This window comes from Myotis myotis, unplaced genomic scaffold (genome assembly GCF_014108235.1).
Source record: "Myotis myotis isolate mMyoMyo1 unplaced genomic scaffold, mMyoMyo1.p scaffold_m19_p_6, whole genome shotgun sequence".
NCBI lineage: Eukaryota > Metazoa > Chordata > Mammalia > Chiroptera > Vespertilionidae > Myotis > Myotis myotis.
The window spans coordinates 14,604,177-14,748,355 of NW_023416368.1; the positions used below are offsets into that span (position 1 = coordinate 14,604,177).

Sequence of the window (144,179 nt, forward strand, 5' to 3'; positions counted from 1 at the left end):
CAGGAGGTAATCAAGAATGATGTCATCAAGAACTCAGACACTTCTCAGCTTTCTTCTCCACCAGCCTCAGTGTGTGGCTTTTTTCATTATATACATACTAGAGGGCTGGTGCATGAAATTTGTGCACAGGTGCAGTCCCTAGGCCTGGCCGGCAATTGAAGTGGGAGCGTCTGGCATGGAAGGGCAGGTCCCAGCTGATCTCTGGGCTCTGGGCAGCACCTGGGCCCTTAGGCCCCCGTGCACCCCCTCCTTAGGCCCCGTGCACCCCCCCCCCCTCCGCCTGAGTCGTGGTACCTGAGTCTTCATGCGGAGAGGAGGTGAGCGCAGCCAGACAAAACAGGTCAGGGCACAGCATGGGCCTCTGGGCCGCCCAGCAGCAATGCACAGAAGCTGGGAGAGTAGCGCTCTCTCTCCTGGCCGGCCTTGCAGACCAGCTCCTGTGCGAATCCACAAGGAGCCTGACTGGCCCCTGTGGTCCCGGTGGCTGCAGCCCAACTTACCGGGAAGAGGCCACAGGTGAGGGGCGGGCTTCTTACGGGCGCCCAGCAACTGAGTGCACAAACTCTGACATCCTGGGGAAGGGTAGCAGGGAGAGTGGGAGCAAGCTCAGCAGACACCCCGCATTCTCACCACACCTCCATCCCTCTCACTCCTGCCCCCAGGTAGCCTGCTAGAGATCACAGCCCCCCACCCAGGCGCCACAGGAGGTTGGTTACTACCACCCACCCCCAGTTCCCCGTCCCAGCCCAGGGCTCAACCCTGATCAGCGATCAGGGCCTGCCAGCCACTGGTCACGGTCTATGGGGCAATTGGCAGGGCGATCGAGCCCCTGCTCAAATCAGCCTTGGCCTGGCACCGCCCACTCACATGCTCCACCATCCAGCCGCAGTCCCGCTCTCTTCGGGGCCCATTGGGGCTGGCAGTGCCTCCACTGCCACCTGCTGTCAGCACCAAGTCGCTGAAGCTGGCCATGTTCTGCGCCACCCTCTGGTGGTCAGTGCATGTTATAGCAAGCAGTCAAACAACCAGTAGAACTCCTGGTTGAGGGGACAATTTGCATATTAGGCTTTTATTATATAGGACTAGATGCCCGATGCATAAAATTTGTGCAAGGGGCTCAGCCCTCACAGCCATGGCTGCCTGGGCCCCTCACAGCCCTGGCTTCATCTAAAAGGTCGTCTGGACAGTCATTCGTAAGGTCATCCAGACGGTCATTCTGCTGTTCAGTCTAATTAGCATATTAGCTATTTATTATATAGGATTCCCTTCAAGGTTGCTACTGTAGCTCCCAATATCATGCCCTTATATCACTATGTGTGGGGATTAGAAAAGCAGTTCTTCTGTAAAATTTTTTTAACCAGGGAAGACAACCTTTCCCAGAGTCCTCCAGCCCTACCTGTAAGGGAGGCTGGGAATGCAAAAATCTAGTATTTTCATCCTCTAAAATCTGAGGGAGGTTCTGACAGCAGTAGGAAATCATTGTTGGTTAGGCCACCAACAGTGCCTGCCACAGAAGCACAAGGGAGTGACAAAGAACCTAGATTTGAAGGTGGGCACCTATGGTAGGCAAAATAATGGCCCCCAAAGATGCCCTAATACTAAGAACCGGTGAATATGAGATAATCCTGGCTTATGCTGGTAGAATTCGTGTAATCACATAAGCCCTTAAAAGTCCAAGAAAGGCAGTGGAGAGGAAGTCAGAGACTTTGAAGCATGAGAAGGATTTGACATGCCATTGCTGACTTGCATATTGGAGGAGTCATATATCAAGGAAATGAGGACCTCAATCCTATAAACATGAGGAACTGAATTCTGCCAATAACCTGAATGAATCTGGAAGCAGATTAATCCCCAGAGCCTCCAGAAAGGAATGCAGCCCTGCCCCCATGAGATACTAAGCAGAGAATCCAGCCAAGCCCACCTGGACCTCTGACCTTCAGTGCTGCAAGATCATAAATAGACATGGCTGTAAACAGCTAAATATATGGTAATTTGTTACAGCAGCAGTAGAAACCAAAACAGGATCCCAAATGAAACTATATCCATGCTGTGACTTTAAGAATTAGGAGGAATTACCAGGTAAGGGGAATAACATTAGCACAAATCTGGAAGAGAGAAAGACGTGTTTGGAACCAGTAAAAAGCTCCTTTCAGCTGAAGCAGTGTGGGGGAAGGAGAAGGAAAAGAGAAAGAAAATAAAGACGGAGAGATAAGTAGGAACTAAATCAGGTGGGTCCTCAAATGTCAAGCTTTGGGCTTCATTATGATGGCAACTGGAAGCCATGGAAGGGTTTTAAGGAGAGAAGTAATGAGGTCAGATTTCTGTTTTTACCAGATCACTCAAGCTGCTACATGGAGAACTGACTGAGAAGTGGCAAGTTGATCGGGTAAAGGGCACAGTAATGGTCCAGATGAAAGATTATGAGTTTGGACTGGAAAATTGACAGGACTTACTGAATGAACATGAGTGGTGAGAGAGAGAAGAATCAAGGATGAAGCCTATTCATTTTCATTCATTCATTCATTCAACACATCTTTATTAGCACCTTTCATAGTACATGGTCCAAGGACTGAGCTAGACACAGGATATTACCTCAGCAAAAATGGACATGATCCCTACTTACATGGAACTTAGAGGGTTCTGACTTGATCAACTTGATCACTGGTGGTACCATTCACTAAGAGAGGAGGAGCAGGCTTAAATGGAGAAAAACAAAGATGAGAGAAAAATAAAGTTGAGTTCCACTTTGTATCTGTGGACATACATATGAAACAGCCAATGAAGATTGGATGTATGGCTCTAGAACCCATGAGTGAAATTTGGGCTGGAGATAAGGAGCTGGTGATGACTAGTATATATAAGAAAATTGAGAACCAAGATGGCGGCATAGGTTAACGCCGGAGTTTGCTGCCTTGAACAACCACTTCAAAAATACAACTAAAAGACGGAACGGACATCACCCAGAACCACAGGAAGACTGGCTGAGTGGAAGTCCTACAACTAGGAGGAAAGAGAAACGCATTCCGAGACTCAGAGCAGGCACAGTGCTGAAGTCAAATACTAAGGTGCGGAGTGCATGCAGAGCGGGCTGGTGGCTGAGGGCGCAGTTGGCATTTTCAATCGGGAGGGAGTCGCAGACTCTGAGCTCCAGATCCGGGCGAGTCTTTAGGGACCCAGACTCAAACGGGAGAAGTGGGACTGTCTGGCTTCGGTCGGAACTCGAAGGCAGCTTTCTCTCTGAGGTTTGCAGCGGTTGCTGGGACTCAGAGAGGCAGAGCCCCTGGGGACGGGACTGAGCTGCCATAACTGCTCGATCCGGCCCACCCTGTTGATCCTGTGCGACCCATCCCGCCCAAGCCCTGCACAAAGGCATTTGCCGGATAGCCTCAGGCAAAGGCTAGATTAGCACCTCCCTAGAGGACAGAAGTTTTCCCACTGCAGACACAGCTGATTCTCACAGCCAGTTGGCCTGGAGGTCAAATCCCCGCCAGTGATACCTACAACAATCTAGGCTTAACTACAACAAGACTGCGCATAAAGACCACTAGGGGGTGCACCAAGAAAGCATAAAAAATGCGGAGACAAAGAAACAGGACACAGATGTCAGAAATGGAAGATATAGAGCTCAAAACCACACTTTTAAGGTCTTTCAATAATTTTCTAAAAACTGCCGATAAATGTAGTGAGATCCTCAAGAAATCTAATGAGACCCTGGATGTTGTGATAAAGAACCAACTAGAAATTAAGCATACACGGACTGAAATAAATAATATTATACAGACACCCAACGGCAGACCAGAGGAGCGCAAGAATCAAGGCAAAGATTTGAAATGTGAAGAGGCAAAAAACACCCAACCGGAAAAGCAAAATGAAAAAAGAATCCGAAAATACGAAGATAGTGTAAGGAGCGTCTGGGACAGCTTCAAGTGTCCCAACATCAGAATTATATGGGTGCCAGAAGATGAGAGAGAGCAAGATATTGAAAACCTATTTGAAGAAATAATGACAGAAAACTTCCTCTACCTGGTGAAAGAAATAGACTTACAAATCCAGGAAGCGCAGAGAACCCCAAACAAAAGGAATCCAAAGAGGACCACACCAAGACACATCATAATTAAAATGCCAAGAGCAAAAGACAAAGAGAGAATCTTAAAAGCAGCAAGAGAAAGAAACTCAGTTACCTACAAGGGAATACCCATACGACTGTCAGCTGATTTCTCAACAGAAACTTTGCAGGCCAGAAGGGAGTGGCAAGAAATATTCAAAGTGATGAATGCCAAGAACCTACAACCAAGATTACTTTATCCAGCAAAGCTATCATTCAGAATTGAAGGTCAGATAAAGAGCTTCACAGATAAGGAAAAACTAAAGGAGTTCACCACCACCAAACCAGTATTATATGAAATGCTGAAAGGTATCCTTTAAGACGAGGAAGAAGAAGAAAAAGGTAAAGATACTAATTATGAACAACAAATATGCATCTATCAACAAGTGAATCTAAGAATCAAGTGAATAAATAATCTGATGAACAGAATGAACTGGTGATTATAATAGAATCAGGGACATAGAAAGGGAATGGACTGACTATTCTTGGGGGGGAAGGGGTGTGGGAGATGCGGGAAGAGACTGGACAAAAATCGTGCACCTATGGATGAGGACAGTGGGTGGGGAATGAGGGCGGAGGGTGGGTGGGGAACTGGGAGGAGGGGAGTTATGGGGGGAAAAAAGAGGAACAAATGTAATAATCTAAACAATAAAGATTTAATTTAAAAAAAAAAAAAGAAAATTACCTTCACTCAGAACAATGCCTATGAGAAGAGAGGTTAAGAATTGGGATTCCCTCCACCTTTTTGTCTGGGGACAAACCCTGAATGCGAGACTAAAAACTGGGACGGACTGTCTTCTTGTTCAAGTCAAACTGGCTGAGCCTGGCACCAAGAAGCCCAGAGGTGTTCAATAAAGGTTAATTGAATGGAGAACCAAGATGGCGGCATAGGTTAACGCCGGAGTTCGCTGCTTTGAACAACTACTTCAAAAGTGAAACCAAAAAACGGAAGGGACATCACCCAGAACCACAGGAACGCTGGCTGAGTGGAAGTCCTACAACTAGGAGGAAAGAGAAACGCATACGGACACTCAGAGGAGGCGCAGTGCTGAAGTCAAATTCTGAGGTGCGGAGTGCGCGAGTGGGCTGGCGGCGGAGGGCGCGGTTGGCGTTTTCAATCGGGAGGGAGTCGCAGACTCTGAGCTCCAGATCCGGGCGAGTCTTTAGGGACCCAGACTCAAACGGGAGAAGCGGGACTGTCTGGCTTCGGTCAGATCGAGTGCAGCTTTCTCTCTGAGCTTTGCAGCGGGTGCTGGGACTCAGAGAGGCAGAGCCCCTGGGGACAGGACTGAGAGCCGCCATAACTGCTCTCTCCGGCCCACCCTGTTGATCCTGTGCGACCCGCCCAGCCCAAGCCCTGCACAGAGGCTTTTGCCGGATAGCCTCAGGCAAAGGCTAGACTAGCACCTCCCTAGAGGACAGAAGTTCTCTCACTGCTGACACAGCTGATTCTCATAGCCACTTGGCCTGGAGGTCAAACCCTCCCTGGAATAAGCTACAACAATCAAGATTTAACTATAAGACTTCGAACAAAGACCACTAGGGGGTGCACCAAGGAAGCATAACAAAATGCGGAGACAAAGAAACAGGACAAAATTGTCAATGGAAGATATAGAGTTCAGAACCACACTTTTAAGGTCTCTCAAGAACTGTTTAGAAGCCGCCGATAAACTTAATGAGATCTACAAGAAAACTAATGAGACCCTCGATCTTATATTGGGGAACCAACTAGAAATTAAGCATACACGGACTGAAATAACGAATATTATACAGGCTCCCGACAGCAGACCAGAGGAGCGCAAGAATCAAGTCAATGATTTGAAATGCGAGGAAGCAAAAAACACCCAACCGGAAAAGCAAAATGAAAAAAGAATCCAAAAATGCGAGCATAGTATAAGGAGCCTCTGGGACAGCTTCAAGTGTACCAACATCAGAATTATAGGGGTGCCAGAAGATGAGAGAGAGCAAGATATTGAAAACCTATTTGAAGAAATAATGACAGAAAACTTCCCCCACCTGGTGAAAGAAATGGACTTACAGGTCCAAGAAGCGCGGAGAACCCCAAACAAAAGGAATCCAAAGAGGACCACACCAAGACACATCATAATTAAAATGCCAAGAGCAAAAGATAAAGAGAGAATCTTAAAAACAGCAAGAGAAAGAAACTCAGTTACCTACAAGGGAATACCCATACGACTGTCAGCTGATTTCTCAACAGAAACTTTGCAGGCCAGAAGGGAGTGGCAAGAAATATTCAAAGTGATGAATACCAAGAACCTACAACCAAGATTACTTTATCCAGCAAAGCTATCATTCAGAATTGAAGGTCAGATAAAGAGCTTCACAGATAAGGAAAAGCTAAAGGAGTTCATCACCACCAAACCAGGATTATATGAAATGCTGAAAGGTATCCTTTAAGAAGAGGAAGAGGAAGTAAAATATAAAGATACAAATTATGAACAACAAATATGCATCTATAAACAAGTGAATCTAAGAATCAAGTGAATAAATAATCTGATGAACAGAATGAACTGGTGATTATAATAGAATCAGGGACATAGAAAGGGAATGGACTGACTATTCCTGGGGGGGAAAGGGGTGTGGGAGATGCGGGAAGAGACTGGACAAAAATTGTGCACCTATGGATGAGGACAGTGGGTGGGGAGTGAGGGCGGAGGGTGGGGCGGGAACTGGGAGGAGGGGAGTTATGGGGGGAAAAAAAAAGAGGAACAAATGTAATAATCTGAACAATAAAGATTTAATTTAAAAAAATAATAAAAAAAAAGGTTAATTGAATGAAGGAATGACTCAAGAAGGCAAGGAAATGAAGCCCAGGGGGTAATTATCTCTCAGATTATTTGCTATAAAATGGAGAAAACATTTGTTCCCTCCTTTTCTTAAGCAGCTCCACTGCCCCAGAATGAAGTCTCCCATGATTCAGATGCCCAAGTTTAATCCCAAATTTTCGCTTAAATTACTTGCTCACTTTCAAAATGGAATCTCTCCTTGGATGATTAGCACTCCTGTCTTGAGAGGATTAAGACATTTGGTGCTTCTAAATAAACAGACATTTGATATCACCAGGCTGGGGTGGGTTGTGAAGTCATGGATGGTAAGGAAACAGGATGTGATAGTCACATTGTACTTGACTATTTTTCATCCCTGGAATTTATATATGAGGTATAGAGAGAAATTAATCGAAGGCAGCCACTTCACATCCCATAAGAAAGCCTGGAAGCCAGGAAAAGATGTATAGTGAGATGTACAGAAATATGCCAGTGACAGACTGCAGAGGAAGTAACTCACTCTTCCATTTACTAGCTGTGTGACCTAGGGCAAGTTACTTACCCATTCTGTGCATCAATTCTCTCAGCTATAAATTGGAAGCACTAATAGTACCTATTGCAAAAGATTGAAGTGAGGATGAAATGAGATAATGCATGTGGAGAGCTCAACATAGGGCCTTACATGTTGTAAGTTCTCAATAAATGTTAACTAATGTATTAGTTTCCTAGGGCTAACACAAAGTTCCTAAGTAGTACAAAAAGTTCCCTTATAACTATTACCCAGCTTCCTAATGTAAAAATCATCCATCATCATAGTGCAATTATCTGAACCAGGAAATTAACATTGGTACAATAACATTAACTAATCCATAGACCTTATTCAAATTTTGCCAATGGTCCCACCAATGCTTTTGTGTGTGTGTTTTTGGTTTTTGGCCAATCCAGGATCCAATATTGCTTTTGGTTTCATGTCCCAGGAAACATCCCTCCAATCTAAGACAGGTCCTTGGTCTTCCTTTATCATTCATTATCTTGACATTTTGTTTTTATCTTGACATTTTTTGAAGAGCAGCAGTCAGTTCTTTTGTGAAATGTCCTTCAATTTGGGTTTGTCTGATGTTTCCTGATTAAATTCAGGTTCTGCATTTTTGGCAAAAATCCCACACAAGTGATATTGTGCCCTCCTCAGTGAATCATATCGGGAGGTTTGTAGATTCTGTGTCCCAAGACTGATGGTATTAACTTGGATCACTTAGTTCAGGCGGTATCCACAGGTTTCCCCACCGTAAAGCTACTATTTTTCCCTTTGGAACTGATCTATCTTGGCACACCAACCCTGATGAGGCGGCTGGCCGACCTGGCTCCCTTCCCCTTTCTCGCTCTAATGGAGGCAGGGAGAACACTGGACAGCCCATGGGAGAGGACCAATCTGAACTTCTGCATTGTCCCCAACTCCACAAGCACCAAATGGGACTTGGCCTGCTTCAGATTCCCTCAGAATCCAGCCAGAGAGATCCCACAAGTGGGTGAAAAATTGTAGGAGAGCAGACTTAGAAAATAAAACACCTAATCAAGTACATAAACATTATCGATTATGTGCCAAACACTTTGAGACCTCTATGATCTGTACAACTAATCCTTATAGGACAGTTGTTGGAGATAATGCAATACCAACGATATTTGATCTTACCAGTCACTTGTACAATCTATATAGTAGACACAGAAAACGAATAAAAGAACTGAATGAAATCAGGATACTGAAATGGAAAAAATTTGACAAAATTTCTGAGCAGGAACTAAAAACATACAGAGATTAACAACAGCAATGCTCAGAACCCCAATGCAGAAGAAGGTGGTGAAGAAGAGGATGAGGATATTTTACCTTTAATTCTTAAAGAGAAGGAAAAAAGAATACTTAAGATCTTTATTTGAAATTTTGATTCTTATGGGGAAAACAAAACATGTCTGGATGGACATGAAGCTGTTGAAATCCGAGGTTTCTTTACTCCTGATAAATTTCAAGCACTGAGATTCTGAGAAAGTGCTTTGAGACAACAGCAGTCAACACACTGTTCTGTTAAAAAACATGACAGAAATAGATGCTCGAGATCTGTGACAGCTGCATTCGGGAGGAAACCCTCAGGCAAGTGAGAGACTCACTTATTTTCGTTTATTACAAAGACAGAGCACCTGCCCACTATGGTGAAGTTTGTTGACGAATCTCATAACCTGAGAGAGGAATTTGTGGACTTCCTGCCTTAAGATGCTGATGCCGAAATTTTTTTTTTTAATATATTTTATTGATTTTTTACAGAGAGGAAGGGAGAGAGATAGAGAGTTAGAAACATCAATGAGAGAGAAACATCGATCAGCCGCCTCCTGCACATCTCCCACTGGGGATATGCCTGCAACCCAGGCACATGCCCTTGACCGGAATCGAACCTGGGACCCCTCAGTCCGCAGGCCGACGCTCCATCCACTGAGCCAAACCGGTCTCGGCGATGCCGAAATTTTAACTATGAAATTTCAAACCATGATAACTGAGAAGAGAGGATTATACATGGAGTATTATTGTGGCCAGGTTTACATTGTGTCCAGTGGATTTTCTTCTAACATGAGAGTTGTTCCTTCTTGATTTTTAGAGAAATATCCCTAAGCTGTCTACACACTCGCCCCTTCCTGTGCCTTAAATATGTGGTTGGCAAAACTGGTGTCTATCATTGGAGTATCTGTTGAATTAGGAACAATTCAGGAAGTTGGTTCTTTTTTCCATCAATCACCACAAACTGCTTTTAGAGCTTTACAGTGTAATTTCTGTCCTCTTTCAGAACAATGAAGAAAGGGGTCAAGAACTGAAGGAAATTTGCCATTTTTGGTGGACAGGCAGGCATGGTGCTTTTGAAATTTTAGTGGGCCTCCTACAAGCACTTGTTTTATGTTTAGATGATATAAATAGTGACACAACTATAAGATGGAATAACTGTATAGCAGGCTGAGAATTTGTACTCTATAGTGCAGTAACTGATTTTGATGACATTGTTATCATTGTCATTCTTAAAAATGTTCTATCTTTTATAAGAGCCTTTGGGGAAAATCTCCAGGGGCAGACTTCTGATGTCTTCTTTGCAGACAGTAGCTTGACTGCAGTGCTGCATTCGCTAAATGAAGTGATGCAAAACATTGAAATTTATCATGAATTTTAGTTTGAGGAAGCCACTAATTTGGCAACCAAACTTGATATTCAGATGAAGCTCCCTGGGGAAATTTTGCAGAGCTCAGCAAAGGAACCTGGAATCTCAGCTGACCTCTGAGGGTTACTCTAAAGAAGCTCTAAGTGTTCCAACAGTGGAGCACATCATTCAGGAACTGAAAGACAGGTTCTCAGAACAGCATCTCAGAGCTCTTCAATGCTGATCTCTGGTACCCTCTGTCATGGTACAGCTCAAATTCAATACATCGGAGGAGCACCATGCTGACATTTACAGAAGCAACCCACCTTATCCTGGTACACTCTCAGCTGAGCTTCATTGTTGGAGAATCAAGTGGAAAAACACAGAGGGAAAGACAGAGCACTTCCACCCACCATTTATGAAGCCCCCAACCTGCCAGACATCAAGTTTTTTGCCAATGTTTATGCATTGCTGAAAGTCCTATGTATTCCTCCTATGATGAAGGTTGAGAAGGAACATTATGAAAATGGGCGAATTGTCTCAAAGCATACCTGAGGAACACTTTGACAGGCCAAAGGTCAAGTAACTTAGCTTTGCTTAACAGAAATGTTGATATAAAACATGATTTGGATTCAATGGTGGACACATATATCAAACTCTATACAACTAAGTTAGAACTTCTACAGATAATTCAGAAACCATCAAAAATACATGGGAGACTTTTAAAATAGGTTTTCTATTTGATATTGAAAAAAATCTGTGAGAAATTTGAAAACATCTTATAGAAAACTTATAAGGTATATGTAAACCACTGAACCACTGAATATGCTGAGTAGATTAGCCATTGATAATCTGCCTGTTTAAATGGCGCCCATTTGAACTTTCATGCTTTGGAGAACTAACTGTTCTTCTAGAAAACAGCATTGAAAGTGCCATGTCACATTTCTGTGTGATCTCTGCTAATGGCACTTTGCAATTGTTTTAGAAAAGTCATTTTAGACATAACATTTATTACTGGATCCAGCTGTCATGGACTGAGTTATCAGTTCTTTGTAGAAATAAATTTTGAGGAGGTGTGGGAGGAAGGAATACATATTATAAAATCTTATCGTGAAGCTCACGACTAACCTTTGACTAGCAGGAGTATTGAGTATGCTGTGAAAAATCTGTAATGGGCAGTTAAGGGAATTACCAGACAGTGAAAGAAACATGTGAGTTTGCCAAACAAGGATTTCAGTGTCAATTTTGTCTTTATTCAAAGATCTTAAAGGAACAAGTTGCAGTTAAAGATTGAATGGAAGAACCTACCATTGTTGTTCCACATCTGGATGTTGCTCTTTGTATTCCTTTATTTTTGAACTTATATCTTCAGAAGCTTTTTAGCAGGTATATGTCAAACACTTCTCCTTCATGGTTCAAGACAGAGACAGAGACAACAGATAATGACAACCAGTTTGTCTGTTTATTCTGTCTTTTTCCATGACTATATCTACTGCCTCATCTTGATTTATAAGCAAATCTTGGAAAACCGCCAAAACCGGTTTGGCTCAGTGGATAGAGCGTCAGCCTGCGGACTGAAGGGTCCCAGGTTCGATTCCGGTCAAGGGCATGTACCTGGGTTGCGGGCACACCCCCAGTGGGAGATGTGCAGGAGGCAGCTGATCGATGTTTCTCTCTCATCGATGTTTCTAACTCTCTATCTCTCTCCCTTCCTCTCTGTAAAAAAATCAATAAAATATATTTAAAAAAAAAAAAAACTTGGAAAACCTACAAAAATACGTTTTGTGGTTATCTAGGAATAATACAGAAAATATTGCCATTATTTTTGGTGAAGAAAGCCAATCTTATAGAATAAAAGGGTAATATGCAAACCAACTGAACAGCGGAACAACCGGTCGCTATGATGCGCACTGACCACCTGAGGGCAGACGCTCAACACAGAAGCTGCCCCCTGGTGGTCAGTGTGCTCCCACAAGGGGAGCACCACTCAGCCAGGAGCTGGGCTCACGGCTGGCAAGCACAGTTCAGTGGCAGTGGCGGGAGCCCCTCCTGCCTCCGTGGCAGCGCTAAGGATGTGCGACTGACAGCTTAGGCCCGGGCCTCTAGTTATATAAAGTTTATTTCAGTATAAATAAAATATGAATTTTGTTTTTAAAAAAGAACTATTATAAGGGGAGCAGAGTGGCGCAGCGGAAGCGTGCTGGGCCCATAAAAAAGAACTATTATATCTTGCTGGAGAGATACTTTGAGACTATGTTCATATCCTCTTCATCATACTTTTTTTTTTAATATATTTTATTGATTTTTTACAGAGAGGAAGGGAAAGAGATAGAGAGTCAGAAACATCGATGAGAGAGAAACATCGATCAGCCACCTCCTGCACATCTCCCACTGGGGATGTGCCTGCAACCCAGGTACATGCCCTTGACCGGAATCGAACCTAGGACCCTTCAGTCCGCAGGCTGATGCTCTATCCACTGAGCCAAACCGGTTTCGGCCACCATAGTTTTATACATGTTTTATCATCAGTATTGATGATACTTGCCTGAAACATTTTGCATAATGGTGATTTTTTTTTATTTTCATCATTCTTTCTATGCTCATTAATTTGAATTCTACCATAAAGAAGCCTTTCCCTTATTTCTATATTCTTCTTTTAAAAATCCCTAAATTTTAAGTTAAGTCCTTGGTATCTGATACTTGGGTCTGTCCAGTTCTGAGGTATTCACTTATGTGCCTGCATAACGAAAAAAAAACCACCTTTATTTTGCATTTAAACCTTGTGATTTTAGTTCCCATTAATAGAATCTTTGAGGGAAGAGTATGCTAAACGTTTTGCGGGGTAGAGAGAACATTTAAATTATTCAAGAGAACTGCTTTTATACAATTTGGCTGTACTCGCTTACACATAAAAATTAATGCTAATTGGATATAATTTCCATCTATTCATTAAAACAAATCCCAAGCATTCCAGAAGTCCTTAGCCTAATGTTATTCCAGGCACTTGAAAACCAAATTGCTTTCTTAAGAAAGAAAAGTATGACTTTGTCTTTTATGCAAACACTTATTCCCACTAATGGTGGGGCCTTCTCGCTCCTCTTTCCCAGCTACCCTCCTCCTCCCTTTCCTTATCTTCATCCATCAGGCATTCATTCAACAACCACTTCCTGAGAACCTACTGTGCACCTGCCTATTCTCTAAGTGCTGGGGCCAAAGCAGTGAACAAAACAAACCTGAACCTCTGCCCTATTGAGCACCCAGTTTCATGGGGGGACGTCAACTACACACAAAATGACAAATGCTGTCAGTGGGGGCTGCTCTGAAGAAACATGAGGCAGAGGAAGGGAAGAGAGATTCTCGAGGAGGGAAGCCTCTCATTCAGATGGCATGCGCAGGGAAGACCTCACGTGAGGAAGATGAGGTAAGAGTTGGCAGACAGCTGAAAGACATGAGGGAGAACATTCCAGGAAAAGGAACAGCAAGTGCCAACTTCTATTTTAGGGGCCATAATTGGGTCACATGTGCTAGGGAGAGGGGCTGCTGTATGTTTGTCCCCAAACTGGCCCTCTTTACTATATACACGTAGCCTTCTCTTGCTAACTCTTACTTAGGCTTGCAGTGCTTGCCAGTTTATCTCCCCACCCCACTTAATTTTTTTTAGTTTTTTCTATTACAATCAACATATAATATTATATTAGTTTCAGGTGTACAACATAGTGACTAGACATTTATATACCTTCGGAAGTGATCACCTCGATAAATCTAGTACCCATCTGACACCATATATAATTATTACAATATTATTTTTTTAATATGTTACAATATTATTTATGTGTAGTTCTGAATATCTTTCCTTACCTGGAAGAACACACACACACACACATATATATATGAGATTGAGAGACTGAGACTCTTTTTTTGATTGATGAGTGGCAGCTGACAGTTTTTAAGCCTCAACCTTTCCTTTTACTTTCTGTCTCATCCACATAGAAAATGTGGCTACTCCCTCCTTTGGTACATTAGAAACAAATTTGAGCCCTGGTCAGTGTGGCTCAGTTGTTTGGGTATCGTCCTGTGCACCAAAAGGTTCGATTCCCAGTCAGGGCACATGCCCAGTTTGCAACTCGATCCCCAATAAGGAGTGTGCAGGAGGCAAGGCAGCTGATTGATGTTCCACTCTCACATCAATGTTTCTCTCTCTCCCCCTCCCTTCTTCTGTCTCTAAAATTAAAAAATATATATTTTTTAAGAACCAAATTCTGAATAAAGGTTAATAATACACACACACACACACACACACACACACACACACACACCTTTGCACTGTTCAATACTATAAGAACTAGCACGTGTGGCTACTGAGCACTTGAAATGTGGTGAGAGTTGCTAATACAAACTGGGTTTCAAAGACAGTATGAAAGAATGTAAAATGTCCCATTAATATTTATGTCAGTTATATGTTGAAATGGTATTTTGCATATATTAAGTTAAAGAACTATTAAAATTAATTTTCCCATTTCTTTTAACCTTTTTTAATGTGGGCACTAGAAATTTTTAAATTACATGTGTGGCTCACATTTATGCTTCACCTTATCTTTCTGTTGGGCAGCACTAATATATACCAAGGTACTAGCAACGGGTGTATCTTAGGGTGTTTTTCTCTAACTACCTTTCTTTTGGCATCTCTATATATTTTGAAAATGTATTTAAAAATAAAAAGACATTTTCATGCAGTTGCTGTCAGTGGAGGTGGGAAAGCCAGTTTGGGGGTTGGAAAAGAAGAGACTGGTCCTGATCAAAAAGTTCAGAAAATAAAAATATTTTCCAATCAATTGTATTTCTAAAACTAAAGTCCATTCTCTCATGCCCTGTGAGGGACAGGCAACATCTCTGTAAGCTTTGGAGGGAATGACTTTCCCTCAATTATAACATTTTATTCCTTTTTGAGAGAGGCCTACCCCAAAACTCTGCTATCTTCCTGTCCTTGGATCTGACTTCACCTCACCCTCTTCCTTACTATATTAGGCCCTCCTATAATGCACCCCTCACAGATAAAGGCATTATTTGTTTAATGCCTTTAATCTTGAATTTGCTTAATCTTTAGCTGTAAGCTCCATAAAGAAATAGACCATATCTGTCTTGTTCACTCAGCACTTAACACAATGTCTGATACCTATGACCTCAATAAATGGCTCAATAACTTTTTCCTACAGAAACATACAAGTACATTTAATATCGGTAGAAGGAAGCTTATTATTGGTAATTGTTATTATTGGTAAAAATTAAATGTCCACCAATAGGGAAAGAGCTGAGTACATTAAAGTATCTCTGTAATGTGGAATAATGTGCCTAAGCAAAACAATCAAAGAAAATCTCTTGCAATTCATTTCAAAGTCGTTAGCTATTAATCATGAATTATGTCCTGCCTTAAAAATCAATGACATTGCCGTTCTTCCATATCACATAGATAACTGACTTGATACTATCCTTTGACAGACTCAAGTTCAAAACTTAAACTTCTTTATATTCCAATGAGTTCTTACAAGGGTCTCCACAATTCAGAATTATAAGCATTTATCAGGATATCCATTGGTTATCACCAAAGAGCATCACCATCATCGTCACTGACATTTATGAAGGCACCATGCAAACATTTGATATATATTATTTCATTGTTATACCAGCTTTACAGATTAGGCTCAGGAATTGGGGCAGAGAGATCATAAAATAAATCTCAGTAATTCTACCTCCTGGTGCTCACCTTTGTGTAATCCCCTCCCCTGACTGTGGGAAGGACCTGTCACTTGCTTCTAGCGGAATAAGGCAAATGTGATGGGATGTCACTTCCACGTTTGCTTCCTGTTCCTGTTATATAAGACAGTCTGCTTTAGCTACCTGGAGTAGGAGACTCACCTGCCGGTTTGAGGAGGTAAGCATCCATACTAGAGCAGCTCAGTGAATGGAATTGTGAAAAGCTTCTAAAAATCCGAGGACAGCTGACAGCCACCAAAAAGTAGGAGGTCTTCATACAATCATACAGCCTTAAGGAAAGGAATTCTGCCAACAACCTAAATGAGTTTAGAAGCAAATTCTTCCCCAGTCAAGCTTCCAGATGAAACCTAGTCTGACCAACAACCTTGGGAGACCCTGACCAGAGGCTCCAACTAAGCCATGTTCAGACTCTTACCATAGAAACCATGTGATAATAAACAGGTATTGCTTTAAGCCATTAAATTTGTGGGACTCTGTTATGCAGGAATAGAACACCAATATAGGGGTTAAATTTCTAACCTCACAGCCACAGAAGTTGTGGAACTGGGTATCTAGCCCAGGTCTGCCAACTCCCAAGTCTATGTCCATAAAGGCCACACCCTGCCCTGCTACTCCCAAGTGGTGCAGTCAAATATATGTTTCAGACTCCGCTGGCATGAATCTCATTACAGTTGGAAGCATTTAATGAAGCAAGTGTTAAAAATAAAGACATTAAATCAGTGCATGTTTTATGGCTTGTTTGTTTATAAATTCACATCTGTCAGATCTATACCAAGTTCAGAAGTTTACTTTGGACCTGGAATACAAAATAGAAATTTGGTCTCTGCTTCCAGAAGCTTTCAACTATATCTAAAAATAACCATATGGAAAAAAAATAAAAATAACCATATGGGCCAATTCAAGCACAAAGAGCCATTGAGATCTAGCCATTCTTGTACATATATTTCATCAGTACACATGGACATGGACAAATGCCTGACAGGAAGTACATCATAATGTCAACCTCTAGGCGGTGAGATTGCGATTCTTAAAAGTTATTTGTCTTTCCTAACTAATAGAAATAGCCTTTAAAAATAAAAAGAATCGGCCCCTCTCTGTCTTCTCTGCACTGGGAGCAGTTCCCCTCATCCCCTGAAATGTATGCCTGCACCAAGTTTGTCTCCACCCCCTCCTTGGTCAGCTGAGCCGGTCAATGCTGAAAGGACCAAAGGCACCTGACAGATGAGAGCCTCAGCAGCTTGGCAGCCCCACGTCCCCTGACCTCGCTTATTTCTAACCGCGGCTTCCAAACCAGTACCATTTCAAGGGACACTGACACCGCAGCCAAGTTCATTGGGGCTGGGGCTGCCACAGTAGGGGTGGCAGGCTCTGGGGCTGGAACTGGGACTGTGCTTGGGAGCCTCATCATTGGTTATGCCAGGAACCCTTCTCTGAAGCAACAGCTCTTCTCCTACACCATTCTGGGCTTTGCCCTCTTAGAGGCCATGCGGCTCTTTTGCCTGATGGTGACCTTTCTCATCCTCTTTGCCATGTGAAGGAACTGTCTCCACCTCCCATAGTTCTATTTCCCATGTCTTGTCTGCCTTGTATGTTCACTTTCCTATACCTCCCTAGGAAGCCTGGGGAAAGTGGTTGGCTCAGGGTTTGACAGAAGGAAGATAAATAAATAAATAAATAAATAAATAAATAAATAAATAAATAAATAAATAAAAAATAAATAAAAATAATCATGCATAGCTATTACAGATCTTTTAAATCATTAAGTCTAACAACTAATCAGATAAAAGAATGTTTACAGAATATGGACTGTAAATATATTTCCTCTCAAAATTTAGTAGTATCTGCACAAGTTCTTGAGTGCCCCTTCATTATTTAGCCCTCAGTATAAATTCCGCTTATTTTTTGTTTTTGCTTCAACTATTTCACAAACATTATAGCAGTGCATGTTCTGAAAGATCTAACTATAATGCAGCACCTTTAAATCCGTTTGCATGAGATGAGCCCCCAGAACGCTGGAGGAATGAGTTCAATAGACTGTGAGTTGAGGAAACATCTGACAGAATTTAACCACAAACCTAGGGCATACACTGCAGGCCCATTAGATATTGGGGGAGGAGTGGCAATATATTGAGAGAACACAAATGCAAAATATTCCATAAGTGTTTTCAGCTGCCCATAGATGAAATAGCTAGACGGGGACGTTCTCACTGCAGCACACGCCGCCCCCCCCCCCCCCCCCGGAAGAGAAATGAAAGAGGCATTTGATGTGTCTTCCTGAGTGCACAAATCTAGAGCTCTTCCCCATGCTGTCATCCATGCATGCTCACACTGGACACTTCATCCTGCCTGCAGCCACTGGACAGGAGGGTTAACTGGAATCAGAGGGCTTGTTCACTTTGGGTGAAGGTGGGGTGAGAAAGACTCTTTATATGTTGACTTTGACGTGCTGAATTTTCTATTCTTCAAATTAAAACTCTTACCAAGTGGTGAGGCACAGAGAGCTGAGTTTGTCATGCACAGTCCCACAGCTGCATGCTCTATAGGGCAGGGATCAACACCTGGCACCTCACAAAGTGTCTGGCACATCACAGGGGCTCAGCAGGTAGTTGGGAAATGATGCAATGAAAAAATGAAAACTTCACTTTGAAAACCTCTCACCTCGATAAAATCAATAGCCTCCTAACTGTTCCCGTCCTTTCTACTTTTGCCCCTCTAAATCCATTCTCCACAAAAGAACCAAAGTGATCTTTAAAAAAAAAAAATCAGGTTCTAAAATTAGATCATAGTGATGGTTGCTGAACTGTAAATATACTAAAAACTATTGAAATGCAAGTAGGTTAATCATATAGTGTGTAAATTATATCTCACTAAGTCTGTTAAAAAATTAGTTATTCCCCTACTGGTTCCTTCTCCTCCCCCCCCTCCCCCCATTTCATTTAGAATTCACTAGGTTACTTATTGTTACCTGCAAAATCCTACCTACCCCCTGGGCTCTACCATCCTCTCCATGCTCAGCTCCCACCAGGCACCAATTACCTCCCAGACTAGTCCCTACATCTGCCTACCTTGTTCCTGCCTTCGGGTCTTGCACTTGTTCCTAGCTCTACTCCCAACAATCTTCTCCATAATATTCTGAATGATGTCTCTTATCATTCAGGTCCTCCCACTTATCTCATGCCATTGTGAATCACCACCCTACTACTCCTGTCACCCCAATCACTTCCTAGCATATTTTCATAGCACTTCTCATTCTTTGAAAATTACCTTATTAGGTTTTTGTTTTTTTTCTTGTTTCCCTTCCTTGAATACAGTATAAACTCTGTGAGGGTAGAAAAATCTCATTGTGTTTATCTATGAAGAACGGTGCCTTGAGATATATAATAGGTACTAACAAATCTAATGCTGACTGCCTGCTTCCTGCATAGACAATTTATTCTGCCAAGTCCATCAGAAAAAGAAATAACATTTAGCTTACTTTATCTTAACAATTTAAAAAATGTTTTAAAAAACTCATTGCTTTGGAATGACTTTTTATTTCTTACATGGCATGGCAAAATTAGCACACTTCTACCTGGGAACAGCTAATTTCCAAAGTTAGAAGATTAAAATAATGTTAATATTCCACTATATTTCAAACATATGCACTTTGGGAGGGGAGTTGGGGCGGGGGGCGGTGACAGGTATTCCAGTCCAAAGGCCCCTGAGGTCCGAAAGGTTGGCGACCGCCTGGACCATAAGAAGTATTTCCTCATTCATTTTCCTTGCTTATAAAACTTTTAAAAAGCCAAGGTAGTATTTGTAAAATATAGACTTCATCAAGAAAAGTTTTCCTCTTAATACTGTCCTCTTAGTAATTATAAGTAAAACCTTCCAGTTGTTTAAAAAAAAAAAAGAAAGAAAGAAAAAGATGTAGGTAATAATACCTACGTCTCCTATAGGTATTATTACCCAATAACTGATTTTCAAAAAGGACAGGACAGGCTACTAGATATCAAACTGCCCTCTACATCAAAGATGAAACAATGTTTTGCAGGTTTTAGGTTGCACATACTTGATGAGGTACAAGCTGTTGAAGGTGTGGAACAATTCTTCGCTCATCCCTCCCTGTCTGCGAGGGACACGTTCCGAGACCCCACCCCGTGGAGGCCTGAAACCACGAACAGGACGGAACCCTCTATCAAGACGCTGTGTTTTTTCCCCAAACATACATAATGATGATAAAGCTTAACTTATAAATGAGGCACAGTTAGAGATTAACAACTGGTAATAAGTTAGGACAATTGTAACAATATACTACAATAAAACTTAAGGGAACGCGCTTGCTCTCTCTCCTCTCAAAATACCTAATTATACTGTACTCACCCTCCTCGGACGCTGACTCCAGGCCGACCGCACGAGATGAGTGACGTGAGACGAGGTGAATGACGTAGGTTGTGACGAAGCGCTAGGCGACTACTGACCTTCTGACGATAATCAGGATCCTCGAGCCTTGATGATGTCATGTTTCCCACCCCCACATTTAATGCCTTTTCCATAACTACGCACTTATTAAGCACTGCGGTCCTACTGTTTGCCGTTTGAGGGACGACACCAGAACTAGCACAATTTCGTTTTCCTTCTTCAGATTCACGAATATAAGAGTCGTCCTTACCGTAGATCAGCAACCTAGGGTTACGGAATTTTCTTCTTTCCTTAAGTAGAGAACTTTACCTTTTCACTTAAAGGAAGTACTTTACGGCTGCTCTCTGGCGTACCCAAGTTGCCAACATCACTATATTTGAGCTTTGGGGCAACCATAAACTAAAAATCAGGGTTAGGTGGGCACAAGCACGGCGATACCTTGACCGTGAATCTGACAACCAAAATGGCGACTAAGCCTCTAATGAGCGGCGCGGCTACAGCGCGAAGACACGGGACCGAGGGGTGATTATCGCGAGACTTCACCATAACTCCGAACGCCATGTAATTTAAAACTTACTACCTCTGGAATGTTCCATGTAATATTTCTAGACCACAATTGAGAGTGGGTAACTGAAACCACAGCAAGTGAAACCATGGGTAAGGGCGACTACTGTATCATAAAAATAACTTGCTATTTCGCCAGAATGTGCATCAAAATTAAGTCATCTCTTGGCTCTGTTGTGTGTACCACACATAGGAAGCTATATATAAGACCAGTATGCGTCCAATCAATCATGAGGTGCAAGGACAAGCCAAACTTCCATCCTCTATGAATGCATTAATAACAAGCACATCTGATCTCAATCAGCTGACAATGATGATGTTCTCTCGGAATTGTTTCATTTAGCACACTGGCTTGCAATGTTTGGTTTGGGCACCACCTAATGGAAAAAGTGTTTTTAAAAATCCTACTTTGTGCCCAGCTGGTGTGACTCAATGGTGGAGACTCAACCAATGCACGAAGAAATCATTAGTTCGATTCCCTGTCAGGGAACATGCCTGGGTTGCAGGCTTGATCCCCAGTGGGGGGTCGTGCAGGACGCAGCCAATCCATGTTTCTATCCCTCTATCAAATCAATAAAAACATTTAAAAAGAAAAAAAATCCTACTTTGCTCCCTGAGGCTTGCTAAGTTTTGTATTTTAGTTTATATTGATTTAGAAAATATCTGCTTAAAAAATATATCTACTCTTTTTGAGCCATTTGAATAGTTTTAAATGTTCACTTCTCTTAAAAAGATTGTCTTTTCCATGCCTACTTTGAAATAAGCTGCCTTTTATAGTGAGATATGTACCAATGAAATGAACATTCTATTCCATCCTTAAATATTTAAACTTAGCTTCAGAATTAAGAAACACACTTTAGGTCCTGGCCAGGTAGCTCAGTTGGTTAAAGTATCATCCCAATAAAGTCAAGGTTGTGGGTTCAATCCCACATCAGAGTACATTCAAGAAATCGACCAGTGAATGCATCAATAAGTAGAACAACAAATCCATGTTTCTCTCTCTAAAACCCAAACATGTAAAATTTTTTAAAAAGAAACACGTCTTGATTGAATAATTTTGATTAAGGGTTCTCAGAGTCTTCTGCACCATATATCCTTATAATCACCTGTCATAAAGAAAACAGTTTGCTCGGCGGGTGTGGCTCGGGGGTTGAGCATAGACCTATGAACCAGGAGTCATGGTTCAATTTCCGGTCAGGGCACATGCCCAGGTTGAGGGCTCAATCCCCAGTTGGAAGCATTCAGGAGGCGGCTGATCAATTATTCCCTCTCATCATTGATGATTCTATTTCTCCCTTTCTCTCTGAAACCAATAAAAATTTATTTTTTAAAAGCTTTAAAAAGAGAAAAGATGGGACACAAGATGGCGCTGCCCTTCGCATGTTCTCAGTGCCTGTGCCGCTGGGGAGCCAAAGGATTGGAGGCTGCTGCTGAAGCCCACAGAGGTGTCAGTTTCAAACTGGAAGAGAAAACCGCCCACAGCAGCCTGGCACTCTTCAGAGAAGACACAGGTGTCAAATATGGATTGGAGCCCACCAAACGCTCCCTGAATGTGGAGCGTTTCTGGGAGTGGGCAGTGGTGTTGGCAGACACAGCCATCACCAGTGGCAGACACTATTGGGGGGCGGGGGGGTGGGTAACAGTGAAGCACTCCCAGCAATTCCGGGTAGGAGTGGCAGGTGTGGACATTTCTCGGGATAGCTGCATCAGTGTTGATGACTGTACTTGGGTGTTCACCTATGCCCAGTGCAAGTGACACACTATGTTGGCCAACAAGAAAGCCTCTATTGAGGGGATTGGGCATCCAGAGAAGGCGGGGCTGCTGCTGGAGTATGAGGCCTAGAAACTGAGGTTGGTGGATGTGAGCTGGGTTGCTGTGGTCCACACGCTAGAGATAAGATTCCCAGGGTCCAGTGGTACCTGCCTTTGCCCTTTGGGACAGAGAATTGCTGACCCATTCAGGGCTTGAGGTGCCTATGTCCATCACTGGAGTTCCTAATCACACTCTGGGTCGGCTCAGATCCAAAACTTCACCCTCCTACCCCAACCTTGGCAGCAGAACACACTTAACCTAAAGCAGTATTAAGGGTTAAGGGAAACCTGGTGGGATGAGCATGCATGTGAAATATGTATTTCTCTGTTTGACCCTATGGCTACATCTTGTTCTATCTTTATGATGGTGATGCAATTGAATGCCTCTAGAGGAGAAAGAGGACTGGGTTTAGCAAAAATAATAATTTGTGTAAAGTTTATTTGAGCCCCAAAAAAGAAAATAGCTTATCTTTTGAAAACATGGTGCTTATTAGAATTAAGTAATTTAACATATCTAAGTAGCTATTAAAAACCAATTCTGAATGCATGAAGTGAAATACACCCTTTTAAAACCACACACATTTAATTTTATTCAAGAGAGCCTTGCCTGGTCCTAATGTTTGTTTTGTGATTAAAAAGTATTTGGGATAACAGAGCACACAACCAGTGTTTTAAGAAAAGGTATTTATTATTTACACCACTGAAATAGTCCCGTAAGAACAATATACACCAGGTTCATTTGAAAGGATCAAATTCCTTTCAAATACAAGAACTGTATAAACCAATACTGTCAACACAAAACAGTGGTCACATTACATATCTGCAGGCTTAAGCATTTCAATTTTTTTAAAGCTTATGGCTAGATATTTTCACTGAAACAGTGTTGCACTTAGACAAGATATAGCTAGAACAGAACAAACACTTTTGTTCATGCTTTTTAGGGCTGAATCAGTGATATGTCCCATTTTAAAATGTATTGCCTCTGCTTTTATGACAATGGTTTTAGGCAGAAATGTTTCTACTTAGCCACCAAAAAGAAACATTCTTGTTTCTTAGTTTTATATTTCAATCTTATGTTTTCTATTTTTCATACTATGACATATTGGTATTGCAGCTGACATTTTCCAGTTTTACTCAAACACTGACACACATACAACCAGACAGCTCACAATTTAGAGATGTCAATAGTGGATAAGAAGAGAAATTGTGTCTATGACAAAAAAAATTTTTAAAAATTGGTGCTTTTAATCATACCAAACTAGGTTCCTTACTGAAAATGTATGTATTTTGTTTGTTTTAAAAGAAAAAGCAGTAGTTTCAAGATGGAATTGGTCTTAGATTTAGTCCAACAACAACACAAATAAGGCAGGAACGTAAAACATAGTTTCCAAAATCTCAAAATGATATTGTTGAGTATACATTTCTGTCCACTTTTTTTGTGTGAGTGGGGAGTGAGGGGTACACCTCAGTACTCAATCCTGGAGAAAATATTTTTCACGAGTAACAATATATTCACATAGGGAAAAAAGAATATTTTTAGCATATTGCTGTGATCTTCAAAAAATATAAAATTAAATTTACAAAAAACTGGAAGACCAAGTATAAGCAGTCTGGTATTTGCTTCAGTGTCCAGCACTACTATAATGATTTCTAGCATAAAAGCAAGAGTTCGTGGATCTCAAGTATCTTCAATAACTGCCAGCATAACTTGGAACTACTGTCCTTGCTTCTTTGAGAGATATCTGCAAGAAATAAAAGACGTCTAAGCTGTACCATGCTAAACTCACAATAACAATCTAACTCTCTCCCCAAAGGAAAATAGTTGTTTTAGTACCAAAACTTTTAAAGATGAGTAGTAACTGTTAATAATCACTAACAGTTTTGGACTATGTGCCAAGCACTATTCTAAACACATATTCTAGGTTCATTTGGTCCTCACAACAGCTCTATGAAAAGTTTTCTATTAGAACTTATTCCTATTTTACAGAAACAAAGAGGTTAAGCAATTCACCCAAGTTCACACAGCCAGAAAGTGTCAGAGCTCAAATTAAAAATAAGGCCCTCAATCACTCTACACTGCCTTGCCTATAATTAATATTATAATTTCTCCCCCAAAAAACCTCAAACTCCATTTAAAAATCTTATTTTTCTTGCACAAAGATAGTGGGCCAAAGATGCTAAGGGTCTCTGATCAAGAGGGTAAAGATGCAAATGAATTAATTTTACTAATCAAACAAACTTTCCTTCATATTATTTTACAGGAATCTACCACTAAATTAAAAGTTTCATATCTCTATCACATTTATGAGTTACCATACTCAGTGGTAATGGGGAATGAGCAAAGAGTTCTTAAAATTAAAAAAAAAAAAAAATTAAAAAAATAAAGAAAGAAAGAAAAAGAAAAAAAAAATCATAACACCTAGACAAGTTTTGATGATGCAGAACTTGTTCACTTCCTGGCATTGGGGCATTTATACCTACCACTTAGTTAAGTCATCTACAATTTGTTTTTCTAGTGGAATAAAGTTCGCTAACATTTCTGCTACACAGAGAGATTTGTAGATAAATTTTTAGTGTATTTTATTTTATGCAGACATTATTTTATAATATCAGAACAGAGATTACAAGCCCAGGTGATTCATTAATAGTGACCTACCTCATGTCACAAAATAATTTACAGATAGCATCACAAACATGTACCAGACTCTCAATTCCTCTCTATTAGAAGTACTAGAGATCTTAAAACGTGGGTTTATCGACTAATTAGAGGTTAAGACAAAAGGGAAAAATACTCTCAGGGCAGATGTCATGGGATTAGAATATATTCTTAGATTCACGCATTTTAAAATAAAAATTAAGAGTTATGTGTAAAACCAGAGTCGCCAATTTTTTCATTCATTAATGGAAAGAGAAAATAAACAATTAGCACTTACCTTTCCCAATATTTGTGATTTAGGTCCAAAAAGTCATCTAATTTTGCTATTTCCTTGAGGTACTGAGTTAATTTTAAAAGTTCTTTGTCTTTATCTCGATTTAGGTGAGCTTTCATAAAAGGCCTTATCTATCAGGAAACAAACATTACCCAATTTCACACTGCACTATGGAAACTGGTACAAATTTACACTCATCTATCATTTAGAGTTAATGATATTAAAATATCACCAAGGATATCAATATTAAAAATTACTTTTATATTACCTCAGTTTAACAAACCGATAGTCATGGTATAATGTTTATAATACAAGTTAAGAGCTCTTCCACCTAATTTTACCTTGTTATCTTTTCAGTCTGAACCTGAAACACTTTCTTATAGCACTTAAATCCTATATGGCATCTCTTCTTTGCATATCTGCTTAGACTTTTCCCCTTCTTACTAATTGAATAATTTCATTCATATCACTTCATTCATAAAAAGTTAACCCAAATACAAGTTTTATGTAACAAGGGAGATAAATTTTAACATTGATGATTTTCATTTCAATATTTTTCTATTAAACTTTTATATAGCTACGAGAGCATACATTTTTACAACCTGTTTCATTTCTAATTAAAACAACAACAACAACATTGAGCATGGCTCAGAGACTGAGCATTGACCTATGAACAAGGAGGTCACAGTTCAATTCCAGGTCAGGGCACATGCCCGGGTTGTGGGTGGTGTTTCTGACTTTCTCTCCTTCTCCCTTCCCTCTGAAATCAATAAAAGTATATTTTGAAAAAGACCCTTACTGCCAGCTTTCCAGATAACTAGAATATAAGAAATTCCAAGATTTGCATCCGTTATTAATAAAATGTCTGATGCTTTCACTTTTTTTTTTTTAAATTCTCACACAAGGATATTTTCCCTTGATTTTTTTTTAAGGAGAGTGGAAGAGGGAGGGAAAGACAGAGAGAAACATCAATGTGAGAGAACACACCAATTGGTCAACTCCTGCACGAACCCCAACCAGGGCCCAGGCCGGGGAGGAGCCTGCAACAAAGGTACATGCCCTTGACTGGAATCGAACCTGGGACCTTTTGGTCCCCAGGCTGATGCTCTATCCACTGAGCCAAACTGGCCAGGGTTGATGCTTTCACTTTTGATGCTAAAAGTCAATGGTCAATAAGCTCATGTTGTCCCCCAAATTTAATTAAAAATAAAACACCTGAATGAGTTGGCTAACCAAGGAGACAATGTTCAATGTTATATAAAATTTTCTAAATTATTAAGCTTTTCTTGCATGACCATAATAATAGAGAGTATTTCCAAAAATGTATGAAATTCAACAGTATTCAAGTGCTAACACATATTCCAGGTTATGTGAGCATAGCAAGTAAAACTGTCTTACCTTTAGTCCATTCTGTGGGTTCATTAGAAAATTTCTTCCGATGTCATCAAACATAATGGTGTTCTTTTTGCTGTAAAACTCTGAAAACTTTCCCCATATAACGCCAAGAGGCTTTACCTTAGAATAAAAGTTTAGATTTAACTCAAATATTCCAATAGTTCACCCTTACTTAAAAAGCAGCAACAACGCAAAATGCCCTGCACAACTAACTACTCCGGGTGTTCCTCTGTAAGCAGGCACAACTGGCTGTGTGACCAGACCAGAACTGAGATATAACACACCTGAAAGCACGATGTATCTCGAAATGTTAACTTCTGAAAGATCTTTTCAAACTGAACTCAACTAAACCCCATTATAAGACTTCCCATAATTTCAACATGAAGATTTGGGGTCAAAGGAAGAATAATAGTTTAATTTTAAAAAAATCTAAAGTAATGGTTTAGATGGCTGCTAAGCAGTCACATGACTTCCTGGGCTAATACTACCCCTCAGAACTAGAAAACCTTAGTGATGGACAATGTACCTGGATCTTTTTATTTATATATATATATATATTTTTTTTTTTATTTTTTTATTGATATTTTTACAGAGAGGAAGGAAGAGGGATAGAGAGTTAGAAACATCGATCAGCTGCCTCCTGCACCTCCTCCACCAGGGATGTGCCCACAACCAAGGTACATGCACTTTGACCGGAATGGAACCGGGGACCCTTCAATCCGCAGGCCAACGCTCTATCCACTGAGCCAAACCGGTTAGGGCTGTACCTGGATCTTTTAATACAAAATTTAAATATTTTCATACAGAATTTAAATATTACAGAAAAAACTGACTTGTCTTTAATTCAGTGGCACAGGTGCATAATTTCTAGGGCATTTGATTGCTTAACTTCAAAAGCACAATAATTTGTAAGTTATTAATTTTATTTCTGAATTATTAAAATGAGCCTTCAAAAAGATTAATTCCTTATACATTCATATCTGTTGGTACTTGCATTAGGTCTGTAAGACCACACAAGAAATAAGTGATTTCCCATGGTAAAGAGCGTTAAAGAGAGGCAGGGCCCAAGTGGGAGGAAGATTTCTCTTATGTACATTATATTTTGAATCATGTGAATGTATTTTACACATTTAGAAAAATATTTTTTAAATAAATTAATTTTTAATGGCAAAAATACATTTTGATGAAGGCAAGGGTCTCATTTATAATAATACTAGAGGCCCAATACAAGACTTCGTGCACAGGTGGGGTCCCTTGGTCTGGCCAGCAATGGGAGACAATCAGGGCTGTCTTGCCCAGTCCCAATCGGGGCCAATCTGGGCCGGCCGGCCGGGGGGAGGGACCGCAGGTTGGCTGTGGCAGCGCACTGACCACCGTGGGGCAGCTCCTGCATTGAGTGTCTGCCCCGCTGGTGGTTAGTGCACGTTATAGCGACTGGCTGACCAGTCGTTCCATTGTTTGGTCACTTAGGCTTTTATATATATAGATGAGATTATATCATAACAGTAATTCTGACATTAAATAGTAGTAAGTAAATGGTGATGATGGTTGAAATTTTAAAATGTTAAGTTTTGCCCTGACCGGTTTGGCTCAGTGGATAGAGCATCGGCCTGCACACTGAAGGGTCCCAGGTTTGATTCCGGTCAGGGGCATGTACCTGGGTTGCGGGCACATCCCCAGTGGGAGATGTGCAGGAGGCAGCTGATCGATGTTTCTCTCTCATCGATGTTTCTAACTCTCTATCCCTCTCCCTTCCTCTCTGTAAAAAATCAATAAAATATATATTAAAAAAAAATAAAAAATAAAAAAAAAAGTTAAGTTTTGCCCTGGCCAGTGGCTTAGTTGGTTGGAGCGTTGTCCTGTACACCAAAAGGTTGTGGATTCAATTCCAGATCAGGGCACATAACTAGGTTGCAGGTTTGATCCCCAGTTGGGCATATACTAGAGGCAACAGATCAATGTTTCTCTTACATCAATGTTTCTTTCTCTCTCTCAAATCAATAAACATATTCTCAGGTGAGAATTTAAAAAAAAAGTTAAGTTTTCTTTTTCTTCTTCTATCATTTAATGTAAGAAGCCTATTTTCTTCTTTGTGCCCTAGCAACAGCAAAGAATATTATTAAAATATTTTAATTTTGCCCTGGCCAGGTTTTCTCAGTGGTTAGAGTGCTGGCCTACAGACCAAATGGTCATGATTCAATTCCTGGTCAAGGACACATACCTGGATTGCAGCTTTGATCCCTGGCCCTATCAGGGTTCATATGGTATGGGAGACAACCAACTGATGTGTCTCTCTCACATCAATGTTTCTCCCTCTCTCTCTCTCTCTTTCTCTCTCTCTCAAAATCAATGGAAAAATATCCTCAGGTGAGGATTAATAATATATATACATATATTTTTCCTTAAGTTTACTAAAACTTTACTTGCCTCAATTTGTTTGTATAAACCCCTCAAATATTTGAAGACAAATATACATGAGCTGTCACAATAAGCCAGATTCTTGGTTTTCCTGGTTAAAAAAATCTTAAGAAATATGACAAGAGCTTTAAGACAACCAGGGTTAGGAATCCTACATCCTCTTAAATAGTGTTGTCATTTTGTAGTTAGGTCAACCCACCACTTGGTTCCCAAACATGGACTTTTCTCTAATGGCTCTTGTTGCTCTTCTCTGGGGCTTCACAGACATTACCCCAATTTAACAGTTTCACACAGGGCACGGCAAGTCTGTTTTGGTTTGTTTCTAGTGCCTCCCTTGATGTCAGTATTTTTTCTCACACTCTGTCTTTACCAACACTATGCTGCCATTATCATGGGACAATTATCCATGACCTTTCCTGTATCAAAACCCTGAATTTTATCATTAAAATTCAAATATGAAAAATAAAATTCAAAAATATTAACCTTAAATTCATTTCCTAAGTCTAAACTCAACTGATACTTTACTATCCACTCAGATGTATCTAAACTCTTTAGGTAGTTTATTCCAGCAATATAAATATAAAAATACATTCGAAAAGAAGCAAGTCTTTAAATAAAAGTAAAATGATTTCTTACATCTATTAATCCTCTCCTTGGCGTATGTACTGTTATCATAGCGGCACTGTCCAACATGAAGGTAATCTTATAATTTGCATTTGTGCTCACTCCCAGCTCCTAGAAATACACAATACTCATGTGGTTAAAATATAATAATGTGGAAATTCAAGGTTTTCTGAATATTCCAGCTACAACTTCCCATAATGCCAACTTTCTACCCTCCTGACCACCACCTCTTGCTTAACAACTGGCAAGAATTTTAGTTTCACTTAACTAAGTCAATAAATAGCAGTCCAAAAGAAAGAAACTAGAGACAGATTACTTCCCAATTCATTATTTTAAAAGAGCATCACTCCTTTAAGTATCACACACAAGAACAAAAAGAGGAAAAGAAAGCATTATAGTAAATTGGGGGGGAAGAGAAAGGGGAGCTCTGCTTTTTCTTGAAAAAGACATAGGTATTTAATACAATCCACCATCGGACTAAACACACTTCTAACTCCTGTACTGTTTACCCACTAAATGTCCTCTAGTGAGTATGAAATTAATTCAATTAGAAACTTTAAAAAAGACAAATATAGTTTCAAGACATTCTTAAATGGGTTTTTGATACTTACTTTCATTTTAGCTTCAATCCACTTCATATTTGTTGCGGCTAAAACATGAGGAATAATACAAGACACATGAAAAGCATGAATTTCATTTTTAAAAACCTTTCTTTTGTATAAATAGTTTTCTAAGCAAGACTAAAAGTTCAATCAATTACATATTGTGGTAATTTCCCTTTAGGTATTTATAAAAATAAACTTAGTGTGTGTCTTTAAGACAGAATAAAATTTTAAACAACTACTTTTTCATAACAAGGGTGGGGAATGTCCAGCCCATGGCCATACAAGGCCTACGAAATCATTTGGTCTGGCCCTGCCAAGGCATTAGGGTGAGTTAATTAAATGTTTAACCCAAATATAGCAGGCTAATTTTTAAGTTGATAATTTTGTTTGGCTCATGAATGATGTTATAAATATCCAACTGGCCCTTGGCAGAAAAAGGTTACCCACCCCTGATCTAAAAGACACAGGTAACCAATGTTCAAAAGAACGGTGAACCTATGAAATGTGTAAGTCAAGACTTAAATTCTCTTTAAAAATAGCTCAATACTATTCTCTATCAGTTCCAAACTTAAGTTTAGGGTGTCTGGATGCCCATTTTTTTCTACCCAGGCAATGCACAAGTATATACATCAACATAAGCAGATTAATATTATGTGTCAAAAGTTAACATCAGCCTGGCCTCAGCGGCTCAGTAGTTGAGTGTTGACCTATGAACCAGGTCACGGTTCAATTCCCAGTCAGGGCTCACGCCCGGGTTGTGGGCTCAATCCCCAGAGGGGGGAGTGCAACAGGCAGCCGATCAATGATTCTCTCTTATCATTGATGTTTCTATCTCTCTCTCCCTTTCCTTTCCTCTCTGAAATCAATAACAAATATTTTTTTTTTAAAAGTTAACATCAAAGATTAGCCAGGTTCAATGAATTTTACCAGGCTCACCAAACTCAATGCTCACTGAGTCTAACAACTTTTAACAGACTGAGACAACTACATTCATAAACGAATCTATGTTACATATCTGCTTATTGTCCAACACCAACCAGTTTTGAGATCAATGATATTAAAATATAAGCCCTCACCTTTATGTACCCTCCTGGTCTCAAGATACTGGACTAAACCAAATAGGTATTACCAAGCAAAATGCTTATAAAGGGAAAAAGAAGTTCAATTATTTAAGTATGTGTATGTGTATTGTTTTAGGGCAATAGAGGTACAGAGAGGTATTCTCAAAACAAGTACCTTTAGCACACACACACACACAACCAAAAGAATCACCTTCCATGCACAACTGGCCAGCTGAACTAAACTATTAGAGACTGGTATATCTACAATGACAACAATCATGAGAGAGAAAAAATAATTTTTAATTCAGTATACATTTCAGGTTTCTAATTTTTAGATGAGAAACAAAGACTCACAGCTAATGAAAAGGGTTTCTAATTACTAAGTAACCTTTATATACTAAGTGCCATATTATTACGTAATATACCAATATTTTTATTTTTACAACTACTCTGTAATATAAGCTTATTTACCTTCATTTCTCAGATGAGAAAACTAAGGCTCAGATAGATGAACTGACCTACCCAGTATCACATAGTAAAGACAGAGCCAGAATTCAAACCCTACTCTATTTAGCTTTTTTCTGTCTTATAAACCAGAAAATTATGTATTTCAATATTTAATTTTAATGGTTGTGAACATGTATTACCTCTAAACAATGGAGAGTTGCAGATTACAAGGAAAAGTACAAAGGAAATTTACAGACTAAAATACAATTATGTGGCCTCTCATCAAAAACCTAGTACAATTAAATGTAGTATCTTTAATTGATTAGATTTTATTTAATTCACAATCAGGATAGGTCCTCTGTGCTTATGATATTGCCAGAGGCAACTTTACATGTTTGTGGGAAGGTGAGATGTAAATCAGTACACTGCTTCCCTTATCAAGAGTGTCTCGCCACAAAAAAATTGTCAATTCAACTAAACAGTGTGCTAAGTAATGTACTAAATTTACTTTTTAAAGCAAACCCATTACCTTTATCTTATCACAAACCTGTAAGTTCCTGGAATGGTCCATAGACCACAATTTGTTATACCGCTTTAGTCCATTCATTCATTTTCCTTAAGTAAGTTCACATTGCCTTTCTTTATTTCTGAAGAACCACATCACTATGATTTTTAAAATACATATATTTCTCCAAGTATTTTGAAACTAGAGTGATGAAGAAAGAAAGCAACAATATCCTGAAGCATCAAAGAATCTACATTAAAGATCAGAAAGAAAAGTTCCTAATCAAGGGGGTGGGGGGAATCTTATGAAAATAAAGCCATTTGTATCTAACACCAAAATCCACTCTCTTCCTATATTTAACTATTTCAGTAGTACTTGGAAACTATGTGATGCAAGAAAGTTAAACATGATTATTAAAAATTTGCTAAATCAGCCGAAACCGGTTTGGCTCAGTGGATAGAGTGTCGGCCTGCGGACTGAGGGGTCCCAGGTTCGATTCTGGTCAGGGGCATGTACCTGGGTTGCGGGCACATCCCCAGTGGGAGATGTGCAGGAGGCAGCTGATCGATGTTTCTCTCCCATCGATGTTTCTAACTCTCTATCTCTCTCCCTTCCTCTCTGTAAAAAATCAATAAAATATATTAAAAAAAAAAATTTGCTAAATCAAATGAAAAATGTATCATATTTAAACATAGGTCATTTTAAGTGATACTTTATAAAGCAGAATATAAGGAACAACCTTATTTCCATGGAAAGCTAAACAAAGACAAACAAACAAACATATATATATATATATATACATATATATATATATAACTTACACCAAATAACAATGTCATAATCCTCATATGCAGATGTTAGGAATTCATGAAGATATGGCCGCATTAATTCTACCCCAGTCTCTGCACAAGACCTATGGTCTAAAAGAAAATCAGTCATAGATGATTATTAGTTTATTATGTGGATAAGTACATAATATCAATTAAACTTAGGAAATCTATATATATAAAAGCCTAAGTGACCATCCCACTGGTAGCTATGATGCATAATGACCACCAGGGGGCAGACGCTCCGACCAGTAGCTATGACATGCACTAACCAACTCGAGGCAGATGCTCAACACAGGAGCTGCCAAGCTGCGGTGATTTGGCAGCTGCGGTTCTTCGGTGACGCACCCGGAATCAGAGAGGCAGGAGCCTGATTCTGGGGTGCATCACCCAAGAACCATCCTCTCACAATCTGGGACCACTCAGGAGATGTCCGAGAGCCGGTTTCAGCCCAATTCCCGCAGGCCAGGCCAAGTGACCCAGATTCATGCACTGGGTCTCTAGTGTAATATGAACACTCAAACGCAAGCTACTTCAGACTGACATACATTGGCTGACAAAGAAATGCCTCCAAAGCACACAATTCAATATCTTTGCGATCCAATTTTAATTTGTCAATTCTATTCAATTTGTGAAGAAGAGCAACAGCCAGAACTCAGGCTTATAGAGTAAAGTATAGAATTTTTTTTTTCAGCTAGTCTCTCAAGTGTAGATGTTACTTTAAAATATGAAAAACAAACTAGGGCTACTTATTCTTACTTTGAGTCATTCACCTTCCAGATATACTCACATTTCACCAAACAATAGGTCCAATTAACTTATAATCAAATTTTAAAATAAGTATACATTAACTTATATCATGTACTTAAAGTTTAGGATAGTGGTTAAGTAAATTCGTTCTAATATCAGGATTTAACTAGTCATTTCTTGACAATATTAGAGGATGAAATGAACAACTTTCTAATTTTAAAGAGTCAGCCCTGAACATAATTTAAATTTTAAACTCAAGAATCGGCCCTGAACATAACTAAACAAAAAAGCAGGGTTAATATCAAAAATGCTTTTTTTTAAACCCTCATAAAAATTTAAATGTTAATCAGTAGGGAATGACTTGGCCACATTATGATGCACCCAAAAACTAGGATTCTATGTAACAAAAAATATATATACTTAATTCACAATAAATATTAAATGAGAAAATATTCAATATATCATTAAGCAAAAGTAATTAAAATATACATACAAACACTCCTTGAAGATACACCAAAATGTAAAAGTGGTCATCTTTGGGTCTCAGGATTATAGATGACTTATTTTTAATTCTTATATGTGTTTTCTACAATGAATGATTTTCTTTTGTAATAAAAGAAGCTTTCAAATATTTCATATTGCAAGGAAAAAATAAATAAAGGAAAAAACATTGTGGATAACAGAAGATGAAACACAATTTTAGCCGACTTACCAAATAACGTATAATCAACGTCTAGTACCAAAAGCTTTTTCCCTTCCCTGGGTGGATTCAAAATTTCCACTTTGTACTCTTTCACTCTACGAGAAATTTTCAGTAGGTTTTCTTCCCTAATGGAAAAATAAAATCAGATGAAACATTCATTTTTTTTTCTTATATTACAAGCAATTTTCTTTGACAGTGAAAAGCACTTACCTATTTTCTACTTCGACTACTTCATCTTCAATATCAAAGTCATTGACAACATCATCATTGTCAGGAGGTGGACCTAAGACATCTTCCTATTAAGATGAAAATGTTTTCTTTTACCATGTTATCTTTAACACATAAATACATGCATAGTATAAAACGCAAATGAGAAATTGAGTTCAAGAGCTTTTCAAGCACACACTGTGGGAAATTTTTCACATTTTATAATTTGTTATAGACATTCACTGGGCTGATCTGCCATGTTAAATATGACCATTTGCAATACGATACTTACAGCTATCCATATACTAACAAGTTCCCCAGTATTTTTCTGCAGAGTTAATACCACATTCACCGTGCAGCTTTTATTTTTCATTTACTACTAAACTGACAATTTTACAATTTAAACTGTGATACAGAAGTGTAATATAAATCATATTATCTTCACAGGGACAAACGGTAACAAAAGTAAACATTTACCAAGCTCTCTTCACGAGTTCCCATCATCATGATTTTAGTATTTGGTTTCAGTTTGAGAGCTCCAAGCTTAACATCATTTTCTGCAGGTTTGCCTACAATAGAAGCAAATGACTGTTTTCTCACTAAAGTTCAGGTGCTGGTTTCACTATCCTATTATACAAAACTCTAATGATAAAAGGTTCGGTACAGATCCCACAGCAGTATTTTTCCCCTTAAATTAACAAACTATTACTGCTGAATTCAGAATTTCTAATACTCTAAGAAGTACCAGCTAATACAAGGTTTGATTTTTCCCCAACTCTGTCTTAAGGAACATCCTTATTCAACTCACTAACCCAAATAAATTCGTGGTTTTATTGTTAAAAATGAAGATAACTGTTTTCCAGAAAGTCTTGAAAATTGCACACCTAAGATCACTATAGATTTAATGCTACTCAAAACACACCTTTCAATGATATGACAAACACAGACAACATGAACATCCCTTTTAGAATGGATATGAACAATGCATTTAATTGTTAATCATCATTTTAAATCATCATTATTTTCAAATCAGAAAAGATAATTTGGAGAGAGTACAAGGCCCAAGCTATAATGAAAAGGTTATGCTAAAGGGCAAATGTCAAAACTTAGTTTTACCGGGGACTTCTGTGACAAATATTTAATATGCAAACACCAACTATCAAAGGAATCAAAAGTAATTCTTTTTTATTATATATATTTTTTTCTTTATTAAGGTATTACATATGTATCCCTATCCCCTCATTCTCCCCCCCATCCTCCCCACTCATGCCCTCACCCCCTGGTGTCTGTGTCCATTGATCTTAATCCTGGTGGTATTTTCAAGTAACATTTAATATTCTTTCTTATATCATATAAAAATTTTAGGAATAGCCCTATCAAATAAATCTTCCAAGGGGACTTATTAAAGAGAACAGATAATAACTAATATAAAAATTCATATCAATGCAAAAAATCTGACTTGAGGAGAGAATTACCTTTAACTTTAAGTCCAAGTAATTTCTGTCGTTCTGGTAGCACTCCTGTAAGGGTCTTGAGAAACTGTTTGAGATCCAGCACAGTATCATCTTCTGAAAGTGTGGTCACTGAATATTCCTGCCCACCCCATTTTACTATGATAGGGAGAGCCATCCTTAAAACATATGTTGAGGCAACTTTTGTTCAGAAAAATACACCTAGAAGAAAGGCATATACAAATACACAAGTTAAGATAAATATATCAAAGATGTATCCAAACCTGTAACTTTACGTTTTCCTTGTTTTAAAATATATTTTGACTTCAAAGAGGGAGAGAGAGAGAAACATCAATAATGAGAAAGAATCATTGATTGGCTGCCTCCTGCACGCCCCGCACTGGGAATTGAGCCCACAACCCAGAATGTGCCCTGACAGGGAATTAAAACTCGACCACCTGGTTCATAGGTTGACACTCAACCACTGAGAACCACACAGGCCAGGCTTTAAGTTTTATAAGTTGTGCAGTTTAGGTTCTATTTTACAACTTGATGGTAGAGAAGCAGGACTTTCTTACCAGAATGCCAAAGGTTACCAGGACTCAAAGTTAAAATTCCCCCAACCTCCCAATTTTGGGCTTAGAGTTACTACTTCCTCATATTCTATCCGATTCTCTGTTCACCTGGAAAGTTGTAATAATGAGCTACCTATCTGCCTGGAGCCGGTCCATCCTTGCTGTTTCAAGGGACCTGGCATATATGGCATACTGTTCTTAATATGTTTGCTCACCTTTTTGGCACTATGTGTTTTAACCAAGGTCACCTCTCTGAGAAAGGTTGTTTCCCCAGGTAGGGATTTTCCCCTGAAGTTAGGGAGGGAATAAAACCCCTTAACTAAGTGCCAGGCAGGTAATTAATCACTTTAACTACGAACAATCATGCTTAAGCTACATAATCTTTACTCCCTGGAATGGAGATGAGAAACGCCCTAACCTTTGGAATAGAGATTGATAGGATTGGAATCAACTGGTATAAATACAGATGTAACAACACAACAGGACACAGAACCTAGACACAGAACTTACACAGAACCTAGAGAAAGAAGAACTTCGCTGGAGAGAACATGGCAAAAGATCCTGGACAGAAACTGGAGACAGAACCTAGAGACACAGAACCTAGACACAGAACCTAGAGACAGAGCCTAGCGAGAGAACATGGCTGAAGAACCTAGAGACAGAACCTGGCTACAGAACCTGGAACATGGCAAGAGAACCTGACTAGAACATGGCGACCGAACCTGGCTGGAGAACCTAGCAAGAGAACATGGACACAGAACTTGGCTGGAGATTGTGGCTAGAGATCCTGGCAAGGCTGCTGATCAACTGAACGATGCCTCCGAGTCATTTCTTCTTCGCCGACTCCGTCCACACCTTTGGGGACCCCTGGACCTGCTGGGGTTGGACCCCAGCACCTATCCCTCCCTCTGCTTGATCAGGTTTATGCTACAGGCAAGTTTCTCCATGATGGACCATTGCTCATTTAACATTTGAGAGGTAGCAGAGAGAGTGGGTAAGAGCACAAACTCTAGAGCCAGATTATCTGGGTTCAGGTCCCCGCTCTTCCACTTATTAACTATTTGACTTCGAGAGGTTACTTGAATCTTAGTGCGTAGGCTTCCTCGTCTGCAAAATAGATGATAATACTACCTACACCTTAGGGTTTTTATGAAGATTTAGTTAGTTCATATTTATGTCATACAGTACCTGCACAAAGTAAGCATTATATAAGTATTAGCTGGGCAATTTTTTTTTTTAAAGTGTAACTCAAGTGTTCCAGGCACTGTGCTAAATAAATAGTAAACGGCCATTATTTGTTTCATATTTAATACATTGGACAGTTTTTATGGAGACTCTCATTTAACAAGACTGTTTGATAAGAACTGTCCCACTTTTTTTTTTTTTAATATATTTTATTGATTTTTTACAGAGAGGAAGGGAGAGAGATAGAGAGCCAGAAACATCGATGAGAGAGAAACATCGATCAGCTGCCTCCTGCACATCTCCCACTGGGGATGTGCCCGCAACCCAGGTACATGCCCTTAACCGGAATCGAACCTGGGACCTTTCAGTCCGCAGGCCAACGCTCTATCCACTGAGCCAAACCGGTTTCGGCAAGAACTGTCCCACTTTTACAATAAACGGAAACGGGAGTTCAGAGAGGTTAAGTAACCTGCTCATGGGTATATAGCTGGTAACAACGGGTCTTCTGACTAAATTTCATGTTTTTTCCCTACACCACCAAGTGTCTCTCTTGAACTGAACCTAAAGACATCCAAGATCAACAAACACAAAACCCAGCGGTGCATAAACAAGCACACAAGGATGAGGCAGCAGCTGCCATGCGCACAGACAGCATGTGGGTCTCCTCCCCCATACAGCTGCCTGCCAGTTTTCATCAGCTTGTTCTCCCCACAAGCTAATGTGGGTCAGGCAACTGGGTTTTCTAATATCAAAGTATTGCTATTTCCAAAAGCTATCACGTATTCATTGAAACCTGTGAATGTACTCTGCATGCATTACAACCAACTGCAAGAAGGGAGGCAAATTCTTAATATGCAAAAACAGTCTGAAAACCGTAAGGTGTCAGGTGTCTTCAATACGTCTGGTAAAAGGAGAATGCCACAGATTTGCTTCATTTACTCTTATGTTTACAACCTGCTCTACTAAAGAATTTCAATAAAGTGTGTTACTTTACGGCAATGGACTTCATTTTAGCGAGAACTTGCTCTCATAAATGTTATGATCCTCAATAAAAAGCCAAATGAATCAAATTGAAGTAGTTTTAATATTACTGGGCAGACTAGAAAACCCAAATGAGTAAAACAACTTGCCTAAGACCACACGGCTACAAGGATTCTGCAAGGGCGTGAATTTGAAAGTGACAGCAGCAACAGTTAACATCTTGGGGACTTAGGGGACGGTAACAAGCCTAGTAAAAGGCACAGAAAGTACTGCTGTCAGCTCCTAGCCAGGGCAGCACCACAGCAGCAACCGAGAGGCAGCGCGGAGCCGAGCGCTGAGGGAAGGGGCAGGTACGGAATCGCCTAGAAAAGCAGGCGGAGACCCCTACGTCCAAGTGGGCCGGGGTGTCTATAGGGACAGCGAGGGGGAGAGATGCTCAAACCCCAGAAGAGGAAAGAGGAAGGAATGACGTTTAGGGACGCAAAGTCCACACTGGGGCGCGGGAAGCCCTAACCCTGGGCGAGGAGGCCGGAAGGGAGGGCGGCGGCCCCGGCGACCCGCGCGGCCCAGGGCCGGAGGCCTGGGCTCCAGACCAGGGCAAGCACGGCCCGCGGCGCCCACCGGCAGCCCCTAGCCCGCCGCGGCCGGCGGCATTGGGGTCCCCAGGACGGCAAAGCTGCGGTGGCCCAGCCCCGCGGCATCTCGGCGGGGAGCGCGCCGGGGTGCCCGAGTCCCTCACCTGGAGAGCGGTGGGGCCGTCGGCGGCGGACGCAGGAACCTGCCGCAGCGCCACAGAAGGCACCGGAAGTGAAAGGCAGAAACAGGAACCGGCTGACGAACCGGAAGTTAGATTTAAACCGGAAACGCGCTGGAGACGGGACCGCGGTTTCCCTTGTTTTTCTGCGAGTAGTCGTGCTGGGTAGGCTGCTGCCGGGATTTCCTCCCGGTGACGGTGGAGCCAGGCTTTGCCGAGACTGACCGCTGTGCAGATGCTAGGACCTCTGGATGGCTGACGGCCTTCGCCTGTGCTGCGCATGCGCCAGTTAGTGGGGTCTGAGCTAGGAGGGTGTTTTCGGGCGGGTGTGAGGTCTCGGGGATGGTTTCGCCCAGTCTGAGTGGGCCGGGGGCGGCGCGCGGCTTGCCCAGGTGTGCTGGGACTCGGGACTAGTGCCCATGTTCCGAAATGAGGCCTGAAAGGTGACCTTTGAGGACTGAAGACTTGAGATTCTCCCCTGGCACCGGGAGCCAGCAACATAAGTAATTTCAGCTTAGAAGTCTCCCCATTTTACGCAGTCCAGGACAGGGGGCGGGGAGAGGCGGGGGGGCGGGGGGGAGACAAGATTGTTTGGAAAAGGAAGGGGCAGGCCTAAGTGACTCAGAACCAAGGAAGCAAATCCCAATAGAAGAGCTGCCCTGGAGATTTCTGTAACATTGTGTCAAATTGTACCACCATCCGCCCATTCCCACCTCCATTCCCTCTGAAAGCGAGGAAAGCCAATGACAAACCCTGACGAAAGAGATCCAGATTTTTTTTTTAAATATATTTTATTGATTTTTCACAGAGAGGAAGGGAGAGAGATAGAGAGTTAGAAACATCGATGAGAGAGAAACATCGATCAGCTGCCTCCCGCACATCTCCAACTGGGGATATGCCCGCAACCCAGGTACATGCCCTTGACCGGAATCGAACCTGGGACCCTTCAGTCCGCAGGCCGACGCTCTGTCCACTGAGCCAAACCGGTTTCGGCAAGAGATCCAGATTTTAATGGAAATTCAGAGCGGTCCCCATCTGGTCCATACAGCGAACTCCCAACGTGCATTACCTGCTGTTAGCCAGTAAAGGGAGGGGGGCGGGAGGGGGGGGGGGGGGACCCTGCTAGGTTGTTGCATATAGTACCAAACAAAACCTAGTTTTGAAAAGGAAGGGAAAACGCGAAAGTAATCTTGGCCTCCAAATATGCACCAGTCCTAGAATTACCTATATTTTGCCTTCTACTTGACAGCGATGTTATGGAAGGGAAGCAAAGAGACAAGTTTTGTTTCTTAACAATTTGTGTTAAGATATACACTGTTTTATATTCTCTTTCCCGCTCTCTTTTGGTAATTTTTATTGCACTAATAATGCATGAATATCTGCTCCTTTTAAAAAACAAAGCATATTCTCAGAAAATAATATGCCGTCTTTCCAAAAAAAAAAGAGGAAAGAAAAGCCCCAAATTAAAAGAATTTGTACAAAAATCATGCATTAGCAATCCAGCCAAAGAAATGAACAAAAGACAAGGGACTGGACCCTAGAATGAATTATAATTTTCTTTCAACCCAATCTGTTCCTTGCCTTGTTCACGTGCTAACCAGCTGCTTAGCCACTTTATATTTTTTGCTGTTGTGATTAAAGAGGTTTGTTTTTGTTAATCATCAAGTTCAACTAAAACTTTGAAGTTTCACTAATTCTAAGGAACACGATTCATAAAGAGATTCTTTTCAATAATGGAATAGCCATTGTCCAAAAGGTCTGATAAGTTTGGTATTACTAGAGTGTAGATAATTTAATAATTATCAAGTGTTGAACAGTAAGTAGTATTTCTCGGAGAATAATGGTGGCTGAGTATTTTGGACAAATGGTCTGTTTAACAGATGATTTTTAAGTTATCTCTTGCCCAGATCTCAGTTCCTCCCAAGTCCACTTCTATTTAGCTGAACATTCATGAATTCAAAAGTAATGTTAACAAAACACTTGGAGTAGATTGCAAGATATCTCTTGAATATAGGAACTGAACTCTTGGTAACTAGGGAAGAACACAAAGGTGACTAAGAAAGGGCTTACAGTAACTCAACGACCAATAAAAGGAGAAAAATTAAGCTTCTGCCTCCTGTTGCTCATTAAACCTCCTTCTAATGCATGGAGGATGATATCCTTGTACCTTCATACTTCTCTGAAGCAACTAAAGATGCCTGGGAATTCCTTCATAGGGTTTTGATAGATTGTCAGGTCTAAGAGACTAAAAGAAATATGGAACCGATATCACAAAATCAGATGATAGCCCTAGCTGGTTTGGCTCAGCGGTTAGAGCGTTGGCCTTCGGACTGAAGGGTCCTGGGTTTGATTCTGGTCAAGGGCACATGCCTAAGTTGTGGGATCAATCCCTAATAGGTGGCGTACAGGAGGCAGCCAATCAATGATTCTTATCATTGATGTTTCTATCTCTCCCTCTCCCTTCCTCTCTGAAATCAACAAAAATACTTTTTTTAAAAAAGCAGGTGATAAACTCCTCTCACTGTGACCATGTTTGGACTGTAAGACAAAAGGACATTCCTGTACCCCAGCCAGAAATCCACACCACCCTGCTTTTATCTCCATCTTCCCTGACCTGTTTCTTTCCTTTTCTCAAACCATTGTCTTCCTCTTCTTCAGTTGAAAAACAATCCTTTTTTTTTTTTTTTTTAACTTCACTGGAGCACTTTGTTCCTCTGTTCTAATATCTATTACCTTGCCTTTTCCCTGATTGCAATCAGTGAGCTGAAAATGGACAGAATCTGTCTCACAGGACAGATTGTACAGGCCCTTTATTCCACCTGGCAAGTTTACTACCTTTTCTATTCAACTTCCTTTCCAAAATGACTACTTTAAAAACCTCAACTCTTCAAATTTCAGATCTTCCAATTTACAACCTTGCTCTTGGCAGATAATATTATCTTATGTTTTTGCTAAGAAAGTAGGTCTCAAAGAGGAATTACCTCAACTTCAGACCTCTAAATCTACAGTTGTATCTGCACTTGTCCTCACTTCTTTTGCTTCTGTTGCAGTGTGGCAGTTTCCTTCTACCTGAAGTCAACCCGCATTTTCGTGCTCTGGCTCCTTTTCAGGAAGCTTTCTATAAATCCAGCATCCCTCTCTCTTTTTGTATTTTTAACCTCTTTTCCTTCTACTGGTTCATTCTCATCAATGATAGATATGGTATCTTGTTATACTTCCCTTTTACATTGTGTATTTCAAACAAATGTCTAAACTTGATACAGTCTATAACTATTTCAGAAAATTTGTTTAGTGACAGTTTCTCACTGATTTCATTCATTCATTTCACAAATACTGAGTGCATCCTATAGTGCTATGAGCATTTTGGTGTGTATTTCAAAATTTTTCTGTGCATCCAGTCACATACAAATTATAATCATTTACTGATATGTACATACTATATGTATAACATGTATTGTTACATGCTCTCATTACCTGACATTCCATTCATCCATTCAGCAACTATTAAGTACCTGCTTCAGCCAACATCATTCTAGGCTCTGAGACTATAATGGTGAATATACCAGACATGGTCTTTTTTCTTACAAAGCTTACATCAGTGATTCTCAACCAGTGTGCCACGCACACTGGTGTGCCGCAAGAATTTTTAAAACATTCAGTACTTCACTATTCAGTCAGGGGCACCGATCTCTTTTCCCTTAGATTGTCAAATTTAAAAAATGACAACATGCCCAGCCAGTGTTGCTCAGTGGTTGAGGATTGATCCATGAACCAGAAGGTTTGATTCCCAGTTAGGGCACATGCCAGGGTTGTGGGCTTAATTCCTAGTAGGGAACATGTAGGAGGCAGCCGATCAATGTTTCTTTCTCATTGATGTTTATCTCTCAATTCCTCTCCCTTCCTCTCTCAAATCAATAAAAACATTTTTAAAATGCCAATAGCCAACACAATTGCCATCCCGTGTGAATGAATCAAAACTATACCTTTTTTTGTGTGTCAGATCTGCAAAAAACACACTTATTGGTGTACCACAGAATTTTAGTAATTAGTGTATGTGTGGTGTGTCATAAGATGAAAAAAGTTGAAAATCGCTGGCTTACAGAAAATCCTTGTCAGATAATTCCACATCTTATCCTCGTGTTGGCATCCGTTAGTTGACTTTCCACAAATTTAAATGAGATTTTCCTAGTTGTCATACGGTGAGTACTTTTCTATTGTATCCTGACTATTTGGGGCATTATTACATTATAAGGCTCAAATCTTATTTAAATCTTCTGTTTCAAGAGTGCAGAATCTCAGAGGGAGGGTGAGTGGGTGGGAAGTAATCAACCAAAGACCTTGTATGCATATATGCATAACTCGTGGACACAGTAGGGTGGTGGAGGCCTGGGGTGGGCTGGAGGGGGTCAATGGGGGCAAAAAGGGGACATATGTAATAGTTTTAATAATAAAGATTTTTAAAAATAATTTTAAAAAATAAAAGCAAATAAAAATAAATCTGTTTGAGCAGACCTTCTCTGACACTATTGGTTAGGGAAGGGAGGTGTCACCTTGTAATTACCTGGTTGGGATAGAAGTCCAGGCTTCCCATTAAGCCTCCTTTGACACCCCATGTGGGCAGGAAAGGACACCAGTACTGTGCAGGGGCAGGAGGTCAGGTTCACCAGGCCTCCACTGATACCACCTTGGTTGAGAGGTAGAGGGGTGCCTTTTCACTGCTCCCCACTTGGCCTCCAATTGACATTATGGAAAGTGGCAAAGGCAGCTCATTACCACTGGGAGATGGTGAAGTTCTGGCTTCCCACTGGGCTGACATAGGTGAGGATGGGACTATGACTTCTGTATATGGCAATGTGTTGGTCTTAACACTCCCATGTTCAAAGGTTTACTAGGAGGACTCAAAGGACTCAGAATATAGTTGTATTCACAAATGAGATTTACAGCAAAAGGTTACAAAGCAAAATCTCCAAATGGAAAAGCTTCATGGCGTTAAGTCCAGAGGAAACCAGGCACATGATTCTAAGAGTTCTCTCCAGGGGAATCACCCAGGATACACTTAATTTTTCCATCAGTGAATTGTGATGACAGGTATGAAGTGTCATCTTCCAGGGAAGCTCATTGGAAACTTACTGCCCAAGGGTTTTGTTGCTGTTTTGTGGAAGGCTAGTCAGATAGGTACCCACTGCCTACCACCAGTTCCAGACTCCCAGAAGGAAAACAGGTATGCAGCATAAACCATGTCCTTTGCATGAACAGTGTAGGCACACTAAAACACTCATCATTTAGGAAAATCTATATATTAAAGGCTAATATGCTAAGTGTCCGACCATCTGACCGGTCGCTATGATGCACACTGACCACCAGGGGGCAGACACTCAACGCAGGAGCTGCTGTGACGCGCATTGGCCATTTACAGAGAAATGGCACCAAGGACCTGGCGCCCACAAAGCAACACTTGGCTTCCCCCAAGTGGACACAGGTCCCACCACCACCCCAGAGCGACACCCCACCAAATCGCAGCCACGCTGCCGAGACCCCATAGCACAAAATGGGGCCCAGAGCCCAGCCCAGAAATGGTCGCTGTGGGTGCCGGGTAATGACATCATGTAGCAACCCCTAACTTCCTCCCCCTAGCGACTAGCCTCCTTGGAGTTTCTTCACCCCAGGAACACGATTTGCTTTATAGCCAGGTGCAAACATTTTACACTTTAATCAAATGTCGGTGAAGCATTTTCCTGTGCCTCGTCTCATTTGATCCTCACAGAAGTCCTGGAATAGGTAGATGGGAGACTCGGTGGAATCCTGTTTTCATTAGCTGGAAAATGGAAATGTAGAAAGCTTAGAAACTTGACCCAACTGAAAAGAAGTAAGAAATGGTGGACGTTGAAAATGACTTAAGATTTTCTCACTGTGCAGAATGTAGTCAAACACTGCTGCAGTTAAATATTTTACCCTTTATTCTCCCTGTGTGATCTACAATAATAATCTGCTTCGTGTTGATATTTACGGCTGTGTTGCTGACAATTACCTGAAAGAGAAGTTGGGATGTTTCACTGGGCTGGAAAAAGTTTAGCTACATCAGAAAGCAGGTCTAAACAAGCAAATTTATTATATATATATATATGTGTATATATATATATATATATATATATATATATATATATATGGCTAAGTTGATTCACGCATGTGCAATACATATAAAGCTCTCACTGGTGCCAATCACACGTGTGTGTTTTGATCTGTCATTGTCGATCATGAAGTTGGTTGACACTTATAGAGAAAGGGCGAGTAGCGATATTAAAATATTTCTAATTAATTTCATTTCAATGTGCACGAATCCATGCACCGGGCCACTAGTGTAATATATCAGTGTAGGGCACTGTTTATCGGAGAGGTTCCCAGATGCCAACCTTGCAAGCAGGACTTGTATGGACAGCAGGCCCAGGACTCCCATGTTAAGTCTTCTACACATGTGGCTATTAACTGAGTGTTTTCTCCCTTGCTAGGCTACACCTTTCCTGATCCTTTGTCTAGAGAGAACAGGCTTTGGCGGAGGGGGGGGGGGGGGGGGGGCGGGGGAGGCGGGGGGGTGCTGCTTTCTCTGTCTCTACCCGCTGATGTTTCTGGCTGCCTACATCTTCAGTACCCACTCTGAGAAATTTGAAGCAAAAAGAAAACTCGAGTAACTAACCAATCTGCCTTCTCTCCCCCTTTCAGAATCATCTTATATTGGTTTTATAATACTATGAAGGGTATTTAGCTATATTTAACACAAGGAATGGGGAGAAGTGCAACTATTCCGTGTTCTCCCATAATAGGAAGTCTGTATTATTTTTACAATTAAGAATAAAGTGATTTAAATTTTTCTATTTTGAAAACAAAACATGAATATGACATAGGATTAATTTTTTATTGGATTAGAACACGACATGAGATCTGTTAAAAAATAGTTTAAGTGTACAATACAGTATTGTTAAGTATAGGCACAAAGTTGCACACTAGATCTTTGGAACTTAATTTTAAGCCTGAAAATAGCAAGCTTAATTTAAACATAGGATCTAAAAATTACCGGCAAGAGGAAAAAATGACTACTTATTCTAATAGTAAAGTTCATTTCTCCCAATAATAAAAATATTATAGAAAATTGATTTTACCTTTTTATGTAGTAAGTAGAGTGAAAATTTCAAACAATATAAATTACAGGTGGCAAAAGATCCATATTCATTTAATTTTGCCATCATTTTATGGGGAAATATCGAGAAAAGAGGGGGAAATTTCCTGTAATACAGAACTAAAACAGGCCCCCATATATGGCCCGGCAGCAGTCTCCCATGCACAGTGTTAACGGTAAAACCTGTACTGCTTGTTTATATCCAAAGTCATGTGCTTAGGAGATAATATCTTCTCAGTCATGGGAGAAGTAATTACAAATGTCCCTACCCACAAATTCTAGACTAAAGAACTATTTCTGAGATGAAATTTTAGTATAATATATTGCTGCCTAATCAACACTCAATTTGAAATCTTAAACAAGAACATCAAATTGTAATTATGTTGCAGTATTTCACATTATGAGGGCAATTTTCGTTTATTTGTTTTTTTATATCCACAGTGACTCATAAGTGGATAAATTAATATCTCCCATGCTTCCATAAATAATTAATGAAATGTCTAGACTGTTATAATCTAAACAAATACAACATGACAAAGCAAGCTTTGATCACCAAGAGGCTATCTGTAAGGAATAGGCTAGCATTGTTTTATGTATTATACATCACATCATCAGGAAACATTTCTTTACCAATGTGTTTATGTCCATAGAGCATTAGTCAGGGTTCTGGAAGCAGCCTTGCTGAAAATTATCTTCCTGACCTTAAGGTAACCAGTTTCCCCTGAGCTCAATCCTTAATCAAAATGAATTTATTGAATAACTAAAGATTTTTTTAATTCTGTATTTCAGAGTCTAGGGTTTAATTCAGTAGTTCTTCAACAACATTCTATGGGCCTGTGCTAGATGATGACATAGTTTCCATCAATCTTCCACTTGCAAAATGGGAAGTATAAGGACCATATAGTATCTATATATATAAAAGCCTAAGTGACCATTAACGCTGAATGACTGGAATGACCTGAACGACCTGAATGACCTAAACGACCAGTCGCTATGACACACACTGAGCAGGCAGGCAGGTGAGCGGTTAGGGGTGGGCAGGCAGGCGAGTGGTTAGGGGTGGGCAGGCAGGCAGGCAGGCTGGCAGGCAAGCAGTTAGGGGCTAGTGGTCCCGGATTGCAAGAGGGATGTCTGACTGCCAGATGTGTCTGACTGCAGGGGTCGAGCCTAAACCAGCAATCGGACACCCACCGAGGGGTCCCGGATTGTGAGAGGGCACAGGCCAGGCTGAGGGACCCCCCCCCCCCGTGCAAAAATTCCATGTTCTGGGCCTCTAGTGTTGTTCATAAAGCCAAATAGAAGGACTGTGTTTTCTTTTTATTGATAGCTATGATTACTTCTTACCTAGAATTTCCAGAGCCTCATTATTCATACTGAAATAAACTCATAATTTTCATTTAGTATTTAGAATTTCATTGATAACATTAAAGTGGTACATTTTTTCCTTCATGCTGAGTAAATATTACCTCAAGTGATTTGTGTTGAAATATTATTTCTGGTTTTAAATAACAGAAACTTAATGAGGCTGGCTTGAGCCAAAAAAGGTGGAAAGGAAGAGGCAGTATTGGAGGGCACAGTACCTGACATAGAGTACTAGTTGAATGTTCTTGAACCAGAAACCAAGGCTTTTAACAATAAATTCACAAATTTTATCCCTAGAGTACTGCCATTAATATGCCTTTGACTCCCAGTCTCTGTGTCACTTAGCTCCAAATCCCAAAATTCTGGGATCAAATCTTAATTTGTCTAACTTAGGTCATATGTCTCTCTCTGGATCATCCAACTCTTCCAAGGGCATGAGGTTTTGCCTAAGCCTGTCCCTGTCTCCTAGGGACAGTTCTCAGGGAAGAAGACCTCCCTGTAGGTCACACAGCCTCTCCTGAAGTGTTCTATACTGGTAATTAATGGTGTTCTCTTCCTGACAGGTTTCGATATTACTGATTTTTTTCCTTAACATTTTAGTTAATTCAGTACTCATTTATACACTCTATTCCTTAATGGCAGTCACATTTTATCAGTAAGCTAATCATTTTCTTCTTCTCCATCTATATCTCAGTTCTTTGGATGAACATTAATTTAATTTTTAAAATATGTTTTTATTGATTTTAGAAAGAGAGGAAGGGAGTAGAGAGAGAGGGGAGAAGAGAGAGAGAGGGAAACATCCATGTCAGAGAGAAACATCAATCGGTTGCCTCCACCCGCACCTCAACTGGAGACTGAACCTGAAACCTGATTGCAATGCGGGTACAGGGCTCAGCGCCCTGTAATACAGAGGTAAGCAGGAGAGGACAGGGTGTGGATCTGAGAGCTACTAGGCCAACAACAGGTACGAAACATCTCCCAGGTCTGGCCCTAATTCACCTTCCTCTTTTCATTTCCACCACTTCCTGTCCACTCCTACTGTTATCTCCAGCCATCTCAGATTATCAGATATTTTCAGGCTATGCCATGCGCATTCACAGTTTCTAGCCCTTTGTTCAGACCATATCCTCAGCTTGGAATGCTTTCTTATCTTCTCTGAAGTCACACATCCTTCAGATATCACTTTATGTCCTCATCCTTGAAGCATTTCTCCCCAAACATCTTAATATTGAGGTTTCTCGAATGCTGTCCTTCATCCTCTTTTTATCTTGTATTACTTGGCTATTTTAGTGGGTGATTTTATGTATCCCCATGACTTTCAACTTCCACTTAAGTAGTGATGATTCACAAATTTGTCTTTCCTAAACTCCAGACCAATATATATAGTTCCTGACTAGACATTTCCACTTGCCTGTTCTTTAATGCCTCAGACTCTAAAACCTAACTTCATCACCGACCACACTCCCCCTCCCAGGATAATCCTCCTGTATTTTACTCAGTTGCTCATAGCCAATCATTAGAAATCCCCAGTTCTCCTTTCCTCTCTGATCCCTTCCCCAATTAGTCATCCTGAGTCCTGTCAGATGCCACCTCATTTACAACTCTAAAAGATGCACTCTAAAAATTTGGCAGCATATGTTAAAAGTCTTACAGATATGTTGTAGGTTGAATTGTGTCCCCCCAAATTCACATGCGGGAGTCCTAATGCCTAGAATGTCAGAATGTCACCTTATTTGGAAATAGAGTCATTATAACTGAGGTCATACTGGAGTAGGGTGGACCCCTAATCCATTATGACCAGTGTCCTTATAAAAAGGGGCAATTTGGGCGTAGGAACACAGGAGAAAGCCATGCGAAGATTAAGACATAGGAGTGACACAGCAGACACCAAGGAATGCTAAAGATTGCCAGCAAACTACCAGACGCTAGGAGAGAGGAACTGACCAGATTCTCCCGCAGAGCCCCTAGAAGTCGTCAACCTGCCAACAGCTTGACCTTGGATTTCTGGCCTCCAGAACTGTAAGACAGTAAGTTTCTGTACTTGTGTAAGCCAGCCACTTTGTTTTAGCAGCCCTAGAAAACAAATATATGTACTCTTTAACCAGAATTTTCACACCTAGTCATTAATCCTACAGAAATAATTGTACAAGTGAACAAAAGAGTTCATATAGGGATGTTGACAACACTGGCATTTATAATTATACTAGAGGCCCAGTGCATGAAATTGGTACATGGGGAGGGGGGTCCCTCAGCCGGCCTGCACCCTCTCACAATCCAAGACTCCTCGGGGGGTGTCTGACTGCCAATTTAGGCCCAATCCCTGCAGTTGGACATCTGGCAGTCGGATATCCCTCTTGCAATCTGGGACCGCTCTCCTGCCTGCCTGCCTGCCTGCCTGCTTGCCCCTAACCACTCACCTGCCTGCCTGCTCAGTGTGCATAATAGCAAGCGGTTGTTTTTGTTGCTCCAGTCGTTCTGCTGTAACAGTTGCTTAGGTTTTTTATATATATAGATAAGAGAAACAACATTAAATGTTTTACAGTGGAAGATAAAATTCATAAATTATGGTATATCCAAATAGTGGAATGTCATGTAGCTTTAAAAATATGTTTGTATAGTACAGTGATGGTGAACCTATGACACGTGTCAGAGGTGACACGTGAACTCATTTTTTTGGTTGATTTTTCTTTGTTAAATGGCATTTAAATATATAAAATAAATATCAAAAATATAAGTCTGTTTTACTATGGTTGCAAATATCAAAAAATTTCTATATGTGACATAGCACCAGAGTTAAGTTAGGGTTTTTCAAAATGCTGACACACCGAGCTCAAAAGGTTCGCCATCACTGGTATAGTAGGAAGAGAAAGACGTTCACAATATAGTTAAGTTGCTTTCAAAGAGGTTACAAAGTAATACACTATGATGACTGACCCCATCCCGAAGCTATCTATTGGCTTATCAGCATAAATTCAGGTAAGGTGAAAAGGGGCTTGTTACTCCTATCAGGAAAATCCTAGGGTTTTAAAAGCTCTGTACTGGAAATCAGGAACAACGACCAAATGTATGTTGTCCCAAAAAATGTATAAATTATTAATAATTATTAATTCCAAAGGGTTTAATCTGAAAAGAATTGAGCTATCAATAATGTATGGTATACATTTTTGGGAGGACACTATATATATATATATATATATATATATATATATATATATATATATATATAGTAGCACACATTGGGTGTCAGAAGGCCCCAGAGAGTTTTCCATAGCTCAGCATGGTGCAGGGGCAGCAGAATGGATTGCCCCATCCTATCTCTTGGAAGGTCTCACAGCCACCAGACTAGAGCAGAAGGGATTAGCACCTCCCATGATGACGTCTTTGCTCAGCAATACTGACAGCAACACCTCCCTCCAAAGAAACCTTTCCCAAATCCTTTCTCTGCTCCCGTTTTGCACCATTTGGTGACCTCATCTGCCCACAGGGCTCCAGGAGTCTTGGAACTAGTGTGCTCACATTCCTTTCGCCAATTATGCCCATGGGAGAGTCTGTGTCACCTTCATGCTGGCATCTGAATTTACTGTTTTGGTACCTCACTTGACACTGAGGCAGAAAATGTCCCACGTCAACTTCCCCTGAAATGTGTATATAAAATGTGTGCTCGTTCTGCCCCTCTTTGCCTCATCCTTGACTCACCTAGCTGACTCCTATCAATGTTTCAACACTTAGAATGCTTCTGCCTTCCGTCCATCCCATGACCCCACAGAATGGGTTAATTCCTACCATTTGTATTTCCATGGCAAACTTGGCCCACCTTAATCATAACTAATCCATTCCACTTTGTATCAAAACCACTTATGTGTCTATCCCCAATCCTACGGGATTGGAAGTTCTTGGGGACAGGAACTCTTGGAATTTACTGTTAACATATTCAAAGACTAACAGAAAATTTAAATTAACACTAGCAACAGCATAAAAACATAAAATATCTAGTAATTAATGTAATAAAATACATGCAAGACCTCTATGTCAAAAATGAAATGTCTCAATAAGACCTTGAGGAACTCAACAAGCTAAAATTCCAAATTTAATTCCAAAATTGATAAGGAAATGCAATGAGCCAAGATCCTTTTGGAGAAAATAAAACAAAGACAAAGAATTGGGAGAACTTGCTTTACCACATATGGGGACTTCTTATTTAGCTAGAGTAATTGAAAGAGTTTGGTATCGGCACAGGATAGACAGTCAAACCTGTGTAATATTATAGTGAGTTCAAGAAACAGATCTAGCCCTAACTGGTTTGGCTCAGTGGATAGAGCGTTGGCCTGCGGACTGAAGGGTTCCAGGTTCGATTCCGGTCAAGGGCATATACCTGGTTGCGGGCACATCCCCAGTGGGGAGTGTGTGGGAGGCAGCTGATCAATGTTTCTCTCTCATCAATGTTTCTACCTCTCTATCCCTCTCCCTTCCTCTCTGTAAAAAAATCAATAAAATATGTTTTTTATTAAAAAAAAAAAGAAACAGATCTACACAGATATGCACACTGGATTCAAGACACAATGGCTTTGTAAAGCACAGGAGAAACAGGCTTGAAAGAATCATTACATATAAAAACATTAAATTTCAATTTATGTTTATTATTTAGAGAATGAAAAGAGAAGCTCCAGAGCAACAGAAGGTGTTTGCAGTATATATGATTGACAAGGGACTTGCTTTCAGAATATACAAAGGATTAGAAAACAAAAAGCAAAAGACAAACAACCCAGGAGAAAATTGGGGAGGAGACTTAGACAATTCACAAAAGAGGAAGTCCAAAAGTCTAATAAACACGAAAAGATACTCAGCCTCCTTAGCCATTACAAAAATGCAAATTAAAAACTTCACTAGAGCCCTAGCTGGTTTGGCTCAGTGGATAGAGCGTTGGCCCGCTGACTGAAGTGTCTCAGGTTTGATTCGGGTCAAGGTCAAATACCTCTGTTGCAGGCTCCATCCCTGGCCCTGGTTGGGACCCATCGGGGAGGCAACCAATTGATGTGTTTTTCTCACATTGATGTTTCTCTCTCTCTGTCTCCCCCTCTCTCTAAAAATCAATGGAAAGATATCCTCAAGTAGGATTAACAAAACAAAACAACCCCCAGTAGAATGGCTACAATGAAAAAGATGGCAATACTAATGGTAGGCTAGAATATAGAGCAATAGAAACTCTGACCAATTGCTGTTGAGGGTGCGCATTGGTGCATACACCTTGGAAGACAGCTGGAGTTATCTAAGGAAGTTGAATCTAACAGACGCTGTGGCCCAGCATTTATCCTCAAGAGAAATGTTTGCACTGGAGCACCAGGAGACAAGTTCCCAAATGCTGAGAGCAGCATAATTTGTAGCAGTCTCAGGCTGGAATTTAGGGGTTCATTAACCCAAATGTTCATTAACAGCAGAATGAATACAAAAAATAATGTTATATTCAGATGAGGTCATTAAGTTTGGAATTTTAATGAAAATGAATGAAACTGCAGGTCTACACAAGAACATAATTGAATCTCAAACACAATGTTAAGCTAGTCACCAAGAATGCACACTATATGATTCCATTTATACACAAATCAAGAACAGGCAAAACTAAACTACCATATGTAGGGACTCAGGTGGTCATGCAGAGAAAAGGAAGTTACTATATTAAAGTTAGGTTAGACATTTGTGAGAAGAGTGTGTATGCATGTGTGTGTGGGGACTTCTGGGGTGTTAGCAAGCTTCTATTTCTAGATAGTGGTTAAATGGGTTTTTAAAATAACAATTTGTTAAGTTGTACAATTTTGTTTCTATGCACCTACCATCATTTTTTTAGTTACTCCCTTATCTTCATAGCAGCATATTACACTGACTAGCAAATTAAAAGAATTGATGCCTAGGAACTCTTTTAATTGCAAATAATAGAAAACATAACCGAAACTGGCTTAAGCAAAAAAAGTAATTTCTAAAAAAGAAAGAAAGAAAGAAAGAAAGAAAGAAAGAAAGAAAGAAAGAAAGAAAGAAAGAAAGAAAGAAAGAAAGCAAGCTAAAAAAAAAAAAAGGTAATTTCTTAGCTGATATAATTACAGAATGGGGGGTGGACATGCTGGTTTCAGATGGGGCTTTGATTAGGGCTCATACACTGCGGTTCTTTCTTTGTGTTGGGTTCTTTTACATGTTTTGGCATATTTTTAAGTTGGCTGTTCCCTTTTGGATCTAAGATGGCAGCCTATAGTCCCCGAATTTACAGGATTCCTTATTCAGGTCTAGCAGGAAAGAGAAACTTTGCTGTCCCTCATAGTTCAGCCAAAAGCCCTGGTGTTGAGCCTTGCTCTGATCGTTAAGGCTTGACCTGGGTCATGGGGTTTTCCCTGGACTCATCACTGTGAGAAATAGGAAAAAGTCACTGATGCATCCATGATCAATTACCAATAGACTACATAGCTAGAACATTCAAGGTGATATTGGGGAGGCAACTTAACACATGTCTATGATAATCAATATCCATTCTATCATGTTGAATATCATGCTTAAAAAGCAACACATAATTTTGTGTTATTGCCCATTTCAGGCTTAATCAGAATCAAGACAAAGAAAATAGCTGGGTAGAATGGAGGTACACCAGTTGATCTTAAATTTGAAAACAACAACAGTACTTTTTTTTTTCTTCTCCCTGCTGATGTTAGAGACTCAAAACAGACAGAAGCATGCAAGTTGATTGAAAGCAAAGCTGGCTTATAAGATGTAACCACTTGTTTCGATCTTGGTTGGAAAAAATTTTTATCAGTAAAAGATAATTCAGGGAGAATTGCGAAAATTTGAATATTGGTTGGACAGTAAAAGATTTAGAGAATTATAATTCATTTTCTTAGGTGTGGTAATGTTATTTGGCAATACTGAAGAAATCTCTTATTTTTAGAAGAGGAAGACTAAAATATTTAGGGGTGCATGGTGTTGTCTGTGGCTTACTCTCAAATAGCTTACCAAACCATACACATACATAAAGCAAATATTCAAAACCTTAACTATTGTTGGTGAGTATATGAGTGATGACTGTAATATTCTTTTAAATCTTCTGTAAATTTTAAACTCTTCCAAATGAAAAGTTGGGGAAATAAAAACTGTTTGGGGGGGATTTGAAAAATCCAAACCAAATAAAAACTGATTTGTTTCTATGTTTTTTTCCTCCTATAGACTTGAGTATTCATTCCACAGAAGGTAGAAAAAGATGAATTTATTTTGTATTGACACGCAACAACTGAGCCACACAGGTCAGGCAGCAGCTCTTATTGTTAATAGAGAGTTATAATTGTATCTCTATCTGACTTTACTACAGAATAAATGTTGCCAACCAAATATCAAAGACAGAAGGAAGGGAACTAATAACATGTATTGAGGGTGTACTTTGTACTAGGAATATTAACATACGTTTCATTTAATTTTCATTATAATCTGTGAAGTACATATTACCATTATTCCTGTTTCACAGAAGACAAATGGAGGTGTTTATAAATTATGTCCACTTGATACAGGGTCCCACATCTAACAAGGGGCCATCTGAATCTAAGGATAAATCTCCCCTCATACACTGCTGATGGGAATGTAAAATGGAGCAGCCACTTTGGAAAAGTCTGGCATGACTGTATAGTTTTCCTCTTGAAATTGGCCTTCTGCCGAAACCGGTTTGGCTCAGTGGATAGAGCGTCGGCCTGCGGACTGAGAGGTCCCAGGTTCGATTCCGGTCAAGGGCATGTACCTGGGTTGCGGGCACATCCCCAGTGGGAGATGTGCGGGAGGCAGCTGATCGATGTTTCTCTCTCATCGATGTTTCTAACTATCTCTCTCCCTTTCTCTCTGTGAAAAATCAATAAAATATATTAAAAAAAAAAAAGAAATTGGCCTTCAAAATCAAACCATGGGGGTAGCTAGATTTAATATATCATTTAAACTTTTCTATTCAATAAAATTAACTACTTTTGAATTGGATAGGGAAAACCTCAAAGTACCCAGAAAATATTAAGAACTCATTAAGAAAAGGAGTGAATAAATGAGTACATGAACATTCTCCTTTCTCTACGTTTTCAATGTTGACTAGCCAAGTTCTTTGGATTTGGGTCCCGTTTTGTGAAACCTATTATATGAGATCTTCTCTCTGGATCTAGAAGGTAAAGCATAACAAACTGACCATCAGTTATCTGAAGATATTCAACAAAGGACTATTTCTATGTGATTACTAGCAATAGTCGGTTTTATAAGGGATTCAGAGACCAGCCTTTTAGAATGGCTAGAGCTGTAACTACATATGCACTCTTCCAAACTTTGTGCTGCCTTCATCCTCAATGTTAAATACATTTAGTGAACAGGAAAATAACCTTTATAATCCTGAATGACTTGCCATTCCAGTCATAAACACTCTACTCCTTTCTAGCAACCGAAGCTAATTCCTTTTATGACCAAGCTGTGGCATTTGGGTAATTCCTTAAACTTGGTACCAGGCACTTACCCTAAATTTTGCGCCTGACCTTTCCTTATTTCGGTGGGTTTGGGTGCCTCTAAAAAGTACTCTGCACTGTGATTGCTGTCTTTCATTTGAGTGGTCCTCTCTACTGCTCCTTGCCTGTTCTTTTTTCTACGGGTTTCTTTTTCTTTTGATTTGGTTACCTGCTTCTGGCAATGTGGAGCTTTCCCAAAACTGGATCTGCAGCAATGTAATAGCAGTAACCCTTTCATTACCACAGTAATTTTCTTCACTTGTTTTGAACTTCAGCATTTATTGGCAGCTGCTATAAAATTCAAAGGCGAAAAAAGACATGTGGCTTTTTTCTACTTTTAGAAGTCCAGAGTAGTTACAGTCAGGGTTATAGGGCTTTGAAGCCATTTTTTTCCCCCAGATTTATTACCATTTTATTTTATTTTAAATTTATCTTTATTGTTGAAAGTATTACAGTTGTCCCTCCCTTATTTCCCCCATTGACCCCCTCCACCCTTCTCCTGCCTTCCCCCCAGGCCTTCACTGTAATATTGTCTGTGTCCATGGGTTATGAATACATGCATATACAGTATATTCTTTGGTTAATCTCTTAACCGCCCCCCCCCCCTCCAACCCCCTCTGGAGCTGAGGTAGGCCTTTCCTCCATTTGAACAAAACACACCACCTGGTAACAAAACTAAGGTATTATTTTCAAGATTTCTGCAATTCACCCTAGAGGAGTAAATAAAACTAGTTAGAATTTAGCATTATGTAGATTTTGACTTTTTTGTAATGTCTGTGGTCTTTTATTTTCTTGAATGAGTCAGTAATAAAGTTGTTCAAACGGGGAGGAAACCAAGGGATAAGACCTTGCTATCTTGGGCCATTTCCTATTCCAGTCATTCGTCATGTGGTCTCTGTAATTTCATACTTACCAGGCTATATAAAGAGACTCATAAAACGGCCTCCCTGGGATGTAGCCGGCTTAATGATTATTCTAAAGTAGTTTAAGGCACCCGGATGAAAGGTGGCTGTAGTTATGAACACAATTCCCAGAAAATTTAAAAACTTGATTTCTATAGAAATCAAACTCGATGAAGGGGGAAGTTACTCTGAATTTGGTTGACTGATACCTCTAGTAATTACATTTTTTAAGTTGTAGAGCTTCCTTTTACAATTTTAGCAAGACACAAAAAAAATTGCTCAGAATTGGGGGTTTAGCATTTAACCCCCAGAGGCCAGAGAGCTGAATTTCCGAGGGCCCCCAACACAGAAATCTTGATTGAAACACATTAACTTATCTTGTAACATGCAGAAGTTGAGGCTTCACAATTTCTGGACGATCCAGTATAGTTGCAACATTTTACCTACGGATATATATTTATGTAATAGGCACTGACAACATCAAAGGCTATACTGGTTTCTAATAGCAACCTAACAGTCCTGCCAAAGCAGGGAAGACTAACGACATCCTAGATGCATTCTGTGCATACACAACGTGCTGCAGGCTTTGTATTGTGGGGAAGTGGGCACAGTTTCTGCCCTAAAAACTGTGTTGACATCTAAATTAGGACAGTAATGCTGGTCAGTGCTAGAGATTCCAGCAGAACTTCGACCTTGGGGAGGGTGTGTGTGTGTACTCAGATCTGTTTTGAACCTTAGACCAAAAGACAAAACAAACACACAAAATAACCACTTAATTTAATATTACGGTAATATTCTTTGAGCAAATTCTTTAAATCGAGGGGTCGGAATTTTTCAGTTAAGGATACTCACTCCGTGAACAGCTCCAATTCATTTATTCATTCACCCACTCAACACCCGTTCGGCGCTGGGCACCGCGGAGTCGTCCCAGACGTGGTCCCTAACACCGAGGCGATGACAGTCTAGCCCAGTCACTGAGGGACTTAGAACACATTCTGGCATCATTGCTACTGCGTTTGCACCCGGTGAGGATCGGCCACTCCAACTCCCCCACGTGGTCCCGGCAGGTGAATGTGGGTGTGAGCGCGTGAGTGGGGAGTGTGAGCGCACGTGTGTCAGAATGGCGCGTGTCACAGTGCGCGGGCAGGAGGCGGCGTGGTACGCGTTTTCATAACCGCCGGAACCTGGCTGGGCCGGCCGCAGTGGGCTAGTCTCTCCCACCCACGTCCCGGAGGCGGCGCGGGAACCCCCGGACCCGCGCGATTGTGAGTGAGCGCGGGCGCGCGCGCGGGGGCAGGGGGGGAGGGGCGCGCCGCGCTGGCGGCGCCGCGCGCAGGCGCAGAGCGGGGAGCGGAGAGCGGACCGCGGCCGCCGCAGATGCCCGGGGGCGGAGCAGAGAGAGCACTGGAGGCCATGGCCGCCGCCGGCTGCTGATGGGCTCTGCCGGCGAGCGCACGCTGCCGCGGACGATGGTGACCGTACGCGTCGGGCCGTTGCCGCCGCCGCTGCCGCCGCCTCCCGAGACACAGCAACCAAGGCCCGGCGCGGAGGAGCCGCCGCTGTGAACCTCGCCGCCCCGGCCCCCGCCGCCGCCGCTCGAGGAGAACGGGAGGGCGGGCGAGAGAGCCAGGCATTTGCGGAGTCTCCAGCCCTCGGCGGCGCCGCCTCGCAGGCGGGGACGCTGCAGCCCGAGGTGACCGCACCGGCCGGCCCCTTCCCATCCGGTGCCCCCCATCCGCTGCCGGCATCCTCCCTTCCCTTCTCTCCCTTCCCCCATTCCGTCGCCGCGCCTGCCCTTTCTCTGCCTGCGCCCCTTCTCCCATTCTGCTCTCTCCTCTCCGGCGGCGTCCGCGTCCCTTCTTCTTCGGCGGCTCCTACTCCCTCGCCAGCCCCTCCCGCGGTCCTCCTGGCCCCTCACCGGCCCTTCCCTCCCGGAGCCCCGCACCGGGCCCCTTCCCGCGCCGGGTCGGCCGCCCCCCCACCTCCCCGCCCTCCTGGAGCCATCCCTCGCCTCCCCCGTCATTCCTAAGGTACCCTCACTCTGCGCTTTCCCCATCGCCTCCGCAGCATCCCGTTTCAAGGCCTTTTGTAAGCCCCTTTCCTAGTTGCCCCCTTTCTCTAGTTCCTACTTCCAACTTTCCCTCTTTGGCGTCTTTGTCCACTTTGCGTCCAGGCTTGCCCCCCTCTTTCCTCTCGCCTTACCCATCTCCGGTCTGCGCAGCCCCAAACAGCCTCCTCCTCTCTTGCGCTTCGAGGTGGTTTGGGGGTTGCAGAAAGGCCTGCCAAGCCATTCTTCGAATGGGGACCTATTTGCTGTGCATCCCGTCTGTGAGTCCTTTTTTACAGTAAGAGCACTCCTCGACCCTTTCCTTTTTGTCCCTATCGCTTCCTCCTCCTCGTTTGCCATTCCTTCTGCACCCCCCCCCCCCCACCTCCGCCCCGCGCAGTTCTGTTTTTCCCACCCAGGGACCCCGAGACCCAGGCCCTTTAAGGAACGAGATCCCTTCCCGTTCGGGGATGAAGAACTTCCCCCGCATCTTTCTTTAGAACCTTTCTGGTGTTTGGCGCGGAGGAGCCAGCACCCTTTGCTAGACAAGGAGGGGAGCCCCCCTGGCACGGGCCTCTCTCCTGGCAGAGTTTTTGTGAACGTAATCCCCTGCCCCGCGGCGGCAGCGGCCCCGCTGCTGCTGCTGCTGCTTGCGCTGCTGCTTGCGCTGCCGCCTGCTTTGCAGCGAGCTGAGTTGGGGTTACTATAGTTCAAAGGCGTCTGAGATCCGCAGGCGTGGCGGTGGGGGAGGAGATGCGGGGACGAGGAAGGGGGCTTTGCAGTGTGAAGGCATCAAAGATTAATGGATGGCTTTGCATCGCAGTTTACAGGAAACAGGAAACTAGTGTGAAAGGAAAGGAGAGGACTGTGTCTTTTTGTGTTTTAAAATACGGAGTGTGCAGCTCTGAATCTTGAATCACGCCCAGAGGATGAGCTGTCGGTGCTGCAGTCGTGACCCCGGTTGAGCCTGAATGGCAGAAGTAGCAGTTTTTATTTCCACTGTCTGGCTCCTTAAGTTGAAAGATGGCCCTTCTATTCAGAGTGGACTCTGTATCTTTGCCGATTTGGAGATGCTGAAAAACTACGGGACTGTTAGTAGTTTATGTGGAAATCAGGTACATACAAAGTTAGCTACCAATGAGTAGGAGTGGGGAGGACCAGCTATATTTAAAACATGTGCCAATGCTTATGTAAGAAGTGAATTCTCCTCCCGGGTGTTTTTGGCAGAGTTTACTTATGGTTTTAGGCTCTAGTTTTATCCTTTTGCATTTTTTAGAGCTTATCATACTAACATATGGACAGCTAGAAAATCTGTCATTTTTAAGATTGGTTTTAGCTTGATGGTAGAATATTTTTTAATTGAATGGGACAAAGGAGATTAATGATGAGTGATAGTTTTTTTTTCTTCTTTTGATGGAAAAAGATGTAGAAACTTTCAGCCTTAAATTATCCTGAGTATTGTACTGAGTAATTTTAAATTGGGTTATTATAGTATTCTTATTTTTGCTCTGTTTTTTTAAAAGGGAGGTTTATCCAGATGTGAATACTATTCATTTTTTTTTTTTTTGGTAACATCAGATTATTTTCCATTTCTATTATTTACCACAATTCTTCAACTGAGATGAGCTATGACTTTAAAATTTTATGTTTATCATATTGTTCATGATAATTTGTTTGATTTCTTTATAATTAAAACCAATGCACTGTTTTCAGGAAAGTGTAGAATGAGGCTCCCTGTGTTTCCTAACCCACAAATATGAATGGTGAACCATGCAGCGTTATACTTGTACAGACATTACTGTGTTTGTAAGTAGTGATTACTGCTTCCAAGCCTGGGAAAGTCATTTAATGAAATCGTTGTGGTCCTGTTTTTGGTTAACATTTGTTGAACCTTTTTTCCCCATTATTGGACAGAGAGGTTTTTTGTTGTTTTTTTTGAATTGTTTGTTTGAAGCTATTTTACTGGGTAAAGCATCTTTAAATTTTAGTCACATTTAGTTTATGTTACTTGCTGAGACAGTGTGTTGGAGTATTACTTTTTCAATTCTTTTCATAGTTCAAGGAGGAAATTTTAAAATCTTTCATTGAAAGTAAAATGTATGTAACTGAACTGGGCTGGAAGTAGCTTATATGTTTGGCTTTAGGAGTCTCGAGCCATTCAATTTTCTTTGCCTTTAGTTTTCCTCCTTATTTTTGAGAATTATTTGGTCTTGTTTTGGTTTTAAGAGAATTTTGAGGCACTCTGACTTAGTATATGCTCATTACATCTATCCGACAAGTCTAAGGAAAAAGATAAATTAGACTTGAACCAAACATCATAAAGGTATAATAATCTCTTTACTCTAGGAGAGAAGGTCTATTTTTACTGCATGCTTGTAATCACTGATTTGGCAGTTGTGAGTGATTTCAGGTATCTGCAAATCAAATAAATATTTCAACATTTTGTTTAGGTGTTGATTTAGGTTATGGTGCTATAGTGTAGTGTATGGTATTTATTTGTGCAGATCACCACTCTTATCATATGGCATTTCTACATTAGAAAAATTAGAAATTATTAATATTTAGAGAAAATGTTTTTTTTCCTTCCATATCTTTTGTGGGTAACATTTTAGATTTGACTTTTCATGTATTAACTTTGTTTCCTCCACATCCCTACACATAGCATTCACATACAGAAATAAATGAAAAGTTTAATAAGCAATAGATTTGTTATTAAATGGACATATTTCATTCTATCCAAGGTCCTTCTTAATTTAGACTCTTGAGTTTACTATATATAGAGTTTGGGGCGCTGCCTTGAATATTCTTCTGTACTGACAGCTTTAGGGATCCATGATTTCCTTTTTATTCTTGTTCTGTTTGTGAGACAGGAGTAGAGGTAAATAAAGGGAACGTGTACCATTGTGCTAATAGTCTTTTGTAATAGAGATGATTCTTTGTCAGAATTAGGGAATTTTCCCCCACCAAACAGTTCAGATCTTGATTTCTAATGCAGGACTGGTTATTTGTTTCAAGTTTTTTCTCTACCCCTTAAGAGCTACAGTGAAGGATGAAAGTGGGTGCATTTAAAAATAACATTAGAAAGAGGAAGGCTCCAAATCAGATGAAGTAAATATGGACCACAAATATTAACTCAGTAAATATTTTCTTTTATATTGTTGTTGCTTAAAAAAGGAGTAGTGATTTATATTGGATTTTAGAATATGGAAAAACAGCTAAACTCCCAAGAGCACATTGAGTTATCAGTTTAACCACCAGAATGAACTGTTATTTCCTGTGTGTTTGTGTGTGTGTGCGTGTGTGTATTTTTTTTTTTTGAAATCCTCACCTGAGGATAGGCTTACATTGATTTTAGAGAGAGAGAGCGAGAGTAACATTGATGGGTTGCCTCCTGCCCAACCATGGCAGATCTCTCAGGATGTGCCCTGACTGGGAATCAAACCCAAGACCCTTTGGGTCCTTGGGACCACGCTCCAACCAACTGAGCCACACTGGCAGGGTTCCTGTATATATTCTTAAGTAGATGGCACAAGCACATTATACTTTTTACCAAGAATTGTTCTTTTTTTAAGTGCATCTCCTCACCTTCCAAATAACACAAGTATAGTCTAAAACATTTCACAAACAGGAAAAGGTAGAAAGAAGAGAATAAAAATTACCCCAGCCCCACTGTTGAAAGGATGTTAATGTGAATATTTTGGTATATTTCTTCCCAGGCTTTTTTTTTTTCTTGCTTAAATATAAGCTTTGAGAAACTTAGGATCCTGAATGGTGTTATTTGCAATAAACGTTGATTTGAGATTTTATTTTTCAGTGCTTTTTTCCCCTTAGGCCCACCTATTTGATTTGAATTCTCTCACAATATTATTTTTTCTTAGTAGGAAAATTATTAAAGTAGTCTTGTTCATTTAAAGTAATCAGAATTTCAGTATTTATAAAAATGTTAATTATGCATTATTGATAGGATATATGTATATATAACAGTGATGGTGAACCTTTTGAGCTCGGCGTGTCAGCATTTTGAAAAACCCTAACTTAACTCTGGTGCCGTGTCACATATAGAAATTTTTTGATCTTTGCAACTATAGTAAAACAAAGACTTATATTTTTGATATTTATTTTATATATTTAAATGACATTTAACAAAGAAAAATCAACCAAAAAAATGAGTTTGCGTGTCACCTCTGACACGCGTGTCATAGGTTCGCCATCACTGATATATAACATGTGGGCAATAGGAATGGTATGTGACTAGCCAACAATCAATAAAATTATCAGTTTTTCCATGCTTGAAAAACTTATAATAACAGTGTGCCAAGTTGAGCTGCCCCCCCTTTTAAAACAAAGCAACACAAAAAACAACTATCTGAGCTTGGAAGCAATGAAAATTAGAGGGTAAAATGGAAATACTGACAAATATTTAACTATAGCATAGCAATCTGTCACTATAATTTTCTTCAGAAATAAATGTTTTCCTTTGCCTGAAATCACTGCCAAAGCTAGACACGTGTTTAGCTTTCTCAGCAAAATTCTTAAAAGGATATTGTCAGAGCCAACAATTCAGAATTATCTTAAAATTGTCCTTTACCCACCTTTGTTTGTCCTGTTCTCTTTCTTATAATTCCTTGGATTAATTTGCAGCTCAGTTATATAAAGCAGTATTCCACTGAATTGTCCTTTTAAATAGATTTGTCCAGGAGATCCTTAATTTCCTTCTTTTTTCCCCCTTCACCCTACTACTCATCACAATTCAGTCAAGTCAGGGGCTGCAGACTCACACGGTGCCTGACTTTTTTCATGTGCCAGCATGTCTGTGTATCATAGGAAGAATCTAAATTATTTTCCTACCTTGAAGGCAAATGATGGAAATTTCAGATTAAGAGTTTAATAATTCAGGGATAAGTATTCCGAACAATGGTTCCTTTACAAGTACATATCACCAGTTCTCTGGATTTTATCTATAGCATGTAAATTCAGTACTTCTGTTTTGATTGTAAGTGATAAGGAAAAGGATAGACTATGAGATGCTGCAAACTATATAATTATCAAATTTTTATTTAATTGCTTAGGTTTTTAACATTTATTAATATTTAATGTTTTCCCTCATTTAAGAGCTATATACATCTCAAGTAATTACATAGGAGTGAATTTTTCATTGCAAATTAATTGGACAAAAGCTGCAATATTCTTTTAGGGTATTTTGTTGCTAAGTGCCTAGATTTGGAATTAGGAGCTTTTTAAAAATAAATTTGGAGGCCTGATGAACATTTCATCAGAATCTTAATGTGGCTAGGAAGTTTCATACATTCCAATATAGTGAAAATCGGTTAGAGTCACAAGAAGATATCTAAAAGCTATTTGAGGTGACTTGTTTTGATATAATGTGTCTCTTGAATTTTAGGTCTGCTCCAAGAAAAAACATGGCTGCAAAGGAGAAAATGGAGGCAGTGTTAAATGTGGCCCTGAGGGTGCCAAGCATCATGCTGTTGGATGTCCTGTACAGATGGGATGTCAGCTCCTTCTTCCAGCAGATCCAAAGAAGTAGCCTCAATAACAACCCTCTTTTCCAATATAAGTATTTGGCTCTTAATATGCATTATGTAGGTAAGTATCTGCATCACCTTTTGTCATCTTTTAGTGAGCCATGATAAACGTTTATGAATCTTGTTTATAGTCTGACTATTGCATATGTATTATTAGGGGTAGAGGAAAACAGTTGCATTTATTTTACTGGATGAAAGTAGAAGGCAGAAGAAAACATTTTAGATTTTAATATGATAAAATATAAATAATGAAGAATACTTTTCTAGACATTTAGCTTGTTTTAATTTGTGATTATTTGTGGTTTTGGTAGTAATTCAGAAAGTAAGCTTCTTAAAATGCATTATTCTTTCTTGTTCCAAAAGATTAATATCAGTTGAAAATTAAAGCCTTCATTTCAGTTAAATGAAAGGTGGGAAATGATATAATAATATTTTCTTTTAAAATACTCCTTGAAATATAATTGATATGATTTAGAGTTAGTTATGAAAGTTATGTTGAGGGGGTTGAAGAAATTAAAGTCAAGAAATACTTTCAGGAAACATAAAATTCATCTACATTAAAGGTCATGAGTCTCAATTTTTTGGTTAATTTTTAGTTTACATGAAATGATAGCAACAATATATTTTATTTAACATTGGTATTGCATAACTCAATACATGGTTTGAATGATGTACTATAGTAGTTTTATTAATATTTTTTATTAGAATTGCCCATCAACAAGTTTATCTTTTATAAAATTGTGAAGGATTGTCCTTTCTCTGTGAGATTTATTTTTATCTATTGAAAGACTTCTTGGGTTCCAAAGCCTAGCCCTGAGAACCCCTTCAAGCTCTAAGAGACCAAGTAAGTCATTGTGGGAAGAAATAAGATCTAGCAGAAAAGACAGTGTGTACTGGAATCAGAACATCTGAATACAATAAACTGTCTCTCTCAGGTAGCACTACATTGGGAAAGTCTGTGACATGAGAAGATTCTTTTATGCTGTAAAATATTATAATTCTCAGCCCTTTATTAAAGGCTTTGTATGTTAGCCAATTTATAGAAAATAATTCCAGTCTGTTTTAGTAGAACAATTGAGTACTTGGCTTAGATGTTTAGCTTAATCAGCAAATAATTTACAGGGTGGTTTAAAAAAATGTGCTTATCATGTATATTATTTCTTAATAGATTTAAACATTTATTATAAAAATAGCCACCTAGTAACCAGAAACATTAATTTTAGAAATTGAATGTGTTCTAGTACAGTTGCCATTCATGACCACTGACATAACTTTGTGAATGTAACTCAGCCTTCTTAAATACACTTAGTATATGCTATGGTAGAGTAAGCTCAGTGATTACATAGTAGATCATTTCAGCTTGAATAGTTTTTTGGTTGTAGAAACCTCTGTGTCAAAGTATTATGTAGTGCTTATGTAATGTTCTTGATTATAGAAATTTTCTCCTTAAACACACTGTAATGTATTTATGTTCAAAAATCAACGAGCATAAAAAGTATACAGTGAAAAGTATCGCCCCCTATATCTGTTCCTCATTCATTAAGTTCTCACTCTGAGCCCGAACAAGCAGCTATTTTTTAAAAAAAATATATATTTTACTGATTTTTTACAGAGAGGAAGGGAGAGGGATAGAGAGTTAGAAACATCGATGAGAGAGAAACATTGATCAGCTGCCTCCTGCACACCCCCTACTGGGGATGTGCCTGCAACCAAGGTACATGCCCTTGACCGGAATCGAACCTGGATCCTTCAGTCCGAAGGTCGATGCTCTATCCACTGAGCCAAACCGGTTAGGGCACAAGCAGCTATTTTTATTTCTTTGTGTATAATCCTAGAGATATTTTTGTGTGTGTGTGTGTGTGTGTGTGTGTGTGTGTGTGTGTATGTATAAAAATGTGTTGATATGTAAGTGTAAATATAAAAATTTAAGTGTATGTATTTCCCTTTTTTTGTACTGATAGTATATTGCACACTGTTCTGAACCTTTTGTTTGTTTTAACTTTAATGATAAATCAGAACCATAACTACTGCTTTTAGATATTCATGAGATAAACTTTGTATTCTGTTCTGCCAAATCAAAAGATTCTGAGATAATGTTGAGTTCTCACTCTCGCCCCAGTCGAATAACTGTTTCATACTAGCACAGTGTCCTTATATGGCTATACCATAATCTATTGAACTAACTGCTCTATTAGTGGATATTTTAGGTAGATCCTGTCTTCTATTCCATTAAGTATTGTACTAAATAATTTGGTATAACCATAATTTCATCGGGTACAAATATGTTGTTGGGATAAATTACTAGAAGTGAAATTGCTGGATTAAAGAGAGCATACGTTTATCTCCCGTATGCACTCACCAAATTATGTTTGTAATATTGAGCGATAGCACTCTCCATAGGGTTTTACTATTTTGTACCTCCAGGAGCAATGGTTGAGAGTTCCTGCAGTCCTACATCCTTTTCAAAACATTGTTATCAAACTTTCATATTTAGCTATTTCAGTATGTGAAAAATGGATGTTTTTAAATGTAGTTTTAATTTTTCTCTTATTATGAGTGAGATTTAATATATTTACATTTAAGAAAAAAGTGTTATTTCCTCTTGGGAGAGTTGTCAGTTAATGTCCTTTGCCTACTATGATATTGTTAGCCTTTTTTTTTTTTTTTTTTTTTAACAATTTGTGGGAGATATTTACCCTTTGAAATTATTTTTCCCAGTTTCAGTTCTCTTAATTATGCTTGATATTTTTTGACATGCAGAATTTGTTTTTAGTGTGATTGAATTTATTGTTTCTTCTTTTGTAACTTTACAATTTTGAATCAATTAGAAAAGCTTTTCCGAGTTTATATGCATGCATAGTGTGTTACAGATAACTGTCTGGTAGTCTCCATGTATTTATTAAACAGTTTTCCTGATTATTATATAGTAAATTATATATACTTACATAGCATACTAATATACTGTATTATCAAATACATTTTATTCTGTTTCTGAACTTTTTTCCTGTCTTTTTTTTTTTCTTTTTAAGCCTCATTCAAGGATATGTTTATTGATTTTAGAAAAAGAGAGGAAAGGATAAAGTGAGAGAGAGAGAAGAAAGAGAGAAGAGAGAAGGGAGGGAGGGAGGGAGGGAGGGAGGGAGGGAGGGAGGAAGGAACATTCATCAGTTGTCTCTTGTATGCACTGACCGGGAATCAGACCCGAAACCTTTTGGTGTATGGGACGAAGCTCCAACCGACTGAGCCTCTCCTTTTAGTTTGTCTATCTCATTATTGAGGGTTTAGACTATATTTCATTGTCTGATAGAGTTAGCCCCTTCATTGCTTTTTATTTCTCCCTCTGAGTTTTTCTGTTGTTAGTTTTCTATATGAACTTTAGAATTATCTAGTCTTAGTTCAAAAGTTTTATTCATACTACTCTCATTTTTGCAAAAGTATTCATAATCTCTCAAAAATCTTGTGCAGTATGTTGTTATCACAGAGCTATTTTTCCACTGGAATTTGAAAATGGGGGTGTTTGTTCTTTTTTTGGTTTGTTTTTTTGTTTTGTTTGTTTTCTTGCCTAACCTAATGGGTCTCTAAAGGATTTGAGAACCATTAGTTCAGTGTAAACTTCTTATTGTCATATACAAGGCTTTATATTGAGGCTTTTGCCACCAGTTCTGTCAGCACTATCCCCCAATACTCTCCCAATGTTCTTTCTATTAACACCGAACTTTAATCTAGCTTACAGAATTGACTGTTTCCTGAAAACACTCTTTGTGATTTTATCGTTTTCATTCCGGCTATTCTCTTTTCCTAGAATATTTTTCCTTTCTTTCGCCTGGTAGAAAGATTTATTCACCCTTTGAGGTCCAGATCAAACTTAATCAGTTAATCAACCATAGCCCTTCTAATGTTTGCTTATTACAGCAACAATATTGTATCATACCTTTGTCCAGGTTTATATTTCACTAGACTTATTATTTTATTCTCCTTTGGATCTTCCATGTCTAGGAATACATATGGGTCATACTTTACATGTAATAATGTTGGTGGAGTGACTGGATAATTGAAAGAATGAATTAAATGAATATATTCAATCTAGAGGATTTGGCAGCTGATTTTATGAGATGCGCAGGGGAAGAGAAAGATAATATATGGAAAGGAAAAGGATAGTTCATTAAAAGAATTTAAGGAGAAGTTTTATGCCATAGACTGATAAGAAAAATTCTTCAGCCACAAACACTAAAAATGCTTGTTAAATATCATAAATATCCTTTAAAATAACTCTAAAGTCCTTTGAGATAATGATTAACAAGATAAATTCGGGCTATTATTTTCAGAAATGAAAAGCGAATGGAAATACTTGTCTTTGGCTTCTGCTGGATTATTCTAGGGTGCATGTGAAATCTGAATTCTGCCTCTTTAGTCCCTTAGCACACCTCACCTGTTTTCCTTGCTTTAAGCACGGTGGTTGAGTCAGCCTGAGAGAAGCATTAGGTGCAGGAAGGGATATTTGTGCCCTAATAAAGACTCATTAATAAGTGGAAAATAGTGACAGGAGAGTAAATTAACCAGGTTTTGCAAGACCTAGAATATCAGACTGAGAAGTTTAGAACTTTAAAGTTTTAGAACAAGAGAGTTGCTTAGATGAAAGTGATGGTTTTGAGAATATTACCCTGATAATGAAATATAGGATATATGAAGATGAAAGGAGACTGAAAGAAGAATAGTAATTCATATACTTATATATTACAGAGTGAATTAGGATGGATGCATAGGGACTGGAAAGGAAGGATAACATGTGACAGACTTATTGAGAAAGACTCAGCAGGACTTGGTAACAGGAGAAAAGATGACTCAGATTTGAGTCAGCGTGAATGGGATTTAGGAGAGGGAAAGAGGGTGAGCTAGCTTGTTGAGGAAGGAGGCAGGAGCTCAGTTTGTACTTGTTGTATATGAGAACATCTTACTGGAATATGACCAGCCATCATGTGCTATGAGATGTCTACTTAGAATAAGAAATGATTAAGCTTTGGAGGAGGGGGGTAAAGAGGGAGAAAATGGAAGATATCTGTAATACTATCAACAATAAAAAATACATTTAAAAAAGAAATGATTAAGTTTTTTACTTAGAAAAGAAAGGATTAAGGTTTTCTTGCTTATATAATAGGTTCCGAGTAACTATTGATACCATACATCTAGAATAGTATATTTGAAGCAACAAAATTGATTATTGGAGCTACATGTTTTATACAGAGAAAAGCAGTTGTTCAGAGACTAAATTTTCTATGTTCATTTGAGAGGGTGAAAAGAAAGTGGAGGGGAGGATTTAGAGGGAGGGTAAAAGGAAATTCATGTCACAGAGTCAATAACAATTTTGAGAGTAGTTACCTTAGATGCTGGGACAAAGATACACAGGTTTTCTTCTTTAGAGTGGAAGCGGGGTTTGGTAGAGGATGTGTAGATTGTTGAATATAAAGAGGAAATAATAGATGGTTAGAAAATAGAGACAGTTGCTCGGCTGGTGTGGCTCAGTGGTTTAGCATCAACCCATGAACCTACAGGTCCCCAGTTGGAATCCAGGTCAGGGCATATGCCCAGTTTGTGGGCTCGATCCCCAGTAGGGGGCGTGTAGGAGGCAGCTGACCATGTTTCTCTCTCATCAATGTTTCTATCTCCCTTCTGCTTTCTCTAAAATTAATTTAAAAACATTAAAAAAAAGAGAAAATAGAGACACTGATACACATAGTTTATAACATTTGTCAGTGGAATGAGAAAAATAGGCAATAGAAAAAGGAGAAATTAGTGTGAAGAGAAATTTTCCTCAGGACTTGGGAAAGAGCCCTGCACATTGTTTGAAAAGAGAGGTAAGGACTGATATCAGGGGAATGATTGGAGATGAAGAAGGTAGAGGTCTTTAGGAGTTGGAAAAATAAGACCTTACGTGGAATGGAAGGGGAAGCCTTCAAGGGACAGGAAGGTGCCCAGTTCTTCCTCTATAGAATCAGTGAGTGGATGTCGGGAAGGGTAGATGATGAGAGGAGTCTGCTGTGCCTTTGTGTGATGTGTCCAGTTATAAAGTACAAACATCTACAAAAGAAGTGAAAAATGCTTTACATCTTCAACAAAAAAATCTGTAGTGATTTTACTGTGCTGAACTTACTTTGGTAGTGAAGTAAAAAAAAACCTTAAGTTGTTGAAACCTAATTGGAAAGAAATTCAATCTGTCTTTATTGGTGTAATTAATTGGGAGACTAAATTAGAACTGTACTTTATTTATATTTCTCCTAATTTTTACTACAGGTTATATCTTAAGTGTTGTGCTACTAACCTTGCCCAGGCAATACCTGGTTCAGCTTTACCTATATTTTTTGACTGCCCTTCTCCTCTATGCTGGACATCAAATCTCCAGGTAAGAATGTGACCCCATTTTTGAAATGAATGACTGAATTTCAAGTTTTTCTTTACCAAAAAATTATTTTCATGAACATAGTTAAGAAGCTGAGGCTTTGGTAGGTATCCAAAACCATTTTTTTTAATATTTGTTTTCTAAATAAATATTAGCATACAGGATTAATAGCTGGGGTTATGTCTCAAATTTTATTTTTGCTTTTAAAAACAATCCTATATAATAAAAGGCTAATATGCAAATTGACCAAATGGCAGAATGACTGGTCGCCATGATGCACACTGACCACCGGGGGGCAGATGCTCAATGCAGGAGCTGCCCCCTGGTGGTCAGTGCGCTCCCATGGGGGAGCGCTGCTCAGCCAGAAAAGCTGGGCTCACGGCTGCTGCGCTCTCCTGCCTCCGCAGCAGCGCTAGGGACCCCTCGGTGGATGTCCAACTGCCAGCTTAGGCCCACTCCACAGAGGCTGGGCTGAGGGATATCCCCCCCCCCCCCCCCCCCCCCCCGCTTCACAAATATCGTGCACCGGGCCTCTAGTCTTATATAAAATGGGCCTTAAGCTTATGTTTACAGTGATACCCATGAGCTTTTCTGTATTATCTGAGGAAAGAATTTCCAAAGACAGGCTATAGGACCACTTTAACAGTTACAGACTTCATTACTTTTATTATTTTAGGAAGTCAGTTTATGTTGCATGAGAATCAGTATAAGATGCAACCATGTACATAGTGGATGATTGATATAAATTATTTGATGGGGTTAATTGTATAGTTCAGAACTCTACCTCTTTAGCAAGAGTGTCTGTTTGCCTAGGTCTACTAGCCCTAAAACTTAAGACCAATAAATATGAGTGTCCTACTTTGCAACAGAATGGTGAAATACAGGTGAACCAAAATCCACACAGTAAATGTAATAGGGTAGAATATATTTTGGAGTATTATTTTTCTGTTTTGATTGAAATGTATAAAATATACTTTCTAGTCTAAGAAGAGTGACAGCTACTTTGCATATATAACAAGATATAATTGTCTAGAGGTCTGAAACATTTTGATGTAGGCTTGAAATTTAATGTTGGAAATAGCATTTTTATATGACTAGAATCGAATGGTTGACTTAATGGTACTATGTTATTTTATAATCCCCCCCGATTATAAAATATCATAGTACTGCTCACTTTGGACAAGTTTTGAGAAACAGAACATTTAAAGACAGTAATAATCACCTGAAATTATGCCACCCAGAGATAGACCTGTTAAAATTCTGGTATGTCCTTCCATTTTTTTAATACCTTTCAGTTTTCACCACTGCATTGGATACGAAAAAGTGAAAATAATTAAAAGTCACTGACTCTTGGCCTTTCTTGTTGAAGCAGGAAAGGTCCTGCTTCATCCTCCTTAATATTTCATCTAGTTAATTCTCAGAGGCTCCAGAGTGTTTCTCAGAAACCAGTCTTCTCACATTCCTCTCCTCTGTTTCTGTCTGATTGATTTCCTCTGCTCCAAAAGGTACCTGGAGGGTGGGGAGTTACTCTTGTCTTGCCCAGGGTATGTCCTCACATGTCAAAGTTGCAAAATCTGGAGCTGCCAGAGTAGTGCTGCATTTCTTGTCATCCTCACAGTGTTTCAAGTCAAGCTGTGTGTTACTCGCAAGTAGAGACAATGACTTTTCTAATTTGGTGTCACACAAGTATGTCCCTGTCTTAGGCTCCATCGTGGGAATAACTTGGGCCTTCTCTTGTAGTGTTGTTTTCTCCATAGGTCCAAGGGCCAGTGCTGACACACACAACATGCTGGCCTTCCCATTCCAATACCTGCCCCCAAACCTGGACACGGTTTCTTCCTATGGCCTTACCCAAACACCGGAATCTCAGCTCACACTCAGAGAGTAAACAGTAGTTGTGTCTGTAGAGTATAATGCAGTACGTCACCCTTTTAGGGTATAAATGAGTGTCCGGGCACTTAAGAGCACCACTTCTTTTGGATAAATGGATAGGTGATTTCATAGGTTCAGATTTCACGGTCCTTATTTACTAATCCGTAACTGTAGTGTCACTTAACAGAAAGATAGGTCTCAGTTTTCCACACTTGTAAAATGGTGATAATATCTTAAGAACTATTGTAAAGTTTATGTAAGATAAAGCACATAAAACTCTTAGCCCAGTTTCTGACATATAATAAGTGCTTAGTGAATTTTACCTGACATTGTTAAGTATTTTTATTAGACAGCATTGTTTTATGAGCATTTTTCTATGTTGTTAGTTCTTAAGAAATGATTTTGAAATGGCAGAATATTTCATACTATACCTAATGATAGCTTTTTATCTTTTAAAAAAAATCTTCACCCAAGGATATGTTTTTCATTGATTCTAGAGAGAGAAAGGAAGAAGGGAGAGGGAGATAGAAAGAAACATCAATGGGTTGCGTCACCCACGTGCCCCATCCGGACCAGGGACCTAAACTGTAACCTAAGTATGTGCCCTGACTGGGAATCGAGCCTATGGCCCTTTGGTGCACAGGACGATGCTCTAACCACTGAGCACACCAGGCAGGGTATGATAGCTTTTAAAAGTTAATAGGACTTTTTCTTTTCTATTTTATTTATTCCAGGACCATTTATAGAGTACCATATGATTTCACTAATGGAATTTAACGAACAAATTGAGCTATGAAACAAAATAGAGATAGACTCATAGATAGAAAAACAGGCAGACAGCACTGGTTGGGGGAATATTGGTGGGGGTGGAGGGATTGAACAAGAAAGTTAATAGGATTTTGATGATTAATCAGAGGAATCTCAAAGTTGAAGGTAGAGCTATTAAAATTATTGCTTTGCCCTGGCTGGCATGGCTCAGTGATTGAGCATTGACCTATGAACCAGGAGGTCACGGTTTGATCCCAGTCAGGGCATATGTCGGGTGTGCAGGAGGCAGCTAATCAATGATTCTCTCTCATCATTGATGTTTCTATTTCTCCCTTCCTCTCTGAATCAATAAAAATATATATTAAAAAAATTACTGCTTTGCTAGTTATAATTCTAGGTAAAAAAAGAAAACAATGAACCTGCCCTTTCTCTCATGGTTTTTCAGTTTTCATGTGGTTTGTGGTATAGTGATACTGAAATCATGTAGCTCTATTTTTATCTATGGCATTGCCATCCTGACCTTTTTAGAGAGGTCACAATTCTGTTATGTAAAGATAAAAGGGTCAGCTGTAAGAAAAGCCTTTTTCTAATTATTTTTGTGGCAATTTCAACTTTTTAGTTTTAGTTTCTGAAGTAATGCTTTTTTCTGATCTTTAAAGTTTGGTTTCATTATTAGAAAATTTAAACTTACTTTAAACAATAAAAGAATTGTAATAGAATTTTACAGTATACAAAAATATTTCCTGTTCTTGATTTCATTTTGATCCTTATTATAATTCGTTGAGATTTACACATAAAAAAAACTGAAGGGACGATTCAGACTTTAACTTGACTTCAGGTTTTCAGATTCTTAGTTCTCTTAGGGAGACAGGATGGTTGGTAGAAAGAAATTAGTTTTAGAATCAGACTGGGTGTGAAATAGTCTTACTACTGAATGAAAACTATGTTACCTTGGCAAGTTGCTTCTTTGAAACTAAAGTAAGACTCATCCATCTTACAAAGTTAGTTTGGATATTAACATATTTCAAAATATGACATATTTTAGTATTTATCCTCAGTATAATTTACCCTACATGATGCTATCTCACAAAAGATTTGCGAAGATGTGTTATTCTTATTCATAATGTATCATATGTATAAATCATTAAGGCTGAAGTTTTTAGTTTGTTTAAAAAACGGGTTCAGATTTCATGTGGCAGTTTTATAACCAAGTGTCCTTAAAAAAATAACAGCTTTATTGAAATGTAATTCACATACCTATTTAAAGTAGACGGTTTCATGGATTTTAGAACATTCACAGAATTGCAAACCATTACCACAATTGATTTTAGAACATTTTCATCACTACAGAAAGAAACCCTGTACCCAGCAGTCACTTCCCATTCTCTTCCCCATAACCCCCTCGTCCTGCCAGCACTAGGGCAACTGTGTGAAGTCTGTTTTCTGTCTCTTTGGATTGGCCAATTCTAGATGTTTCATATGCATTGAATTGTACAGTATGTGGTTCTTTGTGCCTGGGTTTTTGCACTTAGCATATTTTCAAGGTTCATCCATAGTGTAGCATGTATCACTTTATTTTGCTGTCCAAATCATATTCTATTTTATGAATAGGCCACAATTTGTTTGTCCACTCATTCATTGATGGATATTTGGCTATTATGACTAATGCTGTAAACATTTGTGGTGTTTGTGTGGACATACTTTTTTTCCTTGGAGTGGAATTTGTAGATCATATGATAATTTAACTTTTTGAGGCACTGTCAGACTATTTCTGAAGTGGCTGCACTATTTTATGTTTCCACCAGCAGTGCATGAGGGTTTCAATTTCTCATATCTTTGCCAACACTTGTTGATATGTCTGTCTTTTTTAGTATAGACATCATAGTTAGTATGAGGATTCCAATTTCTCCATATCATTGCCAACACTTGTTGGTGGCTGTTTTTTTTTTAGTATAGACATCGAAGTTAATATGAAGTGATATTTCATTGGGGTTTTGATTTGCATTTTCTTGATGTCCAATGAGGTTTAGCTCTTTTTATGTGAATCTTCTTTGGAAAAATGTTTATTGATATCCTTTTGTCCATTATTGAATGGGATTATCTTTTTAAAAATTGAGTTTTAGGATATTTTCCCATGTCCTAGGTACAAGTTCCTTATTCATTCTATGATTTATAAATATTTCCACCATTACTCCAGTCTACTTATATCAAGGTAGAGTATAATATAGTCCTGAGAAGAAGAGTCACACTACTTGGATAATTTAAATAATTAATTTGGTACTTCAAAAACTGGTTATACATAAAGACATTTGCAAATATTAATTTCTTAAATTGAAAATTTCATAAACTCTTGAAAAACTGGATCTCTGTTTTCCCTAAATACATGTATCACATAATGAAGCTGATTATCCTTAAATGAATAAAAAAATCTGTTTAGAATATGTCTGTGGAATGGATATGGCTTATAGTTCTGAAAATTTAAACTAGGAGATCCAGGGGCTCAGGTGGTATAGTATGAACATTTAATATTAATATTCTAATTTAACTCATTAGAATTTGATAAAATTCTTAGAATCACTAAACTATACTCTTAATTTTGAGTGATGTATGGAATGTATTTTCAAGTAACAATCCTACTGTAATATTGAGACTATCCAGAGATAAAAGGGAAAAAGAAAACTTTAGTTGACATCACCATTCAGTGTGCTCATGGTTCAGATCCACAGTTCTTTGTTTTTTCCTAAAATTTTTAAATTCTAGTTTTCTTAAAATTTATTGCTTAATTGCTAGATTTTGGAAAAAAAAACATACCAGTTTTCATGTATGGCCTGAATTAAGAGGCTGTGCTTTTAAAAGATGAAAGTATACTTTTATCATACTGGTCTGTCTTGGGTATATAAGTATGGTTTCAAATGTAAAAATTTCCCAAGAGTTACCTGTGTAAAATACAGGTAACCAGCTAGCTCTCCATCTTATGAAAGCTTATATAATTCTAAGCTGTAGATGAGGGTTTCTCTATTTGGGGGCCATTAACATTTTGAGCTGGGCCATTCTTTGCTGTGGGTGGCAGTTCTGTGGTTTTCATAGAGTGATAGAGGAGAATTGAAGCTTAGGATTGTTCCCCAAACTGCTTCTATTCTTAACAAAGTCATTTGAGTTTTTAAATTTGATTTTGGGCAATACTCTCCTTGCTGATTATGTAAGGATCATTTCTTGTTTGGCTGTGGTATGCTAAAGGAATTCAACATGATTGCCTAATAGGAAGTAATTTCATGGAAAAAGTAAATACAGCCATATGAGTTTGTTCAGAAATACCTGCCACATTCAGATTGTTTTGAAACACAGTGAATAAAGCATTCATCAATTGAAGAAAAGAGGAAGGATATTTAAACAAATTTCCCCACTTTGATGTCATAAAACTTAACCACTTTCTAGTGTTACCATTTAACTTACTGATTAATAAATTAAATTATCCCCTTCTGTGCTTCCCGCCTATGCCCTAAGAGTTGTTTTCTCAGAGTATAAAGGCTTCTTGGCTACTACTTAAATCGTGTTGTTTCTTAGTAATCACGTGTTAAATGAATTAAATTTAAAAAGGGATATTAGATTTGGTTTAAGATTTGTTTCAAAATAAATGTATAGACTACTTAAATTCCCTAGAGAGTTGAAAGTGGCATTTTTAAAGGGTTATCCTCTTATGGGACAGTTTCCTAACTAGTTTGAGGATTTACCTGTGATTAATTGAGTATAACTGGGGACAAAACTTTGGGGAAAATAAGACAGGGTGGATGGAGGAAGAGAACCAAAAGAGGAAATAGTTAATGTAATATTGCTGGATATTATTAAGTAGTAGGGTAAAGAAATGATGCCTCAGCTGGCTTTTTACTGGGTGTAAATTATTTAATAAAGTAATGGGAAGAAAAGAAAACACAGTGGAGTTTCGCTTGTCGTCTCTGCATAGTAAACGCCCGTTTCTGTGAATTCTGTTTCAGTGCTTGGAAGAAGGAGATGAAGGCCATTCCCATATAAGTCATTATACCTAATTTTTTCCTTAGAAGTGGAAAGAGGAGTTATTAAGAGGAGAATATGCTTTTTATAAGAATTCTGTGCTTTAGCTGCTTCTGTCTACCATCTGCACTTTGGATGTATCTAATCCATTCTTACCATTTTACTTTTATAGGGACTATGTTCGAAGTGAACTGGAGTCTGCCTATGAAGGACCAATGTATTTAGAACCTCTCTCCATGAATCGATTTACCACAGCCTTAATAGGTAAGTGCTATAAAAGAATTAAAAGTGTAGGTAGGAACCAACCAGTTTTGCTATCTTATAATTACTACAAAAAAATTACTACCAGAAACAAACAAACAAAACTCAGGGACTCTTTCAAACTATAGCCATTGGTAAATGTTCTCTTTTCTTAGTCTCTTCTCCCCTTGCATCAGTGCTTTTTATTTTATGTGTTTATAATCATACATTGCCTATAGTTGTTTGTGCTTTTTAGTGGTATTTTGAGTATTTGGGAAGATTAATAAAGCTAATTATGACTTTGTAAGATTAAAATGAAATGTATAATGTGTTAAAAGTTATTTATTACTGTTGAAAGCCATCACCTTATAGCCAAAAATAAATTGCCAGAAACTTTAAGAACTTGAGACATGATTGAAATAATTCAGGTAACAAAATGTAAAAGTAGAAGTGTTGGCTAAGGCCCCAAAACAATATAGATACAGTGTAAAGTGAGGAACCAGAGTTGCATAAAAAGAAGTGAGAGAAAACCTGCTTGTGGCTCTTAACCTCACCCATGCAAGTGTTAAAAGGTCCACTGTTGGAGATTGAAGGAGGGTTTCTTTTTTTAACTATTATTATTAATATATTTGTATTGAATTGTGAGAGGAAGGGAGAGGGAGAGAGAGAGAGAAACATCAAGGATCAGAGAGAATCATTGATTGGCTGTCTCCTGCACACCCCCTACAGGGATCGAGCCTGCAACCCTGGCATGTGCCCTTGACTAGAACTGAACCCAGGACCCTTCAGTCCGCAGGTCAATGCTCTATCCCCTGAGCCAAACTGGCTAGGGCAAGCAGGCTAATTTTTAAGTTGATAATTTTGTATGGCCCCAGAGTGATGTTATAAATATTCAAATGGCCCTTGGCAGTAAAAAGGTTCCCCACCCCTGATTTAGAGTGTCACATGTCTTCAGTGGCTTGGGGGAAAGGGGGGTGTGATACTATGGACTAGTGTCTGACCCAAGTCTGCAAAATCTAAAGCTGCGTCATCCAAAACTAGCTGCATGTGGCCACTGAGCACTTGAAATGTGGCTAGTGCACATTCAGATATACAAGTATAAAACACACATCCAGTTTCGAAGACCTTGTACAGAAAGAATGTAAAATGTGTCCTTAATTTTTTAATGTAGATTTGAATATCTGTATATTTGGGATATGTTATCCTATCTAATAAAAGAGTAATATGCAAATTAACCATCACACCGTGATAAATATGGTGGCGCTCACAGCCAGTAAGGAGGGAATATGCAAATTGATGTGACAAAGATGGCAGCGCTGGCTGGAGCCACGGAGCCAGCCAGAGAGCTGGCTGGAAGCCAAGCCTGGCTGGAGAGCGGGGCTAGGAGTGATCAGGCCAGGAGGGGAGGGCAGTTGGAGGTGATCAGGCCAGCGGTGGGGGAAGTTGGGGGTGAGCAGGTCAGCAGGGGTGGCCAGTTGGGGGTGAGTAGGCTGGCGGGGGGGACCAGTTGCGGGGGAGCAGGCCTGCAGGGGGACAGTTGGGGGCAATCAGGCCAGCAAGGGGGGGCAGTTGGAGGTGAGCAGGCCAGCAGGGGGGGTGTCAGTTTGGGCCAAGCAGGCTGGCGGGGGGGGGGGCAGTAGGGGGTGAGCAGGCCAGCAGTGGGGAGCCAGTTGGGGGCAAGCAGGCCGACAAGGGGGGCAGTAGAGGGTGAGCAGGCCGGCAGGAGGGGCAGTAGGCGGCAAGCAGGCTGGCAGTGGGGGCAGTTGGGGGTGAGCAGGCCAGCAGGGGGGTGCAGTTTGGGGCGAGCAGGCTGGCGGGGGGGGCAGTTGGGGGCAATCAGTCCAACAAGGGTGGGCAGTTGAGGGTGAGAAGGCCGGTGGGGGGTCAGTTGGGGGAGAGCAGGCTGGGTGGCAGAGTGGTTAGGGGTGATCAGGCAGGCAGGCAGGTGAGCGGTTAGGAGCCAGCGGTCCCAGATTGCGAGGGGGATGTTCGGCTGCTGGTTTATGCCCTCCCCCCTCCCCCCCCAAGGGGTTCCAGATTGGAGAGGGTGCAGGCTGGGCTGAGGGACACCCTCCCCCCATGCACAAATTTCGTGCACTGGGCCACTAGTGTTAAATAAAATATATTGTTAATTTTGCCTGTTATTTTTAACTTTCTAAAATGAGGCTTAAATTCCCTATAGAGTTGGCACATATGTAAATTAAAAATTACATATATGCCTCATATTATAATTCTAATCTGATATAAAGGCCAACAATGGAGTGGCTGGCTGTTGAGTTTTCTGACTGTGGAGTTAGAATGACTGTGGGGTTCTCTGCATCTCCTAATCTGTTTAGGCAAAGGATGCTAGCTTCCTATGGCCTGGGTGGAGGGGTTTTCTTAGTCCTTCCAGGAGGGCCCTCTAGAAGGATGATAAGTCCCCCAATAGGGATTGAACTTCCAAGATTCCCAGGAGTTGAGGAAAAAACCAAAAAACAGCCAGAAGAAGGTACATAGCAACCCTCAGGGGTACTGCAGATGAGATCCATAGTGACAATCTCAAAAGAACCCAAGTAATTGCCCAGGAGAAAAATCAGTTTTAAATTCCCCCAATTCCAGGGAGCACCAGTACACTTGAGTAAGAATTTCCTACTTCCCTCCCTCTCTTTCCCTACCTTTTTCTATCCTGGGTAAATCAGAAGAGAGGGAGATGGCGCTGGCAAAGAAAGAGGTAGAATCTTGCCATACCTGCTCCATTGTGGACCTTCTTACAAGGCAGGTTTTCTATCTATAGTCTCATAGGCCTGGGCCAGAGTAAAGGGAAAGCCTCAACTTTAAATCAGTTTCCGTTGTAGTTATTATCAGATTGAGACTACAAAAATTAAGATAAAAAAGTTATGGGACTTACTTTAGGGATAGGAGTACACTAATCTTCAGAATGGGTTTTAAAAGACAGTAGGAGACAAAGATAATGTTGCTTTATGAGTATATCCTGAGTTAGTGTATTCAGTAAAGGTAACATTCAAGTGTGAGGATATTTGGTAGGTTAGAAAGCTTATAAATTATTCTCTCTTATTCTGTGATAGCTACAATTTAGTATAAATCTGAAACATTTTCTTAAATTGCTCCTTTCAGTGGTTATAATAGTCAGTATACTCAAATAAGATTCAATTAATTAGAAATAAAACAAAATCCATACACTATTAATAAGTAGCATGTTTTCTTCTGACTTTGATTTTAAAGTAACTCTCTACTTCTTTCCTTCCATTTCATTAATGAGCTTTTAATGAAAAACTAAGTAATTTGAATGTGCTATCATTTATTAGGGTTGCAGATTTCTTGGAGATATTTCTAATAGTGGAATTCAGAAATCTAAAAAGTATGTTGAGATTTTGATTTATTCAATCTTATCAGTGTTAATAAACAACTTCCTGTTCTTTTGGAGCTACTGAAGAGATTTCCAAGAATTGACTCCTTCTTCCATCTAAGTAGGGGAGGAATCTGCTCTTAGAATCATAGCACATGAGTCATGTTCTTCTATGAAAGAAGATAAGTGAAGCCTGTTGTCCAGAGCTGAGCACTGAGTGCTCGTGTAGGCTTGTGGGAATGTTCGGAGCTTAAAGGAAGTTACCATTCTGAACAAGGAAATGTAAGTGTCATAGCTATGAGCACAGTGAAAGTAAGCTTTGCCAGAAAGAGAATTCCTAATCTTTCCTAGTATTAAAGCATTTCCTTAAAAGTGAAGAAATACTACAATTTTATGATGAAAATCAGCTCTGTCCTGTACTTCTCTCCACTCAGGTGTTGTTCCTGCTGTTTTCTCTTTTATCCTTTTCTGGAAATTCTGTTAATTGGCTAAGATTTATCCTACATTGAGCCCATAACTTTCTTATCGTTCTGTTTTTCTTTTTTTCCTTTCTTTTTGTCTTTCTGAAATTTCTCAATTTACCTTCCAACACTTTTATTGCATTTTCTTGTTACATATTTTTGATATCTAGGAGCTTGTTTTTAATGAATACTTCTTTGTACTATGACAGTCTTTTTTTTTTTTTAAATATATTTTTATTGACTTCAGAGAGGAAAGGAGAGAGAGAGAGAGAGAGATGGGAACATCAGTGATAGGAGAGGATCATTGAGGTACTGGGGATCAAACCCTTGACCGGAATCAAACCTGGGACCCTTCAGTCTCCCAGGACAATGCTCTATGCACTGAGCCAAACCAGCTAGGGCAGTGGTTGGCAAACTGTGGCCCCTTGAGTGTGGCTCTTCCACAAAATACCACGTGCGGGCGCACACGTACAGTGCGATTGAAACTTCGTGGCCACACTCAAGGGGCCAAAGAGCCGCATGTGGCTGGCGAGCCGCAGTTTGCTGACCACCGGGCTAAGGCAGGACAGTTTTTTTTATTTCTTAAACTAGAGGCCCATTGCACAAAAATTTGTGCACTCGGGGGGGTGGTCCCTCAGCCTGGCCTTTGCCCTCTTGCAGTCTGGGACCCCTCGGAGGATGTCCACCTGCTGGCTTAGGCCCACTCCCTGGGGGATCGGGCCCAAGCTGGCAGCCCGGTAGCCCTTGGGGGATGTCCACTTACCAGCAGGGAGTAGACCTAAGCTGCAGTCGGACATCCTTAGTACTGCTGAGGAGGCAGGAGAGGCTCCCGCCACCACCGCTGTACTGGCAGCCATCAGACTGGCTTGTGGCTGAGCAGAGCTTCCCCTGTGGGGGCGCACTGACCACCAGGGGACAGCTCCTGCATTGAGCATCTGCCCCCTGGTGGTCAGTGTGTGTCATAGTGACCATTTATTCCCAGTCGTTCTGCTGTTAGGGTCAATTTGCATATTACCCTTTTATTATATAGGATGTGTTATCTCTTTGAAGCTTTCTTTTGTTCCATTTCCTCTGAAATCTTTTTTTCTGTTTGTTTTGGTCTTTGTGTTTCACGAGACATCAATGTTTCTCAAACCTGGACTGGAAACACCTGGTTATTTTTTTTTAAATTATGAATACTGATGCTAGGTCCCAGCTGAGGCTAATTAAGTTATACGTTTTTACTTAAATACCTGTAGTTCTTGGCAGATCATTTGTTTTACAGTGAGTTATTAAGTTGGTGACTTAAACTCTCCGCCGCTGACAGCTTGACATGCTTGCTTTAGGGCTTAGCAGTTGGTGTGAACACAGTAGGTGTTCAAGTGGGACTGGCTGCTTTAAGTGTATTTGTAGGTCTTCTTACTTAGAGCTGATTGTAAAATATGTACGCTACACATTTCCTTTATGTAAAACATCTGTGTATATCCATGTGCATGGCATAAGTCTGGTCATTTTCCCTAAAGGGGAGTCTTTCTGTCCCTTCTGTGACTAGAACTGGGTGGCAACAAACATGGTAGCAGTGTTTGGAGATCGAGAGAGATCACCTTTTGAGGTGCAGATTTTTATTTTAATCCCCTCTTTTCTTTTGGGCACCTCACATGCCCTGGGCTGTTTAGGAGTCTGTTCAGCCTCTCCAGAGCAAACTTCAGCCTTCCTCCTGGGCGGGGACGCGTAGTGGCCTGGCTGAAACCATGCTGTCTCATTGCTCTGTTTTCTCTCTAATACAGTGTTGGCCTGTCTCACTTGGTGGCCTCTCTTCTGGGGTTTTTATTGTTACGGGTTTTCCTCTTTTTTTTTTTATGCCTTTATGAATGTTTTTCACATTATATGAATATCAGTTCTTTAAAGGCTAAAATTAATACTCTGTGGGAGAAAATACCACATGTTTTATAGCAAGTAGGTTCATAATAAACATTTGGTTTTGTGTAAAAAATTTGCCATTTTTGTATTCTTCTAACAGTAATATGAATGGAACACAAACAAAAATCCCAGAGCATTGTTTTGCTTTTCATTGGCAAGAAGGAAGATAATTTGATTAAATGATAATTTTTTTGGAGGGGGGTGCTCTGGGACTTTTAGATATCTTTTTAAAAAAATTCTCACCTGAGAATATGTTTTTATTGCTTTGGAAGGGGGGGCGGGGCACAACCTGGGTATGTGCCCTGACCAGGAATTGAACCTTTTGGTGTATGGGATAATGCTCCAACCTACTGAGCCACATTGTCCAGGGCTCTGTATGCTCTTGAGTGGGAGGAACCATGTAATTAACCATGGCAGCAAAGATGGAAACCATTAAAGAAGAGACTGATAGGTTTGACTCTTTACAATAAAAACATACACTAACAGGAGCAAAATGTTATTTACACATTGCGTACCGCATAGAAATCTCTTAGACATACGCCAGGGACCGCATGTTTTTGGGCAAACTGCGTGTTATTTAAATCATCATAATGCACTTTAGGTGTTGTTTTTCAACAATTATAACATTTTTATTTACAAAAACAATTAAACAATTAAAGTTCCTAGTACTTTTTTAACGTATGGTACTGCGTAAAACATTTTCCTCTATGAAGAGGGACCAAACAAAATTTACGTAAGTATCTAGACTCGCTCCTTTTTCCATGGGCGTGAAAAACGAGAACACTCGTGAGCGGTCCTTAACAGATGGAGCGTGAAACACGAGAAAACTCCTGAGCGGTACGAAGTGTGTTAAAATAGTCAGACAGGTGACACATTTGGAAATACATTCATATGGCAAACTAGATTAATATCTTAATCAAACAATAGAAGACTACATATTCAAGTAGATGAATGGGCAGAAAGCATGAATAAGAATTTCAACAAATAATTGCAAATTTTTATATACTTATTGGTAATATCAATGCTACTGGTTATCAACAAAATAGAATTTTAAAAAAACTTAGAAAATATTCTTTGCTCTTCTCTTCCTTAAATTACTTTCACTTTGGCAAGTCAGTGGGAAAATGGGCACTCTGTATACTGGGTGTTTTGTTTTTGCAGGGCAATTGGGTAGTGTATGTCAAAAGTCTTAAAAATGTTTCTTGTAGCTCTGTAATCCCACTTTTAGGAATTGAGTCTAAGAAAATATTAGGAAATGTGCACCAAGTATCTCATAAATATGCAAAACTTTTTATAATTATGAAATATTTAAAAACAGCCAAATGCTAATATTATGTCATATACATTCAATGTAATATACCATACTGCAACAACAACAAAAGGTATATATTTTTATTAGTGTGGAGAGATATATGAATAATATGTATTAAATAACAGGAGCTGATTATAAAATACTAGTGGCCCGGTGCACGAAATTCATGCACATTAACAGGGAATTAATTAGAGGAAATACTTTTTTTTTTTTAAATATACTTTATTGATTTTTTAAAGAGAGGAAGGGAGAGAGATAGAGAGAGTTAGAAACATCAATGAGAGAGAAACATCGATCAGCCGCCTCCTGCACATCTCCCACTGGGGATGTGCCCGCAACCCAGGCACATGCCCCCGACCGGAATTGAACCCGGGACCTTTCAGTCTGCAGGCCGACGCTCTATCCACTGAGCCAAACCGGCTTCGGCAAGGAAATATTTTAATATTGCTATTTGCCCTTAATAATAGAAATGTCAGAGATGAAAGAAAATTAGTAAAATGTATATGAAAATCTTCCTTCTATCAGTCTGGGGTGTGCCACGGGACTCAGAGTCAAGTCCCCACCCACCCACACGTGCCTCTAAATCATACAAGGCCCAGACCTGGCTGGCCCCACCCCCATTGGGCGAGATCCAGACCCGGTCGGCCCCACCCCCACCAAGCCCCTCCGGGCGGGGGCGCAGCCTCAGGTCCCCCGCCCTAGCCCAGCACCACGCAGCCTCAGGTCCCTGCTGATCACTCGCTCATTACAGCTCGTTATGGGAACCCTGCCTCCACTGGGGGTGCAGCCATCTTGTGACGGTGTGAGGGTTAATTTGCATATCACCTCTTTATTACATAGGATTATGTACACTAAACATTTCCTTTACATAAAACATCCATGTATATTCATATGCATGGCATAAATCTGAAAAGGTAACAATATAGATAACTAACTTTTGTTGAGCACTTACTAGCTTTCAAATACAATGCTAAGGCTTTATATATAGTACTTCATTTAATGGAACCAAGACATTAGCTGTGCTACTTTTGGGTGATAAAATTATAAGAGACTGGGATTTTTTTTCCTTTTTACTTCTCTATATTTCCTAAATTTTCTATAATGATTATGCATAATCCTCTTTGAGAATTCCTTGCCTCAGCTTTTCAGTTTTAACTTTAATTATTGAGTCATTTGAGAAGGCTTTTGTTATGGTCCTGTAAAAGCAATTAAAGATCAAAAACTTCAGAAAAAATGTTGTCACAGCATGATCTTGGACAGATAACTGTCCCTCTTGGACTTATATTTCCCCCTGCAGACCAGGAGAGTTAAATATTGAGCACCTTTGTAAAAGGAGCTATATGTATAATAGCAGTAACTGAAGTATACTATTGATTAGACATTTTAGAAACTTTCTCCATATTACACATGCCATCTGGAATGGGATGAAGACCAGTGAATATTTGTGCTGCTTTTTTCAAATCCTAGGGAATTGCTGCTCAAAATCCATGGACCATGTGAATATGTATTTACGGTCAGATGAAGTTAAAATTGGTCTAAGTCAAGCATGTCAAACTCGCACCTGCAGGCCACATACCTTGTTTATTTGGCCCATGTTAGCCTTTGAATTTGAGTTTGACATGCTTGGTCTAAGTGATCTTAATTAGGCTTCTTCAAAAGCTGTGTCATCATCCTTATGGACAGGGGGTTTTGTTTTTACTTTGTGGACACCAAATCTCAAAATTAAATGCCTTCTCCCCCTTTAGGTCAGTTGGTGGTGTGTACTTTGTGCTCCTGTGTCATGAAAACGAAGCAGATTTGGCTCTTTTCCGCCCACATGCTTCCTCTGCTAGCACGACTCTGCCTGGTTCCTCTGGAGACCATTGTTATCATCAACAAATTCGCTATGATTTTTACTGGATTAGAAGTTCTCTATTTTCTTGGGTCTAATCTTTTGGTACCTTATAACCTTGCTAAGTCTGCATACAGAGAATTGGTTCAGGTAAGACTGACAACCACACAGGTAGATAAAACTCTACATAAGTATTATATGTATTAAAGATTTAGTTCACTTTTTTTTCACAGTCCTGATCATGGTAACCTGTTTGATGGTTTCAAGATAGCAACTATTTTCAACCCAATTAGGAACATCTGAGATTCTTTGTTGGGATGTGCCATTGAAAGGCACTAAAGGAGAGTGATTTCTCTGGGTTTTTACTCTGGTGCTGCTGTTGACTAGCTGTGTAACCTGGGGATAGCCACTTAACTTTGCTTATCTGTAAAATGGAGCTGATAATAGCAGTTGTACTTAATTCAGAGGATTGCCATGAGATTCAAATGAGTTCAGTGCCAGGCAGAGAATGTTTAGTATGTATTAATTGTTGTAATGAAGACAGTTAATACATACTGGAGGTCAGATCCTGTTTTTCCCCCTGATTATAGTCCTACTGTAACTGCAGTTTTCCCTGTATGTTTGCCTAATTTGCTTAAATTGAGAGTTAAATAGTTTTGGACCGTAACATGATGATGGATTTCGTTTAGTACTTGAACTGACTTGCTAATATAACATGCTTCTGTCTCCTACTTTTTTCTGACTTTGCTCTAAAACATTATTCCTAGATACAAACAGTAGATATGCAGGAGATAAATATTTCTATTTGATATCATTGAGAAATTGCAGTGTCTATATATATAAAAGCCTAAGTGACTGTCTGACCGTTCAACCAGTACCTATGATGTGCAATGACCACCAGAGGGCAGACACTCTGACTAGTAGCTATGATGCACACTGACCACGAGGGGGCAGATGCTCAACGCAGGAGCTGCCTAGCTGTGGTGACTTGGCAGCTCCGGTTCTCTGGTGACACACCCGGAACCAGAGAGGAGGGAACCTGATTCCGGGGTGCATCACCCGAGAACCACCCTCTTACAATCTGGGACCCCCTCGGGAGATGTCAGAGAGCTGGTTTCGGCCCCATCCCTGCAAGCCAGGCCGAGGAACCCCACCGGTGCACGAACCTGTGCACTGGACCTCTAGTCTATATATATATATAAAATAGAGCTTAAAACTGACCTTGGTATAAAAAGAGAGTGTTGAAATGGGCATTCTCTTCTCTTGACTGTGTGTATATGACCTTAAGGTACAGGAAGCTCTCAGATTATCCAAACATACTAAGTGAAGCAGGCTTTTGTGTTGTGGCCCAGGGGCAGATTTCCCAGAGAAAAATTTTCCAAGCTCTTGACTTTAGCCCGAACTTCCTTCTTTCTTCATCTTACACAATGTTGAGTGATTCCTGAAAGTAGATCTTCCAGAGATGAGGTTATTTTCGGTCTCTCCATGAAAAGTTGCTTCAAGGGGAAGGGTTGCCGTTGTCTTCAGAGAGAGAATGACCAATTTAATTTTATATTTTCTTCTTTGAATTCAGTCGCGTGGAGCTGTCTTATTTTGTAAGAAACAGTAGATATTGAGTAAGTATTAATGGACACTTTAATTAATCTCCATAAGGACAAAGTCTTCATTTTCAGTGTCATGTTTCAGTGACATTTTCAGTGTCAAGGAGTTGATTGCCATAAGATTCATGCATCACTTAGTGTGGCAGTTGAAAACACATTATAAGTATGGAGTTCATGACCTGGAAGGAATTTTTTAAAAGTTTTTAAAAAAATGTGTTTTTATTGATTTTTAGAGAGAGAGGAAGGGAGAGGGATAGAGTGAGAAACATCAGTGAGAGAGAAACATCATTGATCGACTGCCTCCTGTACACCCCCCTACTGGGGATTGAACCTGGACCTCTTGGTTCGTGGGTCAAAGCTCAACCACTGAACTACACCAGCTGGGCTGACCTAGAAAGAATTTGATGGGCAAGAAGTGAAAATTGGCAGGTTTTTTAGTGACCTGTTCCTTGAATGGAAAGGAGAAAGATTACTCTACCTCTCTCAGTGATCAGTTTGCTGCTAATAATAATTTTACAGCTAGTTGAGCAATTTCCTCCTCCCGCTCTCTCCCTCCAATATTTTCAAATTGGGGAAAGAGAGGTTAATTTTTTACTAGTTTTTAGAAAAAGCATTGGATTTACTGGTACAGATGAAAAAAAGTTAAATTTAGAATACCCTGCAAGTGAGTATATTTTAACTTACTACTTAAAAATCTTTACCTACCTAAAGAGATACTAATTAGAAACCAGAACAACTTGCAACCACATGTATTTTAAGATCTTTATAATTTATTGAAGAATCACATTGAGAGTTCCAGCAAGAACAGTTGACTGCTTAGGTTAGAGCATGTAGCCTGCCTGCCTGGGTTTTTTTTTTTTTTTTTTTTTTTTAGGTATACCTTGTTTCTTGATGTTAATGTACTTAACAAACCAAATTGAGAAATGTTGCTTGATAAATACACAGTAGGAGCAAAGGAAAAAACTTGCTGATTTCCTGGGGGGACAAACTCACTAATTACCTTTGCTTCCCGATAAAGTAAATCTCTCCAGTGATTATTCTGTCTTCCATCGAACTATTTCTCATTGTTGACATTCCTGAATAAAACCTGAAAAATGCTTCCTTGTATATTTCATTTTTCCCTAGTCCTTCAAGCAATATTGCATTAATCGTGCTAGTCCTGATCATTTTGATTAGATAAGAGTAAGTTTAGCAAGTCTCCTGGTATTGCCCTTGATGTAGTTTTACTCTGCACATAACTTTATCCCTGAACTATCAGGGCAATTTACTTTTCTATTTGATAAGTGTGTGTTAAGTGTTAATAATGCAGAAATCAACAAATTTTTAAAAACATGCTATTGGCTAACTGTATGTGTAGAGTGACTTTAAAGGAATTTATTTGAAACCATCTTGCAATAAAAGTGATTCAATTTTTATCTGTAGTACTTTAGAATAAACTCTTACATTTAAAACTAGAGGCCCGGTGCATGGATAAATACACCAGTGGGGTCCCTTGGCCTGACACAGTTAGGGCCGGGGAGGGGTCGTGGGAAGGCTCCAGGACATGTCTGGCCTGTCTCGTCCAGGTCGGGTCAGCTGGACCCCAGCAGCAAGCTAACCTACCGGTCTGAGCGTCTGCCCCATGGTGGTCAGTGTGCATCATAGCGACTGGTCAAATGGTCGGACACTCAGCATATTAGGCTTTTATTATATAGGATTGTTTATTGATGTGTGATACAAGATGAGATGTTTTCCTATTTATTTTCTTTTTCAGGTTGTGGAGGTATATGGCCTTCTAGCCTTGGGAATGTCCCTGTGGAATCAACTGGTGGTCCCTGTACTTTTCATGGTTTTCTGGCTCGTCTTGTTTGCTCTTCAGATTTACTCCTACTTTAGTACTCGAGATCAGCCTGCGTCGCGGGAAAGGCTTCTTTTCCTTTTCTTGACAAGGTAACTAATATGAGCGTCTGATACTGCCTATACCTAGGAAGAGAACACTGAGCTAGGAGCAGTAAGTTTTGCAAATTAACTTTTATCATTCATATTATAGTACTTCATATTTAACTAAGATAGGATTTTCATTCAGTGGCTGTCCAGGTCTGGTGATGCTGGTGCCTTTGTTCTTATTATCATTTTATAGCTGAGGACACTGTACCAAGTCACCCAGGTGGTACTGCGGAAAGAAGCAGTGCTGACGCTGAAACCCCATCTGACTTCAAACCCTGTGGCTTACCTATGCGCTTTCACTATGTCCCATTATCATCATTATTATTTTTACTATTATCATTTTAAATATATTTGTATTGATTTTAGAGAGGTAGGGAGAGGGAGAGAGAGAGAGAAACATCAATGATGAGAGAGAATCATTGATCCGCTGCCTCCTGCACGCCCCCTACTGGGGATCGAGCCCGGAACCCAGGCATGTGTCCTGACTGGGAATCGAACGTGGGACCCTTCAGTCCACAGGCTGATGCTCTATCCACTGATCCAAACCAGCTAGGGCCCTATGCCTCATTATTTTTAATGTTTTGCTTCATTATTGAGATAGAGTCAAATAATTAGTGAAATGGGTATATTACAGTACTTTACTACTAAACCCCAAGGAATACTGAGACTTGGTTTTTAAGGTTTAGTATGAAAAAAAGTCCTTAGAGTCTTTTCTCACTTCATAGTCTTTGCTGTGCGCTTATGCTAGATCCACATTTGCCATTTTCCACTTGGAGTTGGAATCTCGAGCGCTCAGAATCTAGCACGTGGGCACACATCTTTGTTCCCTGGCTCACTGTCGCCTTAAAAGGCAAGAATGAAACTGTCCTTCTGGAAAGTAAATACAGGTGGATAAAAGTCTTGAGTTTTAGTTGATAGAACCATTGTTTCCTAGCCATCCAAAATGATGGAACACTATGTACTAAGTGGTACAAGGAATGAGAAGTTTAAGGCAAATTTACGGTCCTTAAGGAGCATGGTACTTGTTAAGATCGAACATGTTACACAAAGTTAAGTATTAATAAAAATGTCATAGGGCAGTACCTATGTTAACAAAAAAGTAAAGTAAACTTATTGGTACTACGTCAGATTTTGTACTTTCTGAAAATAACACTTTTAATTGATAAGTGGCTTCTATAAACATGCAATAAATTGGTATCAAACACATTTTAATGGCCCATTATTAACTAAGTTTTACTGCTGTTTTCTTCAGTGTAAATAATGGAGATTTTATGCAGAATTTTAAAATAATGTAAAAAGTAACTGAATTTAATGAGAAAGAGAGATTAAAATCCTGTGGTTAGAATAATAACCTAAATATGACTGTGTTTTAAACTAGATTGCTGTTCATTGTAAAGCACAATCAAATGTAGTATAGCATAGTGTAATAAATAGGCTCAACAATCAGTAAGCTGTGAATGAGTTTGGACTTAATTACAAAGTCAGAAAATAACACTGAGATTTTAGATGAGGTTTAGATATATTGCCAAACTAATTTTTCTCTCTGTTCTTTTTTTATACATAGGATAGATTGATCCTCAAAATAAGAATGCTTTAATTTGGTTTTTAATAGACAAGTTCCCATATGGTTATTTGTTTAACTTATATCTCTAAGCATTATTTTTTGGCCTTCTTGATGCTAGTGTGTGCCAAGTTATATTTGTGTGTTGCCTTGCCAAAAAACACCACAAAACTTATTTACAAAAAGGAGGGTTGCAACTTTATCAGAACACCCGGACTAAACAAACCAACCAAAAAGCATACACAAACTGAAAAACAAACAGAGGCTTCTTTTGCAGCTAGAAAAATAGAAACTAAAATTAATAAAATGTCTCATTGAAGAGAGAGGGGAAGAAAAAATTTTATAAATTTCCCAAACTCTTTCACTTCCCCAAAGCAAGGTTGAAACCTCTTGTTTTCTTTGGTATCTTTTGAAAGATAGCACCACATTCTTTTCTAAAGTAAGGGAAGACGAATGTGCTCCTCCTGAAAATGTAATTAGATCACCCTTCTTTGGGTGTAAAAGATTACTCTAAATGTAGATATAGGAATAATATGGACCTTCATTAAAATTTTCAGATTTTCTAGTGAGAATAAGATAAAACTTTTAGTGTTATTTTCAGCCATGATTTTCCTATGTTTTAAATTACTGGACAATTTGTTTAAAAGTGTTATATAATAATTTCTCTAAGAAAAATGTCAAACATTTCAGAAATTAGATTTGTAAGAATGCCATATAACATTTATTCTTTTAGCTATCAGCCACTAGAATTGATAGGTATTTTTATTCCTAACATAAAACCAGACATTTTTTTTCTCACTAGAAGGTACATTGGTCTGCATAAAATTAGATATTTTCCTATAAAAACTAGCTAGTAAGCAGTAGTGTAGGAAGGATACCTATGTAGCAGAAGCATGGAGCTACCTAATAAAGGACAGATGTGATTCTCCTGGATAAACTCCTCATGTATCCAAATGAAATGCAAACCTGAAGATACAGGGCTTTAAACATTTCTCAGATGCTGTGTAAATGCTAAATCCAAATTATTGGTACATAATACATATATTTCAAAATACTTATAAGTTAATACCTAATATGTTCAATGAAAGCAGTGAGTGTATTTCCATAAAATATGAAAGTGTTTCCAAGCTTTACTGTAAGGTTTTTCAGTTTTCCTTGTAAGTGATAATTCATAGCGAACTTTAATGTTAAATATCAATATTATAAGTATATTAAATGGTCTTGAGCTATATTCTTGGACTTGCTTTAAAAATAACCCAAAATAAAATGAATTGATCTAAACCTAAATTAAATTAAACTAAGCCTAAATAAGTTTATTTTAAAGCACCGACAGTATGGAAGACGTTGAAGTGAGGTGAGGGACGTCAAAGCCAACGTAGACCCTGCCCTGTAGCAGTTTGGCCAAATAAGGAGTTTTGACTAGTAACCACAGTCACGGTACAGTCAGAATAATTTGAACAGCCACCATTTTTCAAAAGGAACAGTGGACAATTATACATGTTTCTTTTGAATATCACCAATATGTTAATGATGTGTTTCTTAAAGTTTGAACAAGCTGTAAGTCCTGAGAGTATTAAGGAGATGATGCATTTGAAGGAGATCTTAGGTAAATAAAAATTAAGACTCTGTTTCAGATATGCTGCTGTGTACTAAATGTGTATTTGCCAAATGGGTAAGAAAATGTAGATTAGGATAATAAGAACGGATTTAAATGATTAATAAGGTGTTTAGGAGATGACATCTGAAATTTTAGTTTGGAGTGTTTTAATTAATGAGGATTAGGTCAAGTTTGGTGGTTATTTAAAAGTTGAAGATGTTTTTATTCCAAATAGAAAATTTTTATCTGCCACTATTTCCCCTTTTCTTCTAGTATTGCTGAATGCTGCAGCACTCCTTATTCTCTTTTGGGTTTGGTCTTCACGGTTTCTTTTGTTGCCTTGGGTGTCTTGACACTCTGCAAGTTTTACTTGCAGGGTTATCGAGCTTTCATGAATGATCCTGCCATGAATCGGTAAGTTCTCTACTCTGAATATCTCAAACATGTAAATCTTATCTATAACTTGAAGAAGTAATGATAAATTTTTGTTGATGCATTATAGAGGAAATGGAATTTTGAGGTGTTTTTTTTTTAATGGTTGCAACATTTGGGTTAAAATACTATGAAAAAATAATTAAATTTCTATGTGTAAAGGGTGATTTTCATTCTATGTACATAATGTATATTGGACGCCTTCCTTTTCTAAATTTGTTTTAGAGATTTTTGCTAGCTTATTTTAAAATCGGATTCCTGTATTTGATAAAGTTTTTTTAATGTTTGAACATAATTTTGATACTAATCAAAGTTTACATTAATGAGAATGCGTAATAGTTAATCTAGTGGTTATTAAATTACTAAGATCAGGTATTGGGAAACCCTGTTTCTAGAACGTGTCATGATGTCTATTTAAATATAAGAGTTCATTTATATAAGTTTATATAATCTCTTCTTAAACTAAATTTTTATGGATTATTTTAGAATTAGTAGATAGTGAATACCTTGTAAATTTGGGGAAATTTTGGGGGGAGTGTATATTATGTTTTTATTACAGAAAATTTAAAAACCTGTGTTCCATAATCTTCCTGCCAGGTCCAGCCAACACCTTTGTGATGGGAAAAAAGGGGGGAGGACAAGAAAGAAAAATAACTCATGTGTAAATTGACAATTTATAGTATTCACAAAGTACAAAATGGAAAGTGATACCTTCCTCCTCCTACTTTCCATTTCCTCTCCCCAAGCATAACAACTATAGATGGTTACTTTAAAATTTTTTAAAAAATATTTTCCCCTTCTACCCTTTTTTAAAAAATATATTTTTCAATTACAGTTGACATACAATATTATATTCGTTTCAGGAGTACAACATAGTGATTAGACATTTATCTGTGTTATGAATGAAGCACCCCAATAAATCTAGTACCCATCTGATACCATACATAGTTATTATAATACTAGAGGCCCGGTGCACAAAAATTTGTGCACTCGGTGGGGAGGGGGGTCCCTCAGCCCGGCCTGTGCCCTCTCGCAGTCTGGGACCCCTCGGGAGATAACGACCTGCTGGCTTAGGCCTGCTCCCGCTAGGTGCAGCCCCTGGTCGGGCTCAGAGCAGGGCCGATTGGGGAGTTGGGGCACCGCCCCCTGTCATGCACAGAGCAGGGAGATTGGGAGGTTGTGATGCCACCCTCAGTCACGATCAGGGTAGGGCCAATTGGGGGGTTGGGGCACCGTCCCCTGTCACACTCAAGGCAGGGTCGATGGGGAGGTTGCGGCGCCACCCTCGGTCACGCACAGAGCAGGGCCCATCAGGGGGTTGGGGCACCGCCTGCTATCACCCACATAGCAGGGCCGATCAGGGGGTTGGGGCGCCGCCACTCTCACACTCAGGGCAGGGACAATGGGGAGGTTATGGCTCTACCCCGTCACACACAGAGCAGGGCCCGTGGTGGGGGGGGGTTGGGGAGCTCCCCCCTATCAGGCCCAGAGCAGGGCTGATCAGGGGGTTGGGGCGCCTTCCCCTGTCACGAACAGAGCAGGGTGGATAGGGAGGTTGTGGCCCCGCCCCCTGTCACACACAGAGCTGCAGGGCGATCAGGGGGTTTGGGCGCTGCCCCCGGTCATGTTTATCCCGGTGCTGGGAGGCATATTACCCTTTTACTATATAGGGTAGAGGCCTGGTGCATGGGTGGGGGCCGGCTGGTTTGCCCTGAAGGGTGTCCTGGATCAGGGTGGGGGTCCCCACTGGGGTGTCTGGCCAGCCTGGGTGAGGGGATGATGGCTGTTTGCAGCTGGTCACACATCCTTCAGGGTGGGGGTCCCCACTGGGGTGCCTGGCCAGTCTGGGTGAGGTGCTGAGGGCTGTTTTCAGGCTGGGGGTGACTGAAGCTCCCAACTGCTCCTTTTTTTCTTTTCTTTTCTTTTTTTTTTTTTCAGTCTGGGCCAGCTTTAGCTTTGAGGCTTGGCTCGAGCTCTTAGGCCTCCGCAGCTGAAAGTAGGTTTCTGGCCTTTGCTTACAATGTTGTGAATCTGCTGGCTGAAGTCCGGTGGTATTTGTTACAGAGTTTCTTAAACTGCCCGCTCCATCACTGAGGCAACCAAGCCTCATGTTAGTTTCAAGCTGCCTGGCTGCCGGCTGCCATCTTGGCTGACAGTTAATTTGCATATCTCGCTGATTAGCCAATGAAAAGGGTAGCGGTCGTACGCCAATTACCATGTTTCTCTTTTATTAGTGTAGATTATTGACTATATTTCCTTTCCTGTACTTTACTTCCCCATGACAATTATAAGTTTAAATTTTATCTATAACTTGACTTACAGGGAAAAGTGCATATATATATGTATAATATATATGTATGTGTATATATATTATATATAATATGTGTATATATTATATATATTTTTTTGGCTCATTTCTGCATGCCGTACACACTATTGTGCACCTTATTGTTTCACTTAATGTTTCAAGTATTATTGTTGTTTTTATGTCAACACATGTAAATACATCTCATTCTTTTTGATGAAAGCATAGTATTCCAAATATGAGTTTATCTTATTATTTTTTAAAATTAAATCTTTATTGTTCAGATTATTACAGTTCCTCTCTTCCCCCTCATAGCTCCCCTCCACTGGTTCCCACCCCACCCTCTGCCCTTACCACCCCCCCTCCCTCCCCCACCCACTGTCCTCATCCATAGGTGTACGATTTTTTCCAGTCTCTTCCCACACCCCCATACCCCTTTCCCCCCAAGAATTGTCAGTCCACTCCCTTTCTATGCCCCTGATTCTATTCTATTCACCAGTTTATTCTGTTCATCAGATTATTTATTCACTTGATTTTTAGATTCACTTGTTGATAGATATGTATTTGTTGTTCATAATTTTTATCTTTACCTTTTTCTTCTTCTTCCTCTTAAAGGATACCTTTCAGCATTTCATATACTATTGGTTTGGTGGCGATGAACTCCTTTAGCTTTTTCTCATTTGTGAAGCTCTTTATCTGACCTTCATTTCTGAATGATAGCCTTGCTGGGTAAAGTAATCTTGGTTGTAGGTTCTTGCTATTCATCACTTTGAATATTTCTTGCCACTCCCTTCTGGCCTGCATAGTTTCTATTGAGAAATCAGTTTCTATTGACAATCTTATGGGTACTCCCTTTTAGGTAACTAACTGTTTTTCTCTTGCTGCTTTTAAGATTCTCTCTTCGTCTTTTGTTCTTGGCATTTTAATTATGATGTGTCTTGGTGTGGTCCTCTTTGGATTCCTTTTGATTGGGGTTCTCTGTGCTTCCTGGACTTGTACGTCTATTTCTTTCACCAGGTAGGGGAAGTTTTCTGTCATTATTTCTTCAAATAGGTTTTCAGTATCTTGCTCTCTCTCTTCTTCTGGCACCCCTATAATTCGGATGGTGGTACGCTTGAAGTTGTCCCAGAGGCTCCTTACGCTATCTTCATATTTTTGGATTCTTTTTGCTTTTCCAGTTGGTTGTTTTTTGCTTCTTCGTATTTCAAATATTTGACTTGATTCTTGCGATCCTCTAGTCTGCTGTTGGAACTCTTTATAATATTCTTTATTTCAGTCAGTGTATGATTAATTTCTAGTTGATCCTTTTTCAAAACCTTGAGCGTCTCACTATATTCCTTGAGGGTCTCACTAAATTTATTGGCAGTTTCTAGAAAATTCTTGGAAAACCTTATAAGTGTGGTTTTTGAACTCTGTATCCAAGTAGTTTGCCTTCCTCCATTTTTGTCATTTGTGACCTGTTTCTCTGTCTCCGCATTTTGGCTGCTTCCCTGTGTTGATAGAGTGGCTTTCTATGCTAGGTGTCCTATAGGGCCCAGTGGCTCAGCCTCCCCAATTACCTGAGATGGACACTCTTGGTGCACCCCTTTGTGGGCTGTGTGCACAGTCTTGTAGTTAAGCCTTGATGTAGTTATCACTGGGAATAATTGACCTCCAGGCCAATTGGCTGTGAGAATCAGCTGTGTGTATGGTGGGAGAACTTCTGTGCTGGAGACACCCTGATGGGGCAAGACTTGCTTCAGTGGGGTTTTGGTGCTCACTGATACTGCCCCCTGAGTGTGTCCCTTATGGATCTGAGGAGTTGTAATCCGGATGGTCCCACTCTGACCACTGGGTACACTGGCTCTTGGATCTAAGGAGGTGCTAATTTAGCCTCTGCCTGAGGCTACCCAGCAGGAGCTATTGAGAGATCTACAGATTCCTTTTCCTTGTTTGGGGTTTGTGGGTGCCCAGATGAGGCCCAGCTGTGAACCAATGCAAGCTGCTGTGGGGCCTTGGGCCTTCTTTTGGATGTTCTGACCCAGCTGCAGTTTGTTAGGTAATTTTAGATTGCAAAGGGCCAGGCCATTCATATGCAAAAGCCTCTGCACACAGCTTGGGTAGGGCAGGGTCTCAGGGAATCAACAGGGCGGAGCAAACAGCTATGGCTGATCCTCAGCCCTGCCTTAAGAGGTCCCGGTCTCAGTGTCCTGGTAATCGCTGAAAGCACCTCTGAGAGAATGCCGCCCTCGAGTTCTGCCTGCTGCCAGACAGTCCAGTTTCTCCCCGTATGAGTCTGGGTCCCCAGAGACTCGCCCGGAACTGGATTTCAGTTCAGTCTGGAGCGTGTGTCTCCCTCCTGATTGAAAAAGACAACCACGTCCTCAGTTGCCAGCCCTTTCCGCGTGCGCCTCCGTACCTCTGCACTTTACTTCCGCACCTCCTCTGAGTCTCAGTGTGCTTTTCTTTTTCCTTCTAGTTGTAGAATTTCCACTCAGCCAGCCTTCCTGTGATTCTGGGTGTTGTCCCTTTTGTCTTTTAGGAGTATTTTTGAAGTGGTTGTGCGAGGCAGCAATTGCAGGTGTTTACCTATGCCGCCATCTTGGTTTCTCCCCTACCTTATTTTTTTTGCTGTTAAAAAGTAATGCTGTTATGAGTATCTTTATATATGTCTCTCTGGTTTTTAAACCCTTAATTAGGCAAATTTCAAGCCAACAAAGCTGAGAGAGGAGTTGAAATAAACTCTCAAGTACAGTCTTATGTCATGCATGTCCTTATCAACTTCACCCACCCCGTCCCCTCCTCCATAAAGCCCTGGCTGCATTTGTATGGAGTAAATCCCAGATATAATATACTTTTACCCATAAATATTTTTGTCTATTAAGCTTTTGAAAAAAACATAACTATAATAGAATGTTTATTCCTAACAAAAGAGTTCCTTGACATCAAATACCCAGTTGCTGTTCAGATTTTCCTAATAATCTAAAATGTTTTAAACATTTTGTTTGGTCAACTCAAGATCCAAATAAGACCATATTGCAATTGTTTGATATGTCTCTTAAGTCTTTAAATATTTAGGTCCCTACTATCTCTGTATTATTTTCTTTCATTTTATTTATTGAAGATACCAGCAGTCCTACTTCATTTTTCAGAGTCTCAATTTTGCTAATTGTATTCCCATAAGGTCATATAACATATTCCATCATTCACTATATTTTCTTTGATACATAACTTTTGTAGTACATTCGTAGGAAAAATTATTTGCGGTAAGTTTATTGAGTTGAAGGGTATGTTCATTTTAAATTTATTAGCAAATTTTTCTCCAGATAGGTTTTATTTGTTTATGTCTCATGCTGTAAATATGTGTAATTCTGTGGATATCTAAGAATGGTAGATGTATTTTGATCATTACCAAACTCTAGTTAGAACACTTATTTATCCCAGAAGTTGCTTGTTTTCTCTTGAGTGTATGTTCAAGAAATAGCTATTATGTTTTGTACTGATTCATTATGTACTGATTCATTATGACTGTCTATTATTACATTGATTTTATATGATAAGTAAATATTCTGATTATGTTTGTTGTTTTTTTTTTGTCTTACGATCACAGATACGTAACAACAGACTGAGCCTTTAGATTATTTTCTGTTGGAATTAAATGAGATTCTGATTATTTTTCTGAAATTGTATGCTTTTTAGGGGTATGACAGAAGGAGTTACGCTGTTAATCCTGGCGGTGCAGACGGGTCTCATCGAGCTGCAGGTGGTGCACCGGGCATTCCTGCTCAGTATTATCCTTTTCATTGTTGTAGCTTCTATCCTACAGTCTATGCTGGAGATTGCAGATCCTATTGTTTTGGCGCTGGGAGCATCTAGAGACAAGTAAGAAACTTCCCAAGAGAAGTTTTTGTAGTGTGCTTTACATGAGTTTGTTGTCTGAAGATTTGGGTAATGTTTACAGGCAGAAAATGGATGAATAATTGGTATTAATTTAAGTGAAGAAACTTACATTTTAATTGTTTTAATATGGCTGACTTTTCTGTTGTTTATTTTCTCTCTCAAGATTCCTACAGTTAAAATTAAAAGTCATATCAAAGGCCATTTATTACAAATAAACTTTTCTTCAGAGAAATTTAATACTTTTATAATTGTCCAGTTTTAAAATGAACAGAGTATAAAATTTATTTTAGTAAATACAGCAATTAATACATTATTTTATTCCGTGTAATGCTGAAGGAGAGAAAGCATTGAGAGAAATGTAAACGAAAGAAAAAGACTGGAGGCAATCAGAGAAAGGCATTTATGGAGTAACAACCTCATCTGATGGCCTTTTAGACAGTTGCAACTTACTAAGGTTGCATTGGGGAATCTCGGCATCTTATGGTATCAGATAAAATTGATGGCTGGATTCATGTTCATCTCATATAACAGAAAGTTTAAGGAATAAAAGTCATTAATTTAGCTCTATAAGATACTATTTTGACTTACTGTAGTTTATACAAGGACATTCTATAAGGAATTGCTTAAAATTCAGTGCCACTTTTTTTTCAGCATCTGTCTACACTGATTATTGATTATTGAAATACCTGCTTTTATTGCTTATTTGATAGTGTTTAATGAGTTAGGGAGCAGGCAGTGTTTTGGGAGATAGAATTTCAACAGCAGATTTTTAAAACATTCCAAATTAGCATTTTAATTATAGTTCATCAGGTTTATCTTTTTATCCCCAGATAAGAAACCCTTCTAAGGTGTCTTAGAAACATTTAAGATGTTGAACTCAATAGTGAATTCAGTTAATAGCCATTTTAATTGGATTGTTTTTGATTTAAGTACTGTTTTGTCTGGCAATATTCTTTAGTATTAATGAAGCATATGTCAATAAGATTAAGATAATCCTATAGAAAGTTTGGGCAAGAGAAAGAAAAACATAATTCCACTGCCATAAGATTTTTATTGAATTTTAACTGCTTAAATAAGGAGATAATATGTTTGTGTATATATGTATAAACACAAAAATTAGATATAAATTTAAAGCTCTTTGCATATTATTCTAGTAGAGCCTTAGGAAGCTTAGTCTGGCTGGCGGTGTCCAAGATAGATCACTGGGGAGGAAGAGCAACTAGTAGGTCTTGCATGTTTTTCCTCCAACCTCAGCACATGTGAGGATTAATATACCTGTCATCAGAGAGCATTCCTCTCACTAACCCTGCACTCACGGGAGCCGAGATTTTCATCACAGTGGAGTGGGCCGGGAGAGGGGGGATGGTGATGGCATATAACTTCATGCAAGTTACTGTTAAAATTGTTAAGGTTTAATGCTACGAAAGCCTGAAATTGCTTTCAGATAACTAGGACTGGGACTGAAAATGAAAGCAAACTGTTGAGGAAAAAAAGAATTGATGATGCCTGGCAGTGGCTGAGTGTGGAGAGTAAGAGAAAAGAAACGAGTCAGGTGGACACCGGGCCCAAGCCATGACCTGCCCTGACCTTTAGTGCAGAGACCGGCTGGTGAAGGGTGCTCAGGGCGGTATTTGTAAAGAGAAGCAGGACAAATACCTGTTAGCTGGGAATGTAATGGTTGTGTTACTAGGTAACAGGCACTTTAAAAGAATACCTTTCTTTCTCTAGGAGTTTATGGAAACACTTCCGTGCTGTGAGCCTTTGTTTATTTTTACTGATATTCCCCGCTTATATGGCCTACATGATTTGCCAGTTTTTCCACATGGATTTTTGGCTTCTTATCATTATTTCTAGCAGCATTCTTACCTCTCTTCAGGTAAGCCAAAGTTATTAACTTTGTATAATAACTAAAACTTTTTAAGGATTCATGATAATATGTGGCCTATGTAGGTGATTACTTTCCACCTTCTTTACTAAGATATGTGACATTTATTTGAGCATAGGAGTTGAAGGTAAGTTTATTAAAATACTAGGCTGTCTTGTCACTGTATTCTGTTTTACTAAGGTAATTAAACTTTGTACTTTCTGTAAATCATATATTGAAGTAATTACAAAATATTAAAAGATTTTAACACTTGTTTGAAGCACTTTTTTTTTTTGGTAAATACCATTCAGAAATAAATACCCAGTTTCATGATGTTTATAAATACATGACGTGTGCATTACACACACACACACACACACACACAGTATTGCCCTGAAAATGGTAAGCTTATTGTAACTCGAAGGTGGATCTTTGCTGCCTGATCCATAGGAAGTAAAAGGAAAGGTAGCACTGGCAGTAAAGATTTATTCACTGTTCCTTGTAGAAGTAACAGTTCTTTCAAAGTGGAGGAACATGTATGACTACAGACTGAGGAAAATTTAGATAGAATTTTTATGGGTTTTGGTGACCTAGGGAGGAAGGAAAGAGCCGGAGAAAACTAATTACTAATTAGAACTGTTTTAGGAAAGTTGTGTCTCAGGGTATGGCTTTTTGGTATCTAATACCTGGATTACTGAGATCACTCACCCACATTTTAATTATGCCACTGTCTCTAGATATTAATATGGCATCCAGAAGTATTAGGAATTTGTTAATGTTTAACGTCTATGGAAAACCTTTCACAGTGATCAGATTTTGTTTTAATGTACATGCTTTTTCTTTCAGGTTCTGGGAACACTTTTTATTTATGTCTTATTTATGGTTGAGGAATTCAGAAAAGAGCCAGTAGAAAATATGGATGATGTCATCTACTATGTGAATGGCACTTACCGCCTGCTGGAGTTTCTTGTGGCGCTTTGTGTGGTGGCCTATGGCGTCTCAGAGACCATCTTTGGAGAGTGGACAGTAATGGGCTCAATGATCATCTTCATCCATTCCTACTACAATGTGTGGCTTCGGGCCCAGCTGGGGTGGAAGAGCTTTCTTCTCCGCAGGGATGCTGTGAATAAGATTAAATCATTACCTCTCGCAACGAAAGAGCAGCTTGAGAAACACAATGATATTTGTGCCATCTGTTATCAGGTAAGTCACACAGTAAGAATCCATATCGGTGGGTCATACTGTATCCTTTGGTGTTTCCCTTGGGACATTAACTACATTATCCAGATTCAAGTTCAATTCCCAGGCAGAATTATCTCCTGGGTACAAAGAACCTGGGCCTCAGAAATGATTAGACCTGATAAAATATTTCCATTTTATTTCTAAATTTAAGTTTTTAATTTAGTTCCTCAAATTCTAATACATTGTTATTTTCAACATTATTGCTCACCCATAAATAAAGGAAAAACAGGTCAGGTGTATTTTACTCAGTTCATTTACACACACATATATGCACTATCAAATATATACGGCAACTCAGGAGTCAGCAACTTCTGAAAAGTGGTGTGCCAAGAATCAACTCTTTCTCTTCTGGTATTCCCAGCGTGGGGAAGAAGTGTTCCTTTACTTTCCATGGGTGGAGAGAGTATGTGCTACCTGTGGTGGATATCTGCGATGGTTACAAGTCTGTGTGTGGGTGGGGTGGGCACATATGGTAGAGGCAACCCGTTGGTGTCCCATTGCATTGGCCTACCTTTGGCACATGTGCCATGTATTGCTGATGTTTTTGCATTTGAGAGGACCTTTGGCACATGTGCCATGTATTGCTGATGATTACCTTCTATTAAAAATCTAAAGATGCTATTTAAATCAGCTTGAAAATATAACAACAAAAAGCAGGCCTAGAGTTTAGTCACCAGTCACCTGTGCAAAGGGGTGATTGAGTAGCAGCTTTTTTTTTTTTTTTTTAAAATATATTTTATTGAGTTTTTACAGAAAGGAAGGGAGAAACATTGATCAGCTGCCTCCTGCACACCTCCTATTGGGGATGTGCTCGCAACCAAGGTACATGCCCTTGACTGGAATCGAACCTGGGACCTTTCAGTCCTCAGACCAACGCTCTATCCACTGAGCCAAACCGGTTAGGGCTGAGTAGCAGCTTTTACAGCTCAGCGGTACTGTTGGGTGTGTGGACAGCAATGATGGGCAGCAGCAGAAGCTGTACGTGTAAAGCAGGGGTGGGGATCATCCAGCCCGAGGGCCGTATAAGGCCTGTGAAATCATTTGGTCTGGCCCTGCCAAGGCCTTAGGGGTGAGTTAATTAAATGTTTGACCAAATATAGCAGGCTAATTTTTAAGTTGATAATTTTGTATGGCCCCCAGGTAATGCTATAAATATTCAAATGGCCCTTGGCAGGAAAAAGACTCCCCCACCCTGCTCTAAAGTCACTCTTGGAGTGTGGTGAGTGTGGCCCGTGGTAAAGCCGCAGAGTGTCAGTGAGGACACAGAAAACATCCTCCCTCCACGGCTGCTAGACCATCTACATAGAATTTTTTTCTTAAGAGTAAAAGGCATTTATGTACCACGCTTTATTGTTATTAGAACACACTTTTGGGTACTAGCAAAATACTGGTTTTTGGGTTGTTTTTGCATTTGAGAGGACTTGGCTTATAGTGTAGGTTCCCCGAGTTAAGTGGTCTCTTAGTTCTGGCTCCTTGGTGCTCAGCACCTTGTCATGTGCAGGACAGAGCCCAGCAATGACAGATTCAGGGCACAGCAGCTCCAGTGGCCAGCCTGTGTATAAATATGCCAGTGCTGGGATTTGAGTCCTCTTTCTATTTCCTGATGTCACATCACTTTTTTTGAGGTGCTTGAACTACCTGCTGATGCCACACAGAAAATGGAAGTCAAATTGCTTAACTTCCAAGCTGGCTGCATTTCTTTGGATGGCTTTCTGCTTAATAGTTGACTCCCAGGTGTTACCAGCTCTTGACAAGGGATTTCTAGAAATTCCTTGTTTTGGGACTATAAATAACCCTAATGGTCAGTTCACCAAATTATAATCTTAAATCTAAACTTCATGTCCTCAGTCTTCCCTCCCCAAATATATCTTAAGCGAGGAATATTAATGCAAAGTCTACCACTTCGTATTCCAGTGGTTATTGAACTTGAATGTGCATAAAAGTCACGCAGGTGGCTTGTTGTAACTAGATTTGTGAACGCCATCTTCAGTTGTCAACTTCTGTCCCACGCATATGCATGGTTAACCAGCGCTCTGGGCAGTTCTGATGCAAGGTGAGAAACACTGGCTCGGCTTATACGACCATATCTTAAAAATTGGATATACACGTTGAAATTGAAATTGTTATATCCTTGCCAATACCCTGGTATTTTGTGGCTGTTTTTGTCTCCTTGCCAATAATCTCATCATGGAATAATCTGTTCAACTGTGGAAAAGCCCTGTCTTCATCACATTTTCTGAGGTTCTGATTATACTTGTGCCATACCTGATGGAGACCCAGTAATTCTACTGCTTTCTACAGTTCTGTAATCCTCGTATTTCATACAAGGCAGAAACCAGTAAAGAGGCCATTTCTTCCTCGTTTTTGGCTTTTACTTATTTTAAAAAATCATTTAGCCAGTGGTTCTTGCATTATTTGTAATGTGGGGGCGGGGGGGTGGGTTCTCTGATGGCAAGAGGATTATTACTAAAATATAAAATGAGTTTTAACCTAAGATCTGTGTTACAAATTTTCTTTGGGGAATTGTAGGGGAAAATGGCAACTATAACTTTTGGGGATATCATCAAAGATTGTAGATAATAAACACTTATGAAGTATCTTTATCCCCCATTAGGACATGAAGTCTGCTGTGATCACACCTTGCAGTCATTTCTTCCACGCAGGCTGTCTGAAGAAGTGGCTGTATGTCCAGGAGACCTGCCCCCTGTGCCACTGCCACCTCAAAAACTCTTCCCAGTTCCCAGGGTCAGGGACTGAGCCGGCTCCACAACCGCGTGCTGGAGCCGAGCAAAACGCTGTGCGTCAGGAAGGGACCCAGCCGGCTCCACAACCTCGTGCTGGAGCCGAGGAAAACGCTGGGCGTCAGGAAGGGACCCAGCCGGCTCCACAACCTCGTGTTGGAGCCGAGGAAAACGCTGGGCGTCAGGAAGGGACCCAGCCGGCTCCACAACCGCGTGCTGGAGCCGAGGAAAACGCTGTGCGTCAGGAAGGGACTGTACCCCCAGACCAAGAGCATCCTCGAGGGACCGGAATGGAAGAAGGTTCCAGAGACAATAATGAGTGCATTGCCAGCAGATCAGGTAGCCAGGAAGGGACTTATGAGCCCATGGAATAGCTTCTTGGTGCAAAAGATGAAGCACGTGCTGCTGAGGTCAACCCAGAAGAAAAGCAGCAGGAGTAACACTGTGTGTGCTGGCGGGGAGGCTAACTCCGATGGAATTTGTGCCCAGATTTGAGAAACAAATATATGGGGTGATTAGGTGGGAAATTTGACATTCCAAGGATCTAATCCAGGAAGTACTTACTCTCAGTGGAGACCACCTGCTTTCATGCCCTTGACATTGTGGGAGAAATTTTGCAATGTATGCTAATCAAAATGTATTTATATATCCTATGCTGATGTTTTGTAGAGGTTTGCCAAGGAAATTTAACCTCAACAACTTCAGAAACTGTCCTGATTTGTAAGGGATAAATAAAATCAGATTTGAGTGTTTGAAAGGGGCTAAAGAAAGGAAGACAACATAAGGACAGTCTGGGAAGAGGCAGGCAGAATGGAACTGACATTTCACTTTCTATGGGACAGGATCCTTTTTGTTACAGAATATGAGTAGTGACCAGCCCCTTTCTCCACCCCCTTTTCCCTCAGCTCATTGGAACTCAGTCTGGTAATTATTGAGTTTTGTACAGCACTGATTGAAATCAAAGATATATAAAAGCATTAATTGTATCCAGAGATTGAAACATGCTCATACTTTGTATGTGCTTTCGGGGAGGGACGGGTGGGCATTTGGCCTCAGGTACATTCACGTAACCTGAGACTAATGAACTTTCTGATGGAGTCCTCAATATTTTGTGTATATGAAACTTTTGTTAATATATCGTACACTGTTGGCTGTGTGAAGTAATCTAAAACTCTAATGAACACTTTGCAGTCCACGTTAGTGTGGGAGACCGAAGTGGGAAGGGCTTTAGGGCACTGATAGAGGCCTTGTGTACTTTTCAATCCTGTGTAATGTTTAGTTCTTGCAACTGAATCAACAGTGTTAAGTTATGGCAATATTTGCACTTGGGAATGAGTACATAACTGTATGATCACACTGCAAATGCCACTTTTAAAGCTGTTAATAGACTTTGCACCTTTTCTTTGATAAGGATGTGTCATATTTAAATTTTTACATTCATCATGGCTACAGGTAGACCTGGGGGGGGGGATACAATTTTTTATGGGAATTTTGATATGAAAAGAAACTAGTCATTTATTTATACAATAGGCTTGGTTCAGAATGTTTTTCAGACTTGGTATTCCTAATGTGGGTTGTGACTTTATTTTATTTTTAGTAGCAAATTTGGATGTAGACTGACAGACATAGCTGAATGTCTTAATAAATTTAAATTTGAAGATAACTATGTTTTTTCCCCCTGTGATGATTATTATTATAAAGTGTTTTGTTTTTAGGAGACTTTTTTTTCCCCCTCTCCAGCTGGGTTTATATCTTGATCTCTGTTTAAAATGACCTGTAGATGACAAAGTTTTTTGCTTGAAAAAGGGCCAGTTCTTTGAAATCTACACCAGTGATAGCAGACTCAGCTCTGCACCAGAGCATCTGGAGAACTTTTTAAAAAAAGTACACATTTTTTAACACCACTTCAGAACCATTGAATCAGCTTCAGGGGAGCCTGAGAGCGTGCACTTCAGAGCACCTGGGTGATTTTATCCAAGACTGACACTAGTACTGTTCACGTTTAGAAAAGAAGTGGCTAGATTAGGATGAATTTCTCCCTGGTGGAGCTGGAAGTTTCCCACCATCCTATTGGTAAGCCAGGTTAGGCAGCAAAAAGAGCAGATAGCTCCCTCTAGTGGTGGTCAGGCTATTATGCAAAACGTAGCAGTGATCTCTGATTTAGAATGGATTTTTGGCCTTTGTGGAAAAGGTAAGTGTTCAAATATTAACCTTTTTGGTGCCTCGTTTGAAGGAATTAAAATTGCAGATGAAGTTGAAATCATTTGTGTCACGGTGACCTTGGCCAGCTTTTAGCACCATCTACACTTCTGACCAAAGAACTCTCATGCACACCTAAGGAAAAGTAGATGTTTAATAAAAGCAGGGGCTTCTTTGGCACCAAGTTTCACATTAGAATGCACTTTTTTTTTTAACCTCCTAATAGCAAGGAGACCCCAGCTGTACTTGCCAAGTTGCAGGAGCCTCTCAGCAGCCTGGTGGACAAATAACAGCCTCTCTGTTACTCAGTCTACCCATTAATGCTTCTGTTTCAGTCAGGAGAGTTATCTTGTGTTGTAGTGACGAAAACCCTCCCAGTCTCAGTGGTCCTAAAACAACAAAGGTTTATGCCTCACACATATCACATATGTGTCTGTTTGCTTTGGAGCAGACACTCGGGGATCTAGGCTGCATGGAACAGCCAGTCTTGAACCTTCTGATGGTCATGGCCCAGAGAAAGGGCTCTGGGAGGCTTAGCAAGTACATGCGCCTCCCAGTGGTGGGTGCACGTCCCTTCTGCTCATCACCCTTCATCACCCCGTGGCCGCAACTGTGGTCGCACCAGCACACAAGGGTGTGGACGTTCTGTCTTCCTCCTGTGGTCTGGGAAGAGGACACAGCAGTGCTGATGACTACCACACCTCTGTTGAAGCAACATGTACTTTTATTTGCTCATTAAAAACTTAGGAGCACACCTGTGATTTCTTCAAACTATGCTGGTTGGTTGAGAACCTCTGACCTAATTTGCTGCTTGTTCTAATATGCCAGGACGGTCGGTAGCTTTGTCTAATGCCATCTGTCATTCACATTTCTGTTTCCCAGCCATGTTTCCAACTCCCTGCCAGACTTTGGACCTGAGAAGACAAAGTTTAACCACCTAGTTTGTACCACAGAAAACAAGAAAATCAGATCAGATTTCCCTTATACGTGATCAAATGAAGTGAGAAAATAGCACATTCCTGATGGGCCCTTTTTAGGCCACTTTTCCTGTCCACTTAATTTCTCGTACAGTGTGTATGTACTTTTCACCCATGATCACCTTTCTCTCAGAAATTTTATTCCCTTATGAACTTTGACATCAAAGTTAGTACTAAACAATCTCAATTCTCATACTAGTTATCAGTGTGTATTTCTAGTTTGTGTTGTTTCTCATGTTAGAAAGCTGTTCTAGAGGTCTAAATCATGCTATTTGCACAGCATGTCTTTATAGAGGTCTGGTTTTCTTTTTTTGTTAATCCTCACCCAAGGATGTTTTTTCCATTGATTTTTAGAGTGGGAGGGAGGGCGGGGGTGGGGAAGGGTGGGAGAGAGAGAAACAACAATGAAAGAGAGACACACTGATTGATTGCCTCTCACTTGAATCCCCTCATAGTCCAGTGGTCGGGTACTCGTTAGCCCAGAGGCTGGGTCTGCCATGAGTCTCACTCCTTGATTGTCCCTGTTCTGAGCTGTACTCCATTCCCCCACGGAGCTGGTCCCACAGGTGTGAGCTGCAGGTGCTTGGAGTGCCCCTTGCTTTTGCCTTGTTGCACCATCTGAGGCAGTGTCTTCGGCTGGGACCCAAACACTGTTTCTGACTAATTAATTAGATCAGGCAAAGCCTCCAGAGACCTGCCTCTGCCTGCAGACTGATTGGATTCAGCCTTGAGTAACCTTGCAATTGTCCACAGGTGGGGTGAGAGGTTTTCCAACTGGGTGGGGGGATTGTTTTTGCCTGGAGGCTAATTGTTATTCTCAGTTTCTTAATGGGCCTCAGAAACTGCACAGCACCTTCGGGCAAGGTGTTTTCCATTAGGGTGGGTCAACTGTCTTCCCCCCCAGGCAAAAGCCACCTGGATAGCAAAGGTCAGCCTGAGAAAGAAGACCTCTGCAGCATGAGGAAATGACTCGGGTAACTGGGGTGTCTGCCTTCCAAGCGCTAACCCCAGAGCCCCCAACCCTGGCTTCTGCTCACCCAGCTCCAATCCATTCTGCACTCCCTCTGCTGGAGCCCAAGGTGAGTGGGCTGTACACAAAATTTTGTGCTATGACCCTTTAAGAGGGTGCCTGCACTTCCAGCAGTCTCTCCGTGGCAGACAGCAAGCTGCTGCTTTTCACAGCCAGATATCATGTGGGTACCCTTCTCAGTTCTGGTGCTCCTTGCTGTGGGGGGGTCCAGCTTGGGGATTAGACCCCAGAGTTCTCAGTGGCAACCTCCTACAGCTGAGATATCCCTCTGGAACCTCAGCTGTTGTCTGTGGAGGCTCGGCCAGCCCTTTCATGCCTTTGCCCCTCCTACCAGTCTCTATGTGGTCTCCACTTTCTGTCCTTGATTATCAGGGTTCTCTCCAGCTAGTCTGATTCTTTAGGATTTTTTTTTTTTTTTTTGTATTTTAGTTGTAATTCCAGTTTGATCCTGTAGCGTGTCTATGTAGCATCCACTTACTCCACTGCCATTTTTAATCTGGAAAAGTATTTTAAAAGAATAAAAATCTCACCTAATCTCACTTTTGGAATTAGTTTTTTCAAGTTATTTTTATATCTGATGATAGCAGACACCCCTCCCCCCACCATGGAGAAGTACAACCCTCAGAGAGTCATTTCCACTTCACTTTTTAAAGTTGACTGTCTATCTTTTGGTTTCTGAAATTCAAATACATTCCAAACAGTATAGCAATTCATCAGTTGAGGCACACCTCTTTCTCCCACCTTTGCAGACAAAGAATGCTATGACTTTAAAAAATAGGATTACATCTTATAGGTAGTACTTGCTTAGAAAATAATAAAAAATACTAGGAGTCACTTACAGAGCTAGTCATTTTTGTGGCCACTCAGAAACATGCTTGCTTTTTCTCCAGTGGATTCTGCAGTCACATGCAGTGTGTCGACAGATTGAGAGTTAAGGTAAGACATTCACAGTGAAGACAGAAAACCTTGCTATTGGCCATGCTTCTGGCATCCTCTTTATTGTCCTTGCTCTTACCTACTCTGATGTTGGGGTTCTTTTCCTAATCTTTTTTTAAATGAATTGACTGTTTGACCCTTAATTTTTTTATATATATTCTTAATAGATATAAGCAACCCCTTGCTTTCCTATTGTTATTATATACTAGAGGCCCGGTGCATGAAATTTGTGCAGGGGTGTGGCCCCTAGCCCTGGCTGAGGATCCAAGCGTGAGCATTTGGCATTGAAGGGCCCTGGGCAGCACCTGGGCCCCTGGGCCCCTTGGCCCCCACATGCCCCCCTCCACCTGGGTCATAGCGCCTGAGTCCCCATTCAGAGATGCAGTGAGTGCGACCTGATGCCACAGGTCAGGGTGCAGCATGGGCCTCTGGGCTGCCCCGTGGTGCTGCATGGAAGTTGGGCAGGCAGGGTGCTCTCTCACGACCGGCCTCACAGACCAGCTCCTGCGCGAACCCATGGGGAGCCTGACTGGCCCCTGCAGTCCTAGCGGCTGCAGCTCGGTTCACTGGGAAGAGCCTGTGCGGGTGTGGGGCAGGCTCCTCATGGGCACCTGGCACCTGAGTACAGGGGCTTCCCTGGTGCACAAGCCCTGGCATCCCGGGGGATGCTAGCAGGGGGAATGAGAGAGAGCTCGGTGGACACCCCGCATTCCCACTGCACCTTCATCCCTGTCACCCCCATCCCCAGGTAACCAGCGAGAGGTCACAGCCCCCTGCCCGTGTGCTGCAGGAGGTTGGTTGCCGCCACCCACCCCCAGTTCCCCATCCCATCCTGGGGCCTGGCCCAGATCGGGCAATCAGGGCCTGCTGGCTGCTGGTCCCCATCTTTGGGGTGATCAATTGGAGCTGGCCCCTCCCCCCCCCCCCACTCCCTCAGGGCCTGGAGCTGGATGGTAATCCTGCCCCTGCTGCCACCACTGGTCACCATCTGCAGGGCGATTGGCGGGGTGATCAGGCCCCCACTCGCACCCACCTTGGCTTGGCGCCACCCGCTCACCTGCCCCACCATCCCACTGCGGTCCCACTCTCGTCAGGGCCCATTGGGGCCAGCAGCACCTCCACTGCTGCCTGCTGCCAGCGCCTCGTCGCTGACACCCGCCATGTTCTGCGTTGCCCCCTGGTGGTCAGCACATGTCATAGCGAGCAGTTGAACTGGCCAAGGGGACAATTTGCATATTAGGCTTTTATTATATAGGATTCTAACGTATGGCTTCTGACTTGCAGGAAATATTCTCCATGGATGTAGAAGAAATCTTGAGCCAATTCTAAATGGAATATTCTATTGCTTTCCAGGTGAGAACTTGCCAAACTGATTCTCTGAGGGGCATTAGGCCTGCTAAGTTTCCTTTGACAAGTCTTTATCAGCCCCCCTTGGGTTTAGGGAACTAGATGGTGGAAGGAGGAGACTTGACTAAAGGCAGGACCTCTGGGCTGTACGTTTTACTCCCTTTCATGCTATGTGATCCTTGGCCAGCCTTTGTTTTTCTGGGCTTCAGTCTCATCTGAAAAAAATGATCTCTGAGGTCTTATTCTGATCAAGATTTTGCTCACCTGTATTAATTTTTACCTCTGATGAGCCTTATATATTTGTTGAACCTCATATATTTGTATGTACTATGCAAATATTAAACTTAACTAAGGTTGGGTTCACTCTATGTTCCCAGTGCCTGACACAGGGCAGGAGCTTTCTGAGTATCTGCTGAGTGAACAGATGAACCAAGTCTATGGCTCCTTGTACAAACCCAATAATTAAAAAAAGGCAGAGACCTTTTCTAGTTCTAGAGGCAGAGAGCATAACTGTGTGCCAGCTGGATGAGGTCATTGCTGTGAGTGGTTTTTGATCTGGGGCATCCAGGTGAAATCTGGGCTGATGCATTTTGCTTTGTTCCATGGGTTGGCCTCAGTCATGCATGTCAAAATGACGTGTTCAGAAACATTAGATTCAGTTGCCAACCACTTAAAAATTGCAAGCCTATAAGTACAAACTTGAATTTTCCAGCTTCTCAGAAAATTGGAAGAGCTGGCTGCCTGAGGTTACTCATGCCTGCCTGGCAACCGCTGGCAGGAGGCGAGGTGGGTTGAGTGGGCTAGCTTCTAATTCGCCCTGGATCCCTCCCCAACACGACCTGCTCTTGAAAACTAGATGGTTATCATCGAACTCTTCTGTTCCCATAAGAGATGCTGTGATTACTGGGCAAGTTTGGCTTCTCATTTAATGAAATTGTGTAATGCAAATATTCTGTACTGATTCAGAAAAATGTAAAAAGACCCAGAAGCAACGTGGATAAGTCCGATGTTCCGTTGGGAAAGTGTAGAGTCTGTATATTTTCATTGTTCTCTCATTACAGTAGTTCAGTTTTTTAAAACATACTAAGTGAGCTAGTCTTTCATTTGAATCTATTTTCAATGTGAGTCTGTGTTTGAGTTTTGCATGCTGATGTTGCCAACTTGTGGCAAGACCTTAGGCCAGTGTTTTTCCTCTTTTAATGGGTGTTGGTAGCAGGTGGGAAGCTTGTCAAACATACAGATGCCAGGGCCGAGCCTCACAGGTTCTGATGGGGCAGGTTTGGGGTGGAGACTGAGCGTCATTTTGCAGATGATCCTGATTCCGTGCAAACGTGGGAACCTTTGATCTAGAGTAAATATTCTTGCTCTTTTGGTGTGGGGGAGGGTCCTGATTTTGGGAACTTCTGCTTTTACGGAAGAAGATTCTTAGAGAGGAGATACACATGAAGACGGTTGCCGCTGAGGAAGGTCTGTGGTTAAGGGTGGCAGCTGACCTCACAGCTCACAGGGCTTCTGCAGTGAAGCACCAAAGCCTGGCGGGCATGTCAGTGCAGGTGCACGTGTGAGATCTGGCCTCGTTGACCAAACATTTTGGTTGATTAACCACCCAGAAATGTCTGAAACTATTTATATTTGAAAGTAAAACATTGTCAGGCCCCCCTCTCCCCAAACATACAGAATAAAAGAACCATAGGATTTTGGAAATAAACCAGCCTTCAGAGATCTAGCAGTGTGATGCATTTAGAATCCAATATGAAGGCACAATTAATAACACACCATTGTAAGATGTGGACTTGGAGGGTCCCCACCAACCACCCCTGGCATGGGGGTCAGGGGTCAGTGTGTGCATAATCGTTCTCACTGTGTCACCCAGTCCTTATAGTGATGACCACCATGTATTTACAAGAGCTAAACAGAGTCAGAACTGGGGAGCTGCCTTCCATTTCCCTTCAGTCTGATCCCAAGGTAACAGGGTTCATGGTCCATGTTTTTCATGCACCTGACAAGTAGCATCACATCCTTGTTTCCTAATATTCTCCAACGAAATAATAGCGGACAGTTGCCTTATGCCAGGTACTCTTTTAATCCCTTTACACAAAATAACTCCCTACACTCAACCTGTTCATGTATTACCATCCCCATTTTCCAGATGAGGCAACTGAGGCAGAGAGTCATTCACTGACTTGCTCAAAGTCCTGAGTGGTATTTGAACCCAGGAAATTTGGCTTCAGAGTCTACTTAATCTTCACATTATAGTGTGTATCTATTCCTAGACACGTTTTTCAGAGTTTTTTATTCTTATACTTAAAATTTGTGGAGGTGGTAGGAAAGACAGTTTAGGGACTAATTCCTGTAAGCGTCTATGTGCTGGGTACGTCACAGGTTTCATTCATTCAGTAGCCACCAAAGATGATTTCTGTCAGACCCCAACTCTATTCTCTGACATGGACAACTGATGTTTTCTCCTTTCTATGCAAAGTGTTACAGAAACAGCTTCAACCAGTGTCCCATCCCTTCTCCTCCCTGTCCCCAACTAGCCTGCCTTTCCTATGTCCCCATGGTCTCTAATAGACACATGTTGGAAGTTACTCCTAAGACACCAGACATGGGCTCAATGTCAGGCACAGCCCCTGCCCTTGTAGAGCCCTCATCAAGCATTCAGAAGACACAACACTAAATAAGACCAAAGTGTGTCCTGGCCAGTGTGGTTCAGTGGTTGAGCATCGACCCAGGAGCCAAGAGGTCACTGATTTGATTCCTGATCAGGGCACCATCCCCAGTAGGGGGTGTGCAGGAGGCAGCTGATGGATGATGATTCTCTCTCATGAATGTTTCTATCTCTCTATCCCTTTCCCTTCCCCTCTCTCTAAAAATCAATAAAAACACATTTTAAAAAAGAGTATGTCCACTTAAAAAAAATAAGAATAAAGAGTGGGGATAGGGAGCCCAACTTCTCTACCTGTGCTTTTGTGAAGTCCATTGTTCATAAGTCCAAAGAGAGTAAGAAGGGTTTTAAGCTTGTCACCCCTGGATTAATTTTCTGTCCAATATGAGGACACATTCCACATTTAAAATTGAAGTACTCTTCTTGCTTTCTATGAGGCATATTGCTTCTACCCCAAACCAGCTTTATCAACAATGCAGAGACAGGGCCTCAGATCAGAGGAGTTCCCTGGCTGAAGCATATGGTGGTCTCACTTGCTGCACATTGGAATCCCCTGGGCTGGGTGAAACCTGCGCATCAGGATTTTGAAAAACTCTCTAAGGGGTTCCTGAATGCACCAAAGCCTGGGAACCAGAGTGTCCAGGGATCTGCTCTCTTCAGCCCTGTCACTTTGATGCTCTGTTGGTAGAACGGATGGGCCTGGGACCTTGGCAACCAGGGTCCCTGGGTTGTAGCAGTTTCCCCATCCTGAGCCTTCATATTCCCAGCTCCCAATCTTCTCTTGAGTCAGCTTCAGGCAAGTTGATCTCTGCTGTCAATATGGGCTCAGACTTGATAAACTGGCACCGGGGGCCTGAATCTGACTGGCAAACTGGTTTTATTTTGCTTGGACAGAGTTTCTAAAACATTTGAGCTAAAAGGGAGAGATTTCATATTAAAAATCTGGACTCCTGAGTTTTCTGAAAAAATCAGAGCTCTAAACCCATTCTCACTGTATTATTCAACAGGGACTCCTGCCCCTTAAACTGGCATCTACCCACCTGCAACCACCAAGTACACCAGGCCCTACCCAGACCCCGTCATTCTTGTTACCTATGACCCCTGCAGGTCACGTGACAGTTGTATTTACTCACCTTTTGCTGAATATTGATCACATACCGATAGCACTTTTCCAGCCATGGGTTGCTTCCTGCTTGCACAGTTCACACACACACCACTTTCCAGGTTCATGATCCCTACTTTCATATTCACTTTTCAGATCACGTCCACTTCTCCTTTCGCACTTTCCTGATGGGATAGGATTAGTGGTGTTTTTCAAAATATTGCAAAATTAAGTAGAAACCCAAAAGTATTTGGCAGACCAGGATCTCAAATTCAAATGCCTACAGGGGTCAGGTCAGTAATATTAAGGGCAGGAGGGGGCTGCCTGGGAGCGCAAAGCCTGGGAGCACTTGCATCTGCAGAAGGCAGCTCTCCCAGCTTCCCTCCAGAGGGTGGTGCTGTAGGACACTTTACGATGACAGGGAGCCCACTGCTAAGTCCAACATGGCAGCCACGAACCACAAGCCACATGTGGCTAGTGAGCATGTGAAGTGTGGCTGCTGAGATGGAGGAACTACATTTTAAATTTCATTTAATTTGTATTACTTTAAGTTCAAATAGCCACATGTGGCTAGTGACCACCCTCTCAAAACAAGTCTAGCTGAGTCTTGCCGATAAAGGTGAGTGTGGGTCCAGTGTGGCTTGGGTTGGTTGAGCATCGTCCCATGCACCAAGAGGTCACCAGATCAACTCCTGGTCAGGGCACATGCTGGGGTTGCAGGCTCGATCCCCAGTAGGGGGCATGTAGGAGGCAGCTGATCAATGTGATGTTTTTCTCATTGGTGTTTTTTTTTTTCTCTCTCTCTTGCTTCCTTCCTCTGTCTCTAAAGTAAATAAAAAAACTTAAAAAGAAAGTTCATCAGTGTAGAGTTTATGCACCTCCTATCCTAGGAAAGCATATAACAAGGGTTGTGTCGCCTGAGACATCATGGATGAAGAAAAGGTCTTCAAAGGAGAGGGAGCAGCAAGGGAAGGTCCCCAAGACCAGAGAGGACACAGTTGGCTGGGGACCTAAAGAGATTTGATGTGTCTGCTCTGTCCAAATAGTAGCCACTAGCCACATAGGGTTATTAAATGTAAATAAAACTTCAAACATTAAACATTCAGTTTCTCAGTCACATTAGCCACAGGTCAAGTGCTCAATAGCCATGCATGGCTCATCACTAGCATATGGGACCTTGGAGGTATTGAGCATGTTCATTCTTGCACAAGTCTATTGGAAAGTACTAGAGCTCAGGGAGTGTGGGCGGTAAAGCTGGGGATGGGGCCTCGTGAGCGGGGCTGCAGAGAGACTCAGGGACCAGGCCGCAAGGTCCCAAGGGGCCAGTACAGCACATTGGGAAGTTTGGACTTGGAGCTGAAGGTTTGTCGTTTAGGAAGCTTGTGCTGCTGTGCTGTGTGGAAAACGGATCGACGATTAGAAGGAGAACCAGAGTGGAGGCTAGGGACCTGATAAGAGGTGTGCCCATCCAGGTAAGGGGTGAAGATGTGGCCCTGGCCGGGTAGCTCAGTTGGTGAGAGTGTCGTCCCAATACATGAAGGTTACGGTTTTGATCTGATCAGGGCACATAGGAGAATCCCAATACATGAAGGTTATGGTTTTGATCTGATCAGGGCACATAGGAGAATCAGCAATGTATGCATAAATAAAAGGAACAACAAATCCATGTCTCTCTCTCTCTCTCTCTCTCTCTCTCTCTCTCTCTCTCCAATTTAAAAAAAAAGAGAGAAATGAAGATGACCGAACAGCTACACATTGTCTGTCCTCCACCATCCACCATACTCGGCTCAGGACAAGCATACAGTCACCACTTGCAGTGGGGACATAGGATCACCCACTCAAAGCAAGCCTGATTCCTCAGGCGAGGACACGGAGGTCCATGGTGGTTACCTACATCAGCCTCACAGACCATGCAGCCAGTTAGTTCCAGAACGATGCTTCTAATCGTCGGCTATTCGTTCCAAAACCTGAGCTTAGCTTTTATTTCAGTTTTTTCTCACATCAACTTCCCCCACACCCAGCCAGTCACTACCTCTAACTGCAATCTCACCCACACTCTGTGTTCCATTTCCCCATAAGATGAAGAGAATTATATTTTAGAGCCTTTTTCTCTCTCTCACAGCCAGCTTATTCTATTCCAAATTAAGGATAATCACAGCTGGTTGGTTGAGTTTAATGCCAGAACCCGACCTAGATAAAAGTCTTTTGTATCTGATAGTAAATGTGTGAGCTTTTATGAAAATATGTGTGCCTTTGAGGGATTCTTTAGACATCAGGGGAATTTAAACTAGTAATTTATAATAGATTTTCTTGACTAGCATGGTAATTTCCTAATGAAAAGAGTGGGGCTTTATCGCAAACTGTGTAGCAGTGAAAAGAGATTTTTCTGAGGCTCAGTATTCTTAAGCCTCTAGGTGTAAGTTTACCTGTTTGTTTTTCTCATTTGTTTTTCAAAATAAATCAAACTTTAAAAAATTTCTTAAAACCTTATTTTTGCTTTTTTGGTAACTTCTATTTTGATATAATTTCAAATTTACAAAAAAGTTGCAAAGAACCACTGTGTACACTTTACCTAGACTCACCAATTGTTAACATTTGCCACACTTGCTTATTTTCTTTCAACACACACACACACACACACGCATGCACACGCACATGAACACACACATGCACACATGCATACACAGATATGCACACACTTTTTGAACAACTTGAGAATAAGCTGCAGACATAATGCTGCTTTACCCCTAAATATTTTAGTGTGTATTTTCTAATACTTTAAAAAATATTTTTATTGACTTCAGAGAGGAAGGGAGAGGGAGAGATAGAAACATCAATGATGAGGGAGAATCCTTGATTAGCTGCCTCTTGCACACCCCCTACTGGGGATCGAGCCCTGGGCATGTAACCTGACCAGAAATGGAACTGTGACCTCCTGGTTCATAGGTCAACGCTTAACCGCTGAGCCACACCAGCTGGGCTAATATTTTTAGTTTACATAATACTGTAAATTGATCAAAACAGAAAATTTAATACTGGGACAGTATCATTATTTAATCCACAATATCTAATTCAAAAGATTACTCAGATTTTACCAATTACCCCAATAATGTCCTTTCTAGTTGTTTAGAACTCCTTCCACCACATCCCAAGCAGAATAGAATCCAGGATGCATAACATTGAGTTGTTAATCTCTTCAGTCTCCTTAATCTGGAACAATTCCTCATTTCTTTTCTTTTCTTTTTTTTTTTTTTTACTTTCATGGCATATATTTTTGAAGAGAAATAAATAGCAAAAGATTATGGATTATGAATAATATAATTATGTATAGTATGCTATAGATGATATAAGAATTCATGAGTTCATATTAATAAATACAAACACAAATAAGAAATAGGGAAAGCTCTTCTTTCAGTAAAATGATAACTGATAATAATGTAGAAAAAATAAACATAGTTAGAGAATTACCATTTTCCAAACATTATAGTAATAATTGATTCAGTCAAGAATTATTTTTTCAGTTTATCATTTTTAAATATTATTTTGTATTATAAATACAAAATAGTTTCAGGTGTACAGCCTTGTGATTAGACAATCTTATACTTTACAAAATATCCCCCCCCAGGCAAGAGTTATTAATGGATAGTAAAATTAGCAAATAAAAGTTTAAAAGGAAAAAGAGGTGTATATAGCTTCAAAATATTGCCCCACAAATATGTGATGAATTAGAAAGGCAAGGACAATAACTTTACAGAGTGTAAACCAGGCAGGTACCACGTTAACCAAATAGTTAAAGTTAACACACCAATAATGGGACAAGCCATTATCACCTGCTTCTTGATATGATGCACAACTTCACTTAGGAGGAATTCCTGTTAAAAAATAAATCCATTGCCCTAGATGGTTTGGCTCAGTGGATAGAGCATCAGCGTGTGGAATGAAGGATCCCAGGTTTGACTCCAGTCAAGGGCACATGCCCGGGTTGCAGGCTTGTTCCCCAGTGTGAGGCATACAGAAGGCAGCTGATCAATGATTTGCTCTCATCCTTGATGTTTCTATCTCTCTCTCCCTCTCCCTTCCACTCTGAATTCAATAAAAATATACTTTGAAAAATAAATCTATTGCCCTGGCCGGTGTTCTCAGTGGTTAGAGTGTCAGCTCCCACACCGAAGGGTTGGGGGTTTGATTCCCAGTTAAGGGCTCGTACCTGGGTTGTAGGTTTCATCCCTGCCCCAGTCGGGGCACATTCAGGAGGCAACCATTCCGTGTGTGTGTGTGTGTGTGTGTGTGTGTGTGTGTGTGTGTGTGTCTCCTGCTCCAACTTCCCTATCCCCTTCCCTCCCTCTCTCTCTCTAAACAATCAATGGGAAAATATCCTGGGGTGAGCATTAAAACAAACAAACAAACAAGCAAACAATAAATCAATAAATATATTTATGAGGAAATAGACAAACTCAAACTGAGGGACAGTGCCTGCTTTTTAAATGACAAACTTGCTCAAAGCAAGGGTTGCATCAAAAGTTGCAGTATTGAGGAATACCACTAGACGTCACTGTGGTTTTACAAGTTGCGCTTTGACCATCTGCGATGTAAGCTGATAATATTTCTTAACTAAAATCATTTCAGTGCCCTTTATAAGATTTTTGCCCAACCACTATTGGTTTTCTTTGCTTTTTCACCCAGTACTCTAATTTATCTAATGTTCATCTTTAAGTTGACTCCGTTTTTTTTAAAAAAAGGAAATAAAGAAACAAATTTATAGGTGGATAACAAATGGAAACCAGTTCCACTTGCCATAAATGGAAGGTAACCGCAAAAATAAATTTAACAAAAACAACATAATATAATTAAATTGGAGCGAGATACTGGTGTCTGCCAAAGGCTCAGAGCTCGGGGCCTGACTTTTTATTTTATTTTTAAAGAGAAGTCTTAAAGAGAAGTCGAAGACAGACTAACCCTGCCACTTTTCCCCTGACGTAAGCAAAAGAATTGAGACTGAGAGCAGAAGACCCTTCTGTCTGTGCCGCTCAGTATATTTAAGTCTGTATCCACAAAACCCACCACAATACTTGTATACCATCTAACCAGTCCCTGCTTTCAAAAGCTGTTCTAAGTTGTATTATTCCCTCTCCCCCTCCCTTTCTTCCTTTCATTCTTTTCTGTTTTTTAACTCTTGCTTCTTCACTATTCCTAACAGACCAGAAGTAATGTAGAAATCATACCATACTAATCTTTTTCTTCAAACTATAGTTAAGCTTTCGTTTTATTTTGCTATCCCTTTCAGTTTAGTATCGGTTTAACTCCCTTTCGTGTTCATTTAAATCTGCTTTTATATTCAGTCTTCTTCCATTTAAACCGCTCACTCCCTTTTAAACAGAGGAGGAGATAGATATCCCTGTGCTGTCAACGTCGAAGCAATTATATGCCACCAAATGACTTGTGATTTGGCATCTTCTCCTGATAAAGGCTTGTGATAGATAGGATGTGGCAGAGGTCAGGAATTCTGCTGAGTACAACCTGAGGGGATGCTTCAAATTGCTTGAGCTTTATCCAAATCCCCCAGGACACAATCAGAAAACTGGTCCCCTTCAATTTTGGTGCAGAGGGGTTTTTTTCTTCATTCTTCACAGAGATTCAGAGTGAAGACATCGGAGGCGGAGCCATCTAATTGCAAGCTTTACTCCCCCACGTTAGTGTAGCTTTTTCCTGCTTTGTATAATTTGTTATAATTACTAATTTGCTGGCCACAATTAGCATAGGGGATTTTATAGGAGCCAAGACACCAGCGACCCGATATTACTAAATAATTTGAAAAGGGGAAGGCCAAGAATTTCCATTAAACATGTTTTGTTTTCTTATTGCCTGTGTTGCAATTTAGGTAAACCACTATAAGGCAAGGAAATCAGGAAATGTGTAAAGATCAATATGCTAATTATTTTCTGCATTATAGTTATTCTTTCTATAGTTTCCTTTTCTCCGTAAGACGGATTTAATATGCCATTAGGAGCCCCAAACCTGGGAGATCAGTTTCACTGGTCAACAAAACAGAATGTTTTTCATTTTGCATGGTACCCTGCTCCTATCTGCAAGAAAACTACCTAAAGTGATTTCAGAAGAAATTTTCATGACATGGTTGATAATGAATCAGTGGAAACTTTTTTTTTTTAATCCTCACCCGAGGATATTTTTCCATTGATTTTTTAAAAAATTTTTTATTGATTAAGTTATTACATATGTGTCCTTATCCCCACGTTACCCTCTACCCCCCACTCATGCCCTCACCATTGATTTTTTTTTTTAGACAGAGTGGAAGAGAGAGGGAAAGACAGAAGTGTCGATGTGAGAGAAACACATCGATTGGTTGCCTCCCATACAAGCCCTAACCAAGGCCCAGGCCAAGGAGGAACCTGCAGCTGAGGTACGTGCCCTTGACCAGAATCAAACTCATGACCCTTCAGTTCGTAGGCCGATGCTCTATCCACTGAGCTAAGAAACTTTTTTTCTCTACACCAAATTCTGTAAAACTGTACTCTTGCCACTCACCCACCCCAATTCAGAGTAAGAACACCTGCTTTGTTTGTTTGTTTGTTTTCTTTTCTCAATGTTCATCACTATAAATATGCTGAGATTCAAACCAGGGTGAGTAGATAAAAGATTTTATGAGATCCACTAAATACAGTAATAAAAATCTAATACAAAGCATGATTGTTTTGCGGGATTTTTTGTGTGTGTGTGAGAGACATGTTTGAGGTTTGCTAGAGAATTCTTTGGGTTCCCTTTAGCCCTATTTTGCTGGTGCTTAGTGTTTATGATTTCATTATTCACTTTATGTCTATAGATTCCAGGCCCCCAGCATTCACTCAATTGTTTTATTATGTGTTGACATTGGTCTTAATGAAGGATGGTTCTTTGGCAGAGCCTCCTTCCAAGGTTTGCTGAATCTCACCAGTCAGTGAGCCCATTTCTGGAACTATATCCCAAGTATGTCCCCAGGGCTGCAAATTATACTTTATTTCATTGTTTCAAAGTGTGTAGAGCCAACATGTCTGTTTGAGATACTGAGCCAAGTATTGTCTTCCCAGCACATCTATAACTATTGATTCCTAAGAGGGAGGCCTAATTATATTTGTGCTTATCTTAGGACTACAGATCGAAAGAGGCCTTAAAGATCTCTCATCCCATCTGGTGCTCGGGTCCCCACTGAATCAGCCTCCTGTGGTGCAAGTAACAAAAACCAACGCTGGGCAAGTTAAGCCAAAAAGGGTATTTATTTTATTAATAAAGGGTGGCTCATGGCATAGAACAAGCAAACAAAAAAAAACAGCCCAAGAACCAGGCTCTGCAGGGTCAGAAACCACATCGACTGGGTTTAGGTAATAGCCCCTAATGGGCAACGTCTTTAGGAGTTACCCAGTGGTGACTTCAAGGGGATATTTGAGGGAGCTTTTAACTCCCCACAAACCCCAATTCTTAGTCCAGGCAGTTGAGATTTCTTATCCGTTTTCAAAATGCTTTGCTATGGAATCCCAGCCAGCCCTCTCTCTCCCTTCTACATAGAAATAATAAGACTGCTACTGGAACAACCACGAGGGGGCATTAGGTTTGCATTTCCCCCGGCTCCATCCTGGAAACGCTGTGGAGAAGAGGGTTCTGAGGAAGGAAGCCCACTTGACTCGCTCTAAGTCATGATGTGACCACTCTTGGGCCAGGGTTATTGTGACGTCAAGGCTGCCACAATAGGGGAGAGATCATTTCCTATGAGGAAGGTAGGAGGCTCTTCTTCAAGAAAGGAGGAATGACCAGAAAACACATGTTCACTGAACATGCTAAGATTAGAGTGACAATCACTTATGGTGACATGGGCCATGCAGACTCCTCAAGAAGCTCTTGATGAGGTACTTAGACCAATGGTAGAGTTAATGAAGGGCTGCCAAACCTGTTTTCAAAAGAGAGTGGGATAGTTTTTTTTTAATCTTGAGCCATTTTAAAAAGCTTTATTATGGTATAATTTATATGTAATAAATTGTATATATTTAAAGTGTAGTATGTGATAAGTTTGGAATACATATGTACCCATGAAACTATATTTATACTAGATACCATATATATACAGGGTGTCCTCCAAAAATGTATACAGACTTTTTTCTGATAGCTCAATTGATGTTTTTTTCTTTTCATATTTAACCCATTGGAATTAATAATTTCTCAAAGTGTGTACACATTTTTTTTGGGGGGGACTACATATATCTGTATTGTATATATACATATATACACCTATATAAACACACACATATATAATGGATTGTTTAAGAAGTGGTTATAAAGTGAACTTTTGTTAACCACCACCCAGGTGAAGAAATAGCACAGTATTGGCACCCCAGAAATCACCCCTGTATTTTATCCATTTCCAACCACAACCCCTTTCTCCGCAACGAGGTAACTACTATTCTCACGTGATGATCATTTACTTGTGTTTCTTCATAGTATTACTCATCCTTAGGCCAGGTATTTTGGTCTGGCCCGAACTTAGAACTAGATATAGACGGAATGATACTGGATGACTCTTTTGCACCTTGAGTATTTTGCTCAAGGTTATGTGTTTAGACTTCTAATTTCTGGCATGATGGAGTGAGAAGGTTGACAAATATTATCCGTAAGTTGGTCAAAACTTCAAAAACAACCATATCAGTGCTCTGGAAATTTACCAAAAGCATACCACTAACTGTTGTCTTTTAATAGGCAGAGGGTTTCCATTTTAGGAGATGAAAGATCGGTTGCAACAACAGTATGGATATATTTAACACAACTGAACTGTACACACTTAAACATGGTTAAGATGATAAATTTTATGTTGTGTATATTTTATCACAATTTTTAAAAGGAGGGAAAAGCCTGCTTGGAGAGTGAGCTTTCAACACTTGTCACGACACCTCTATGAACACAATGTACCCCCAATTTTTTCTTTAAAAATAGAAGTACAGAAATTGAATTATAAATTAAAACTATTCTTATAGAGAGAAAATTCCAGAAACAGATTATTTTTTATTGGTAAATTCTAGCAAATATTTAAAGAAGAAATCATATTGATCCTTCACAAAATTTAAAAAAAATATGTAGCAGAAAAAAAAAAACACTTCTAAACTCATTTTGTACTATTATCCTGTTACCAAAACTAGACAAAGATCTCATTAAAAAGAAAGAAAGTCCATCAGTCTTCAAAGGGAAAGCAGGGGAGGGTAGGGGTGGGGGGTAGGAGATCAACCAAAGGACTTGTATGCATGCATATAAGCATAACCAAATGGACACAGATACTAGGGGGGTGAGGGCATGTGCCAGGGGGTGGGGGTGGCCATTGGGGAAAAAAGAAGACATATGTAATACTATATATAATATTTTAAACAATAAAGAATTTAAAAAAATAAAAAGAAAGAAAACTATAGAGCAATTTCCCTCAGGAACAGAGATACTATTTTTTTAAAAAGTTTTTATTTATTGATTTGAGAGAGAGAGAGAAACATGGATTTGTTGTTCCATCTATTTATACATTCACTGGTTGCTTCTCCCTCTCCCTCTCCCCCCTACCCCACACACTGGTTGCTTTTTGCATGTGCCCTGACCAGGGATCAAACCCGCAGCCTTTTCATATTGGGATGATGCTGGGGCATGTGAGAGGCAGCCAATCAATGATTCTCTCTCATCATTGATCGATCTCTCTCTCTCTCTTCCTCTCTAATAAACATACTTAAAAATATATTTATCAATAAAAATATATTTAAAAACAAAAGAGTAGGCAGTGAGTGAACATCACATGGGCTTTTCCAGGGACCAGGGTACTGGTGTTTCCTCAATTTGTGTGAGAAGCCAGAAGAAACCTGCCCCTGCCCCTGACTCCATAGGTTCTTGATGACCCACCTCCAATTCCAGCATCTTGAGGTTCTGAGTGACACAGGAGTAGCTGACTCCAGTCTTTGGGGTGATTCTTCCACATGGATTTTGCACATATACTCAGAGGAGGGGCATGGCCTCCGTGGATGGCTGAGATTGAACATCATCCTCACCACTTATGGCCTTTGGGACTTCTCCAAACTCTCACCCTCCTGTGCCTCAGTTTTCTCAACAATAGAGGAGGAAAAAGGACTGTTTCCACATCACAGGCTTGCTGTGAGGAATACATGACGTCATAAATGCGAAGGATTTAAACAGTCATTGGCATCTAAAACGTGCTCAATAAATGTTGGATTTTCATCTTCAGACTTGAGAAACAGTATGCACATATTTGGTTAACTCACCTGGGGAGAGTAATATTCTTGAGAGAGAGTCTTGAATGTAGTTCAGAAATAATTAAATGCCTTCCCTGATTGAAATAGAAAGGCAATTAAGACAATGCAGCTTTTTCCCTCTGTGTTATCTAGGACATATTTTTCTCATTTCCTCCTGTAATGGGAAAATTTGAAGCTCCCACAGAATGGTGAAAAATTAGTCATCTTGAGGTTAATTGTTCCCCAACAAAAACATTTCAAATAGGGAAGGTGGGAAAGATTCCAGAGGTGTCGGAAGCCAACCAGTAGCATCCTGTTTGGGACTCAGACAGGCCTAGGTGTCCTGTGTTGCCAGCATAAAATTTTGAAAAAATTCTTTAACCCTTCTGGGGTTCAGGCTCCTTGACTATAAATTAGGGGTAAATAGTACCAAACTGCAGTGGTGGTATTGGCAGTTTTACAGGTGGCAAGCTATAGAGAGGACTGTTCCATTGCAGCTGAGCAAAAAATCCAAAACTTTGCAATAGATTCTGGGGACTTATATAAAAGGGATCTACCTGTTTACACAAAATGAGCCAGTTAACCAAGCTCTAGTCACGTTAGCCAAGCAAACTGTCTCCCAAATGTGTGTCTCTGATGATCTGGGATGGGGCATAGAACAACCCAGATATGTGTCAAGGTACAGGGTGGTGGGATGGAGAGAGAGAACAAGGACCACTTAGAATGTCGTAGATGTTGCATTCCTTAATTTCTCCACACACGTAATTATTTACTGACAGTGTTTTATTTATTTAATTAGCAACATGCATTGGAAAGGCTCTACGAGAGAACCGGTGGGAACATTTCGAGGGGAGGGAGAAAAGAGCCTCGGATTGCCTGGGGTCAAGTTCATCCACAGTCATGTCCTCTTGATGACCTCCTCCCACAATATCAGAGTAGGCTAATGCCCAAGTAACTCTAAAATCTCAGTGACTTCACATGATAGAAGTTTAGTTGTGGCTTGTACAAAGTCTGTTTCCTCACGCAGTCATTGCGTGACCCAGATTCCTTCCATCTTGCGATTCTGATACATCCTAGAGCAGGGGGGGTCAGCAAACTACGGTTCCTGGGCCCAATTTGACTTACTATTCTTGTAAAAAAAAAAGTGTGTGTAAATTAAGTTTTATCGGAACACAGCCGCACTCATTTATTATATATCACTTGGGCTTTGTAGCTGCTCTGATGCTTACAATGGCCGAGTGGAGAACTTGTGATAGACTCTATGGCCCATGAACCCTAAAATATCAACTATCAGACTTTTTACAGGAAAAGTTTGCTAAGCTCTAGAGCACTGAGTCTTGGATTCTCTGATTCAGCCCACAGAGGGAGAAGAAGAGTGGAAGATTATGTGGGAAGTTTTTAGGAACTATGTCTTCCATCAATTTCATCTGTGGGTTTTTTGTTTTTCGTTTTTTTCCAGATCTCAGCCATATAACCTACCTAGCTGCTAGGGAAGCTGAGAAATGCAGCTTAGCAATGGCCCAGAAGAAAACACATAGCAGCTCTCTATAGACAGGTACTGCACTAGATTCTTCCACTCTTCTATCCTCTGTGTTCTTCAAAACACTGTTTAAGGTAAGTACAATACTACTGTGCAAATGAGGTACCTGAGGTTCAGAGAGGTTAAGCAACTTGCCTCAAGGTTGCCCAGCATCAGAATAGTAGGAGTGAGGATTTGATAGTCAGAATATGTTGTTTGAAGCCTGTGCTATTCTTTTTGAAAAAATGTTTAAATTGTGGTAAAATATACAGAAAATGTGCCATTTAAGCCATTTAAAGTGTATAGTTGAGTGACATATGAAATATATATGAAATTATATATATATATAGCCCGGTGCACTCCCTCTGTGGCTGCTGGTGGGCGCCTCCCTCTGCAGGGCGATCCATGGCGGGGCTCCGCAATTGATAGCCCCAAAGAGGGAGGTCCGACCCACCCAGCTGGGGCTTCACAATCTATAGTGTGCAGAGGGTGGCCTGGGTCTCCCTCTTTGAGGGGATCGATCACAGAGCCCCCCCATTGATCACCCCACAGAGAGTGACCTCGGCCTTCCTCTGCAGGGCCATCGTGGGGTGATGGAGGCCACGCCCCCCCCCCAATTGCATCACACCTGCCTTGGCTGGCCTGGCGCCATGGTGGTCTGGACGGTTGTTCTGCTGTTCAGTCGTTCAGTTGATTTGCATATTATGCTTTTATTATTATAGATTTAATATATGAATATATTTTTATTGATTTGAGAGAGGGGGGAGGGGAGAGAGAGAGAGAGAGAGAGAGAGAGAGAGAGAGAGAGAGAGAGAGAGAGAGAGAAACATCAGTGTGAGAGAAAAACATCATCTTGGCTGTCTTTTACACTGGAGATTGAGCCCCCAACTTGGGCATGTACCCTGACTGGGAATACAACCCGACACCTTTCAGTGCATGAGACGTTGCTCAAACAACTGAGCCACACTGGCCAGTGCTGAAATACATTTTTGAAAGTGGAAGATTCCCAGATTTTGATAGAAATGTAAAAGCGTAGGGCCTTCACTACAATGATTGTCTTAAAAAGTTAAGCATAGTCAGGCTTAAAACGGAATGCTAACACAAAGTTTCAAGCTCCAATCTTAGTTGATGTTTATTGGTGCCAACAGTGATTCTTGACTGTCATGGGCTGATTATAAAGGGACAGAGGTTGATTTGATAGTAAAATGACTTAGTCATTTTATTTTATTTTATTTTTATTTTTTTTACTTTAAATTTTTTTTAAATTAAATCTTTATTGTTCAGATTATTACAGTTGTTCCCCCCCCATTCCCCCCCCCCCTTAGTCATTTTATTGAATTCAGAACCATGTTGATGTTGGAGTGGCAATTTAATTTCCACAAAACAATGGCATCCAGCACATTTTATTATTGTTCATTTATAAATCTTTGGTGTTGTGGCATTTTTCTGTTCTACTAACTTTGAAATTGGGTTTCACAGCTGTTTAAGTGTTATAGGCATAAAGATTGTATTCCTAGTTTTATGCTATGCATATTTAAGAAGATAGTAAAATTAATTTAAACAAAAACACAAGAGAGCCAGGGAAATTTTTCTCTTTAAAAGGTGTGTGTATAAGATTCAAGTTTACTAGAGTCCACCCCACAAAGATAGTTCCCTTTTACAAAAGACTGACATTTGAATTAGGAAACTGTACCAGTCAGGACAGACTAAGTTAAGCTGCAGTAACAAGCAACCCCTAGATTCTAGTGGCTTAACCCAGCTGCTTGCATTAAATCAGTTGCATATGGGTAAATAGCTCCGCTTATCATTTCTGACAGCAGGACCCAGACTGATGGATCTACCTACCTTCAGTAATATTTCTGGCTTAGGGGAGTGAGTACTCTGGGGGTTTTCTGACCTTGAAGTAAAATGCTCTGGCTCAAGTAAGTCTGATGACCACACCTAACTTCAAGAAGAGGACTACAGTCTTTTTGGGTGCCCAGAGGAGAGAGAAACCAGTTGACAGCTATAAATGTCTGCCACAAGAAGTACCCTGCATCTTTCTTCAAAGGAGTGCCCTGTGGCCTGGTTTTGACACTTTCTATTTCCCAGTAAAGTTGCAGAGAGCTTTCTTAATTTCACAGGAGTCTGTGGCTCCTGGATTACAGCCAAACCCTGCGGCTTACCAGCCCCATGGCATAGGCAGATCTAAACCTCAGCTCCTCCCCTGTGAAATGGGGGTGGGTGGGAAGATGTCCATTGCACCGTTTGTTGAGAAGAGTCAAATAACTGGTGAAACCTCTTCATCAGTTGTAAATTATTATCTAGATGAAGGAAGTAGTATTATTTCTGGCAATCAGTCACGCCATATGAAGGAAAAAGAACACATAATAATGATTTCACCCCACAGCACTTGTCACACAATCAATATTGTCTCACAAAAGTTTCCCAGAAATTCACAAGAAATTTCCTTTGGTCATCTGATAATGAAACCCAAAGAGGGTGGTTCTCCAATAAAAGAGCAAAAATTTCCTCTTGGCTGGAAAATGACAAAGCATTTTACGTGACCGCAAATCTATATGGCCCACTTTTCTAGCAGATTCCCACATTCAAAAAAAAAATTGAGGTTGAAGAAAAGAAGAACTATCTATCCTGCCTGAGAAGCATTTTTTAAAAAGTTGGGATCCATGTGGAAAAAATAAAAATGTTTTATGAAAGAGTGTTGAGGATAGAAACACAGGAAGAGTCTTCTATGGTAGGATTGACTCCTGAAACTGCCATCACCCAAATATCCCAGAATTCTTGCTTTGTAGATAGAAGGGAATGGCACCCTGATTTTGTCTGGCACTCCTATTTTTCAGATGAAGAAAGTAAGGTCTAGCAAAGTTAAATGACTTGCCCTAGATGGTGTCCTTAAGCACAAGTTAGTTAGCCAAGTGTTCTTCCCCTCCACCAACCTGAAATTATAGAAATGAACACAATGGAGGAAGAAATGTTTCTTCCATATAACTGAATCTAATCTGAGCCTATGAAATTCCCTTCATTCTGTACCTGCAAAGTGGGCAATGGGCTCCCTGGACATTCTTGAAGATGGTCCAGCAATGATTTTGACAACCCTTCTCAGCATTTCTACAATTCCATTGTTTTCCCCATTTCAGAGTTTTCTAAATAGTATTTTTGACTCACAGGAAATGTATGAATTAAATGAAAAACAAGAAACAGATTTCAGATGGAGTAACTTCATTATCTGATTGCTCTGCCTAATTAGATGTGGAAGTCTACACTGTACTCTAGGAGAAGAATTCTCACCCTGTCCACCAAAAGGAAAGGAAAGGTGTGCTCCCTTCCTAGGCGTATTTGTCAGGAGAGGCTCGGTTTGCTCTGGGATTTACAGTAACGAAAGATTATTTCCCATTCACGCGAGAAGTCCACTGGGCTCGAAGGGTCTCCACTCTGCATTATCTTTGTAAAGAGTGGCAGGGGGAGGAAACGGCATCTGGGGGTCACCTGTATCTGTGGCACAGGTGTTTTTAAAGCTCCAGCCTATAAATAATGCATATTACTTCTGCTAATTTCTCATTTGTCAAAGCAAATCACAGGGTCACATCTAAATGCAGGGGGGTCAGAATACTTCCATCTTACTAAGCACCTGGAAGAAGAAAAATTGATTTTGATGAACATCTCTGATGACTACCATACTAGGAATGAAAGAGAGAGAAAAAAAAGGCCCCTCCCCCAAATGACAAAAAGCCAGTGTCTCATACCAGCAATATGAATCAAATCCCAAATCAGGATAATAAAATATCTGTCAACTCCACAATAAAATCATTCAACACATTAATTTGCTGCAGCTAACATTTTCTGAATTTGTTTCTTCATCTTCCTATAAGAGTATTGCATAGAATGGGCAGCCGGTACAAATGAAGGAAACCAAATTGGGGCTGGTTGAGATGAAGTTTCTAGAAAGTCATTATGGGCCAACTAAATAGGGAGGCACATTTATGCTTTCTGTGGATTTTATTAGACTCATTTCACTGAGGAGAATAACTTCTTTATGACATGACTGCTAGTCAACAGCCTTTCTGAAATAATTTGATAGTAGGGAAGTTATAGCCTGATCCAACAGAAGAGTTTTCATTTAAATTGCTAATAGGAGTAATTGTTTAATAAGTCACTCTAAAAAGAGACACTTGTCCATCCGTCCATCTGTCCGTCGTGGCTAGGTGGTTGAGCGGTTGACCCAAGCACCAGGAGGTTGATGGTTAGATTCCGGGGTGAGGCACCTGCTGGGTTGCCAGCTCAATCCCTGATCCCTGGGGGGTGGTAAGGGGGCAGACGTACAGGAGACAGCCGGTCTATGTTTCTGTCTCTCTGTCCCTCTTCCTTCCTCTCTCTGAAATCAATAAAAACATATTTAAAAAATAAAAAAGACCACGAACCTTTAAAACTTAGCCTTTTGGGGAAATGTCCGAAGGTCTGGAATATGTTTAAACAACCCTCATTTGTTTCTTTTATTTGGGTACAATCATTTGCTTAGATACATATTTTTAAACTTTTTGTATATTACCAGAAACAAAGTGTTTCAGGTGGGGAAAACGCAAGTAGCTCAGAATGTCCCCTAAATTAAAAAATAGAGTTTTGTACTTTCCAGAATAATAAGCATTTTTTTATAGTCTTTCTTTAAATCTTTCTTGGTAGAAATCTACAAAGCAGGAGGAAAGGGTGAGAGTCAATGTCCACTGATTGACCGTTTAATTATATCATCCCCCCCACCCCTTAAAATTTTATAACAGAGCAAGGTTAACATGAACATGCCAAACACAATAAACATACTTTATTACACATTTTATGTCCAAGATGAAAATGAAGACATAACAGTGAGATCATTTTATACAGAGGTACAGTGAATTCCATGTGAGTAGGGGTAAGTGAATTTTGTGTTTTGTGCTTTAGTTTTTAAAGCTATCATTAATAATGATATCATAGTAAAATTTTATTGAGCACTGACCACAGTATGAGGGACTATATCAAGTACTTGGCAATTTTTCCTCATTTAATCCTCACAGCAAACTTCCTTTCACAGATGAGGAAATTGAGGATGAAGTGACTTGACCAAGGTCACCTAGCTAGTGAGTAAAGGAATACTCTTTGGGGGTAAATCATTGTAGTAACATTTCAGTTAAGGTATCTGATAATTGCAGTATTTTTATAGCCCAACTCTCAGAGAAGAAGGAATGAAAGCTGGAGGTGGTTCATTTATTCATAAGTATACGAATGCCCACTCTGTGCCTGGTCCTATCTTAAAGACCATGCATGTAGAGCTGAATAAGTCTGCAAGGCGAAGAAGTTAAGAAAAGTGGGCTCTTGCACCAGACAAACAGACGTGGGTTGGGCTCTACAATGTGACCTTGGACAAGAACTCTCTAGTCCAGCGATTCTCAACCTGTGGGTCGAGACCCCTTTGGCAGTCGAACGACCCTTTCACAGGGGTCGCCTAAGACCATCCTGCATATCAGATATTTACGTGACGATTCATAACAGTAGCAACATTACAGTTATGAAGTAGCAACGAAAATAATTTTATGGTTGGGTCACAACATGAGGAACTGTATTTAAAGGGCCAGAAGGTTGAGAACCACTGCAGCGGGGAAATTATATTGGTGCTTACTTCATGGTTTTGCTGGGAAAATTAAATGAGATAATAAAAGTGCTTATAATGAACAGCACATTGCATAAGATGCTCCATAGTATGCTCAGTAAATAGTAGGTTTTACTTGTTATTTGCATTGTCATTACCATACACAACAGTAACAATAATCATTGTTGGGGAGCTCTTGATTGGGGAGAGGACAGACATTTAAACATTTCTTGTCCAAGGTGATATGAGCACTAGAGAAAACAGGGAAGGCAAGAATGATTGCCTAGAGGGGTTTGTAGAAGTTTCACAGAAGAGGTGAACTTTGAGCCCGTGGGAGCGCAGCTTCTCAGGTGGAGAAGGGTGTAGGCATGCCAGTCTCCTGGAAGGTATAGCGGCTAGGCGAAGGCAAGGCATGTTTGGGGAACCTGGAGGCTCCTGCGAAGTGGAACTCCAGGGGATCGCGAGGTGGCGCTGTGGTTCCACGAAAGGAGGAGATTCGCGCGCCAACGGGTCACCGCATGCCCAGGGCGGCTTCCAAGAGGCGGGGCAGGGGTGTATTGCTCGGTTGGGCACGATCTTCATACAGCCACCAAATAATGACAGTGATAAAGATAATAAATACAAAAGCAAATAACCCGGAAGCGGTCTCCTTTAGGACACGCGGCATCAATAATCATTAAGAGCGTGGAACTGTCCAGCAGGGATCATTGCGAGCGCAGTCCTGGAAAACTTTTGGGGCGCCCGTGGGAATCCCGCTCGCCCGCCCTGGGCGCTAACCTGCAGCCTCCGGGCGGGTCGGCTTCCTGCTGCCTGCAGGCAGAAGGAGCAACAGTTTCCACACCGGCCCTTCTGTGATCAGTCTGCACCCTGCCTGCGCCTTGCTTTTGACCGGACCTGAGATTTTAGAGACTTCTTTGCTGCATTTCACATGCACACATGGACACACGCGAACCACGTCTGGGCTCAGGCTCACCCACAAGAGTACGATCCTCTGGCACACACACCCACTCGCATAAACAAGACACTTGGCACATGCACACACTATACATGTGCACGCGCGTACTCACGCTTGTGTGCAACAATCCTCCTGGATGCACGCCCACACATGCACCCAAGTGCGCGCTGTCACTCACCGGCACACGCTCTTACTGGACTGGCCCACAAATATGCAGCCACTCTTCGTTCAGACAAGCATATTTGCACACTCACACCACACGCATCTCGCCTCTCGGTAGCTAACACAGACCTCCAAGCAGTGCGCGGTGCCTAAATATGTATGAATTGTGACCTGGGTACCTTGTGCTAAACTCCCCACTCTCCCACAAGTAAACAGGCCTACAGCTCTCTCTCCCTTCCTCTCCAAATCTTCCCGGGCCTCAGTTTCTAGCAAATGGATTTGCATTTGAAGGGATGCTAATTTCTAAAGAGCCACGAGCTCCCTCCTCCGTATTTGAGCCCCTTTCTGCCGTAGCAGCGAGGGCCCTTCCCGGATCCATTTTCTAATAGTGTGGGTTGGAGGACTGGGGAAGGGCCCGGGTGAGGTGCGGTCGCACCCAGCGACAGCCTCGGATTGGGAGATCCTTTCCGGGCAGTGCCCCCAACTGGATTCTCTCCGCTCAGAATACGTTTAGCTTTTAGCTATTTATGGCCATGCCAAGGCTATCTGGTCTACCTCCATTAGAGCACATCCGCAGGTGCCCAGACTTCTGTCCTCTGATGGGTGTCTCAAGCATCCCCCCAAAGTCTCGTGTTTAGCCCATTTCAATTCAGCGACTTTACCCCCGCCTGGAACTCGAAGACCTCAGCTAGGAATGGGAGAAGCAGATGACTGGGGTTCACTTAGCAAAGATGGCAGAGCAGGGGCTGGAGTGGGTGCAACCCTGGCGCCCTATCCCGGGAAGCCAGGAGGGTCATGAGTCCCTATCTGACCGCAGGGACACACATCCAGTCTTCTAATTAGGACTTGGCACAGTCCTTGCTTTCCCCTCCTCTCTCCCTTCTGCTGCCTGCCCGCAGGAGGCAACTGGCACCCAAGCTCTTCTGTCACCTGGATACCCAGGGGCTTGGAAGCGGAAGGGATCTGTGCGCGCCGGGGGGCCAGCATTGGGCGGAGGCGCAGCTGCTGAGGGAGGGGTTTGGAGCTAAGGTTAAGGGCGCAGGTTCTGGGGTAATTTGGGGCGTGGCGACTTTATGAGCCGGGTGGACGGAACAGGCTGACTCATTTCAGTCGCAGGGCGTCTGTTTCCTCACCTGTAAAACAGGAGCGATCTTACCTGCCTTCTAGGTCTGTTGTGGGAATTCAGTGAGTTTATGCCCGTAAAGCCTTCAGCAAATGAGATCTATTCTTATCTGGGGACCGCCCAGGGGAAACCCCAGAGAGTGGGCAGGCTCCGTCTGGGAAAGGTTTGTTCCAACCCGGTGCCCCAAGCCCTCATCCTAGGCAGAATAAGAGCTCACAAGCCCCGGACTGACCCCCACCCACCCCCAACCCCCAACCCTCCGCCCCCGTGTTGTCTGCCTGCTCTCCACCTCTTAGCTGTCTGTGGGTATCTCTGTCACTCCCTGGGCCTCGGTTTCCCTGCCTGTACTACGGGGGGGGGGGGGGGATCCCAGGGGCTGGAAGTGTCCTCAGATGGGGCAAGCAAAGGGGACCTTGTCTGCAGCGCGGGGTCGAAAACTTGCGATCAGTTGGAGAAATGACCCCTTCCCTTTAACACTTGCCAGCGATGGCTGAGGCCGAGGAGGGAGAACAGACGGGTTTCCGGAGCAACCGGGGCCTGCGGCTCCCGCGTGCTCCCCGAGGGCAGCGGACGGAGGTCTCTTCGGGGCAGGGGCAGGGTTTAGACCGCGGGCCACCGGACCCTGCTGCTCCGCCATCCCGCCACCGTCCCAGGCCGCTCAGGAGCCCCTGCGGGGCTGTGCCGCGTTCAGGTCCTCACTTCCCCGGGGCTTCGAGCTGCCACCCACTTCCATTCCTCTCTTCCTGGGGCTGCGCCTGGCCTCTGCTCACCCTCCGCCGCGGCTCCAGGGGGCCAGTCGACGCCTTTGGAGCCGGCGGCGTGCGGAGGGACTTGGCGCCTTCGGCCTTCACCCCCCTTCACTCCCCCCAACCTTTCCCTTTGCTTCTTCTCCGCATAGCAGGAGGCATCTGTCCTCTGGTCTCCCTCTCGGCGGTCTCTGGCTAGCGGCAAAAGGAAGCGGACATTGCCCGGGCTAGGCGGCCCCTTGTGGAGGCCCGTCTTCTCAAGGGAAACGGAGATCCAGGGAATTTCCTAAGCGAGAGGTCTCAAGTCTGGCCTCCTGGGGGCGGGCGAGCAGAGAGGATCCTCTGTCCCCGGGACGTCCGGGCCAGGTTTGTTCCAACCCGGCGCCCCAGTATTTCTCGTTTGGCAGTATTTCTTGCCTCTGCTCTTTTGGGGCGAGAGTTGGGGCTGGTGGGGATCGTTCCACCTGCACCCCCTCCCCCGTAAATTTCTGTGTCGACTGTTGCCCTTCAGGACAGGGTATTGATTTCCCTATGCTTACGGGGGTTGGGATATCCAAAAGCGAGAAGGTTTCAAAGTTCGGAGTGAGGGGGTGTTGGCGGCTTGCTTCCTGGGCCTGAGCTTCTTGGAGCAACTGAGAAGGAGGGGTTTTGAGGACGCTCACTTCTACCAGGAAAGAAACTCTGAGGAGCTCAGCTGGAGAATTGAGTCCAGGGGGGAAATATCAAGCCTTCCCTTCCCATTGCTTTTTCCACGTATAAACCCATTTTGCTGTATATTTTCCTCATGTACAGGTTCCCCTCCCCCCCCAACACATTTTCTTCCCCCCGAATTCTGCAGGTTTGGACAAAACCTGGAAATCTGCCTGTCTATCCCACCCTCCCATATGATCAGGCTGATGAGTGGGGTTGGGGATGACTGTTACAAGCTACCCTAAAGTTACATCAGAGACATGCTATAAAGCCTGGGCAAGATTACACACACACAAGTATCTCTCCTCGCTGGAGATGTGGCTATAACGGGAAAAAGATGAAACCAGGACATACTTTATAGTCCCGCCCCCCCCCCCCCCAGGAATGCTGTGCCTTCTGGAGGGGGTGCTAACCTTACATCAGGGAAGATCGAAAAGTGTTGAAGGGATTTTTTCAAAGTTTAAAATTGCAGTTCTGAGTTCAATATTTACCAAATATTGAACTAGAGGAAATTCACCAAAATCTAGGGCTCTGCTGGCCTGGGTGTCATCTTTCTCTGTCTCTTTTCTGCCTTCTCTGTGGGTGGGAAGAAGGAATTCTTACTTGAACACTTATTACTGGGTGAGAACCCCAGGTTGAAAGCACAAGGACACCAGAAGAAAAGCTATGGCTACACTCTGCTAGATGACAATAAAGTGTGCTCACCATCCCGGGTGAGGCACTGCTGCCCCCACACAGCCACAGGGCCCCTGACTTATCAAAAGATTCCAGCCCCCTCCTATTTTCCCTCCTTCTATGGCAGTGGTTCTCAACCTTCCTAATGCCATGACCCTTTAATACAGTTCCTCATGTTGTGCTGACCCCCAACCATAAAATTATTTTTGTTGCTACTTCATAACTGTAATGTTGCTACTGTTATGAATCGTAATGTAAATATCTGATATGCAGGATGTATTTTCATTGTTACAAATTGAACATAATTAAAGCATAATAGTTAATAACAAAACAATATGTAATTATATATGTGTTTTCCCAAAGGGGTCGCGACCCACAGGTTGAGAACCTCTGCTCTATGGCCTGGCAAATATGGAGATTGCCTCTTCTTATTTAATGCTTGAAGATGACTGGCGCTGGGGCAGGAATTGGGCTGCTGAAAACTTCGATTTCTCCAGACCAATTTCTCTTTTGAACCAGGCAGCTTCAGACTCCTCAACAAAGCCATCATTTGTGGAGTGCCGCTATATTCTCCTTGACTCCCCCCCCCCCCCCCCCCCCCCAATCCATCTGTTGTGCCTCATGATCCTGGTCCTCAGAGAGACTGGATCTCTCCTTTCTCTGGCACCTTTACCACCTGCCTTTGGCAGTGATCTTGTCCCCAATTGTGTATTCCCTATCACTGGGGTATATTCCTCACCCAACTCGATTTGGAGTCCTGAATACTATTTACTGCAGAGTAAAATGGAGGCTCAGGTAATTACCAAGAGGGAGGCCTGGGTCTTACACCAGGGCTATCTGGGACTCAGTGATAGGACAGTAGCCTCTGCTTCCTGGTCCCCCTCCCTTCAAGGATCCCCTCAGAGCAATCAGGGGGAGAGGTTGGCTCTTGAGGACCCTTTGGGCCTTGAGATTAAGCTTGGAACTTTGGGAAGTTTTCAGCAGGCCCAGTTTCAATTATGTATTTAAATTTTAAAGAGATGGATAAGGTCCAACTCCCTCTCTTTCCTCCCCACAAACCTATAATCCTTCAGTTCTCTGCACCAACATGTCCCTCTTGAGAACCCACTGTGTGCCAGGAACTCTGGTAGATGCTGTGGGAATCCTGGTGGATTAGACAGAGCTCTTCAGGAGTGTCTTGGAAGAGATGGCATGAATTATGGTACCTGGGAGAAAGTGATGAGCATGCTAGTGGTCCTGATTAGATGGTCTGAGAGCTGGGAGGCTTTGTGCATAGGAGATAAAGCAGTGTTTGAGGACAGTGGCCATGTACTCATAGGCCTGGAACACAGGCTTTCATCTAGTTTGGGAATCAGGAAGTGGCTCCCATTTTCCTGCGTTGCCAAGAGTACAAAGCATAACTCTTGCCTGTCTCCATTCCATTCAACATGGGCATGTGTACTTTTCCATCACTGACCCTATGAGCTTCCTAAATCAAAGGGCCAAGCAAGGCCAGCAGAAAGGGGACCTGGATTTCTGGCAAAGAATTTCCCCGAAGGAGTCCTTAGCAGATTTGGCTGCAGCCAGGGAGTTCCTTTGAGGGCAATGAAACAGAAGTTCATCATGTGCTTATTAGAGGTTACAACCTGCTAAAAAATGATGGGGCACATTACCCAGAAACATCTACCTATTTCCTTTGCCAGCCTCAAGCATACATGCCAAAGGCCTGAGGTAGGAGATCTTTCCTTCCTTCTTTCCTGCTTTCCTCAGTCTCTCTCTTGACATAGGCCAGGGGCAGAATTTGGGAGGGTTTGGTCAAGCCCGCCCCCATTTTAACAAAAAAAAAAAAAAAAAAAAAAAAATGAGGATGAGAGAAACCCTACACCAAATAAACAACTACTCAGAGGCCTTGTTGTTGCTTTCTAAAGGAAAACTACTTTGGGGGCGGGGATGAGGGGCTGGGGATCAAATCTGAGTCAATTTTAAGAGGCATCTTGACACGGCTCCAGTGAGAGCCTTCATTCCACCGTTTACACATCCGCGGATTACTCGAGGGAGGTGAGCATATGAGGACAGTGCCTCAAAAGCCTGCGGCCTCAAGACTAGCGCGCCCAAGTGAGAAGCGTTTGCAGAGGCCAGACCAGGGGCAGAGCCCGCCCCCCCTCCTCCCCCCCCTTCCCAGCGTGAAGGCAGTACCCTCCGCGAGCTACCAGCCCCGACCTCCAGCACCCATTTTCCACCCCACCACCCCCCTCCTCAAAGCGAAGAGGTGGGCACCTGGGACGCGCGTCCTGCTTTTTCTGCCCGGGATCTCCCGTCTCCTCCACTTTTGCCCCCGACGTCCCAGAACAGCGGAGCAGGACGCGGGCGGCGGCCCTGGGAGGGCGCAGCCTGGGCTCCGCCAGCGCGCTCAGGGCGCGGCGAGGATGCTAAACCGCAACGGCCAGGATGCAGATCCCAGCTCAAATCCCCGAGAAGAATATCCCCACCCGTTCCTTCTGTCCCCCTTCTCTGGCCAGGCTCTGCCCTGCTCAGCCCCGCTCCTTCCAGCTCAGACGCTGGAGCTCAGCGGTCCTTCGCTCGCCACTTTGCGAGGAACTTTGGCCGGCTCCCGGGAGCCGCCGGGAGAGGGATGTTAATGAGGGAGCGTGGTCCCGCATTGGGAGCCAGCAGGCTCCTGAGTCGCGATTGGCTGCGGCGAGGCGGAAGAATGACGTTATGCAAATGAAGGGGCGGGCCTGGGAGGCGCGGGCCCCGCCTCCTCCCTTTGGGGTTAGTGTGCCTGTGTTTAGCTCTGGGGAGAGTCAAACTGGATTCCATAGGGAAAGCCTGCAAATCACTTCTATTTTAGCGAGGAGAAAACAGAATCTCCATCCAGCAGGGTCCACCCCTCTCTCTTTCTCCCTCTCCTCTCCTTCTCTCTCTCTCTCCCTCCCCCCCTTCCTCTCTCCCTCTTTCTCCCCCCTTCCCCCCATCCCAATCTCCCTCTCTGGTGTATCTGTCTACGGCAACCAGCGTCCTCCTCGTCTATACGCACTGAAGGAAAGAAACATCTTTGGTTGGGAGAGAAGGAGGGAAAAAAAGAAAGAGGAAAAAAACTTGCCTGGTTGTGGAAAATGACACTTGAAGTAGCAAAGCCGGCAGCGCGAGTTGAGTCTATTGTTTCTTAAATTGCCATCAGGGCTTTTTTTTTTCTTCCTGCTTCTTCAAGTGAAGGGTACCTCTGCAAAAGGAAACTCCAGCCCCTCCTGCCCTCCACCGGCCTGTTTTCTTTACAAAAAAAAAAAAAAAGCAAAAAAAAAAAAAAGCACCCAAACCAAAAATTAACCAACCAAACAACCCCCAACAGCCAAGCATACATCTCATTTTTTTTTTTTTTGGTCTTTTCGTTGGATTTTCCCTTCTTTTTTTTCTGCCTTTTTTTCCGGGTTATCGCTCAGTTTTGAGCGACGGTTTACATTTTTTAAAAATTTGCTTTCTAGCCCGCCTTGATCTTCTAACGCGAGTTCACCGTCTTAAAAAAAAAAAAAAATCTCTGGCTGGCGTTTTTCTTTCCTTTTTTTTTTTTTTTTTTTTTTTTTTTTTTAATATTTTCAAGGGGGAGGAGATTTTCCACAAGAAAAGGTTGTTTTCATGTTTGGGATTCAGGAAAGCATCCAACGGAGTGGAAGCAGCATGAAGGAAGAGCCGCTGGGCAGCGGCATGAACGCGGTGCGGACGTGGATGCAGGGCGCCGGGGTGCTGGACGCCAACACGGCGGCGCAGAGGTGGGTACCGCTCGGGGACCGCGGCCGGGGAGGCAAGCCGCGAGCAGAGGAGCCGGGAGGCGGTGGCGGCGGCGGCCGCCGCGGGGCCTGGCCGCGTTGGTGCGGCCGCCGCTCCGCTCTGCTCGCCTCCCGGGCTCCGTGCTCCCGGGGCCGCGCTGCCTTAGTCGCCTGAGGCCGGAGGGCCGGGAGCTCCCGCGAGGAGCCCACGCTTTGCCGGCACTTTCCCCTGCCGGGTCTGTGACTGTTTTCATTTTGTTTTAAGCCAGAAGAGGCGAGAGTCTCACCAGCTTGATGTTGGATATCTGTGTTTTTATGACTGCTTTCTTTTCTTTCTCTTTCTCTTTTCTTTTCTTCCTTCCTTTCTTCCTTTCTTTCTTTCTTTCTTTCTCTCTTTATTTCTTTCTTTCTCCTCCTTCCTTTCATTTCTTTCTCGTTCCTTTATTTCCTTCGTTTTCCCTTCCCTTCTGCCTTGCTTTTTTGTCTTCCCTCATTTTAAAACTTTCCTTCTCTTTTCCTTCATTCCTTTCCTCCCTCCCTCTCTTCTTTCCTTTTGTTCCTCCCTCCTTCCTTCCTCTTTCTTTCCTTCTTTTCTCCCTTCTTTCCGTTCTTCCTTTCTTTTAACTTCCCTTCCTTTTCTCTTCCCTTCTTCCCTCTCTTCCTTCCTCCCTTTCTTTCCTCTTCTTTCTTCACTCCTCCCCCTCATTCCCCATCCCTGACCCTCTTTTTTCTCTTCTTTTCTGTTTTCATTTTGCCCCAGAATCTTCTCTTATTTCTCCTATCAGTTTTTCTCAGTCCACTCCGGAGATCAGCAACTCCCAACTTTAATTCTGACATCTCCTAGAAGTCTTCCCCACCCTCTGTCTCCATGGCCCCTCTAGCCCCTCTCCCACTCTTGGCTTCTGGGATGCTACATTGTGTCGCCTTGAGGCACTGCCCTTGGAGATTGACGGGGGAACTTTCCTGGGCACCCTCAGCACTCTTTCTGGGGACTCCTGTTCCCAACTGAGAAATGGCCATTGCTCCCCACCCCTCTAGGCCCCCAGCTGGGCTTCAGGGAGTGGGAGATCTGGCGGCCCCAGGCCTTATCGGACCCAGAGAGGGCGGAAGGGGAAGAAGGAAGATGACTAATTACATCATCCTTATTTTCTCTGGGCTGCGGACAAGTGTCGCTAACACTGTTTCCATCCCCACTGTGTATAAAGATGGGGGTGGTAGGTAGTGAGAGTGAGTTGGATAACTGGGCTTGAAGTGAAAGTGTGTGTGTGTGTGTGTGTGTGACACGTGTGTATGTGTGTGTATGTGTGCGCGCTTGTGTCGGGCAGGTCGAGCTGTCAGTGGCCGCCGCCCTGCTCCCCGGGCGCCCCAGCCTCTAGCCCCGGGTGGGCGCTCTGAGCCATCAGCCTTAGTTCTTAGGGTTTCTGGAACGAGTGTGAGGATTTCTGCGGAACAGAGAAACTTTGTCAGGACAGGTCTTCTTTTTTTCTTTTCTTTTTTTAAAAAAGCACCAAACACAAAACACCCCCAGGTCCCTTTTCCACAATGACCACCCCTGACAGCTCCGAGTTCCACCCTGAGAGTCCTTTTCTCTCCATGCTCTATGG

General features: G+C 41.1%; 4 protein-coding genes and 2 pseudogenes across 20 annotated transcripts in view; 5 read left to right on the forward strand and 1 right to left on the reverse strand.

The window, feature by feature from the left end:
- Positions 1 to 8,275: 8,275 nt before the first annotated feature.
- LOC118657854 lies at positions 8,276 to 10,824 on the forward strand (annotated as a pseudogene).
- Positions 10,825 to 13,359: 2,535 nt separating this feature from the next.
- LOC118657855 (ATP synthase F(0) complex subunit C2, mitochondrial-like) lies at positions 13,360 to 17,368 on the forward strand. Its single transcript, XM_036312529.1, has 2 exons — positions 13,360 to 13,482; positions 17,036 to 17,368. Exons 1-2 carry the CDS (start codon positions 13,360 to 13,362, stop codon positions 17,366 to 17,368), a joined length of 456 nt encoding a protein of 151 aa, XP_036168422.1.
- A 4,793-nt stretch (positions 17,369 to 22,161) lies between these two features.
- Positions 22,162 to 22,873, forward strand: LOC118657856 (annotated as a pseudogene).
- A 404-nt stretch (positions 22,874 to 23,277) lies between these two features.
- On the reverse strand, positions 23,278 to 40,158 carry UBLCP1 (ubiquitin like domain containing CTD phosphatase 1). Of its 3 annotated transcripts, XM_036311837.1 has the most exons (11): positions 40,014 to 40,157; positions 36,558 to 36,755; positions 35,560 to 35,651; positions 35,086 to 35,171; positions 34,885 to 35,000; positions 33,417 to 33,515; positions 30,589 to 30,626; positions 29,990 to 30,088; positions 26,939 to 27,055; positions 25,544 to 25,671; positions 23,278 to 24,352 (listed from the first exon to the last, which is right to left on the reverse strand). In XM_036311837.1, exons 2-11 carry the CDS (start codon positions 36,709 to 36,711, stop codon positions 24,325 to 24,327), a joined length of 957 nt encoding a protein of 318 aa, XP_036167730.1. In that variant the 5' UTR covers positions 36,712 to 36,755; positions 40,014 to 40,157; the 3' UTR covers positions 23,278 to 24,324. The 3 variants fall into 3 exon arrangements, with proteins under 3 accessions (XP_036167730.1, XP_036167732.1, XP_036167731.1); XM_036311839.1 differs by lacking the exon at positions 35,560 to 35,651 and having other exon boundaries at positions 40,014 to 40,158; XM_036311838.1 differs by lacking the exon at positions 25,544 to 25,671 and having other exon boundaries at positions 40,014 to 40,158.
- Positions 40,159 to 50,267: 10,109 nt separating this feature from the next.
- RNF145 (ring finger protein 145) lies at positions 50,268 to 108,493 on the forward strand. Of its 6 annotated transcripts, XM_036311832.1 has the most exons (12): positions 59,362 to 59,654; positions 60,832 to 61,123; positions 65,410 to 65,612; positions 71,840 to 71,948; positions 78,766 to 78,857; positions 87,597 to 87,832; positions 91,037 to 91,212; positions 94,641 to 94,781; positions 100,783 to 100,965; positions 102,712 to 102,859; positions 103,694 to 104,050; positions 106,704 to 108,493. In XM_036311832.1, exons 3-12 carry the CDS (start codon positions 65,429 to 65,431, stop codon positions 107,202 to 107,204), a joined length of 2,127 nt encoding a protein of 708 aa, XP_036167725.1. In that variant the 5' UTR covers positions 59,362 to 59,654; positions 60,832 to 61,123; positions 65,410 to 65,428; the 3' UTR covers positions 107,205 to 108,493. The 6 variants fall into 6 exon arrangements, with proteins under 6 accessions (XP_036167726.1, XP_036167727.1, XP_036167728.1 ...); XM_036311833.1 differs by lacking the exons at positions 59,362 to 59,654; positions 60,832 to 61,123 and adding an exon at positions 50,268 to 50,588; XM_036311834.1 differs by lacking the exons at positions 59,362 to 59,654; positions 60,832 to 61,123 and adding an exon at positions 59,083 to 59,226.
- A 33,916-nt stretch (positions 108,494 to 142,409) lies between these two features.
- The window catches only part of EBF1 (EBF transcription factor 1), a 391,060-nt gene continuing 389,290 nt past the window's right edge, over positions 142,410 to 144,179 (forward strand). For 9 of the 10 annotated variants that reach the window (XR_004968347.1, XR_004968348.1, XM_036314282.1 and 6 more), the window contains exon 1: positions 142,445 to 142,578. Coding sequence is in view for 8 of the 10 variants with exons in the window: in XM_036314282.1 (XP_036170175.1) it covers positions 142,445 to 142,578 (134 nt within the window). In the remaining 2 variants the exon portion in view is untranslated. Of the gene's footprint in view, positions 142,579 to 144,179 lie in introns of all 10 variants that reach the window. The other variant, XM_036314278.1, reaches the window with a different exon arrangement.

Excerpts from the sequence above, each read along its gene's own strand:
- RNF145 (XM_036311833.1), top strand. The coding sequence starts at position 65,429 with ATGGCTGCAAAGGAGAAAATGGAGGCAGTGTTAAATGTGGCCCTGAGG. Across the intron at positions 71,949-78,765 it reads GCTGGACATCAAATCTCCAG|GGACTATGTTCGAAGTGAAC; the intron begins GTAAGAATGTGA and ends TTACTTTTATAG. Across the intron at positions 94,782-100,782 it reads AATGATCCTGCCATGAATCG|GGGTATGACAGAAGGAGTTA; the intron begins GTAAGTTCTCTA and ends TATGCTTTTTAG.
- UBLCP1 (XM_036311837.1), bottom strand. The coding sequence starts at position 36,711 with ATGGCTCTCCCTATCATAGTAAAATGGGGTGGGCAGGAATATTCAGTG. Across the intron at positions 35,001-35,085 it reads GTAGTCGAAGTAGAAAATAG|GGAAGAAAACCTACTGAAAA; the intron begins GTAAGTGCTTTT and ends TTTTTCCATTAG. Across the intron at positions 30,627-33,416 it reads TTATGACATTGTTATTTGGT|CCGCAACAAATATGAAGTGG; the intron begins GTAAGTTATATA and ends CTCATGTTTTAG.
- LOC118657855 (XM_036312529.1), top strand. The coding sequence starts at position 13,360 with ATGCTGTCAGTGGGGGCTGCTCTGAAGAAACATGAGGCAGAGGAAGGG. Across the intron at positions 13,483-17,035 it reads CCTCACGTGAGGAAGATGAG|GACCAAAGGCACCTGACAGA; the intron begins GTAAGAGTTGGC and ends CAATGCTGAAAG.